The sequence below is a fragment of the Triticum aestivum genome, chromosome 1D, assembly GCF_018294505.1.
Source record: "Triticum aestivum cultivar Chinese Spring chromosome 1D, IWGSC CS RefSeq v2.1, whole genome shotgun sequence".
Taxonomy (NCBI): Eukaryota; Viridiplantae; Streptophyta; class Magnoliopsida; order Poales; family Poaceae; genus Triticum; species Triticum aestivum.
This window is the reverse complement of record NC_057796.1, coordinates 65,306,283-65,450,461: the sequence shown is the minus strand read 5'-3', so window position 1 is coordinate 65,450,461 and position 144,179 is coordinate 65,306,283. Positions and strand designations below refer to the sequence as shown.

Below are 144,179 nucleotides of genomic sequence, written 5' to 3'. Positions count from 1 at the left end.
TGAATTCTTTTATGCATGATTATTATAGCTTTGTATTTCTCTCCGATCTATCCGTTTGGTTTGGCGAACTAGATTGATTTATCTTGCAATGGGAGAGTTGCTTTGTAATGGGTTCAATCTTGCGGTGCTCTATATCCCAGTGATAGAAGGGTACAAGACATGTATTTGTATTGTTGCCATTAAGGGAAAAATGACGGGGTTTATTCACATTGGTTGGATTTACTTTGTCTACATCATGTCATCTTACTTAAGGCGTTACTTAGTTTCTCACGAACTTAATACTCTAGATGCATGCTGGATACCAGCCGATGGGTGGAGTAATAGTAGTAGATGCAGGACAGGAGTCGGTCTACTTTTTTTGGACGTGATGCCTATATACATGATCATTACCTTGAATATCGTCATAATTATGCACTTTTCTATCAATTTCCCAATAGTAATTTGTTTACCCATTGTATGCTCTTTGTTCGAGAGAGAAGTATCTAGTGAAAAGTATGGCCACCGGGTCTACTTTTATAATATATACCAAAAATACGTTGCTGCAATTTATTTACCGTTATTTTATTTGTATTTTATTTATCTATCTACCACTATCACATTTGATCCTTGCAAATAAACATCAAGGGGATTGACAACCCCCTTGACCGCATTGGGTGCAAGTATTTGCTTTTTTGTGTGTAGGTGCTGCTAATGAGGTTTCACGTGGTTCTCCTACTGGATTGATAACCTTGGTTCTTAGCTGAGGAAAATATACTTATCTCTACTGTACTGCATCATCCTCTCCTCTTCGAGGAAATGCCAACGTAGCTCACAAGTAGCAGTAACTATTCTTCCAGGTTCAGTTTTTTTCTTCCAACTTTCGGTATTTTGAGTTTTTGTTTCTTTTATTATTTCATATTTTCCCTGGTATTTTCATGGAAAAAAGCCCATCGAAACCTATTAATATGGGTTCTAATTTCAAAGATGTCGACACGAGAAATCCAACCATGAAAAAAATTTGAGATTTGGACGTATGGTTCAAGAGATAATCCATTTAAAAGAGAAAAATCTAAAAAAATTACACCTAGGTTCCAACAAGTGGCACACATGCCATGCGCCACTTGCAACACTAGAGAATGTGAGTGAACTTTGCAAGAAGTACTTCTTAATTAGTGATTTTGGAAAATCTGGCTTTTTCTCGCCCTATTGCAAGACAGATCGCCATATTGGCCGGCCCAATTCGGATTCCATGAGCTCTTTCCTGAGCATGTTTTTTTCCTGTGTGTTTCAACGTTGGTTTTTATTGTTTTTCTTATATTTGTTCATGTTTCTTTTAGCAGTTTTCTAGGTTTTTCATTTTTCATTTTTTTTCTTTTTCTTACTTAGTATGGTGTAAACACCATATTACACTTTGATGAATATATTAGAGAGAGCACGCGCGATACATATCATATTTTTGGCTTTAAAATTTGTCCACAAAAGAGTGTACTTTTATCTTCTCAATGCACTTTAAAGTAGGAAAAAATGATTTTCTCTAATCACACGGTAATCACGACCTAGAAGATTCTACACATGGTCTCCTTAATTTCTACATGCACTTAGTGTCGTGGTTCTAAGCCTGACAGTAGAATGGGGGGTAGGTATGAGGAGGCAAGATCCTAGCTATGGTGAAGTTGTACACACAAGGTTTACGAGTTCAGGCCCTTCACGGTGGAAGTAACAACCCTATGTCTCGGTGCTCGGGAGCTCGGTCGATTGAATTATGCTTGTGGAGTTACAAGGGGTGCGAACCCTTGTCCCTGAGGAGGGGGTGGCTTATATAGAGTTCGCTGGACCCCTCCCGCCCTCAGTTACACGGGGTTTAAGGTACATAAAGATGGGGCGTTACTGGTAGCGCCAGCAATAAAGATACATGAATGACCATTAAGTCTACAAAGTAAATGCCCGACCGTTGCTGTACAAAGTGGCTTTAGATCTTCTGGTCGTCGAGTGACTATTGCTATGGTTTAAGGATTGCTTGGGCCCATGGGTCAGCCACTCGGAAATGACTCCATATAAGGCATTGGATTGGGGAATTCTGCACAGTGCGCCTCAATTCCTCCCTATTCCTCCTCTGCTTCTCCACCGCTACAGCTTCCACTCTCAACGCCGCATCCCGCCCGTTCGCCTCTTGCTGCGATGGCGAAGGACAAGACGGCGGCGCTGGAGCGCGCGAAGAAGGGGCAGCGAAGGGGAAGGGGAAGAAGACCGGCAGGAGCGGGTCGTCGTCGAGATCCAGCTTGCCGCGCGGCTGGGTCCAAGGCGACTAGATCCAGTCCACAATCGAGCTGGATGATTTGCGAGATCTGGCCGAGAGCGGGCTGATCGAGCACGGTTCCTGGAGGCTCCCGGGGGATGAAACTGAGCCGCAGCCTCAGGAGGGCGAGTGCGTCTTGCTCGCCACCCACGTTGACCGTGGTTTTTCCTTGCCCCCACATCCCTTTTTCCGTGCTTTTCTAAACTTCTTCGGAGCTCAACTCCACCATTTCTCTCCCAACACTATCACGTACCTTGCTACCTTTGTCTCTCTGTGTGAGAATTTCCTGGGCTGTCGACCGCATTGGGGTCGTTTAAGCACATCTTCACATGCCGCTCGCAGACTGTGGATAAAGCTAGCCCGAGTGACGAGAAAACCCAGGTAATCCAGATGTGTGGGGGCTTAGGCATCCAGATGCGGGGAAAGAGTGCTTTTCCCGCGACGACTCTCCCTGACTCGGTTAGAGGGTGGCAGTCGACTTGGTTTTATTGCAAAGACAAGTCGACCCCTGGTCATTCGACTGGTCTCCCTCCCTTTTCTTTGGCACGAGTCCAGAAACCCACTACCTTGAAAGTGACTCCAGCAGAGAAGGTGGAGGTGACCATGTTGATGGAGCGGGTAGTTCAGCGGATCCATGAGGGTGTGACTGGTATGGATTTGCTTGAGGTATTTCTCAGTCGACGTATCCAGCCTCTCCAGGCTCGTGATCACTCAATGTGGATGTACTCGGGGATTGATGATTCCACTCGGATCCACCCGGAGGACGTTGATGAGAAGACAGTGGCGCAGTGGGTGCAAGGCATCACAGGAAACAAGGACAACCTTTTGACGTCAACAACCAACCAGACAAGGTCTATTCTTTGTTTTCTGAGTGTTTTTCATTCTGACTTGCAATTGTTTACTGAGTCGACCATCCTTTGTTCACCTTTTTTGCTTCGCAGATCTATACGGAGACATACTCGATGCTGAACAGGGAGCAAGAGCAGTACCAGGAAGGAGAAGAAAGCGGAGGCGAAAGCATGGATTGGCAGTCTGATGGAGGAGAAGAGGAGGAGGAAAGCGAGGACTCGAGCAGTGGCGAAGAAGTCGAGTCACCACCTCGCAATGAAAGGCGTTCCAAGAATAAGCACGACCCAGCAAGTGTCCGTGGCAAAGTAGCTCTGCCGACTGGACAGACTTCCAAGCGTACTCAGACCTCTTCCCCTGCGCCGAGTGAAAAGGCTTCAAAGCAGCCCAAAGTTGCAGCATCAAAGTCTCGGAAGACCCTGCCCAAGATCAAGATCGATGTTCCTGTCGCTTCTGCGTAAGTGTCTCGTCCTCATTTTTTGCTCAAGGACCTGCGCTATCGACTCTCTTGTTGATTTAACCGAGTGAATCTTGAAACTTGTAGTGCTGCTACTTCTAGGACTTCTGCTTACAGATACGGTGACGAGGAAATGGGAGACGTGGTCACTTCCAACCCAGGTATGACTTTTGCAATCTTGTCTTTACTTTCTCAGCCATTTTTACTTGTCAACTGAATTCTGGCGATTGATTCTTGTTGCAGCTGCTCCCAATGTCATTGATCTTCCAGACGATGACAAGGATGTGCCGCTGAGGCCCATGGGAAGAAGAAGCAGGAAGACATCAACTGGCAAGGTGCCTCAGTCGACGCCAGTGACGGAGCCAGAGCTCCAGGAGACCGGCGATGCCAACCGGGCTTCTGTGACTTTTGCCGTACCATTGTCGAGTGCCCAGCCTTCAGCGTTGACTGCACAGACTCCAGTTGATCCATCTTCACTCTTCACCGCGCATCACGTCCCAGAGGACCAAGTGGGTGCTGCCAAGGAGGCTATACGCCAGGCAAGCATCATGATGGAGCAGATGAAGGTGGTTCGGGAGGCCAGTCAAGCTGCTTACGACGCCAGTTCAGCTCTTCAGAGCAACGTCCAGGTTGGTTGACTACCGACTGATCCTTTAGCTTGTCGCTTGTTCTGTTAGGATATGGTACCTGAAAACTTCCCTTGTGCATCTTTTCGTCAGTCTGCGTTTTGCATTTGTACACCCAGTGGGTCGACTAAGTTGTGTCGATTGAGTCTTTGAACCATTCCAGTTGATCCATCTTCACTGCTGAATAGTTTTGCTTCTTGGGTCGACTAAGTTGTGTCGATTGAGTCTTTGAACCAGTGGGGGCACGCTGAGTGCACCCACTGGGTGTAGTCCCCGAGACCATAGTTGACTGCGGGCAGTTGGCTATGGTCTGAGAATCAGAATTTTCTCACTCGGTCTGAATGGGTCATGTCAAGTGGAATCTAAACTAGTGGGGGCACGCTGAGTGCACCCACTGGGTATAGTCCCCGAGACCGTAGTCGACTGCAGGCAGTCGACTGTGGTCTGAGAACAACTTTCCTCTTCTTTTTTTACACTCGGCCTGGGCGGACCATGTCGAGTGGAAACTGGATCAGTGGGGGCACACTAAGTGCACCCACTGGGTGTAGTCCCCGAGACTACTGTTGGATGTTTGATTCGGCAGTAGTCTTAGAACTTGTTGAATTCATCACTCCATTGCTCTGAAGTAACCAATCTTTTCATCTGTCGAATGACCGTCCTTTGATTATAGAAATCCTGTGATCTTGGAGCTCGTTTTGCTGACCTGGAGCAGAAGCAGATTCAGCTCAATCTCGATCTAGAGCTAGCCAAGACAAACTTGCAGAAGGCCAAGGACGAAGCTGTTGGTATGAAAAATTTGTCGACTGATTTGTTCCTGAACCGGGTGTTATTTGCTTTTTCTGATCCGAGCATTATTTCTTTCAGAAACAATGAACCAGGCTCTGGCGAAGAAGGATCTGGACCTTGCAACCGCACAGAAAACAGCCGAAGAGAAAACTGCACTCGCCGACCAGAAGCTGGCTTCAATCGGGAAACTGGAGGAAGAGAACGCCAAGCTGAAAACTGCCCTTGATGAAGCCAACAAGGAAGTGACTCGTCTGAAGAAGGACAAGAGGGCCCTGACCGACAAAGTGGAAGACATCGCTCGCAAGAGAGATGACTTGGAGAATTATCTGGGAGGTCTTGCCAAGAAGCTATTCGTCATGCTTGAAGGTGTTTTCCTTTGTCCGACTGGCTTGTTGTCGTCGACTCAATATATAACCATTGACTCATCGTTGTATTGCATGTGCAGAATTTTGCCAGAACTTCGAGGAAGAGACTGGGCGAATTGAGACAAGCTTGGACCCCATCCTCTCTCCTATTAAGGACGAAGCTGCCATGAACGTGCTCCGATTATAATCCCGTGTCACTGGTGTTGTCGACTACCTTGCTCGACTGAAAGTTGCGGTGTCGGAATCGACGCAGCACTCTGGCCAGGGTCGACGCTCCAAAATGACCTCGAGTCTCTGATGACTCGACTCAATGAGGTCCCTGGTCGAGTGCAGGAATGGAAGAAGTCTTCTGCTCGATGCGGTGCTGACGTGGCTCTGTCTTTGGTTCGTGTCCACTGCAAGGAAGCGCGAGAAGAGAAGCTAGCGGCGATCAAGGTTGCCAATACCAAAAAGCACGACTTCCAATCCTTCATGGAAATCTTCATTGCTGCTGCCACTCGGATTGCTGACGGAATCGACCTAGACGAGTTCGTCGAGCCTGCTAGCCCTCCTCCTACGGAGTGAACAAACTATATGCCTTGCCCTAAATTTGCCTCGGAATGCCGAGTGATTTTGTAACCGTTAAACTCCTTCGGGCCTGATGCCCGAGTACTTTAATCCGTTGTCTGGAATCTTAGGATTTATCTGAACTTGGTTTATCTCTGAATATGCTTATGTTTGCCTTCGAGTGGAACTTGTTTCTTCACTCGGAATAGTCTTTGTACTCGTGATGCAGCTCTGAGGAGAAGGTAACAGACGACCTGCACCTCGTCGTCCTTGCGGATCGGGATGGAGCGCACATTGTACTTATGGCGCAGCTCTGAGGAGAAGGTCGCAGTCGACCTGCACTTCGTCGTCCTTGCGGATCAGGATGGAGCGCACATTGTACTTATGGCGCATCTCTGAGGAGAAGGTTGCAGTCGACCTGCACCTCGTCGTCCTTGCGGATCGGGACGTGTTTTAAACTTAGGCGAGTACTGGACCGCAACTAAGCCTCTGAGTCAGAGGCTTGCTCACCACTCGGTAGGATTTTATAAATTTAGGCGAGTACAGGACTACAACTAAGCCCCCGAGTGAGAGGGTTGCTCACCACTCGGTGGGATTTTTCAAATTAGGCGAGTACTGGACTGCAGCTAAGCCCCCGAGTTTGAGGGTTGCTCACCACTCGGTCGGATTTTTCAAATTTAGGCGAGTACTGGACTGCAGCTAAGCCCCCGAGTGAGAGGGTTTCTCATCACTAGGTGGGATTGTTCAAACTTAGGCGAGTACTGGACATCAGCTAAGCCTCCGAGTGAGAGGGTTGCTCACCACTCGGTGGGATTTTTCAAACTTAGGCGAGTACCGGACTGCAGCTAAGCCCCCGAGTGAGAGGGTTGCTCACCTCTCGGTGGGATTTTTCAAACTTAGGCGAGTACTGGACTGCAGCTAAGCCCCCGAGTGAGAGGGTTGCTCACACTCGGTTGGATTTTTCAAACTTAGGCGAGTACTGGACTGCAGCTAAGCCCCCGACTGAGAGGCTTGCTCACCACTCGGTGGGATTTTTCAAACTTAGGCGAGTACTGGACTGCAGCTAAGCCCCTGAGTGAGAGGGTTGCTCACCACTCGGTTGGATTTTTCAAACTCAGGCGAGTACTGTACTGCAGCTAAGCCCCCGAGTGAGAGGGTTGCTCACCACTCGGTGGGATTTTTCAAACTTAGGCGAGTACTGGACTGCAGCTAAGCCCCCGAGTGAGAGGGTTGCTCACCACTTGGTGGGATTTTTCAAATTTAGGCGAAACGGATTCGCAGCTAAGCCCTCGAGTGAGAGGGTTGCTCATCACTCGGTGGGATTTTTCAAACTTAGGCGAGTACTAGACAGCAGCTAAGCCCTCGAGTGAGAGGGTTGCTCACCACTCGGTGGGATTTTTCAAACTTAGGCGAGTACTGGACTGCAGCTAAGCCCCCGAGTGAGAGGGTTGCTCACAACTCGGTGGGATTTTTCAAACTTAGGCATGTACTGGACTGCAGCTAAGCCCCCAAGTGAGAGGCTTGCTCACCACTCGGTAGGATTTTTCAAACTTAAGCGAGTACTGGACTGCAGCTAAGCCCCCGAGTGAGAGGCTTGCTCACCACTCGGTGGGATTTTTCAAACTTAGGCGAGTACTGGACTGCAGCTAAGCCCCCGAGTGAGAGGGTTGCTCACCACTCGGTTGGATTTTTCAAACTTAGGCGAGTACTGGACTGCAGCTAAGCCCCCGAGTGAGAGGCTTGCTCACCACTCGGTGGGATTTTTCAAACTTAGGCGAGCACTGGACTGCAGCTAAGCCCCCACTGAGAGGGTTGCTCACCACTCGGTTGGATTTTTCAAACTCAGGCGAGTACTGGACTGCAGCTAACCCCCCGAGTGAGAGGGTTGCTCACCACTCGGTGGGATTTTTCAAACTTAGGCGAGTACTGGACTGCAGCTAAGCCCCCGAGTGTGAGGGTTGCTCACCACTCGGTAGGATTTTTCAAACTTAGGCGAAACGGATTCGCAGCTAATCCCTCGAGTGAGAGGCTTGCTCTTCACTCGACAGGATTTTCTTTTTTGGAACTTAGGCGAAGCGGATTCGCAGCTAAGGCACCCACTGGGGGATTTAGAGAACATAAAAAAGGAACAACAATCATTTAGGAGACTGTAAAACTGTGTCTTTGATAATCAAACTAGGAAGTATTTCGTATTACATCTTAACAGTCTGAATGCTTAAGTATAAAAGGGGCGGAGCAGCTCCACATTCCAAGCGCGTGCTTCGTCTTTATTGTGCTCCACATTGTATAGGCGATAGGCTCCGTTGTGGAGCACTTTGGTGATGATGAAGGGGCCTTCCCAAGCAGGAGCGAGCTTGTGTGGTCACTGCTGATCCACTTGAAGAACCAAGTCACCCTCTTGAAATGCTCGACCTCTCACGTTTCGAGTGTGGAATCGACGCAGATCTTGCTGATAAATGGTCGACCGGATCAGAGCCATCTCTCTTTCATCTTCCAGGAGATCAACTGCATCTTGCCGAACCTGTTCTGCTTCATCTTCTGAGAAAAGTTCGACTTGGGGTGCATTGTGAAGCAAGTCAATCGGAAGCATAGCTTCAGCCCCATAGACTAAGAAGAATGGAGTTCGACCAGTCGACCGATTAGGAGTTGTCCTCAATCCCCAAAGCACCGATGGAAGCTCATCGACCCAAGCGCCTGCCGCATGCTTGAGGTCACGCATCAATCGGGGTTTCAGTCCTTTGAGAATCAATCCGTTTGCTCTCTCAGCTTGTCGACTGGGGATGGGCGACTGAAGCATAGTCGACCCGAGTGCCTTGGGAAGCGGAGAAGGCTCTGAACTCATCAGAATCAAAGTTTGACCCATTATCAGTGATGATGTTGTGCGGAACACCATATTCTAATGTTAACTCTCTGATGAAGCTGACAGCAGTACTGGCTTCGAGGTTTTTGATAGGCTTGGCTTCAATCCATTTGGTGAACTTGTCGACTGCTACAAGCACATGAGTGAAGCCGCTCCTGCCAGTCCTCAGAGGTCCAACCATATCTAACCCCCAGACAGCAAAGGGCCAGATGAGTGGAATGGTCTTCAGGGCTGATGCAGGCTTGTGAGACATGTTGGAATAGAACTCGCAACCTTCATATTTGTCGACTATGTCTTTTGCCATTTCATTCGCTCGTGGCCAATAAAATCCCGCTCGGTATGCTTTGGCCACAATGGTCCGAGAGGACGCATGGTGACCACAGGTCCCCGAGTGGATGTCGTTGAGGATCACTCGACCTTCTTCCGGTGTTATGCACTTTTGAGCGACTCCGGTAACACTTTCTCTGTAAAGCTGTCCACCCATTACTGTGAAAGCTTTCGATCGACGGACAATCTGACGGGCCTCTTCTTCATCCTCTGGGAGTTCTTTCCTGAGAATATACGCAATGTACGGCACTGTCCAATCGGGTATGACAACCAAAACTTCCTTGACCAAGTCGACCACGGCTGGGATTTCAACTTTAGTCAGATCAGTAGGGCTTTTAGGTTGTGGGGGCTCTTCCGTGAAGGGATCCTCTCGGACAGATGGCGTGTGAAGATGTTCCAAGAACACATTACTGGGAATGGGCTCACGCTTGGACCCTATCTTTTCCAAAGCATCAGCTGCTTGATTTTTCAGTCGGGGTATATGATGAAGCTCTAACCCTTCAAACTTCTTTTCTAACTTTCTTACTGCATTACAATAGCCAGTCATAGCCGGGCTCCTAACGTCCCACTCCTTCATTACTTGATTAACCACCAAATCTGAGTCGTCGTAGACCATTAGGCGACGGACGCCGAGTGAAATGGCCATACACAACCCGTACAGAAGTGCTTCATACTCAGCTTCATTGTTGGAGGAATCAAAATGAATCTGAAGAACATAGCTGAGCCTGTCTCCTCGGGGGGATACCAATACCACCCCAGCACCAGAACCATTCAGCATCTTAGATCCATCAAAGAACATGTTCCAATGCTCCGAGTGGATCTGAGTCGGTTGTTGCTGCTCAACCCACTCGGCGAGGAAATCTGCTATTGCTTGGGACTTGATAGCTTTCTTTGCCTCAAACTTGATATCCAATGGAAGGAGTTCAATCGCCCACTTTGCCACTCGACCAGTTGCATCTCTGTTGTTCAGAATTTTTGACAATGGTGCGTCGCTGACGACTGTAATGGAATGATCTGAGAAATAATGTGCAACCTTCTTCATGGTCATGTAAATTCCATAAACAAGCTTCTGATAATGCGGATATCTCTGCTTGGACAGAGTCAAGACTTTAGAAATATAGTATACTAGGCACTGAACTTTATAAGCTTTTCCTTCTTCTTCCCGCTCGACCGTGAGTACTGTACTGACGACTTATCCAGTGGCTGCAATATAAAGCAGTAAAGGCTCTTTGCTGATTGGGGCAGCGAGCACTGGCTGGGTGGATAGCAGGGCTTTGAGCTCCGCAAACGCTGCGTCAGCTTCAGGAGTCCACTCGAACTTATCAGATTTCTTCATCAGTCGGTAAAGAGGCAATGCCTTTTCACCGAGGCGAGAGATGAATCGACTCAAGGCGGCCAAACAACCAGTAAGCTTTTGAACGTCATGCACACGCACAGGGCATTTCATCCAGAGTATGGCCCCAACTTTCTCTGGGTTCGCGTCGATCCCTCATTCGGAAACGAGGAAACCAAGTAAATTTCCTCCCGGAACTTGGAAAGTGCACTTCGACGGATTAAGCTTGATATCATACCTTCTCAGGTTGGCAAAGGTTTCAGCGAGGTCAGTCAGCAGGTTGGAACCTTTACGCGACTTGACCACAATGTCATCCATATATGCTTCCACATTCCGACTGATTTGAGTGAGCAGGCACTTCTGAATCATCCTCATAAATGTGGCACCAGCGTTTTTGAGACCGAATGGCATGGTGACATAGCAAAAGCACCCGAATGGGGTGATGAAAGCTGTTTTTATTTGGTCGGGCCCATACAGTCGGATCTGATGATACCCGGAATATGCGTCCAGAAAAGACAAACACTCACACCCCGCAGTTGAGTCGACAATTTGGTCGATGCGGGGCAGTGGAAAATGATCTTTCGGGCATGCCCGATTGATAGTTTTGAAGTTAATAAACATACGAAGTGAGTCGTCCTTCTTGGGGACCATGACAACATTGGTGAGCCACTCGGAGTGGTAAATCTCTCGGATGAACTCAGCTGCCAGAAGCCGAGCCACTTCCTCTCCAATTGCCTTTCTCTTCTGTACGGAGGACCGTCGAAGATGCTCTTTGACTGGTTTCACTTTCGGGTCGACTCGCAAACAGTGCTCAGCCAGTTCCCTGGGTACACCCGGCATGTCAGCAGGTTTCCATGCAAAGATGTCCCAGTTCTCACGGAGGAACTGGATGAGCGCTTCTTCCTATTTGCTGTCGACTGATGTTGAGATATGAGTAGGAGCAGCATTAGGATCGGTCGGATGAATATGAATCGACTTTGTTTCACCGAACGACTGAAATGCAGAATCTATGGAAGGCTTCTTGGCTCGCAACAAATCACTCGGATCTGCATTCCTCTGATATTCTTGCATTTCAACAGCTGCCATTTGTGCATCGGCAATTTTCGAACCCTTTTGGAGGCACTCTTCTGCCTTCTGCCGATTGCCAGTGACCGTGATCACTCCTCTAGGACCAGACATTTTCAATTTGAGGTACACGTAACATGGTCGAGCCATAAAACGTGCATATGCAGGCCTACCCAAAATAGCATGATAAGCACTCTGGAAATCCACTACTTCAAATGTCAACTTTTTCTTACGGTAATTCTTTGAATCACCGAAAACCACGTTAAGAGAGATCTGGCCGAGTGATTCGGCTTTCTTTCCAGGGATAACGCCATGGAAATTCATGTTGCTCTCGCTAAGCTTGGACATCGGAATGCCCATCCCCTTCAAGGTTTCAGCGTAAAGAATATTCAGGCCGCTACCACCATCCATCAACAATTTGGTCAGTCGAGTGCCTCCAACAACTGGGTCGACTACCAGCGCTTGCCTCCCTGGAGTGGCAATGCGTGCGGGATGATCAGATTGGTCGAATGTGATAGTTGTCTGTGACCACTTCAGGTATGTTGTCGTTGCCGGAGCAACCATATTCACTTCTAGGTTTATCACCTTCAGTCGACTTTTGCTCTCAACATCAGCAAAAATCACCAGAGTGGAATTGACGTTGGGAAAACCATCATCACCTTCTTCCTTGTCCTCATCCTTTTCCGACTCCTTCTCATTTTCACTGGGCTGCTTTTCTCGGAATTGTTGGATCAGGAGCCGACACTTTCGAGTGGTGTGTTTAGGGTAAATCAGATTACCCTCTTCATCCTTCTTGGTGTGAATGTGACATGGCAAATCGAACACATCATTCCCTGCTTGATCTTTTACCTTCTTGGGGGTCCAGGGCCCCTTAGGTTTCCCTTTAAACTTTTCTTGGATCACTGCCGCAGTTTCTCTAGGTCCTGCAGCCTCAGCTTTACGTTCCTGTTTTCGATTGGAATTACCTCCATCAGTGTCCTGACCGACTGGTTTGCTCTTCCCACTACAGAGTCGATCCTCTTCTTCTCCGTTAGCGTACCGAGTGGCTATCTCCATCATCCGAGTCAGAGACATATCTCCCGTCCGACCGAATTTCAAGTTAAGCTCTCGATACCGCACGCCTTCCTTGAAGGCACAAACTGCTTGATGCTGAGATACATTTTCCACTGTGTGATGCAAGTGGTCCACCTCTGAATGTAATCCCTCAGAGTCTCATTCGGTTTTTGCACGCAATGCTGCAATTCTGTTAAACCTGCTGGCCGTTTGCAAGTACCCTCAAAAGTTCTGACAAACACTCGGGCAAGTTCCTCCCAACTGAATATACTGCCTGGGGTCAATTGATTCAGCCATGCTCTGGCCGAACCTTCCAGCATCAGAGGAAGATGCTTCATGGCCACCTCATCATTGCCGCCACCAATCTGCACAGCCACTCGGTAATCCTCAAGCCAAGTGTTGGGCTTGGACTCACCAGTGAACTTACTGACTCCAGTCACCAACCTGAAGTTGGGAGGAATCTCTGCAGCCCTGATAGCTCTGCTGAAACACTCTGGACTTGAGACATGAACTCTGCTACCAGTCGGGCGATCTCTGTCAAGGCCTTCTCTGTGTGCTCTGTTCCTATCGACCAAACCTTGAACGAGAATAGATCTCGCATCAAAGCCTGGCTCTCTTGGGTCGATTGGTATTCTTCACTCGCCACTGTGTGGGCGTCTGTCATCATATTGCCAAGGCACATAGGACACACTCCTCGGAGGAGGTGTGGGCACTCGACGGCGGTCATCACGACCGAGTCGGTGATCATACTGCTCGTGGTTCCGCCCCACGTACTGATCCTGCCGGTGCCCACGCCCCTCACGCCGCAGGGGCGATTTTGGGCTGTGGGCCGACTGAACTGTATCTGCCATCACAGATCGGCTATGAATCCTATTCCACGACTGAGACACTGCTGTGTTCTGCTATCCTGCTGCCCGGAGTAAGGCCCGGATCTGCATCAAACCTCTACCAGCCTCCGACTGGGAAGGCTGAATTGACTCCGCTATACGGGCCTCAGCTGTGAGATTCTGAATTGGAGTGCGGTATACCTGAGGCTGGGGCGGGAAAAGTTGACGATGTCGTCGACTGGACTCAGGGATCCGCTGCCGAGCACGCTCGTCGAGTGCATGCTAAAGGTTCTCCAGTCGAGTGCGCTCAGCCAAATTGGCCACGCGCGCCTCCTCCAAGCCTCGAGCCTCAGAGGTTTCCCCAATGATGGGCGTGTGAAGCGCGTCCATGTTGCGGCGGTGAAGCTCCTCCCTCTGCTGCGAAGAAAGGGTTTCAGGGTGGTACTCCTGGTGAACGCGCGACGGATCGCCGCCACCATCACCACCGCCGTCGCGGCGGAAACCAGGCGGACTGTGTGGTCCGTCGACCATCAAGACTTCAGCCGCAGGATCGCTGCTATCGCACTCGGATGCGGTCTCGACGGAGCCAGTCGAACAGGCCATAGAGAGTTTCGTCGGGCACGATTGCCGCGACTTGTGGGGTGGCCGACTGACGAGCCACCGTGTGTTTCACCCACCGCTGAAGCCGTGACCGACCGGATCGCTTGCGACGGCGAACAGCGGGGAGTGAGGACTCCACGGGAGCCGACCGATACTGGGTCGACGGCTGCCGGAGAAGGACACCGCGAACGCACGCGCGAAAGTGCGTTGCCCCGCGGACGGGGAGCGTCTCGACGTCGAGGGGAGCTTCCTGAAGCCAGGCGGAGTCGTCGGCGAAGAAGATGAGCTCGCCGAGACAGATCTCGCGGCCCTCAGCCAATCCACCGCCAAAAACCATGATGACAGGAATCGAAAAAATCGCAACCTCACCAAAAAGTCGCTAAGACACCTGCCCCACGGTGGGCGCCAACTGTCGTGGTTCTAAGCCTGACAGTAGAATGGGGGGTAGGTATGAGGAGGCAAGATCCTAGCTATGGTGAAGTTGTACACACAAGGTTTACGAGTTCAGGCCCTTCACGGTGGAAGTAACAGTCCTACGTCTCGGTGCTCGGGAGCTCGGTCGATTGAATTATGCGTGTGGAGCTACAAGGGATGCGAACCCTTGTCCCCGAGGAGGGGGGTGGCTTATATAGAGTTCGGCGGACCCCTCCCGCCCTCAGTTACACAGGGTTTAAGGTACATAAAGATGGGGCGTTACTGGTAACGCCAGCAATAAAGATACATGAATGACCATTAAGTCTACAGAGTAAATGCCCGACCGTTGCTGTACAGAGTGGCTTTAGATCTTCTGGTCGTCGAGTGACTATTGCTATGGTCGAGTGACATTGAATCTTCCGAGTGGAATGCTTCTGGTCGAGTGGATGACGTTATCCCTTGAATGCTTCTTACTTTAGGGCAATGTCCTTGGGGAGGGTGTCTAGGTCAGGCCTATGACCCTACCCTAGATACATGTCGTCGTCACTTAGCTCATTGGGGGTTGGGTAATTAAAAAGGAGAGGGATGGTGGCTTGCATCTTCCAATGCATTTTTACTTCACTCCATAATTTGTCATAAAATTTCTATATATACAATTTTCACCGGACGAAAGAAGTATTACATAATTCACAACAGTACACACTTAGTGAATATACTACATCAGAGTACGCACCACGGGCTTGCAGCGGGCATTAATGTAAAGTACTACATTTGTTTCTAAATATAAGACGTCTTGTCTATTTAAAGACGTCTTATATTTAGAAATAGAGGAAGAAAATGTGTCACAGGTGTACGAATCCACGGTGAATTAATTAACTAACAATGGGACTCACTGTCACCCCGTTGCTGCAAGGTCCGGTATGGACCTCCATGACCATGAGGCTCGACCGCTGATAAATGAAACAACGTTCTAAACTATATAGTTCCTCCTCCGATGGTCATGGCCTCCTGAGTACGTCGAGCCATCAACCGGATGTTTCAGGAACTCGCTGCAGCCGTAGCATCGTGTGAAGTCAAACCCTTTCCTACAGCCACGTCTAGGATCATCACAGTAGTAATAATAACCACCTGCATAACAAATACAGTAGTAAGAGGTCGTTCAGTGCCAAAATATATAGCAACAAACTGGTAAATAGGGAATAAACACAAAACCAATAAATCATTGATCTGGATAATATTCGGGTTTACCTTCACATAATGAATCCAGGGGAACGCAACAGCGTACTTTCAAGATCTCTTCACGACCCCGTCCACAGTCCTCTATCTCGGCGAAAAAGAGTTTCTTCTTATCCTTGCGCTTGGCGACGAAATTTAGGTGCATAAAAATACAGCTGCTCTCGTAAAAGAGCCTAGAAAGCAATGTACCACACAACTCAAACTTCACCTGCAATTTGGGCACAGAGAACGGAGAGAAAAATCAGATTTACAAAATATGTGCAGCTATATATTGAGCATTGTCACAGTAATGTGATGCACGTAATTGGTGATTGCACTTGCAAACTTGCACAAACGGGACTTACTAAGATAATTAAACACAACTCTAAGGGAACAAAATATCACTAACAAAGAAGCACTACTAGAAGAACCAAAACTGGAAACAATAAAGTGAAATGTCTATTATGTATTGCTAGAAATTCTTAACAACATTTGCAATGGAGTTGGCTGCTAATTCTTATAACTGGATTAACAAGAATTAATATCAGTAGCCACTAAAGAATGCTAGAAGTGGAATAGGGAAATTCTGTTATCTTCAGAAGCTTCCCTAAGTTTAATTGAAACACTCATAAATTACACTAAAGTATCTTGAAACACGCAGTCTGTGCAGCTCATGGTGCTAGCTAGTGATCCTAATTTAATATTTTCAGGAAGTAAACCTAGCTCGCTTGGTTGGGATAGTTGATGTACACACCCAAAATCCAGGTTCAAGTCCTCATGGATGCGAGCTTAGGTTTCTATTTATAATGTCAAGAAACATAATCTGGTATTTCTTCTAAGACTATATACCGGCACGCAACAAAACACTGACTTGCACACAATTTACAAGCAGAAACCAAATAGCAAATAGAAGATAGGAAAATGCCTATACCTTTTTTCTCTTATTGAAACTCGCTAAAGCCAGTTCTGATAAATATGTTTGCTTCCTAGTGACCTCTTGCTTGATTATCTTCGCTTCCATTTCTTCTGCTGTAACATGCTTGCAACTACAATGAGAGAAACATATTATGAAAGCATAAAGCTATTAAATAAGGAGTTTCTGATTTACAATGCGTGAAAAGTTTGCCATGTACCAAAAACAAAGTTTGACATGGATGCACGAATCATCTTCTACAGTGTGGGGGGGGGGGCTAAATTTTACCGTATTTCCTCAACTTGGGCAGAATTGTCGATCATGTACTTGCAGTTCTCATCCATGTACAGGCTGCCGTGTTCATGGATGTAATTCCTCATAACGACGTCGGCCCGAGCAGCTGCCTTGTAGAACCGTGTGCCCGCATCGTCGTCCTTCTTGTCCTCCAGCGCGGCTATCTCCTCCGGCGAGATCGGGTCCCCAATGTCGTCGGCGGTGGCCACCAGAGTGCGGTACTTGCGGGACGGATTAGCCTCCGGCGGGATCACGATAGGGGATGGCCATGGACGGTTGAGCACGGCGCGCACTGGAGATGGAGCGTCACTGAAGGGAGCAGGCTGCTTGTCCTTCTCCTCAGCAACCAAGGAGGGTCGATCTTCCACACTATCCATGGCCCTCGAGGGAAGCCGGAATAACGGTGGCACCGCACGCAGGAGGAAACAAATCCGTGGTTGAGGGCGGTGGAGGACGACGGGTTGGTGCCGGCTCCGACTGCGTTGCCCAGCAGCGGAGTCGGGATTCGATCAGGATTGGTTCACCTCCTCGAAGACCTCTCGAATCGGGGATTCAGAGACGGCCGTGTGCAGGTTTAGCTGCCCTATTTTAGGCACTAAAATAGGCTTCCAACAAAATTTGCAGCACCAAAAAGTGATTTATAAGATAGAAATGTTTATTTTCAAAAGTTGCCTTAAAAAATACAACACGGTTGTCTTATTATGAGTTTCCTAGTTTCCTATTTAGGCCACAAGTTGAAGCAACAGAATAATGTGAAACATTCGTTTTCCTATGGTCTTGTGTGGTCCTCGCTGCCCTAAATTTTGGACGTCGATAACTGTCACACGTGTGATGTATCGGGTGGTTATGCCGCACGCCTTGTGTGGCACGGAGACGACCTCGCCCGCACGACCGCGTCCGGGCACGCGCAGCTACAGACCGCACGTCTGCTGCAGCGCGATCGCCCCGCACGAGCACGTACGGGCGAGCGAGCACGCGGCCCGCACGACTCGTCTCGGCCGTCGCCCCTCCCCGCCTGCGAGCCACACGCCCCGTGTGTCACACGCCCCACGTGTCCGTAACCACGCGTCCCGTCACGATTGCCATGGTCTGGACCCTCTTCAGTTGCCATGTTGCCATGTTGCTGAACGACAGTTGCCATGTTGCTGAACTACAGTTGCCATGTCGGACAACTACAGTTGCCATGTCGGACAACTACAGTTGCCATGGTTGCTCAACTGCAGTTGCCATCTTAGGTCAAAGTGCCGGAGGCCATTTTTGGGCAACTGCAGCTGTTGCCATGTATGGTTTGGTCTACTACAGTTATCATGATTTGAAAAACTTTACGAATTGCCACCTACTAACACTGGACAGTTGCCATGTAGCACTAAAAAAATGGCAAAAAACATGTTTCGGGTAAAAAGAGAGTTGTCGTCTGCTTACAAGCACGCTAGAGGCAGTTGCCATGTATCCTGCAAAAACACATGGCAACTGATAGCTTTTGGTGTGTGGGAGAGGAGACGGGCATGTGGGTGATGGTGGTATCTTTAGGAGTTGCCACCTACTAACACTAGACAGTTGCCATGTAGCGCTACAAACAGACGTGGCAACAATAACATGTTCGGGTGAAAGAGAGTTGCCATCTGTTTACAATCACAAATAGGGCAGTTGCCATGTACCCCTCAAAAGACATGGCAAATGACAGCTTGGGTGTGGGAGAGTGGGAGAATGGGCAGTCGTGGGAGATGGGGAACAGAAGTGGTGCGTGGCGTGCGGGCGCGACATCAGTTTCATCGCACACCCCGACTGGCGAACCGTTGACCGCGGAGAGAAAACGGCGTGCGGGCAAACTCCCTCACACGCCACACACACGAGTTGTCCTACGTGGCACACAAATTCAGTCTTTTCATGCCAAGATTCGTGAAAAAAGCGCTGGACGGCGATGGAGGCGTGTGGGCGAGTTGGCTAACACCCACACGTGTGGGCGTTAGTGTTTTCGTAAATTTTTTGCTTCAGCCGTTTAAGGCCCTGGTTGTTTAGGCTTTTACTTCTACTTTTGCAGTTTTTTAGTTTGGCCAAAAAGCCACAAAAGCTCCTAAATAGATGCTTTTGAAGTTTTTATGGCTTTTGGTGCTTTTGGAGCCAAATATTTTTATATTGATTCGTCAAAAGCCATAAAAGCTTGAAAAACACCTATTTAGGAGCTTTTATAACTTTTTGGTCAAATTGAAAAAGCTGTAAAAGCAGAAACAAATGCCCAAATAAATAGGGCTTAAGTGTTCCAAATTTTGTAGCACTTGGTGATGTATTTTACGACTGCCCTATTTTTGGAGCAATTGTTTTGCATGTAGGGTACCTGTTGGGGGAGAATTTGTTTTTTATATAGGGTACCTGTTGGAGCAACGTTTTTGCCCCCTCATGCCCTAAAAAGCGATTGTGCCCCGGGCACATATGTCTTCCGGTGTGCGGCTCCGCATTTTTTGTGAACACAACACACATATTCCACTGAACGAATATCACCAAAAAGACTGAAATAAATTCAGAAAAATTCAAGCACCAGTGCCAAGTTTAGGACTTGAATCATGATGGACCTATTCCACCACAAGGAACCTCATCTGAGCTAGACTCAGTTTGCAATGCGGCTGCCGTTGGTTGTAAGCAACCATGTTGAATATCTTTCAGGTTTACATTATGTTTTCATGTACCCTAATAACCGCCCGCGTTCCCCCGGGAGGCGAGATTGAACTCTTTTTAAGTGAACGTCATGATTTTGAAGTGCTCCTTTAAAATAACACTTTTAGCGAAGGCATTGAGACACAGTTATAAAATATTTGATATGTCGGATTTATCACAACAGAGTGATTATCATGCGGTTTTAAAGAATATGTCAAATTTTACCGTATTTCCTCAACTTGTGCAGAGTTGTCGATCATGTACTTGCAGTTCTCATCCATGTACAGGCTGCCGTGTTCATGGATGTAATTCCTCATAATGACGTCGGCCCGAGCAGCTGCCTTGTAGAACCGTGTGCCCGCATCATCGTCCTTCTTGTCCTCCAGCGCGGCTATCTCCTCCGGCGAGATCGGGTCCCCAATGTCGTCGGCGGTGGCCACCAGAGTGCGGTACTTGCGGGACGGATTAGCCTCCGGCGGGATCACGATAGGGGATGGCCATGGACGGTTGAGCACGGCGCGCACTGGAGATGGAGCGTCACTGAAGGGAGCAGGCTGCTTGTCCTTCTCCTCAGCAACCAAGGAGGGTCGATCTTCCACACTATCCATGGCCCTCGAGGGAAGCGGGAATAACGGTGGCACCGCACGCAGGAGGAAACAAATCCGTGGTTGAGGGCGGTGGAGGACGACGGGTTGGTGCCGGCTCCGACTGCGTTGCCCAGCAGCTGAGTGTGACACCCAAGTCTTTATTTGGTTTTTTTCAAAAGATTTTATTTGACTTGAGGGAGGTGATCTAAATTTTTCTTCAAAAGAACACTCCCTTTCAAATATTTTTTTATGGCAAAAGTTTTATTTGGATTCACCCAAGATCTGTCTTTGGTCTTGGAGATCCTTGCCTTTATTTGGACTCAAGGCAAAATGTTTTTCATTTGGGGAAAATAACTTTTGAAAATCTTTTTGGAAATGCACTATGGCTTTTGGAAAAATCTTTTGCCACTTTCAACAATTCCTTCTTGCCATGGCCTTAGTACATATACCCTCTCCTAACCCTTCCCTCATCTTTGGATCATGTTTGGCATCTAATCCAGCAAGTTGAACCTCCCCTATGTTTATTTTCCATTTAAATCTCATTCAAATAAATTTCTGTCTTCTATTCTATCCATTGGTGATTTACAAAGGAACTCCACTTTCTGCTTGGATTTTTGTCCCCAAACCAACTCTCCTCCCTAGTCCTTTGAACCCTCAACCAAGATCCATGAAGATCCACTGGTCTTCAGTTCAATTTTTTCAAACTACACTTGCTGCAAGTTTGGACCAGATTTGTCAAATTTGGTGAAATTCATTCAAAACTTTCTCCAAAAATTCCAAGTAAAATCAGGCAGCCTCTGGGTGCATTGAGTGGTCACCTCACCAAGTACCAGCTCCAGAAAAATCTTTCTCATAGCCAAATCATTCTGTCGAGCACCTGCAGTGCATGGTCATTGTCAAGTTCAGATAATTCAGAGAACAGTTCAGTGGCTTACTGTCGTTTTCTTCAGAGATGGTTGTCGATCTCGACAGTGCCCCGATGTCGCCTTGCTCCTCGTCCCCTCCCCCTTGTTCCTACACCGCACGAACGCCTGGCACCTTGCGGACGACGGCGACAAGCAGCAGAAGGTGCGCCGCCCCGTGACCGATGCCAGCGGCGGCTTTGCGGCCGCCAGCGGGAGGCACGGCGCTGACGGCGCCACCCAAGGCCGCCCAAGCCACCGGAGCTCGCCGCGTGGCCTTCCACTCCCCCGAACACGTTGCCGCTCTCGTCGTGAACCGTAGGGCGCGGAGCGCGCTCTCTGCCGCCGTCGAGCCCGTGTGGCCATCTCACCGTGGATCGACACCATTACGCCAAGACCAACTCCGTTTAGCTGTGGAATGACACCAGTAACCTCCACTGATGCTGCCTAGCCACTCAAACCTCCTGCCAATCCACTGCATCGCCGTAATCGCTCGCCGGAGATTCTCCGTTCACGCCCACCCCGTCGATCCGCCTATAAATAGAGGCCCCGAGCTTCAACTCGAGCACACACCATCCCTGCACTCCACCTAAAGCACGCCTAGCCACTGGAAGAGCCCCGAGGAGGTCTCCTTCCTCGACTCCGGCCGCCGCGACCCGCCACGGGATCCAGCTCGATTCGCCCCCGTGTGTGCACCTCCACCTCCCTTCTCTTGCCAGTAGCTTCACTATGCACCCCTCCTTCTGACTCGCGCTTCAATTCGAAGTTTGCAGCCCTCCACTAGAGTTCCCCACCATCACCCGAGCCGCCGTCCGCCGGAGATAGTGTCGCCGTCGACGTGGTGCTCCCCGTTGGTCGAGTCCACCACCCACCAACGCGGAAGAAGACGCTGAAGCTCTTGGTACCCTCCGATCCTCCTAACTCGCCGTGGTTCGACGCCGGCGTCCACCACAGTCTTCGGGCGCCGGCGAGCTTTTCAAACTGACATGTGGACCCCGCATGTCAGCCTCTGTTCTATTCTTTCGCGAACCGTTTTCTGTTGGCGCCTTCGGGCAAAATACGTTTTCTTCCTTTAGCTAGCGCATTTCCTTCCAAAGCGTTTTCTGGTTTCTCAGTTTAAACCCTGGAACTTTTCTGTTTCATTACAGATAAGTCCCTGGACAGAAACCTTTATAACTTCTAAATAAAAAGGGATTTTTGAGTGATTCTTTTTCTGACAATCTTCAAATTTTGTCTAGTTTTTTATGGGATTTATTTGAAAAATATTTGGAGAAGTTTCTGTGCACGCATTGGTTTTCACGTTAGTACCCATTTTTCGTGATTGCCGTAGGTTCCGGAAGAGGTGACGGAGCCTTGAACTTCGCCGAGCTAGACTCCGACTTCTCCGAACCAGGCAAGCATGTTTTGAACATTTGATATGACAGGTGTTTGCATGTTTGCTTGAAAGTTTTGTGTGTGGCATATGAGTGTCGGTAAATACCTCGTTGGTTGTAAGGCAACTACCCGTGTGTTCCAAAGTTGCGATGATCTCTGATGAGAGATGGCCTAATCATGTGGTGACATGAAGGGCAGAAAGGTGGTACTGTTGTAGCATACCAGCCTTGCGTCATCCGACTTTCTCCGACGTTAACGTGGACGGAGTCACGTTATCGTTCTTTTCCCCGTATGTTCCAAAGTTGCGATGATCTCTGATGAGAGATGGCCTAATCATGTGGTGACATGAAGGGCAGCAAGGTGGTACTGTTGTAGCATACCAGTCTTGCGTCATCCGACTTTCTCCGACGTTAACGTGGACGGAGTCACGTTATCGTTCTTTCCCCCTTCCGTGCTACCACATGTTTCATTTGCCAGGATGCGGTTTAGTAAGTTGGTAACCTCTTTCTGTGTACACACCAAACAGAGAGGCTGGGATGATGGTACCTTGGCCCAGGATTAAAGCCAGTCATCCGGTCAGGGGGCATGGGTGTTTCCGGTTGGGACCGAGAGGGGGGCACCCCCTTAGAGCGCGCGTATAGAAATTTGATCCCATGCTACGCGAGGTTGTAGCCTCCCCGTCTCAAGGTTTTTCTTGAACGTTGCCGAGGGTGATCCCTGGCTTCGTAAGGTTGAATTGGGTGTGTACTGGTTAGACGTGTTTCTTCCAAAACACCGTAGACGGAACTAGTCCCCGTGACTACTGAAATCCGTTGGCTGTGGTTAAGTACAAACTCTGCAGAGTCAATTCCTTCCAAGTCATCGTATCCATGATCAAGTAGTGTAATCAGTATATCCATATCTATTCGTGTGAAAAACTTGTCCTCGGTGAACAAGCTCAAGTGGTAAATCCAGTTTAATTATTATTCCTGTGGATGGACTAACTTTATAATTGTCTCGTACTTGTGATAATTTATGTTCCCGAACTATTGTATTATTGAGCTACAATATAAGCCCTTTATGTGACGTCGCGCAGACGTCCGACTGCGGCGTGTCTTTTGTTTCTTACATTTAATATAAGCCCTTTAGGTGATGTCGCTCAGACGTCCGACTGTGGCATGTTCGTCTTTTATTTTCTGTTATAAGCCCTTTATGTGATGTCGCTCAGACGTCCGACTGTGGCATTATTATTATTCTTGCAGTTTCCTCTCGAGGAGTCATTCAGACACTCGTTTGGCACCAGCATTATTATTCTCGCAGTTTCCTCTCGAGGAGTCATTCAGACACTCGTTTGGCACCAGCATTATTATTCTCGCAGTTTCCTCTCGAGGAGTCATTCAGACACTCGTTTGGCACCAGTATTACTATTCTTTCATTTTCCGCTCGAGGAGTCATTCAAACACTCGTTTGGCACCAGTATTACTATTCTGCAGTTTCCGCTCGAGGCGTCATTCAGACCCTCGCTTGGCACCCAGTATTTATTATCTCTATGTCTGAACGCACTGGATAAATTGTTCATATGCTTCATGTTTACATTTGTTATATCTTATGTCCGAACTGTCTTGCGAGTACTTTCATAGTACTCACCTGGCTTGTTGATTTGGCCAGATGTTGACGAAGGCGATCTCTTGGATGAAGAGTTTGATAGCGCGTCCGACGCCTAGAGGAGTCCCAGTCAGTCCTGCGCGATCCCGGATATTGGTCACTTGTATTATATACGCTTCCGCCACCCGCAATAAGTCTCCTCGAGCCTCACTCCGACGCTCGAAGAGCTGTAGTCTTCAGGAGTCATATCACTCGCTTCGCGGTGATATTTCCACCACCGTCATTATCGTGAGTTAGTAGTATGCCACCCTATCTGCCGTCTTGTTTTAGCGGCGTGCATGTAATAAATTGTTGGGCATCCACCGCTCAACCTTGTATTATATTCAGTACTCCTGGTATTTTTCTTCTGTGACCAAGATATTGTCTACCAGTGAGAAGGAATTCTTCCTTACTAGTCCGTAAAAGGGATTGGTCTCTCAATAATTATTTTATTGAAAAACCGGTCGTGACACGGAGTCGGGATTCGATCAGGATTGGTTCACCTCCTCGAAGACCTCTCGAATCGGGGATTCGGAGACGGCCGTGTGCAGGTTTAGCTGCCCTATTTTAGGCACTAAAATAGGCTTCCAACAAAATTTGCAGCACCAAAAAGTGATTTATAAGATAGAAAATGTTTATTTTCAAAAGTTGCCTTAAAATACATCACGGTTGTCTTATTATGAGTTTCCTAGTTTCCTATTTAGGCCACAAGTTGAAGCAACAGAATAATGTGAAACATTCGTTTTCCTATGGTCTTGTATGGTCCTCGCCGCCCTAAATTTTAGACGTCGATAACTGTCACACGTGTGATGTATCGGGTGGTTGTGCCGCACGCCTTGTGTGGCACGGAGACGACCTCGCCCGCACGACCGCGTCCGGGCGCGCGCAGCTACAGACCGCACGTCTGGTGCAGCGCGATCGCCCCGCACGAGCACGTACGGGCGAGCGAGCACGCGGCCCGCACGACTCGTCTCGGCCATCGCCCCTCCCCGCCTGCGAGCCACACGCCCCGTGTGTCACACCCCCCGCGTGTCAGTAACCACGCGTCCCGTCATGATTGCCATGGTCTGGACCCTCTTCAGTTGCCATGTTGCCATGTTGCTGAACTACAGTTGCCATGTTGCTGAACTACAGTTGCCATGTCGGACAACTACAGTTGCCATGGTTGCTCAACTGCAGTTGCCATCTTAGGTCAAAGTGCCGGAGGCCATTTTTGGGCAACTGCAGTTGTTGCCATGTCTGGTCTGGTCTACTACAGTTATCATGATTTGAAAAACTTTACGAATTGCCACCTACTAACACTGGACAGTTGCCATGTAGCACTAAAAAATGGCAAAAAAATATGTTTCGGGTAAAGAGAGAGTTGCCGTCTGCTTACAAGCACGCTAGAGGCAGTTGCCATGTATCCTGCAAAAACACATGGCAACTGATAGCTTTTGGTGTGTGGGAGAGGAGACGGGCATGTGGGCGATGGTGGTATCTTTAGGAGTTGCTACCTACTAACACTAGACAGTTGCCATGTAGCGCTACAAACAGACGTGGCAACAATAACATGTTCGGGTTAAAGAGAGTTGCCATCTGTTTACAATCACAAATAGGGCAGTTGCCATGTACCCCTCAAAAGACATGGCAAATGACAGCTTGGGTGTGGGAGAGTGGGAGAATGGGCAGTCGTGGGAGATGGGGAACAGAAGTGGTGCGTGGCGTGCGGGCGCGACATCAGTTTCATCGCACGCCCCGACTGGCGAACCGTTGACCGCGGAGAGAAAACGGCGTGCGGGCGAACTCCCTCACACGCCACACACATGAGTTGTCCTACGTGGCACACAAATTTAGTCTTTTCATGCCAAGATTCGTGAAAAAGCGTTGGACGGCGATGGAGGCGTGTGGGCGAGTTGGCTAACGCCCACACGTGTGGGCGTTAGTGTTTTCATAAATTTTTTGCTTGAGCCGTTTAAGGCCCTGGTTGTTTAGGCTTTTACTTCTGCTTTTGCAGTTTTTTAGTTTGGCCAAAAAGCCACAAAAGCTCCTAAATAGATGCTTTTGAAGTTTTTATGGCTTTTGGTGCTTTTGGAGCCAAATATTTTTATATTGATTCGTCAAAAGCCATAAAAGCTTCAAAACACCTATTTAAGAGTTTTTATAACTTTTTGGTCAAATTGAAAAAGCTGTAAAAGCAGAAGCAAAAGCCCAAATAAATAGGGCTTAAGTGTTCCAAATTTGTAGCACTTGGTGATGTATTTTACAACTGCCCTATTTTTGGAGCAATTGTTTTGCATGTAGGGTACCTGTTGGGGGAGAATTTGTTTTGTATATAGGGTACCTGTTGGAGCAACGTTTTTGCCCCCTCATGCCCTAAAAAGCGATTGTGCCCCGGGCACATATGTCTTCCGGTGTGCGGCTCCGCATTTTTTGTGAACACAACACACATATTCCACTGAACGAATATCACCAAAAAGACTGAAATAAATTCAGAAAAATTCAAGCACCAGTGCCAAGTTTAGGACTTGAATCATGATGGACCTATTCCACCACAAGGAACCTCATCTGAGCTAGACTCAGTTTGCAATGCGGCTGCCGTTGGTTGTAAGCAACCATGTTGAATATCTTTCAGGTTTACATTATGTTTTCATGTACCCTAATAACGGTCCGCGTTCCCCCGGGAGGCGAGATTGAACTCTTTTTAAGTGAACGTCATGATTTTGAAGTGCTCCTTTAAAATAAAACTTTTAGCGAAGGCATTGAGACACAGTTATAAAATATTTGATATGTCAGATTTATCGCAACAGAGTGATTATCATGCGGTTTTAAAGAATATGTCAAATTTTACAGTATTTCCTCAACTTGTGCAGAGTTGTCGATCATGTACTTGCAGTTCTCATCCATGTACAGGCTGCCGTGTTCATGGATGTAATTCCTCATAACGACGTCGGCCCGAGCAGCTGCCTTGTAGAACCGTGTGCCCGCATCGTCGTCCTTCTTGTCCTCCAGCGCGGCTATCTCCTCCGGCGAGATCGGGTCCCCAATGTCGTCGGCGGTGGCCACCAGAGTGCGGTACTTGCGGGATGGATTAGCCTCCGGCGGGATCACGATAGGGGATGGCCATGGACGGTTGAGCACGGCGCGCACTGGAGATGGAGCGTCACTGAAGGGAGCAGGCTGCTTGTCCTTCTCCTCAGCAACCAAGGAGGGTCGATCTTCCACACTATCCATGGCCCTCGAGGGAAGCCGGAATAACGGTGGCACCGCACGCAGGAGGAAACAAATCCGTGGTTGAGGGCGGTGGAGGACGACGGGTTGGTGCCGGCTCCGACTGCGTTGCCCAGCAGCGGAGTCAGGATTCGATCAGGATTGGTTCACCTCCTCGAAGACCTCTCGAATCGGGGATTCGGAGACGGCCGTGTGCAAGTTTAGCTGCCCTATTTTAGGCACTAAAATAGGCTCCCAACAAAATTTGCAGCACCAAAAAGTGATTTATAAGATAGAAAATGTTTATTTTCAAAAGTTGCCTTAAAATACATCACGGTTGTCTTATTATGAGTTTCCTAGTTTCCTATTTAGGCCACAAGTTGACACAACAGAATAATGTGAAACATTCGTTTTCCTATGGTCTTGTGTGGTCCTCGCTGCCCTAAATTTTAGGCGTCGATAACTGTCACACGTGTGATGTATCGGGTGGTTGTGCCGCACGCCTTGTGTGGCACGGAGACGACCCCGCCCGCGCGACCGCGTCCAGGCGCGCGCAGCTACAGACCGCACGTCTGGTGCAGCGCGCTCGCCCCGCACGAGCACGTACAGGCGAGCGAGCACGCGGCCCGCACGACTCGTCTCGGCCGTCGCCCCTCCCCGCCTGCGAGCCACACGCCCCGTGTGTCACATGCCCCGCGTGTCAGTAACCACGCGTCCCGTCACGATTGCCATGGTCTGGACCCTCTTCAGTTGCCATGTTGCTGAACTACAGTTGCCATGTTGCTGAACTACAGTTGCCATGTCGGACAACTACAGTTGCCATGGTTGCTCAACTGCAGTTGCCATCTTAGGTCAAAGTGCCGGAGGCCATTTTTGGGCAACTGCAGTTGTTGCCATGTCTGGTCTGGTCTACTACAGTTATCATGATTTGAAAAACTTTACGAATTGCCACCTACTAACACTGGACAGTTGCCATGTAGCACTAAAAAATGGCAAAAAAATATGTTTCGGGTAAAGAGAGAGTTGTCGTCTGCTTACAAGCACGCTAGAGGCAGTTGCCATGTATCCTGCAAAAACACATGGCAACTGATAGCTTTTGGTGTGTGGGAGAGGAGACGGGCATGTGGGCGATGGTGGTATCTTTAGGAGTTGCTACCTACTAACACTAGACAGTTGCCATGTAGCGCTACAAACAGACGTGGCAACAATAACATGTTCGGGTTAAAGAGAGTTGCCATCTGTTTACAATCACAAATAGGGCAGTTGCCATGTACCCCTCAAAAGACATGGCAAATGACAGCTTGGGTGTGGGAGAGTGGGAGAATGGGCAGTCGTGGGAGATGGGGAACAGAAGTGGTGCGTGGCGTGCGGGCGCGACATCAGTTTCATCGCACGCCCCGACTGGCGAACCGTTGACCGCGGAGAGAAAACAGCGTGCGGGCGAACTCCCTCACACGCCACACACACGAGTTGTCCTACGTGGCACACAAATTCAGTCTTTTCATGCCAAGATTCGTGAAAAAAGCGCTGGATGGCGATGGAGGCGTGTGGGCGAGTTGGCTAACGCCCACACGTGTGGGCGTTAGTGTTTTCGTAAATTTTTTGCTTCAGCCGTTTAAGGCCCTGTTTGTTTAGGCTTTTACTTCTGCTTTTGCAGTTTTTTAGTTTGGCCAAAAAGCCACAAAAGCTCCTAAATAGATGCTTTTGAAGTTTTTATGGCTTTTGGTGCTTTTGGAGCCAAATATTGTTATATTGATTCGTCAAAAGCCATAAAAGCTTCAAAAACACCTATTTAGGAGCTTTTATAATTTTTTGGTCAAATTGAAAAGGCTGCAAAAGCAGAAGCAAAAGCCCAAATAAATAGGGCTGAAGTGTTCCGAATTTGTAGCACTTGGTGATGTATTTTACGACTGCCCTATTTTTCGAGCAATTGTTTTGCATGTAGGGTACCTGTTGGGGGAGAATTTGTTTTGTATATAGGGTACCTGTTGGAGCAACGTTTTTGCCCCCTCATGCCCTAAAAAGCGATTGTGCCCCGGGCACATATGTCTTCCGATGTGCGGCTCCGCATTTTTTGTGAACACAACACACATATTCCACTGAACGAATATCACCAAAAAGACTGAAATAAATTCAGAAAAATTCAAGCACTAGTGCCAAGTTTAGGACTTGAATCATGATGGACCTATTCCACCACAAGGAACCTCATCTGAGCTAGACTCAGTTTGCAATGCGGCTGCCGTTGGTTGTAAGCAACCATGTTGAATATCTTTCAGGTTTACTTTATGTTTTCATGTACCCTAATAACGGCCCGCGTTCCCCCGGGAGGCGAGATTGAACTCTTTTTAAGTGAACGTCATGATTTTGAAGTGCTCCTTTAAAATAACACTTTTAGCGAAGGCATTGAGACACGGTTATAAAATATTTGATATGTCGGATTTATCGCAGCAGAGTGATTATCATGCGGTTTTAAAGAATTTGTCAAGATGCAACACAGAGAATTATCAGTCTACAAATAAAAATTTCCTAACTATTCAGAAATTGCCTGACAGAAAGGACTTGCCATGCTACATTAACGGGAAAAGGTGAAATTTGGCATGTTCTAGAAACAAAATTTGTCAAGGTGTTCACTCATATTGCCAACCTGAGCAGACTGCTTAATACCGTGAGCTCCTAATTCGCTCAAAGAAGTGCGTGGGAGCAAATAATTTTAAAATTCACGCACGGAATTCGATGTACCCGAGGGCGTTAGTTTGGAAACGTTAATAGTCCGGTGGCAGATCGTTACCATTTAGTTTTTTAATTGGAAAATCAGGCTGAATCTATAGAGACCACCCTGTTGAGTAAAGTCCATTCTAAACCTTAAGAGCATCTCTAGCAAAACACTCACCTAACAGATCCCTCAAATCGTATATTTTCTAAAATTTTAACTTTTCTAGACCTAAATCTCCTCACTTGCATACATTTGTTTCAAAGGAAGGCTTGATCAGAAAAGGAGAAATGCATTGATGGCATACCGATTGGCGTACTGGATGATTGCCTCTACTAGGGCTATAAAAGTCGGCGCTACCTCCCCAAATCCTAGCCCACCCAGGCACGGCCCCATTCCCCCGCCAGCCCCAACAAGCTACCCTCTTCCACCAACGATTCGGCTTGCGACCCCAGTCTTGGTGATTGCGGTCGTCGGAGGAGACGACCGCATCCCACCCCCCCCCCCCCCCGCATCCTTCAGACCCCGAGCAACCTACCTAACATTGCCGATGCACTATTGCAGCCACCTGCACACCAACCACTGTATTATTCGACTCTGGCACCTCCTTCTGCTACACAACCACCGTCTTTTTCGACTCCAATGCCTCAGAACCCGAGCATGATGACTTCCTTTAGTGATATGGAAATGGAGTAGAAAGGGTTCTCGCCTTTTTCCCCAGAGGTGACCCTGAGTTATCGATCCCACGAGAGGCCGGTGCCCTTTAAGCTAGGGTCTCAAACAAGCTTTTTACTAGATAATTAATTCCAGCTTTTTGACTGGATCGTAAATCAAGCTGACACTGAAAACACTTATAATAAAAATAGGCATGGGTATGAGGACTTATGGTTACAACCATATATTTGTGTTGGGACCAAAAATAATCTTAATTTTTGCTCTGGAAGTCATCCATCGAGATGTGTTTGCTATCTATCGAAGTGGGGGATGTGTCCAAATTACGTCTTGACCGGCATGCATCCTGCATCAAGAGTTGGTTGCCCAACTGAAGGCCCTATCCGACATGCAAGATTGCCATGATAATTAGGATTGCAATAGTCAGACAAAAGCATTGTGCGTTTAATGACTACACCTCTTGTATCCCCAGAGGTACAATCTGTATTACCCTACTAAACATTTTTGTCACTGGTGTTCAGAATAACACTTCACAGTCTCCTTGCCCTTAGCCTCTCCATGGCTCGTTCTCCATGATCTTGGGTACCTGCAGGGATGAAGAACACGAATGAGGCAAGAGACAACCTCGGAACCATTTTATGCTACACATACGAGACATTAATTCAAAGTAGGTCCATTGATCCCTCCAACAAATAATCGGGTTGCAAGGCCCTTGCCTCAACTCATGACCTTACCAAACTACTCACACATGGAGATCAGATCACACGAAGAACTCATCAAAGAACACATCATGAAGATTGATTGGTTGATAATATGTTTTACAATGGATGATGTGTGTGTAATACGATTACAAGTATGACTAGATTGCTGAGAATTATGGTGGTGGTGAAGGTTGTGGCTATGGAGATGGGAAATGGCGGCGCCTAGGGTTGATGGAGATGGCTATGGTGAAGATGATGATGACTGACTTGTTCAGTGATGTTTTATTGCTCATTTGGCGTCGGTACCTTCGCAAAGGTTGTTCAGGTGGATCAGACGTCTTGGTTGTCACACCAAATGACGACACATACGAGCGGGCGCGATTGTATGTAAGGTCGTCTTTTGCACGGTTTCTTCTGGTGCGCCTCCCGCTTGATCCCCTCAATCTCCACTTTACTCATTCCATGTGTTGGCTTGATTTCGTCCATATATAGCCCATATCCTGTGGAAATAAAATAAAGATCAGATATTTGAATCCTTTGTATTCATCGGTCATTGGTAGCAATATTAGAGCGAATATCTCAGATTTAATGAAATATTTCGGTTTAAACTCGGGTTAGAGGAGTGTAAAAATTGTTGGGGAACGCAGTAATTTCAAAAAAAAAATCGTAAACACGCAAGATCTATCTAGGTGATGCATAGCAACGAGAGGGGAGAGTGTTGTCTACGTACCCTCGTAGACCGAAAGCGGAAGCGTTATGACAACACGGTTGATGTAGTCGTACGTCTTCACGATCCGACCGATCCAAGCACCGAAGGTACGGCACCTCCGCGATCTGCACACGTTCAGCTCGGTGATGTCCCACGAACTCTAGATCCAGCTGAGGTTGAGGGAGAGTTTCGTCGGCACGACGACGTGATGACGGTGATGATGAAGTTACCGACGCAGGACTTCGCCTAAGCACTACAACGATATGACTGAGGTGGAAATCCGTGGAGGGGGGGCACCGCACACGGCTAAACAATCAGCTTGTGTGTCTATGGGGTGCCCCCTCCCCCGTATATAAAGGAGTGGAGGAGGGGAGGGCCGGCCCTCTCTATGGCGCGCCCAAGGGGGGGAGTCCTACTCCCAGTAGGAGTAGGTTTCCCCCCTTCCCTAGTTGGAGTAGGAGAAGAAGGAAGAGGGAGAGGGAGAGAAGGAAAGGGGGCCGGCCCCTCCCAATTCGGATTGGGCTTGGGGGGGGCGCCCCCACCTTGGCCGCCTCCTTCTCTCTTCCACCACGGCCGATTAAGGCCCATTAACTCCCCGGGGGGTTCCGGTAACCTCCCGGTACTCCAGAAAAATGCCCGAACCACTCGGAACCTTTCCGGTGTCCAAACATAGCCTTCCATTTTATCAACCTTTATGTCTCGACCATTTCGAGACTCCTCGTCATGTCCGTGATCACATCCGGGACTCCGAATAACCTTCGGTACATCAAAACACATAAACTCATAATACCGATCGTCATCGAACGTTAAGCGTGCGGACCCTACGGGTTCGAGAACTATGTAGACATGACCGAGACTCATCTCCGGTCAATAACCAATAGCGGATCCTGGATGCTCATATTGGTTCCTACATATTCTACGAAGATCTTTATCGGTCAAACCGCATAACAACATATGTTGTTCCCTTTGTCATCGGTATGTTACTTGCCCGAGATTCGATCATCGGTATCTCAATACCTAGTTCAATCTCGTTACCGGCAAGTCTCTTTACTCGTTCCGTAATGCACCATCCCGCAAATAACTCATTAGTCACATTGCTTCCAAGGCTTATAGTGATGTGCATTACCGAGAGGGCCCAGAGATACCTCTCCAAAACACGGAGTGACAAATCCTAATCTCGATCTATGCCAACCCAACAAACACCATAGGAGACACCTATAGAGCATCTTTATAATCACCCAGTTATGTTGTGACGTTTGATAGCACACTAAGTGTTCCTCCGGTATTCGGGAGTTGCATAATCTCGTAGTCATAGGAACATGTATAAGTTATGAAGAAAGCAATAGCAACAAACTAAACGATCATAGTGCTAAGCTAATGGATGGGCCATGTCAATCACATCATTCTCTAATGATGTGATCACATTCATCAAATGACAACTCATGTCAATGGCTAGGAAACTTAACCATCTTTGATCAACGAGCTAGTCACGTAGAGGCATACTAGTCGCACTCTGTTTGTCTATGTATTCACACATGTACTAAGTTTGCGGTTAATACAATTCTGGCATGAATAATAAACACTTATCATGATATAAGGAAATATAAATAACAACTTTATTATTGCCTCTAGGGCATATTCCTTCAGTCTCCCACTTGCACTAGAGTCAATAATCTAGATTACAATGTAATGATTCTAACACCCATGGAGTCTTGGTGTTGATCATGTTTTGCTCGTGAAAGAGGCTTAGTCAACGGGTCTGCAACATTTAGATCTGTATGTATCTTGCAAATCTCTATGTCCCCTTCTGAAACTTGATGACGGATGGAATTGAAGCGTCTCTTGATGTGCTTGGTTCTCTTGTGAAATCTGGATTCCTTCGCCAAGGCAATTGCTCCAGTATTGTCACAAAAGATTTTCATTGGACCCGGTGCACTAGGTATGACACCTAGATCGGATATGAACTCCTTCATCCAGACTCCTTCATTTGCTGCTTCCGAAGCATCTATGTATTCCGCTTCACACGTAGATCCCGCCACGACGCTCTGCTTAGAACTGCACCAACTGACAGCTCCACCGTTCAGTATAAACACATATCCGGTTTGTGACTTAGAGTCATCCAGATCAGTGTCAAATCTTGCATTGACGTAACCATTTACGACGAGCTCTTTGTCACCTCCATAAACGAGAAACATATCCTTAGTCCTTTTCAGGTATTTCAGGATGTTCTTGACCGCTGTCTAGTGATCCACTCCTGGATTACTTTGGTACCTCCCTACTGTACTTATAGCAAGGCACACATCAGGTCTGGTACACAACATTGCATACATGATAGAACCTATGGTTGAAGGATAGGGAATGATTTTCATTTTCTCTCTATCTTCTACAATGGTCGGGCATTGAGTCTCATTCAACTTCACACCTTGTAACACAGGCAAGAACCCTTTCTTTGACTGGTCCATTTTGAACTTCTTCAAAATCTTATCAAGGTATGTGCTTTGTGAAAGTCCAATTAAGCGTCTTGATCTATCTCTGTAGATCTTGATGCCCAATATATAAGCAGCTTCACCGAGGTCTTTCATTGAAAAACTTTTATTCAAGTATCCTTTTATGCTATCCAAAAAATTTATATCATTTCCAATCAACAATATGTCATCCACATATAATATTAGAAATTCTACAGAGCTCCCACTCACTTTCTTGTAAATACAGGCTTCTCCAAAAGTCTGTATAAAACCATATGCTTTGATCACACTATCAAAACATTTATTCCAACTCCGAGAGGCTTGCACCAGTCCATAAATGGATCTCTGGAGCTTGCACATTCTGTTAGCATCCTTTGGATCAACAAAACCTTCTGGTTGCATCATATACAACTCTTCTTCCCGAAATCCATTCAAGAATGCAGTTTTGACATCCATTTGCCAAATTTCATAATCATAAAATGCGGCAATTGCTAAGATGATTCGGACAGACTTAAGAATCGCTACGGGTTAGAATGTCTCATCGTACTCAACTCCTTGAACTTGTCGAAAACCTTTCGCAACAAGTCGAGCTTTGTAGACAGTAACATTACCGTCAACGTCAATCTTCTTCTTGAAGATCCATTTATTCTCGATGACCTGCTGATCATCGGGCAAGTCAACCAAAGTCCACACTTTGTTCTCATACATGGATCCCATCTCAGATTTCATGGCCTCAAGCCATTTCGCGGAATCTGGGCTCATCATCGCTTCCTCATAGTTCGTAGGTTCGTTATGGTCTAGTAACATGACGTCTGAAACAGGATTATCGTACCACTCTGGTGCGGATCTTACTCTGGTAGCCCTACGAGATTCAGCAGTAACTTGATCTGAATTTTCATGATCACTATCATTAGCTTCCTCACTAATTGGTGTAGGAATCACTGGAACAGATTTCTGTTATGAACTACTTTCCTATTCGGGAGCAGGTACAATTACCTCATCAAGTTCTACTTTCCTCCCACTCACTTCTTTCGAGAGAAACTCCTTCTCTAGAAAGGATCCATTCTTAGCAATGAATATCTTGCCTTCGAATCTGTGATAGAAGGTGTACCCAACAGTCTCCTTTGGGTATCCTATGAAGACACATTTCTCCGATTTGGGTTCGAGCTTATCAGGTTGAAGCTTTTTCACATAAGCATCGCAGCCCCAAACTTTCATAAACGACAACTTGGGTTTCTTCCCAAACCACAGTTCATAAGGTGTCGTCTCAACGGATTTAGATGGTGCCCTATTTAACGTGAATGCAGCCGTCTCTAAAGCATAATCCCAAAACGATAGCGGTAAATCAGTAAGAGACATCATAGATCACACCATATCTAATAAAGTGTGGTTATGACGTTCAGACACACCATTACGCTGTGCTGTACCAGGTGGCGTGAGTTGCGAAACTATTCCACATTGTTTTAAATGAAGACCAAACTCGTAACTCAAATATTCTCCTCCACGATCAGATCGTAGAAACTTTATTTTCTTGTTACGATGATTTTCCACTTCACTCTGAAATTCTTTGAACTTTTCAAATGTTTCAGACTTATGTTTCATCAAGTAGATATACCCATATCTGCTCAAATCATCTGTGAAGGTTAGAAAATAATGATACCCGCCGCGAGCATCAACACTCATTGGACCGCATACATCAGTATGTATTACTTCCAACAAGTTTGTTGCTCGCTCCATAGTTCCGGAGAACGGAGCCTTAGTCATCTTGCCCATGAGGCATGGTTCGCAAGTATCAAGTGATTCATAATCAAGTGATTTCAAAAGCCCATCAACATGGAGTTTCTTCATGCGCTTTACACCAATATGACCTAAACGGCAGTGCCACAAATAAGTTGCACTATCATTATTGAACTTATATCTTTTGGCTTCAATACTATGAATATGTGTATCACTACTATCGAGATTCAACAAAAATAGACCACTCATCAAGGGTGCATGACCATAAAAGATATACCTCATATAAATAGAACAACCATTATTCTCTGATGTAAATGAATAACCGTCTCGCATCAAACAAGATCCATATATAATGTTCATGCTCAACGCTGGCACCAAATAACAATTATTCAGGTCTAAAACTAATCCCGAAGGTAGATGTAGAGTAATCCCGAAGGTAGATGTAGAGGTAGCGTGCCGACGGCGATCACATCGACTTTGGAACCATTTCCCAGGCGCATCGTCACCTCGTCCTTAGCCAATCTTTGCTTAATCCATAGCCCCTGTTTCGAGTTGCAAATATGAGCAACAGAACCAGTATCAAATACCCAGGCGCTACTATGAGCATTAGTTAAGTACACATCAATAACATGTATATCAAATATACCTTTCACTTCGCCATCCTTCTTATCCGCCAAATACTTGGGGCAGTTCCGCTTCCAGTGACCAGTCCCTTTGCAGTAGAAGCACTCGGTCTCAGGCTTAAGTACAGACTTGGGCTTCTTCACTTGAGCAGCAACTTTTGTCGTTCTTCTTGAAGTTCCCCTTCTTCCCTTTGCCCTTCTTCTTGAAACTGGTGGTCTTGTTGACCATCAACACTTGATGCTCCTTCTTGATTTCTACCTCCGCAGCTTCTAGCATCGCGAAGAGCTCGAGAATTGTCTTATCCATCCCTTGCATATTATAGTTCATCACGAAGTTTTTGTAGCTTGGTGGCAGTGATTGAACAACTCTGTCAATGACACTATCATCAGGAAGATTAACTCCCAGTTGAGTCAAGTGGTTGTGGTACCCAGACATTCTGAGTATATGTTCACTGACAGAACTATTCTCCTCCATCTTGCAGCTATAGAACTTATTGGAGACTTCATATCTCTCAATCCGGGCATTTGCTTGAAATATTAACTTCAACTCCTGGAACATCTCATATGCTCCATGACGTTCAAAACATCGTTGAAGTCTCGGTTCTAAGACGTAAATCATGGCACACTGAACTATCGAGTAGTCATCAGCTTTGCTCTGCCAGACGTTCTTAACGTCATCAGTAGCATTTGCAGCAGGCCTAGCACCCAGCGGTGCTTCCAGGATGTAATTCTTCTGTGCAGCAATGAGGATAATCCTCAAGGTACGGACCTAGTCCGTGTAGTTGCTACCATCATCTTTCAACTTAGCTTTCTCTAGGAACGCATTAAAATTCAACAGAACAGTAGCACGGGCCATTTATCTACAACAACATAGACATGCAAAAATACTATCAGGTACTAAGTTCATGATAAATTAAAGTTCAATTAATCATATTACTTTAAGAACTCCTACTTAGATAGACATCCCTCTAATCATCTAAGTGATCACGTGATCCATATCAACTAAACCATGTCCGATCATCACGTGAGATGGAGTAGTTTTCAATGGTGAACATCACTATGTTGATCATATCTACTATATGATTCACGCTCGACCTTTCGGTCTCAGTGTTCCGAGGCCATATCTGCATATGCTAGGCTCGTCAAGTTTAACCCGAGTATTCTGCGTGTGCAAAACTGGCTTGCACCCGTTGTATGTGAACGTAGAGCTTATCACACCCGATCATCACGTGGTGTCTCGGCACGACGAACTGTCGCAACGGTGCATACTCAGGGAGAACACTTATACCTTGAAATTTAGTGAGAGATCATCTTATAATGCTACCGCCAAACTAAGCAAAATAAGATGCATAAAGGATAAACATCACATGCAATCAATATAAGTGATATGATATGGCCATCATCATCTTGTGCCTTTGATCTCCATCTCCAAAGCACCGTCATGATCACCATCGTCACCGGCGCGACACCTTGATCTCCATCGTAGCATCGTTGTCGTCTCGCCAACTATTGTTTCTACGACTATCGCTACCGCTTAGCGATAAAGTAAAAACAGTTACATGGCGATTGCATTGCATACAATAAAGCGACAACCATATGGCTCCTGCCAGTTGCCCATAACCCTGTTACAAAACATGATCATCTCATACAATAAAATATAGCATCATGTCTTGACCATATCACATCACAACATGCCCTGCAAAAACAAGTTAGACGTCCTCTACTTTGTTGTTGCAAGTTTTACGTGGCTGCTACGGGTTTAGCAAGAACCGTTCTTACCTATGCATCAAAAACCACAACGATTTTTCGTCAAGTGTGCTGTTTTAACCTTCAACAAGGACCGGGTGTAGCCACACTCGATTCAACTAAAGTTGGAGAAACAGACACCCACTAGCCACCTGTGTGCGAAGCACGTCGGTAGAACCAGTCTCGCGTAAGCGTACACGTAATGTCGGTCTGGGCCGCCTCATCCAACAATACCGCCGAATCAAAGTATGACATGCTGGTAAGCAGTATGACTATTATCGCCCAAAACTCTTTGTGTTCTACTCGTGCATATAACATCTACGCATAGACCTGGCTCGGATGCCACTGTTGGGGAACGCAGTAATTTCAAAAAAAAATCCTATGAACATGCAAGATCTATCTAGGTGATGCATAGCAACGAGAGGGGAGAGTGTTGTCTACGTACCCTCATAGACCGAAAGCGGAAGCATTATGACAACGCGGTTGATGTAGTCGTACGTCTTCATGATCCGACTGATCCAAGCACCAAAGATACGACACCTCCGCGATCTGCACACGTTCAGCTCGGTGATGTCCCACGAACTCTAGTTCCAGCTGAGGTCGAGGGAGAGTTTCGTCAGCACGACGGCGTGATGACGGTGATGATGAAGTTACCGACACAGGGCTTCGCCTAAGCACTACAACGATATGACCGAGGTGGAAATCTATGGAGGGGGCACCGCACACGGCTAAACAATCAACATGTGTGTCTATGGGATGCCCCCTCCCCCGTATATAAAGGAGTAGAGGAGGGGAGGGCCGGCCCTCTCTATGGCGCGCCCAAGGGGGGAGTCCTACTCCCAGTAGGAGTAGGTTTCCCCCTTCCCTAGTTGGAGTGGGAGAAGAAGGAAGAGGGAGAGGGAGAGAAGGAAAGGGGGGGCGGCCCCCCTCCCAATTCAGATTGGGCTTGGGGAGGCGCGCCCCCACCTTGGCCGCCTCCTCCTCTTCCACCATGGCCCATTAAGGCCCATTAACTCCCCGGGGGGTTTCGGTAACCTCCCGGTGCTCCAGAAAAATGCTCGAACCACTCGGAACCTTCCGGTGTCCAACATAGCCTTCCAACATATCAATCTTTATGTCTCGACCATTTCGAGACTCCTCGTCATGTCCGTGATCACATCCGGGACTCCGAACAACCTTTGGTACATCAAAAAACATAAACTCATAATACCGATCGTCATCGAACGTTAAGCGTGCGGACCCTACGGGTTCGAGAACTATGTAGACATGACCGAGACTCATCTCCGGTCAATAACCAATAGCGGAACCTGGATGCTCATATTGGTTCCTACATATTCTACGCAGATCTTTATCGGTCAAACCGCATAACAACATATGTTGTTCCCTTTGTCATCGGTATGTTACTTGCCCGAGATTCGATTGTCGGTGTCTCAATACCTAGTTCAATCTCGTTACTGGTAAGTCTCTTTACTCGTTCCATAATACATCATCCCGCAACTAACTCATTAGTCACATTGCTTGCAAGGCTTATAGTGATGTGCATTACCAAGAGGGCCCAGAGATACCTCTCTGAAACACGGAGTGACAAATCCTAATCTCGATCTATGCCAACCCAACAAACACCATCGGAGACACCTGTAGAGCATCTTTATAATCACCCAGTTACATTGTGACGTTTGATAGAACACTAAGTGTTCCTCCGGTATTCGGGAGTTGCATAATCTCATAGTCGTAGGAACATGTATAAGTTATGAAGAAAGCAATAGCAACAAACTAAACGATCATAGTGCTAAGCTAATGGATGGGTCATGTCAATCACATCATTCTCTAATGATGTGATCACATTCATCAAATGACAACTCATGTCAATGGCCAGGAAACTTAACCATCTTTGATCAACGAGCTAGTCACGTAGAGGCATACTAGTGACACTCTGTTTGTCTATGTATTCACACATGTACTAAGTTTGCGGTTAATACAATTCTGGCATGAATAATAAACACTTATCATGATATAAGGAAATATAAATAACAACTTTATTATTGCCTCTAGGGCATATTTCCTTCAAAAATAACACTCATCGATTCCCTCAAGCTTAAACTTGATCGTCCTCGAGCAACATAGAGAAATCCTAATCATAAGGAACTCAGTTGTTTAAACCGAAATAACGAGAAGGTTTTGGTTCACTTACGATCGATACGCCTAGATAGACCTCTGCTTCTTGACCTGCAAACTTAGTATAGTTGTGATACGACTCCGATGTATCTATAATTTATAAAGTATTCATGCCACATTTATACGAGTTCTACATGGTTTTGGTGCACATTTATATGATTTTCATGAACTAACCTATTAACCTAGTGCCCGGTGCCAATTGTTGTTTTCTGCATGTTTTTGGTTTTCCAAAAAATCCATACCAAACAAAGTCAAATACCAAGAAAACTTATGGTGATTCTTTTGGAACATAAGAGACCCCCGAAGCTTCGATGGAGGACAAGAAGACCCACGAGGCGGCCTCAAGCTCACCCCACGCACCCTAGGGGGTGATGATCATCCAAGCTTGTGGGCCCCTCGTAACTCTAGTTAGCGTGAAACCAACGTTGAAAAATTCTATAAATCCAGAAACCCCCAGAAAAAAAACCTAGGACTTTCACGCCGCCACCGCAAGCCTCTTTACCGAAGCGATATCATCTGGAGGCCTTCTCCGGCACCCTGCCGGAGGGGTAAATCATCACCAGAGGCCACCTTCGTCATCCCCGCTGCCTCCATGACGAGGAGGGCATAGTTCACCCTCAGGGTTGAGTGTATGTACTAGTAGCTATGTGTTTGATCTCTCTTTCTCGTGATCTTGATAGGGCATGTTCTTGATGTACCATGAGCTTTGTTAATATAGTGGAATCATATGGTCTTCTTCCCTCTCTATACCGTTGTGATGAATTGAGTCTTGCTCTTTCAATTTTTGTATGTTGGATTGTATATTTGGGTTTGAGATCACTTGATGTATGTCGTGCATGTTGATACCCGTGGTGACAATGGGGTATTCTATTGAGTCAATTGATATATATTTTGGTAATCAACTTGCGGATTCCCATGGTGACATTGGGGTAATCTAGGCACATAGGTTGATAAACGTTTCCGTCCTACTTTCTCCGATAGAAACATTGGGGTAATCTTTGAAGTTCTTTGTGTTGGACTGAATATTATGAATCTAAAATTGCTTGATGCACATCAAATAATTAACTCACGGATACTTGTGGTGACATTTGGAGTATCTAAGTGATATTAGAGTTGATTGATGCATATTAGATGGTGTTATTGTAGTACGATCTCTAGGGCTGTTTGTGACACTTATAGGGATGGGTCAATAGATTGACCGGAAAGATAACTTTGAGGTGGTTTGCTACCTACAACTATTTCATTTTATGTTCTCCGCTATTGATAAGAACTTTGGACTGATGCTTTGTCGCACATTGAGGGATTTTTATATGATTCAATTATGTTAGCACTGTTGAGATATTGCACTAGTGAAAGTATAAACCCTAGGCCTTATTTCTAAGCATTGAAATACCGTTTGTGCTCACTTTTGTTACTTGCTACATTGCTGTTTTTATTATTTCAGATTACAAAAACCTATATCTACTATCCATACTACACTTGTATCACCATCTCTTCGCTGAACTAGTGCACCTATACAATTTACCATTGTATTGGGTGTGTTGAAGACACAAGTGATTTCTTGTATTTGATTGTAGCGTTGTTTGAGAGAGACCATCTTCATCCTACACCTTCCATAGATTGATAAACCTAAGGTCATCCATTTGAGGGAAATTTGCTGCTGTCCTAAAAAACTCTGCGCTTGGAGGCCCAACAGAGTCTACAAGAATAAAAATCTGCAACCGTGTATGTATACTCTGGCACATGGCTTTTATCAAGCTCTTCTGCATTATCTTTGTTACTTCTCACCATCTTAACATCTTCAACCGGGTTACGTTCCGGTTTACCTACAAACTTGGCTAGAATTAAAGTTTGGCTCTTCCCAATTTTAGCCACTTGTGCTTCCATGTTCTTAGTTCTTCCGTCAAGAGACTGCACATCATTACTGAGTCTAGGAATCATATTGGTCAATTGACCAAGTAAGTTATCATGATTCTTCATGATATTTTTAAAAGTTTCATTATGCTCACTTTAACTAGCAATACTTTTATAAGAGTTTGCTCTAGAGTATTTCTATTGCCATTGCTAGTTCCATTAGACTTATTTGGTGCTCCACTATTAGGATAAGGTAATCTAGGAGCATACCATTATTTTTTTTAGTTGAGATTATAGCTATTACGAGCAATAAAATTGGCATCATTAACTTCTTCATGAGTAATAGCATTCACATTACCTCTTCTTTACCTTTCATGACGGAGATGGGTTCATCAATTTTAGCGGTGAACTCTGTATTCTTCTCTTCTATTGCATTAACTCACTTGGTGGTAGCCCTCTCAACATGCCATTGAGCATAGTTTTCTTGCATTTCATCAAGCAAATTGTTATCATCAGTGATGGGCTTACGCATAATAGTTCCTCTTGCAGCAGTATCAAGCTTAGTTTTCGACATAGGATTTTAGGCATTATAAAACATATGAAGTGTTAGCTATTCTTCCATTCCATGGTTATGACAATTCCTTATAGCCTCCTTCATGTGATCCCACACAAGCTCTAGTGGCTCACGATCTTCTTGCTTAAAACATGTTATATGTGAATAAAGTTGCATAATTTTTGCAGGTGGGAAAAACTTGGATAAACTTACTCCAGTAATCAGTTCATGAAGTTATATTACCTCTAGGCAAAGCTATGAGACATTCTTTTTCTCTCCCTTTCAAAGACAAAGGAAATAGACGCAACTTCACAGTGTCAGGGTCATAAGTTCTAGTACGTGTCATGTTGCACAATTCAGAAAAATTACGCAAGTGCTTACCGGATACTCAAAAGCAGAGCCTCCAAATTGGTCCCGTTGAACCATAGAGACTAGGGTCGGTTTTATCTCATACTTAACGGCAACAACATCAGGTTGTGCTATAGTTTCACGCATGAAACTATTGCTAGGAGTAGCAAAGCTTCCAAGATTACAAGCCATGTTAATCTTGTTGGGATTTTCTACTAACAACACTTGCTACAAAAAGTAAATTAAAAACTGAAACAAGACTCTTAACAAAAACTCTAAACACAAAGCTTCCCCGACAATTGTCGGAGATCGTTGCAAAAATTAAAAATTTCTATGCATCACCAAGATCAATCTATGGAGAGACTAGCAACGAGAGAGAGGGGAGTGTATCTTCATACCCTTGAAGATCGCGATGCGGAAGCATTACAAGAACGCGGTTGGTGGATTCGTACACGCAGCGATTCAGATCGCGGTCGATTCCGATCTAAGCGCCGAACAACGGCGCCTCCGCGTTCAATACACGTGCAGCCCGGTGACGTCTCCCACGCCTTGATCCAGCAAGGAGGAGGGAGAGGTTGGGGAAGACAACTCCAGCAGCAGCACGATGGCGTGGTCGTGTTGGAGCAGTGTGGTTCTCCAGCAGGGCTTCACCAAGCACTACGACGGATGATGATGTGGAGAGGTAGGGCTGCACCGAGAGAGAGAGAGAGAGAGAGAGACTCGTGTCTTTGGCAGCCCCAAAACCCCCACTATATATAGGAGGAGGGAAGGGGGTGCGCCCCCTCTAGGGTTCCCACCCTAAGGGGGGCGGCAGCCCTAGATGGGATGGAGGGGGCGGCCAAGAGGGGAAGAGAGGGGGCGCGCCCTAGGGTGGGCCTTAGGCCCATCTGCGCCTAGGGTTTTCCCCCTTCCCCTTTTGCTGCGCCTTGGGCCTTGGTGGGAGGCGCACCATCCCACTCAGGGGCTGGTCCCTTCTCACTCTTGGCCCATGCACGCCTCCGGGGCAGGTGGCCCCTCCCGATGGACCCCCGGAACCCTTCCGCTGGTCCCGATACATTACCGGTGATGCCCGGAACACTTCCGGTGTCCAAATCCTCACTTCCTATATATCATTCTTTACCTCCGAACCATTCCGGAACTCCTCGTGACGTCCGGGATCTCATCCGGGACTCTGAACAACATTCGGTAACCACGTACAAACTTTCCCTATAACCCTAGCGTCATCGAACCTTAAGTGTGTAGACCCTACGAGTTCGGGAGGCATGTAGACATGACCGAGACATCTCTCTGGTCAATAACCAACAGCGGGATCTGGATACCCATGTTGGCTCCCACATGTTCCACGATGATCTCATCGAATGAACCACGATGTCGGGGATTCAATCAATCCCGTATACAATTCCCTTTGTCTACCGGTATGATACTTGCCCGAGATTCGATCGTCGGTATCCCTATACCTTGTTCAATCTCGTTACTGGCAAGTCTCTTTACTCGTTTGTAACACATCATCCCGTGATCAACTCCTTGGTCACATTGAGCTGATTATGATGATGTCCTACCGAGTGGGCCTAGAGATACCTCTCCGTCACACGGAGTGACAAATCCCAGTCTCGATTCGTGCCAACCCAACAAACACTTTCAGAGATACCCGTAGTGTGCCTTTATAGCCACCCAGTTACGTTGTGAAGTTTGGCACACCCAAAGCATTCCTACGGTATCCGGGAGTTGCACAATCTCATGGTCTAAGGAAATAATACTTGACATTAGAAAAGCTTTAGCAGACGAACTACACAATCTTGTGCTATGCTTAGGATTGGGTCTTGTCCATCACATCATTCTCCTAATGATGTGATCCCGTTATCAATGACATCCAATGTCCATGGTAAGGAAACCGTAACCATCTATTGATCAACGAGCTAGTCAACTAGAGGCTCACTAGGGACATGTTGAGGTCTATGTATTCACACATGTATTACGATTTCCGGATAACACAATTATAGCATGAACAATAGACAATTATCATGAATAAGGAAATATAATAATAACCACTTTATTATTGCCTCTAGGGAATATTTCCAACAGTCTCCCACTTGCACTAGAGTCAATAATTGTCGGTGTACAAAAGAAGGGGCGCACCTTTGTACCCCTTTACCTGTGCACGGACAGTCGGAGCCGCGCCCATGGCCGCACCAAGCAGAACAGGGGAGGTGAACCGAGGTAAAACCGAAGTACAAGACATCCAAGGCAACGCCAAGGCCAAGAACACAAAGAAGCAGAAGGACGAAGTAGGCTCCCCCGGCAAGACCCTTGCCGGGGCAGCCTCAGCAGCCCCGACAAGACCCTTGCCGGGGCGGCTCGCTCACACCAGCGGAGTGAGCCACCATCGAGACCACGGGTTCCAACTCAACCAACCACGTTGGAACTAGGGCTTGGGAGGCACCTCCATGGTAGCATGCAGATCTTTGTCAAGACCAAGGAATATTCAAGATCAGATGAGGACCAAAAGACGACGGTCCTCGGCAAGATCCTTGCCGAGGAGAGTCACAAGACCCCCGGCAAGATCCTTGCCGGGGACAACAGCGCGCCACGGCAAGGTCCTCACCGAGGACGCCAGCAAGGCCGCTGCCTGGCCCGCACCAGCCAAGTCTCCACCGCCGTCCGCATGCAGCTGCCAGCTCAACCAGCTGGGCTGGCACCTGCGTGGCAACATGCAGCTTCCAGGCTAGATTGGCCGGCGCCTGCGTGGCAGCATGCAGATCTTCGTGAAGACCCTACCACCGCGCCACCTCAACTGCCTGCCTACCTACATGGCGCCGCACGCATCGCTGGCCAGGGCGCGTGTGGAAGCGAGGAGGAGCGGCAACGGATGGGACGGGCCTCGCTCCCGTCCCCGATAAAGCTAGGGGACACCTCAGCGGCGCATTAAATGCGTCTTGTCCTGTAATACAAGCGATAAGCTTGTAGCACTGTACGCCTTTCCACCTCCTGTGTGCCACTGTGGCAGCCCCTTTCGACTATAAAAGGAGGCCCGTGGCGTACTGGAGAAGGATTCGGCTCTCTGAAATGGCTCAGCCACCATAGCTAGTTGGAGGGCTCAAGAACACTCAATACATCCACCAAAGCAGGACTAGGGTTTTACGCATCCTCGCGGCTCGAACCTGGGTAAACGATCCTTGTGCTGATTACTAATCCTGCTCTTCTTGCAACCCTGCGCCCCGACAACCGTAGTAGGGATTCTTGTGATCCCATAGGTGTCGTTCCACACCGACAATAATCTAGTTACATTGTGATGAATCGAACACCCATAGAGTTCTGTGTTGATCATGTTTTGCTCGAGGAAGAGGTTTAGTCAACAAATCTGCGACATTCATATCCGTATGCACTTTACAAATATCTATGTCTCCATCTTGAATATATTCACGAATGGAGTTGAAGCGACGCTTGATATGCCTGGTCTTCTTGTGAAACCTGGACTCCTTGGCAAGGGCAATAGCTCCAGTGTTGTCACAGAAGAGAGTCATCGGGCCCGACGCATTGGGAATTACTCCTAGGTCGGTGATGAACTCCTTCATCCAGACTGCTTCCTGTGCTGCCTCCGAGGCTGCTATGTACTCTGCTTCACATGTAGATCCCGCCACGACGCTTTGCTTGCAACTGCACCAGCTGACTGCCCCACCATTCAAAATATACACGTATCCGGTTTGTGACTTGGAGTCATCCGGATCTGTGTCGAAGCTAGCATCGACATAACCCTTTACGACGAGCTCTTCGTCACCTCCATAAACGAGAAACATATCCTTAGTCCTTTTCAGGTACTTCAGGACGTTCTTGACCGCTGTCCAGTGTTCCATGCCGGGATTACTTTGGTACCTCCCTACCAAACTTACGGCAAGGTTCACATCAGGTCTGGTACACAGCATGGCATACATAATAGACCCTATGGCTGAGGCATAGGGGATGACACTCATCTTTTCTCTATCTTCTGCCGAGGTCGGGCATTGAGCCGTGCTCAATCTCACATCTTGCAATACAGGCAAGAACCCCTTCTTGGACTGATCCGTATTGAACTTCTTCAATATCTTGTCAAGGTTTGTGCTTTGCAAAAGACAAATGAGGCATCTCGATCTATCTCTATAGATCTTGATGCCTAATATGTAAGCAGCTTCTCCAAGGTCCTTCATTGAAAAACACTTATTCAAGTAGGCCTTTATGCTTTCCAAAAATTCTATATCATTTCCCATCAATAGTATGTCATCCACATATAATATGAGAATGCTACAGAGCTCCCACTCACTATCTTGTAAACACAGGCTTCTCCATAAGTCTGTGTAAACCCAAACGCTTTGATCATCTCATCAAAGCGAATGTTCCAACTCCGAGATGCTTGCACCAGCCCATAGATTGAGCGCTGGAGCTTGCATACCTTGTCAGCATTCTTAGGATCGACAAAACCTTTCGGCTGCATCATATACAGTTCTTCCTTAGGGAAACCATTAAGGAATGCCGTTTTGACATCCATATGCCATATCTCATAGTCATAGAATGCGGCAATTGCTAGCATGATTCGGACGGACTTCAGCTTCACTACGGGTGAGAAGGTCTCATCGTAGTCAACCCCTTGAACTTGTTGATAACCCTTAGCGACAAGCCGAGCCTTATAGATGGTCACATTACCATCCGCGTCAGTCTTCTTCTTAAAGATCCATTTATTCTCTATGGCTTGCCGATCAACGGGCAAGTCTGTCAAAGTCCATTCTTCGTTTTCATACATGGATCCTATCTCGGATTTCATGGCTTCAAGCCATTTGTTGGAATCCGGGCCCGCCATCGCTTCTTCATAGTTCGAAGGTTCACCATTGTCTAACAACATGATTTCCAGGACAGGGTTGCCGTACCACTCTGGTGCGGAACGTGTCCTTGTGGACCTATGAAGTTCAGTAGTAACTTGATCCGAAGTTTCATGATCATTATCATTAACTTCCTCTCTAGTCGGTGCAGGCACCACAGAAACATCTTCCTGAGCTGCGCTACTTTCTGATTCAAGAGGCGATACCTCATCAAGTTCTACTTTCCTCCCACTTACTTCTTTCAAGAGAAACTCGTTCTCTAGAAAGGATCCATTCTTGGCAACAAAGATCTTGCCTTCGGATCTGAGGTAGAAGGTATACCCAATAGTTTCCTTAGGGTACCCTATGAAGACGCATTTTTCCGACTCGGGTTCGAGCTTTTCAGGTTGAAGTTTCTTGACATAAGCATCGCATCCCCAAACTTTTAGAAATGATAGCTTAGGTTTCTTCCCAAACCATAATTCATACGGTGACGTCTCAACGGATTTCGATGGATATTTAAAGTGAATGCGGCAGTCTCTAAAGCATAACCCCAAAATGATAGCGGTAGATCGGTAAGAGACATCATAGATCGCACCATATCCAATAGAGTGCGATTACGACGTTCGGACACACTATTACGCTGAGGTGTTCTAGGCGGCGTGAGTTGTGAAACAATTCCACATTTTCTTAAGTGCGTGCCAAATTCGTGACTCAAATATTCCCCTCCATGATCTGATCGTAAGAACTTTATTTTCCTGTCACGTTGATTCTCAACCTCACTCTGAAATTCCTTGAACTTTTCAAAGGTCTCAGACTTGTGTTTCATTAAGTAGACATACCCATATCTACTTAAGTCATCAGTGAGGGTGAGAACATAACGATAACCACCGCGAGCCTCAACGCTCATTGGACCGCACACATCAGTATGTATGATTTCCAATAAGTTGGTTGCTCGCTCCATTGTTCCGGAGAATGGAGTCTTGGTCATTTTGCCAATGAGGCATGGTTCGCACGTGTCAAATGATTCATAATCAAGAGACTCCAAAAGTCCATCTGCATGGAGTTTCTTCATGCGTTTGACACCAATGTGACCAAGGCGGTAGTGCCACAAGTATGTGGGACTATCATTATCAACCTTACATCTTTTGGCATTCACACTATGAATATGTGTAACATCACGTTTGAGATTTCAATAAGAATAAACCATTGATCAGCGGGGCATGACCATAAAACATATCTCTCATATAAATAGAACAACCATTATTCTCAGATTTAAATGAGTAGCCATCTCACATTAAACGAGATCCAGATACAATGTTCATGCTCAAAGCTGGCACTAAATAACAATTATTGAGGTTTAAAACTAATCCCGTACGTAAATGTAGAGGTAGCATGCCGACGGCGATCACATCGACCTTGGAACCATTCCCGACGTGCATCGTCACCTCGTCCTTCGTGAGTCTCCGCTTATTCCGCAGCTCCTGTTTTGAGTTACAAATATGAGCAACCGCACCGGTATCAAATACCCAGGAGCTACTGCGAGTACTGGTAAGGTACACATCAATAACATGTATATCATATATACCTTTGGTATTGCCGGCCTTCTTATCCGCTAAGTACTTGGGGCTGTTCCGCCTCCAGTGACCATTTCCCTTGCAATAAAAGCACTGAGTCTCGGGCTTGGGTCCATTCTTTGGCTTCTTCCCGGCAACTGACTTACCGGGCGCGGCAACTCCCTTGCCGTCCTTCTTGAAGTTCTTCTTACTCTTGCCCTTCTTGAAACTAGTGGTCTTATTCACCATCAACACTTGATGTCCTTTTTGATCTCCACCTCCGCTGATTTCAGCATTGAATATAACTCAGGAATGGACTTCTCCATCCCTTGCATATTGTAGTTCATCACAAAGCTTTTCTAGCTAGGTGGAAGCGACTGGAGGATCCTGTCAATGACCGAGTCATCCGGGAGATTAACTCCCAGCTGAGACAAGCGGTTGTGCAACCCAGACATTTTGAGTATATGCTCACTGACAGAACTGTTTTCCTTCATCTTACAACCGTAGAACTTGTCGGAGACTTCATATCTCTCGACCCGGGCATGAGCTTGGAAAACCATTTTCAGCTCTTGGAACATCTCATATGCTCTGTGCTGCTCAAAATGCTTTTGGAGCCCCGGTTCTAAGCTGTAAAGCATGCCGCACTGAACCAGGGAGTAATCATCACTACGCGACTGCCAGGCGTTCATAACGTCTTGAGTTGCTGGGAAAATGGGTGCTTCACCTAGCGGTGCTTCAAGGACATATGCTTTCTTGGCAGCTATGAGGATGATCCTCAAGTTACGGACCTAGTCCGTATAGTTGGTACCATCATCTTTCAGCTTAGTTTACTCTAGGAACGCGTTGAAGTTGAGGGCAACATTAGTGTGGGCCATTTGATCTACAAGACATATTGTAAAGATTTTTAGACTAAGTTCATGATAATTAAGTTCATCTAATCAAATTATTTAATGAACTCCCACTCAGACAGACATCCCTCTAGTCATCTAAGTGATACATGATCCGAACCGACTAGGCCGTGTCCGATCATCACATGAGACGGACTAGTCATCAACGGTGAACATCTCCATGTTGATCGTATCTACTATATGACTCATGTTCGACCTTTCGGTCTCTCGTGTTCCGAGGCCATGTTTGTACATGCTAGGCTCGTCAAGTCAACCTAAGTGTTTTGCATGTGTAAATCTGGCTTACACCCGTTGTATTCGAACGTTAGAATCTATCACACCCGATCATCACGTGGTGCTTCGAAACAACGAACCTTCGCAACGGTGCACAGTTAGGGGGAACAGTTTCTTGAAATTTTAGCGAGGGATCGTCTTATTTAAGCTACCGTCATTCTAAGCAAATAAGATGTAAAAACATGATAAACATCACATGCAATCAAATAGTGACATGATATGGCCAATATCATTTTGCTCCTTTTGATCTCCATCTTCGGGGCGCCATGATCATCATCATCACCGTCATAAAACCATGATCTCCATCATCATGATCTCCATCATCGTGTCTTCATGAAGTTGTCTCGCCAACTGTTACTTCTACTACTATGGCTAACGGTTAGCAATAAAGTAAAGTAAATACATGGTGTTTTCATTGACACGCAGGTCATACAATAAATTAAGACAACTCCTATGGCTCCTGCCGGTTGTCATACTCATCTACATGCAAGTCGTGATTCCTATTACAAGAACATGATCAATCTCATACATCACATATATCATTCATCACATCCTTTTGGCCATATCACATCACACGGCATATGCTGCAAGAACAAGTTAGCCGTCCTCTAATTGTTGTTGCAAGTTTTTACGTGGCTGCTATAGGTTTCTAGCAAGAACGTTTCTTACCTACGCCAAAACCACAACGTGATATGCCAATTTGTATTTACCCTTCATAAGGACCCTTTTCATCGAATCCGATCCGACTAAAATGGGAGAGACAGACACCCGCTAGCCACCTTATGCAACTAGTGCATGTCAGTCGGTGGAACCTGTCTCACGTAAGCGTACGTGTAAGGTCAGTCCGGGCCGCCGAATCAAGATAAGACTAGTAATGGCAAGTAAATTGACAAAATCGACGCCCACAACAACTTGTGTTCTACTCGTGCATAGAAACTACGCATAGACCTAGCTCATGATGCCACTGTTGGAGATCGTTGCAGAAATTAAAATTTTCTACGCATCACCAAGATCAATCTATGGAGAGAGGAGCAACAAGAGAGGGGGGTGTATCTTCATACCCTTGAAGATCGCGATGCGGAAGCGTTACAAGAACACAGTTGGTGGAGTCGTACACGCAGCGATTCAGATCGCGGTCGATTCCGATCTAAGCGCCGAACAACGGCGCCTCCGCGTTCAACACACGTGCAGCCCGGTGACGTCTCCCGCGCCTTGATCCAGCAAGGAGGAGGGAGAGGTTGGGGAAGACAACTCCAGCAGCAGCACGACGGCGTGGTGGTGTTGGAGCAGCGTGGTTCTCCAGCAGGGCTTCGCCAAGCACTACGAAGGATGAGGATGTGGAGAGGTAGGGCTGCGCCGAGAGAGAGAGAGACTCGTGTCTTTGGCAGCCCCAAAACCCCCACTATATATGGGAGGAGGGAAGGGGGGGTGCGCCCCCTCTAGGGTTCCCACCCTAAGGGGGCGGCAGCCCTAGATGGGATGGAGGGGTGCGCGCCCTACCGTGGGCCTTAGGCCCATCTGCGCCTAGGGTTTTCCCGCTCCCCCTTTTGCTGCGCCTTGGGCCTTGATGGGAGGCGCACCAGGCCACTCAGGGGCTGGTCCCTTCCCACTCTTGGCCCATGCACGCCTCCGGGGCAGGTGGCCCCTCCCGGTGGAGCCCCGGAACCCTTCCGGTCGTCCCGGTACATTACCGGTGATGCCCGGAACACTTCCGATGTCCAAATCCTCACTTCCTATAAATCATTCTTTACCTACGGACCATTCCAAAACTCCTCGTGACGTCCGGGATCTCATCCGGGACTCCGAACAACATTCGGTAACCACGTACAAACTTTCCCTATAACCCTAGCGTCATCGAACCTTAAGTGTGTAGACCCTACGGGTTCGGGAGGCATGTAGACTTGACCGAGACATCTCTCTGGTCAATAACCAACAGCGGGATCTTGATACCCATGTTGGCTCCCACATGTTCCACGATGATCTCATCGGATGAACCATGATGTCGGGGATTCAATCAATCCCGTATACAATTCCCTTTGTCTACCGGTATGATACTTGCCCGAGATTCGATCGTCGGTATCCATATACCTTGTTCAATCTCGTTACCGGCAAGTATCTTTACTCGTTCGTAACACATCATCCCGTGATCAACTCCTTGGTCACATTAAGCTCATTATGTTGATGTCCTATCGAGTGGGCCCAGAGATACCTCTCCATCACATGGAGTGACAAATCCTAGTCTCGATTCATGCCAACCCAACAGACACTTTCGGAGTTACCCGTAGTGTGCCTTTATAGCCACCCAGTTACGTTGTGACGTTTGGCACACCCAAAGCATTCCTACGGTATCCGGGAGTTGCACAATCTCATGGTCTAAGGAAATGATACTTGACATTAGAGAAGCTTTAGCAGACGAACTACACAATCTTGTGCTATGCTTAGGATTGGGTCTTGTCCATCACATCATTCTCCTAATGATGTGATCCCGTTATCAATGACATCCAATGTCCATGGTAAGGAAACCGTAACCATCTATTGATCAACGAGCTAGTCAACTAGAGGCTCACTAGGGACATGTTGAGGTCTATGTATTCACACATGTATTACGATTTCCGGATAACACAATTATAGCATGAACAATAGACAATTATCATAAACAAGGAAATATAATAATAACCACTTTATTATTGCCTCTAGGGCATATTTCCAACAACAACGACGCTAGAAAAAGGTTTGATTACTTCCCTTAATGATACATAAATGGAGTAGAAACGATTCTAGCCTTTTTCCCAGAGGTGACCCTGAGTTATTGAACCCATGAGAGGTCGGTTCCCTTTAAGGTAGGGTCTCAAACAAGCTTTTGCTAAAGAATTAATTCCAGCTTTTGACCAGATCGTAAATTAAGCTGAAACTAAAAACACTGATAATAAAAATAGGCATGAGTAAGAGGACTTATGCTTAGAATCATATATTTGTGTCAGGACCAAAGTTGATCTTAATGTGTGCTCTGAAAGTCATCCATCGAGATGTGCTTGCTACGTATCGAAGTGGGGGATGTGTCCAATTTATTTCTTGACCGGCATGCGTCCTACATCAAGAGTCAATTGTCCAAACGAAGGTCCTATCCGTCACGTGGGGTTGGCCGATAATTAAGATTGCAATAATCAAATAAAAGCTTTGGGTGTTTAATGACTACACCTCTTGTATATCTAGAGATAGGATCCGTGTTACTGGTATTCAGGATAACACTTCACGGTCTCCCTTCCTTAGTCTCTTTGTGGCTCATTCTCCATGATCCTGAGTACGTGCAGGGATGACAAACACGAAAGAGACAAGAGACAACTACGGAATAATTTTATGCTACACATACGGGGGGTTAATTCAAAGTACTTTCATTGATCCCTTCAACAAATACATCGGGTTGCAAGGCCCTTGCCTCAACCCATGACCTTGCTGAACTAATCACACATGGAGATCAGATCACATGAAGAACTCATCGAAGAACACATCATGAAGATTGATTGATAATATGTCTTACAATGGATGTTGTGTGTGATAGACGATTACAAGTATGACTAGATTGTTGAGAACTATGGTGGTGGTGGTGAATGTTATGGCTATGGAGATGAAATGGCGGTAGCTAGGGTTGATGCTGATCGCTATGGTGAAGATGACGATGACTGCCTTGTTCTGTGATGTTCTGTTGCTCATTTGGTGTCGGTCCCTTTATAAAGGTTGTTCAGTTGGATTAGATGCCTCGGTTGCCATGCCATACGACTGCCCATACGAGTGGGCGCGGTCATATGGAAGACCGTCTTTTGCACTGTTTCTTCTGGTGCGCCTCCCACTTGATCCCTTCTATCTCCAATTTACTCTTTTCCATGTATTGACTTGATTTCGTCCATATCTAGCCCATTTCCTATGAAAACAAAATAAAGATCAGATATTTGGAATCCTTTGCATTCATTAGTCATTAGTACCAATATCGGAGTGAATATCTCAGTTTTAATGAAATATTTCGGTTTAAACTCATGTTAGAGGAGTGTAAAAGTAACACTCATTAGAGCCCCCGCCGTCTCGGGATCCCTGCGCCAATATCGTAGCAGCCGTTGACGTCGAAGTACTACAGCGTCCGGCACCATATATGGTGGAAGTTGCGGCTGACATTCGACAGAAAGAGTTTGGCCGCCGGCGGTTGGGCACTTTCACATGGCAGAGGAGGTGGTGCGCGCATACGCCGCCACCGCCGTTAACCCCTTCTGGACGGATGTGAGACTATGCTCGCGCCCCTCTAAACGTTTGCTTCATCTTCGAGGCAGAAGAGATGGATCACATGGCGGCGGAGGAGCGGTGGCGGTCGGGCGCACCGAACATGAGTACATGGCCAAGCTTATTCAGGACAAGCCGACATCGTCGCCATCAACGAGGCGTTCTTCATGTACATTATTTCCGTTCATATATGTGAACATTTTTATTTGCACAAGTGCACTTTCTTGTTTCTTCAATATAATTTACCTATTGAATCAAAGCATATTTTTATCCTATTAAACAAAATTTGTTTTCCGTTGCACATATTCCAAATAGTATCGTTCTGGATTTTCTTGATTTTTTACCCTTCCACATCTTTTTTATTTTCTAACTTTTTTTTTCTATTTCACCCTTTTCCCTTTTCTTGTTTCTATTTTTTATTTTGTTTCCCTTTTCTTTTTTCCCATTTCAGCCATTTTGAGTACTTTCGTTACTTGTGTTCCTTTTTAAATATACATTCACATTTTTCAAAAAGTCGCATACACTTCTGATAAATGCGCGGATGATATTTAAATTACTTAAATTTTTTATAAAAAAATCATAACCACTTTTTAAAATTACACAATCATTTTTTTTCAACAGGTGAATACCTTCTAAATTTATGTGAATAATTTTTAAGGATTCTTGAACCCATCTTAAAATCTTATTAACTGTTTTCAAAATTTACTAACACTTCAAAAGTTACGTGACCATTTTATAAAGTTACATGCACATTTTTTAAGTACACAAACATGTTTCATATTACCTGAGTATTTTGAAGGCTTGTACACTTTTTAAATTGCACATGTTTTAGAAAAAATCTGATTTTTTATTACATGAAAATTACATAAATTCTTTAAAACATTTTGTTAAATATTTCTATAATTTTGACATTATATGAGCTTTAAAAAAATACATAGGCACTTTTATTTGAATGAATATTTTTAAAATACTAACACTTTTAATTCCATGAACATTTTAAAAATTAATACATTTTCATAATAAAAATATTTGTACATATTGTCTTATCAAACGGATTATAATTTATTTATTGTATAATAATAATAATAATAATAATAATAATAATAATAATAATAATAATAATAATAATAATAATAGGTGTAGTACGTTTTAATGGGCTGAAGTACTGCAGCGTGGGCGGCCAGGCCATGGGCTAGTGAAAAAAGCACAAAAGCGCGTGGGATCGAGAAGTACGAACAGTGACCAGCCCTGCAAGGAATGAATCAAAAAAGAGAAAAGAAAAGCACCGTAGCTTGTACTTTGCCCATCTTGCAAGCAACGCACAAAATTATCTCCCTGTTTTGGTTTACCCCTTTACCCCCTGCAAGAACAGAATAATGGAACCCCAGCTAGCTGCTATCACTTCCCCTCGCTCTCTCACTATCATGTTTCGCAAGAAAGCAATTTGATACCCTTCCGATAGAAGCATCTCATTATCATGGAGCGCCTGCTTTAAACTAGCCGACGAGTGTTATATATGGTACGTATACCCCGATCTCTTGGCCTAATTTAATTAGCAAACACTCGTCCCGTATGCGTACGTGATCTCTTGTTGTCTTCTCTGACGTGCTCTCTGTGATCGACGAGAGTTGCGTCGCTCTTGCCTCTTGGTCGTGAATTGTCGACCCAAATACAATAATTTGGGTTCAGTGATGTATACTTCTTTTACTGATATGCAATTTTAAAGCAGTTTGAACTTAGCTCCTAATTTGAAATCGTCTTCCTGCGATTATCTCAGAACGGTGCCATTGCCACCTTAGGTCCCGCTTTTTTCCTTTCAAGAACACCCGGCTTCACCTATATGTACATTTCCGTTCTTTGTTACTTGGGATATTAAAAATGCTCTGACCATTTTGCTGACTGTCAGTTTGATTATTCGAAATGCTACTTCCGGTTTACAACGTGCTAAGTACTTTAGATCGACATCATGTATATTTTCGTAACACCAAACTTCCGTAACAATTTGTACCAGCTATTTGACAAGATATATGAGATAGATGATGATAAGTCTGTAAGATGAGCAGTATTGTGCTGGCGCAAGTGCTTTCTGTAGGTTCGCTCTGTTGGCACGACGCCGACGGCCATGGAAGCCATTGCGCCGTGTCCAGCTGCGCCGCCCCGGCCGATGCCCCCTCCCTACCTCGCCTGCTTCTCCCTGATTGCCGCTAGCAAAGACTGCCTCCCCGCTGTTCAATTTCCCCGGCGGACATCTTGCAACCGATCTCGCGATTTAGTTTCCCTTTCCCGAGAATGTATCGGGTGCACCAAACTGGGTCCTAAGGCGTTAGACTGCGGCCAGAGCTAGTGCCCTCACAGACTCTATGGCTGAGTGGATGTTGCCAGTTAGGTGTTCGACGTTTTGCCTGCACGGAACAGAGTACGTACATATGTCCATTGGTGGTTTCCACCTTGGTTACTGACTTGTTTTAATGTGCAGGTCGTATTTTCGCTCCTTCGAGGTTTGAACTTTCACCAAACATCATCTTGCTTCTGGTGAGTGTTCCTGTCGACCAAACCTTCTCTCGATTTTACACCTGAAGAACAGGTAAAAGTAGTGTCTAATTAATCCGCACAAAAAAAAGTGTCCAAGTAAGTTACTCTGCTGTGTCGTTATGGCAGGTGTGCCATCACGTACAGAGAGGAAATCATCTAAGTCCAAGTCTTGTCTTCAGCACGTTTACTGACTCAACCAAGGTACTGATTTCCCTCTTATGCTTGCTTGCCCAATGTCTTTGTTTGAAAACAGGGTCAGAGCTCAGAACCTGTTAAGTCTTAACCCACCATAGATGAAACCCTCGCATCTTGTATGATACATGGCTTTATGATGCTAATGCTGCAAAGAAGATTTTAAATATGTATGCTTGGTGTAGATATATCCCAACCTGTCTAGATCTTGCGCCTCATATCCATTCTTGCCAATTTCGTTGCATTGGATTCGGTTGTTAATTTCTTGGCTATAATAAAAATAAGGGATGCGCCTAATGTAGTGTGATAGGCTACTATGTTTTTGTTCATCTTTACATTTTCAGTCTTCTGTGAAACTGAGTACCACCTAAGAGACGGCCAGGCGGGGCCAAGTAAAAAGTGACAGATCCAAAAAATCGAGATGATGAGGGCCAATTGAGTCATGCAATACGTTAATATTGATAAGAGGGCCAAATTCCTACGTTAACATATTCTCTCACAATATAACAGGTAAAAAGGTATAAACTTGATGGGTCATGGACTCATGGGCGAAGCCCTGCCCCCCATCAGTCCCTCTCTTTCCACCACCGCAAAGAATGTAGTGTAGTGCTTTTAGGTCATGTGCTTATTCATTTTGCTAGTTCTTAATGATTATATCTCCTTCATTGTGAATCTGTTTCGCGTTCTGTCTACAACACTGTAGGTGATATGATGAGCTTAAGAAAACAAGACCTATATTATATGTTTTTGGCTAATATGACAATAAATTTGCTACTTGTGTGTAAACTACACGAGGTTAGGAAGCAAGTTTTACCTAGGTGACTACATGCTAGCCTTTTTTTGCAATAAAAAGAACTGCATATTAGTCACTGACTTTCTCTAGTTGCTTGCTCTCAACTCTATACTGCTAGGTAGCAACTCTATTACTTGATTTCAGCTAAATTACTTGTGCATTAATGCAGTGTTTGCTTCTAGGTACTCACTAATTTATCATGAGACAATGAGAAGGATTTTAGTCCCTATTTTGATGGCGTAGATTATGACGGTGCAGATTACAGTTATCTTTCCTTCTTTCCTACTCAGCAGCAGCAGCAATTGCCAAACAAGTTGGGGTAGGCTAGAGGTGAAACCCATAGGATCTCGCAACCAACTCATGGTTCGGGCACATGGATAGCAAGCTTCCACGCACCCCTGTCCATAGCTAGTTCTTTGGTGATACTCCAATTCTTCAGATCTCTCTTTACGGACTCCTTCCATGTGAAATTCATTCTACCCCGACCTCTCTTGACATCCTCTGCACGCTTTAGCCGTCCGGTATGCACTAGAGCTTCTGTAGGCCTACGCTGGATATGCCCAAACCATCTCAGACGATGTTGAACAAGCTTCTCTTCAATTGGTGCTACCCCAAATCGATCTCGTATATCATCATTCCGGACTCGATCCTTTCTCGTGTGGCCACACATCCATCTCAACATACGCATCTCCGCCACACCCAACTATTGAACATGTCGCCTTTTAGTCGGCCAACAGTCAGCGCCATACAACATTGCGGGTCGAACCGCCGTCTTGTAGAACTTGCCTTTTAGCTTTTGTCGCACTCTCTTGTCACAGAGAATGCCAGAAGTTTGGCGCCACTTCATCCATCCGGTTTTGATTTGATGGTTCACATCTTCATCAAAGCCCCCATCCTTCTACAACATTGACCCCAAATATCGAAAGGTGTCCTTCTGAGGCACCACATGCCCATCAAGGCTAACCTCCTCCTCCTCGCGCCTAGTAGTACTGAAACTGCACATCATGTACTCGGTTTTAGTTCTACTAACTCTAAACTCTTTCGATTTCAAGTTTTGTCTCCATAAATCTAACTTCCTATTTACCCCCGTCCGACTATCGTCAACTAGCACCACATCATCCGCAAAGAGCATACACCATGGGATATCACCTTGTATATCCATTGTGACCTCATCCATCACCAAGGCAAAAAGATAAGGGCTCAATGCTGACCCCTGATGCAACCCTATCTTAATCAGGAAGTCATCAGTGTCGACATCACTTGTTCGAACACTTGTGACAACATTATCGTACATGTCCTTGATGAGGGTAATGTACTTCGCTGGGACTTTGTGTTTCTCCAAGGCCCACCACATGACATTTCGCGATATCTTATCATAGGCCTTCTCCAAGTCAATGAATACCATATGCAAGTCCTTCTCCCTGTATCTCTCCATAAGTTGTTGTACCAAGAAAATGGCTTCCATTGTCGACCTCTCAGGCATGAAACCAAACTGATTTTTGGTCACGCCTGTCATTCTTCTTAAGCGGTGCTCAATGACTCTCTCCCATAGCTTCATTGTATGGCTCATCGGCTTAATTCCACGGTAATTAGTACAACTTTGAACATCCCCCTTGTTCTTGAAGATTGGTACCAATATACTCCATCTCCATTCTTCTGGCATCTTGTTTGCCCAAAAAATGAGGTTGAAAAGCTTGGTTAGCCATACTACCGCTATGTCCCCGAGGCCTTTCCACACCTCAATGGGGTACAATCAGGGCCCATCGCCTTGCCTCCTTTCATCCTTTTTAAAGCCTTCTCGACCTCAGACTCCTGGATTCGCCGTACAAAACGCACGCTGGTCTCATCAAATGAGTCGTCCAGTTCAATGATAGAACTCTCATTCTCCCCATTGAACAGCTCGTCGAAGTACTCCCGCCATCTATAACACTAAGCTCCCTAATTTTAAATGGCTCACAATCAATTGAGGTCTCCAATTAAAATTGGGTCATCCGATTTTGACCGGGTCAACCATCTTTCAAAGCTCTCTCATTCAATTCTTCTATACTATACACTATGCTTCCTAATTTTTAAGGCCTCACAATTAATTGAGGCCTTCAATTTAAATTGGGTCACTCAATTTTAAGGTCTCCAATTGAAATTTGGTCACCCAATTTTGACCGGGTCAACCATTTTTCAAAGATCTCTCATTCAGTTCATTTATACTATACACCATGCTTCCTAATTTTTAAGGCCTCATAATTAATTGAGGTCTTCATTAAATTGTGTCACTCAATTTTGACTTGGTCAACAATTGCTCAAGGAGCCCTCCCATTCAATTATTTTGAGTCACTATTGTTCCCTAATTTTGAAGCTCTTCAATTCGATTGAGGTATTCAATTATGGAGCCAATCATTTTTCAAATCAATCAACAACAATCGGCCAATAAAAACATATCAATCCTGCACACTCTCCCACCACCTAGAAAAAAGAAACATCATCATGTTATACTGTAGCACCAATACATGCAGGTACCGACGCAGAAATTTCCCCACACAAATATGGGTTTCTTAGCGGATAACAAAATCACATCGAGAAAGGCCAACCAAATCATCAAACTATAAAAATATAAAACACACTATTATTTTTTAGAAAGCCAAATTCCTTTAACTTTGACCAATTTCAAAGCTAAAAATGCCAACATCTACAATATTAAACAAAAATATGGAAATTTATTTCATGATGAATCTAATTATACCGATTTGTTATTATAGATTTTGATATATTTCTCTACAAATTTGATCAAACTTAAAAATGTTTGACTTTTTAAAAATGTAATACATCTTATATTTTGAAACAGAATGAGTAATGTTTTTAAGAAAACCAACAACACCAATGATGTAGCAAAGCGCGCCCAACCCTTCTAGTAAAGATTACACTTGGTGGTCCTCTGCTTCCAGTGTTCCACCTCGTCCTCTCAGCCCTGACAAGTGGGACTGTATAAACACGAGTAGGAAGTATCAAACTGTGCTCACTATTAGGAAATATGCAACTTGAGCGTGGGGGGGGGGGGTATACATATACAATGCACATGTAGTAAATATGCAGAAAGCCCCTTATATTATAGGGAAACTATACAAGCTACATGGAAACATAGTGTAACTCTAAACCCTCCCTCAAACTCAGGGTGGATCCACAACACCACTACACTGAGTTTGGAGAGATAAAATCCATGATGTGCTCTAGTTTAGGCCTTCGTAAAGAAATCCTCGAAATGTAACTCGGAAGGCACATACCGAGCAATAACCTGATCCTACACACATGGGCACACAAAAGAAGCATCAACACCAATATGCTTAGTGAGCTCAGGCTTCATAGGGTCGCGCATAATACTGATAGCACATGTACTATCCGACAAGAGAGGAGTAGGTCTAGTAAAAGAAACACCAAAGTCCTAAAGTAACCACCATAACCAAGTCACCTTTGTCGTCAAAAGAGTCATAGCTCGCAACTCAGGCTCTAGCTCGAGCGAGAAACTGAAGTTTGTTTCTTTGTCTTCCAGGCAATGAGAGAAGTCCTAGGAAAAACACAGTTAGAAGAAAGTGAACGGCGATCCAAGGGATCGCTAGCCCACATAGGACCTGAATAGTCCTCAAGTTGTAACGAATTGTTGCGGGGAAAGAAAAGACGGTGAGAGAGCGTGCCATGAAGATGTCGTAGAACGCGAAGAAGGTGGCCGTAGTGAACTTAAGTGGGAGCAGAGACAAACTGACTCAAAATATGAATAAGGTCTGAGATATCCGGACGAGTGACAACTAGATCGACAAGACTCCTAACAAGATGATGATAATGCATCGGAATAGACAAGAGCTCACCGCCGGAAGCACATAGGTGAGAATTGAGCTTCATGGAAGTCTTAGCAGTGTGCTCATTAGTAAGAGCAGCACGAGCAAGAATGTGACACCCCCAATTCAATCGTACACTAATCATACACGCAAACGTGTACGATCAAGATCAGGGACTCACGGGAAGATATCACAACACAACTCTAAAAATAAAATAAGTCATACAAGCATCATAATACAAGCCAGGGGCCTCGAGGGCTCGAATACAATTGCTCGATCATAGACGAGTCAGCGGAAGCAACAATATCTGAGTACAGACATAAGTTAAACAAGTTTGCCTTAAGAAGGCTAGCACAAACTAGGATACAGATCGGAAGAGGCGCAGGCCTCCTGCCTGGGATCCTCCTAAACTACTCCTGGTCGTCGTCGGTGGCCTGCAAGTAGTAGTAGGCACCCGCGGTGTAGTAGGAGTTGTAGTCGATGGTGGCGTCTGGCTCCTGGGCTCTAGCATCTGGTTGCGACAACCAGGTAGAAGGGAAAGGGGGAAAAGAGGAAGAAAAGCAACCGTGAGTACTCATCCAAAGTACTCGCAAGCAAGGAGCTACACTACCTATGCATGGGTATATGTGTAAAGGGCCATATCGGTGGACTGAACTGCAGAATGCCAGAATAAGAGGGGGATAGCTAATCCTGTCGAAGACTACGCTTCTGGCCACCTCCATCTTGCTGCATGTAGGAGAGAGTAGATGGTAAGTTCACCAAGTAGCATCGCATAGCATAATCCTACCCGGCGATCCCCTCCTCGTCGCCCTGTTAGATAGCGATCACCGGGTTATATCTGGCACTTGGAAGGGTGTGTTTTATTAAGTATCCGGTTCTAGTTGTCATAAGGTCAAGGTACAACTCCAAGTCGTCCTGTTACCGAAGATCACGGCTATTTGAATAGATAAACTTCCCTGCAGGGGTGCACCACATAACCCAACACGCTCGATCTCATTTGGCCGGAAACACTTTTCTGGGTCATGCCCGGCCGTGGAAGATCAACACGTCGTAGCCCCACCTAGGCACAACAGAGAGGTCAGCACGCCGGTCTAAATCCTATGACGCAGGGGTCTGGGCCCATCGCCCATTGCACACCTGCACGTTGCGAACGCGGTCGGAAGCAGACCTAGCCTAGCAGGCGTTCCAGTCCAATCCGGCGCGCGCTGCTCAGTCGCTGACGTCACAAAGGCTTCGGCTGATACCACGACGTCGAGTGCCAATAACTGTTCCCGCATAGTTGGTTAGTGCGGATAGGCCAGTGGCCAGACTCAGATCAAATACCAAGATCTCGTTAAGCGTGTTAAGTATCCGCGAAAGCCGACCAGGGCCAGGCCCGCCTCTCTCCTAGGTGGTCTCAACCTGCCCTATCGCTCCACCACAAAGTAATAGTCGGGGGCCGTCGGGAACCCAGGCCCACCTCTACCGGGATGGAGCCACCTGCCCCTTCAGCCCCCATCTCCGAACAGTATCATAAGTAATGAAACAGTATCAAGTATATAGCATATGCCCGTGATCACCTCCCGAAGTGATCACGGCCCAGTAGTATAGCAAGGCAGACGGACAAGAGTGTAGGGCCACTGATGGAATACTAACATCCTGTACTAAGCATTTAGGATTGCAGGTAAGGGTAACAACTGTAGCAACAATGACAGGCTATGCAGCAGAATAGGATTAACGGAAAGCCAGTAACATGCTACACTACTCTAATGCAAGCTGTATAGAGAAGAGTAGGCGATATCTGGTGATCAGGGGGGGCTTGCCTGGTTGCTCTGGCAAGAAGGGTTCGTCGTCGATGTAGTCGATCACAGGGGTACAGGCAGCGGTCTCGGGGTCTACTGGAAAGAAGTAACGGAGGGGAACACAATAAATAACAGAGCAATCTAAGCATCACAAAGCATAACATGGCAATACGCGGTGCTAGAGGTGATCTAACGCAGGGATAGGTAATACCGGCGAAGGGGGGAAACATCCGGAAAAGTATTCCCGGTGTTTCGCGTTTTCGGACAGGTGAACCGGAGGGGGAAAGTTGTGTGTTCGCTATGCTAGGGATGCGTGGCGGACGAACGGGCTGCGTATCCGGATTCGTCTCGTCGTTCTGAGCAACTTTCATGTACAAAGTTTTTCCATCCGAGCTACGGTTTATTTCATATTAATTTTAAAAGATTTAATCATTTTTGGAATTATCAGATTAATTTAATTCGAAAACGTTTATTGCGTCATCGTGACGTCAGCGTGATGTCAACGGTCAGCGTTGACCGGTCAAACAGGGTAGTGGGGCCCGTCTGCCATTGATTGTTTATCTAATCAGATAATTAAGGTTAATTAATAGGGTTAATTAGATTAATTAACATGAGTAATTAAGTTAATTAAACTAACTATTTAATTAATTAGTTAATTTAATTATTATTATTATTTTTTATTTTTTATTAAAACGTTCTCTGGGCGGGGCCCATGTGTCATAGGCCCCAGGGGCCATAGCGGGTGCCAGCGTTAGCGGGTGTGGGCGAGCGTGGGAGTCCGACGGGGCGGACCCGAGCGGAGGCCGTTGGGGCACCGCGGCCGGCTCGCCGGAGCGCAGCCACGGCGAGCAGGCGAGGCGAGCCAGGCCGCGGATGCCGCCGGCGAAGGGAGGCGGGTCGGCAAGCGGCGACAACAGGAGGCGGCGCCGGAGTGGGGCCGCGCGGACGGGCGCCGGGCAGGGAGCGCTGGGCACAGCCAGGGGCGTCGTCGTGGGCGAGGCCGGCCGGCCGAGCGAATGCGGGGAAGGCGGGGGCCGCAGTAGCAGGGGAGCAGGGCAGCGACGGGCGCGGGCAGCGAGGCGGACGCGAGGGCGCGTGTGCTAGCGCGGGGAGGCGCGGTGGATGCGACGCACGGGCGCGCGCGGCCACGTGAGCGCGTGCACGGGCACGGGATGGCGCGGGCGCACGGTGACTGCGGGGGCAGAGAAGGAAGAGGCCTGGGGCCTCACCGTGATTCGTAGGGACGGGGGCAGCGGGGGTCGGGGTGGTCGACGGGGACGACGGCGGAGAGGAAGCAGGCCGGTGGGGAGGAGGAGGCGGGCCGGCGATGGCGTCCGGCGAGGTGTTCCTCCAGGCGACGGTGAGGGTGACGCGACGTCGAGCTTGGGGACCGTGGTTGAGGAGGAGGTCGAGGATGAGTCACAGAGAAGGGAGGCGACACCGACGACGGTGGGTGGCGGGACAGCTCCAGCGGGGATTCTGGGCGGCGGCGGCGAACGCCCCCAATCCGATCTGGATCGGGGAGGGGGTAGAGGGGGAGTGGAGCGAGTGGGGGGGGAGTGGGCGACTGGGAGAGGGGTTAGGGTTTCAGGGTGAGGGGGCCATATAGGCCGAGGCTGGGCTGGCTCAGTGGCCTGCTGGCCGGCTGGGCCGTTTGGCCCAGTTGGCCGGGGGGGTTCTTTCTCCTTATTTTCATATTTTTTGTGTTCTTTTCTTTTCTGTTTTCGTTTTAGTTACACATTAATTTTAGTTCGGGAAAATATAACAATAGCCCCTAAAATAATGTTCCAGAATAACCCACTGTCGTAAAAGGTTTTACCCCGAATTAAAATAGTTTAGCAATTTATAAAATACCAAAAGCATTTATATAATTGTTTTTGCTACGGTTTAAATCATTTTAGAGTATTTCAACATTTTATAAAAAGTGTGGTTTCTCCGCCATAATTACCTATGCATTATTTGGCTCACTCCGAACATTTTAGTTTAAATATTTGAAATTTTTTTATTGTTTGCCTTTAATTAAAATTTGAATTTGAATCGTTTTGAACTAATGCGAGATTATCAATAATAACCGAGGTGACGTGGCATCATTAGTAGAGGGTTACTGTAGCTTAATTATCCGGACGTCACAATTCTCCTCCACTACAGGAAATCTCGTCCCGAGATTTAAGAGGGGAGTAAGGGGGAAGAATAGGTTACGAAATTCTAACGATTCTTCTTGGTCTTGGTTGCTCTTCTCGAAGAGGTCGATCCATTACGTTGATGTCTTCATTCCTATGCTTCAGTCATCATGATGAAGCGGCATCCTTTCTTCGGAAACTCCATCGTACTTACGAAAGAATAAGGGGGGGTATTCCGAGGGGGGGACCTTTGTAAGGTTGTCTATCTGGTAGATAACATCGGGGAAGGTGGAGGAAAGTAATTCTCGAACTGAAATTTAATAAAATATCGAGAGCAAAGTATGAAGGTACCATGAGAAGTTTCAAATGGATAGGCAATCGTTCGATGTCTGAAACAAAGTGCGATAGAGGTCGAGAGCAACGATATTAAGTATTGTGTCTGTTACCAGAATAGACCACTAGGAAGGTGGCCCGTGAATTATATACGAGGCCACACGCGAGGAATAACTTGGGAAACCGGGGGGTGTGCAGGACAGCCAAGTTTCGATCCTGTGGAACTGTGGGTTATGGGCCCACCATGTGGGTTAAAAGTAGGAAGGGCGGAGATGTCTTGTGTGATCATGTAAGCAAGGCATGTCAGAGGATAGCCTATCATTTATATCGGCAACAACATCGGTACCAAGGACGAGGGACGAAGAGAACCATTTTCCTGCTCGTTGAACGAGGCGGACCAATAGGCAAAGTTCTCGTCCATCGGTGGCTACCAGAATTTCATCAACAATAGTAACAGGGTCTTACAGATAGAGTGGTACAACAAGGTGCTTACCTAAGCAGGGAAATGCCACTGCTCAGTTAAGTCAGATTACTGGAAAGGTTAAACAATACAATGGAAATGATAGTATGATTATCAGATTAAACAGATCAATGGAAAGGAAAATGTGTTTAAACACATATTTTAGGGGTATATCCTTCCCAAGGACAAGCAGAGCATGATATCCATGACAGGATATAATGTAGAAAACTCTTTAGGTAAGGGGGGAGAAATTTCATTACCCATACAGCGGTGTTTGGATAATTGAGCAGGAAACATTTAGCATTTGGCTTCAAATGTTCTTGTTGAAAACCGGAGTACCTTAGACATGCTTCAAGATAGCATTGACATGGTCATTGGGTAAACATCGGACTTTGGATACTCAAAGGATTCACCAGGAACAACTTACAGAATAAGTCTTACAATTTCCTCATGGAAAAATGGCTAACCTTGCTAAAAAGGAAACTATAACAATAGGTCCTCCGGCCAGGTGTGCTAGGAATGACATCACCTTACCGGGTCATATAAAGACCAATGTTATATGTCTTTGGAAATATGTTCCAACCATCATAGATGACCAAGATTCAGTTCTGATTGGTGCCAGGGTATCTCAGACTCAGGATGCCTGAGAAGAAAAGGCGTGACACAATTTGACGAGATGACAATGTAAGATTCTCGGGAAATGAACTATGAGAGCGAGTTCTGAAACAAGAGATCATCATTAAATTAAGGAGAGGGTGAGGAGGTGGCCGATGAACTCAGCGACAATTCATTGAGATTTCCAAAAAGTTGGATTTCCACAATCATGCGGACAAGGAGATAACATTTGTCAGATCTGATGATATAATGATGTATGCTCGAGGGAAACATACACAATTAAACAATGGTTGAAAGGTGCACCCGAAATATGGGTTGGGTTGCACGACCAATGTCAGAATGGCGATTCAGCAACCAGCACACTAAATTGGAATTATTGTCCATTAACTCCGAAGCAATAGGGTTGCTAGAAATACTGAAGTCTCATAATAGAGTTCATTTGCCAGTATTCCGGTTCGCAACGACACGGGGAACCAAGAAACGAAAGGAGATTGCGAGAAGTATTACCACATCAAGAATTCTTAAGAGGTGGAATAATTCTACAACATTCTTGACATAAAAGATGGTAATACTCCAGCGTAAAGAACAAATGCTGGATAGCAAGGAACTCAAGGTATAACACAAAACACGAACAAGTTTGTGTTGGGGGAAGGCAAAAATGTTGTCGATGATAACACAAATCATCGAGGGGCAAGGATGGTATTTCCCATCATGAATTCGATTGATATACTGGAAGAGCTCAAAATGTTGATGATCATCACGACAGAATTGTCGAGAGATTTCATGAAGGTGTAATCGATCGGCGATGACATCAAGTCAAAGGAATGATGAAGCGAAAAGTTATTGGAACCACGAGTACGTCACAAACTCGAAATCAAGCTTGTTGTTCAAGGACAAACGATATGACGAGGAAGATCGATTGTAAGATTAGCTCACCGTCGAAATTTCTGCTCCGGGAAGAAGGACCCGGTAGCACAGTTAAAATTTAGCACGATAATGATATAGCCAATCAGGCTAGGAATGGCGTGATCGGGTACAAACTCGTAAGCAAAGAAGACTACTAACAGTTGTTTAATCGCGGTGCGGACTCGATTCAGTTATCGGTGTTTCTTGAGTGTTTAATGACTCAGAGCCTGTGAAAAATTGGAATCAGTGAGAATATAGTACTTGATGGAGAACTCATAAGAAGTTATGCAGTTCCGTGATAATCTCGAGATACCAGGGTGTAATACTCGACGAAAGATCAAAGTAAAGGTTGGACTGGTGCATTGATCTGTAGAGGACAAGTGGTTTTAACTTGTCTGAGAAATTGATTCAAAGGGGAACAATATGGTCAGAACCACATTTGTAAATGATCAAACCACAAATACAAGCACTTATAACAAGGGGGTAACTATTCTGCGAGAAGCTTCCATGATAAGATCTACATCGTGTCCATGGGCATGAACGCAAAGTTCAAGGTCGACTCCCACTTCTTCAATGCATAACTTTTCATTCACTTCTCGCGTTTGATGAAGTTGCAGTGTTGAAAATTTTATCTGGCAAAATACCAGAAGAGTATGACTCATGAAAACTTTCGAGTTCACACATATTATGGAAGGCATAGGTTCAACCCATCGGGGCATCGTGGAAACATATACCACAAGCTTCAATAGTAAATATCACCAGGTCGAAAGCAGAGGATGGTTGGCCAAATCAAGGAATAGGATTTACCAAAGGCATTATGTATCAGGGAAAGAACTTCCAAAGTGATTGAATATGAAGGACGTCATTGGATAAAATCCAACAAGGTTCTGATGGTCCATAAAGGATCTGATGTGAGTATCGGCACACAACTAGAGGAAGAATCAATGCAAAGACCTTGGATTATAGAAACAACTAAGTAACTTAGAGCTCAATTGCAAAGGAATTATGATTTACAAAGTGAAGGATCAGAAACAGACGCTCTGATCAAGGATGGATAAGTTCAATGGACATAGGGGCACAATCGACGACAATTTGATTGGCGAGAACCAGCTCACGTTTCAAATGACGTCTGAGCCGGAAGGATGAATTCTAAGATCTGATTGAGGATTGCGAGCATTCGCAACAAATTGAATCAACGAACTCAAAATGATAATGACAAGAGATGCCAATAAGATTACGAGACTTAAGATTAATCATAATGCAAGTAAGCAAGAATTTCAAGAGCAAAAAGGCTCCTGCGGATTTTCGGAAGATCGAATGGTATTTTGAACACTTTTGTGAAATATTTGAATCAACCGGGGATGAGCGGATACTCGGTAAGTGCGAGAATTATCCGTAGGGGTATTCAGGTGACAAAGAACAGCAAGGCAGTAAGCTCAAAGGATTCTCGGAACAACAGAGAGAATTTCGGGGTATCTTGTAATAACAAGATCAACTCGGAAACATTGTATGAATGGCGAGTATACGTGGTTATCCATAGGAGTTTATCGATGGAAGGGAATTGCAAAAGCGATGAACACAAGTTCTCGGGTTAACAGCGGAGAGTGTCTTCAGGGTCTTCACGTGCAGCAGACGATCATCAGTAATAAGGGGCTCTCCGGGTGAAGGTGATAACGAGATCCTAATGTTAGATTTAGCAAAATTCATTTAACCCGAATAGGAGAGAGATCAGAGTCCCAGAGTAAAGGTCGAGGAGTAAAAGATCCTAGTACCACCCAATGGCGACGTGGGCCCGTAAGACACACAGCCATGTTAGTAAAAGTTTTTGCAATGTCTAGACTCGACTTCGGCCAAGGAGTGTGGAAGGGGGATTCCTACAGGCAGTCGGCTCTGATACCAACTTGTGACGCCCCCGATTCAATCGTACACTAATCATATACGCAAACGTGTACGATCAAGATCAGGGACTCACGGGAAGATATCACAACACAACTCTAAAAATAAAATAAGTCATACAAGCATCATAATACAAGCCAGGGGCCTCGAGGGCTCGAATACAATTGCTCGATCATAGACGAGTCAGCGGAAGCAACAATATCTGAGTACAGACATAAGTTAAACAAGTTTGCCTTAAGAAGGCTAGCATAAACTGGGATACAGATCGAAAGAGGCGCAGGCCTCCTGCCTGGGATCCTCCTAAACTACTCCTGGTCGTCGTCAGCGGGCCTGCACGTAGTAGTAGGCACCTCCGGTGTAGTAGGAGTCGTCGTCGACGGTGGCGTCTGGCTCCTGGGCTCCAGCATCTGGTTGCGACAACCAGGTAGAAGGGAAAGGGGGAAAAGAGGGAGAAAAGCAACCGTGAGTACTCATCCAAAGTACTCGCAAGCAAGGAGCTACACTACATATGCATGGGTATATGTGTAAAGGGCCATATCGGTGGACTGAACTGCAGAATGCCAGAATAAGAGGGGGATAGCTAATCCTGTCGAAGACTACGCTTCTGGCCACCTCCATCTTGCAGCATGTAGAAGAGAGTAGATGGTAAGTTCACCAAGTAGCATCGCATAGCATAATCCTACCCGGCGATCCCCTCCTCGTCGCCCTGTTAGAGAGCGATCACCGGGTTATATCTGGCACTTGGAAGGGTGTGTTTTATTAAGTATCCGGTTCTAGTTGTCATAAGGTCAAGGTACAACTCCGGGTCGTCCTTTTACCGAGGGACACGGCTATTCGAATAGATAAACTTCCCTGCAGGGGTGCACCACATAACCCAACACGCTCGATCCCATTTGGCCGGACACACTTTTCTGGGTCATGCCCCGCCGCGGAAGATCAACACGTCGCAGCCCCACCATGGCACAACAGAGAGGTTAGCACTCCGGTCTAAATCCTATGGCGCAGGGGTCTGGGCCCATCGCCCATTGCACACCTGCACGTTGCGAACGCGGCCAGAAGCAGACCTAGCCTAGCAGGCGTTCCAGTCCAATCCGGCGCGCGCCGCTCAGTCGCTGACGTCACGAAGGCTTCGGCTGATACCACGACGTCGAGTGCCCATAACTGTTCCCGCGTAGTTGGGTAGTGCGTATAGGCCAGTGGCCAGACTCAGATCAAATACCAAGATCTCGTTAAGCGTGTTAAGTATCCGCGAAAGCCGACCAGGGCCAGGCCCACCTCTCTCCTAGGTGGTCTCAACCTGCCCTATCGCTCCACCACAAAGTAACAGTCGGGGGCCGTCGGGAACCCAGGCCCACCTCTACCGGGATGGAGCCACCTGCCCCTTCAGCCCCATCTCCGAACAGTATCATAAGTAATGAAACAGTATCAAGTATATAGCATATGCCCGTGATCACCTCCCGAAGTGATCACGACCCAGTAGTATAGCAAGGCAGACGGACAAGAGTGTAGGCCACTGATGGAATACTAGCATCCTGTACTAAGCATTTAGGATTGCAGGTAAGGGTAACAACTGTAGCAACAATGACAGGCTATGCAACAGAATAGGATTAACGGAAAGCAGTAACATGCTACACTACTCTAATGCAAGCAGTATAGAGAAGAGTAGGCGATATCTGGTGATCAAGGGGGGGGGGGCTTGCCTCGTTGCTCTGGCAAGAAGGGTTCGTCGTTGATGTAGTCGATCACAGGGGTACAGGCAGCGGTCTCGGGGTCTACCGGAAAGAAGTAACGGAGGGGAACACAATAAATAATAGAGCAATCTAAGCATCACAAAGCATAACATGGCAATACGCGGTGGTAGCGGTGATCTAACGCAGGGATAGGTAATACCGGCGAAGGGGGGAAACATCCGGAAAAGTATTCCCGGTGTTTCGCGTTTTCGGACAGGTGAACCGGAGGGGGAAAGTTGTGTGTTCGCTATGCTATGGATGCGTGGCGGACGAACGAGCTGCATATTTGGATTCGTCTCGTCGTTCTGAGCAACTTCCATGTACAAAGTTTTTCTATCCGAGCTACGGTTATTTTATATTAATTTTAAAAGATTTAATCATTTTTGGAATTATCAGATTAATTTAATTCGAAAACATTTGTTGCGTCATCATGACGTCAGCGTGACGTCAGCGGTCAGCGTTGACCGGCCAAACAGGGTAGTGGGCCCGTCTGTCATTGACTGTTTATCTAATCAGATAATTAAGGTTAATTAATAGGGTTAATTAGATTAATTAACATGATTAATTAAGTTAATTAAACTAACTATTTAATTAATTAGTTAATTTAATTATTATTTTTTATTAAAACGTTCTCTGGGCGGGGCCCATGTGTCATAGGCCCCAAGGGCCATAACGGGTGCCAGCATTAGCGGGTGTGGGTGAGCGTGGGCTTCCGACGGGGCGGACCCGAGCGGAGGCCGTTGGGGCACCGCGGGCGGCTCGCCGGAGCGCAGCCACGGCGAGCAGGCGAGGCGAGCCAGGCCGCGGATGCCGCCGGCAAAGGGAGGCGGGTCGGCAAGCGGCGACAACAGGAGGCGGCGCCGGAGTGGGGCCGCGCGGACGGGCGCCGGGCAGGGAGCGCTGGGCACAGCCAGGGGCGTCGTCGTGGGCGAGGCCGGCCGGCCGAGCGAATGCGGGGAAGGCGGGGGCCGCAGTAACAGGGGAGCAGGGCAGCGACGGGCGCGGGCAGCGAGGCGGACGCGAGGGCGCGTGCGCTAGCGCGGGAAGGCGCGGTGGATGCGACTCACGGGCGCGCGCGGCCACGTGAGCACGGGCACGGGATGGCGCGGGCGCACGGTGACCGCGGGGACAGAGAAGGAAGAGGCCTGGGGCCTCACCGTGATTCGTAGGGACGGGGGCAGTGGGGGTCGGGGTGGTCGACGGGGACGACGGCCGAGAGGAAGCAGGCCGGTGGGGAGGAGGAGGCAGGCCGGCGATGGCGTCCGGCGAGGTAGCGCCGGCGAGGTGTTCCTCCAGGCGACGGTGAGGGCGACGCGACGTCGAGCTTGGGGACCGTGGTTGAGGAGGAGGTCGAGGACGAGTGACAGAGAAGGGAAGGCGGCACCGACGACGGTGGGTGGCGGGGCGGCTCCAGCGGGGATTCCGGGCGGCGGCGGCGAACACCCCCGATCCGATCTGGATCGGGGAGGGGGCAGAGGGGGAGTGGAGCGAGTGGAGGGGGAGTGGGCGACTGGGAGTGGGGTTAGGGTTTCGGTGTGAGGGGGCCATATAGGCCGAGGCTGGGCTGGCTCGGTGGCCTGCTGGCCGGCTGGGCCGTTTGGCCTAGTTGGCCAGGGGGTTCTTTCTCCTTATTTTCATATTTTTTGTGTTTTTTTTTCTGTTTTTCTTTTAGTTACACATTAATTTTAGTTCAGGAAAATATAACAATAGCCCCTAAAATAATGTTCCAGAATAACCCACTGTCGTAAAAGGTTTTACCCCGAATTAAAATAGTTTAGCAATTTATAAAATACCAAAAGCATTTATATAATTGTTTTTGCTACGGTTTAAATCATTTTAGAGTATTTAAACATTTTATAAAAAGTGTGGTTTCTCCGCCATAATTACCTATGCATTATTTGGCTCACTCCAAACATTTTAGTTTTAATATTTGAATTTTTTTATTGTTTGCCTTTAATTAAAATTTGAATTTGAATCGTTTTTAACTAATGCGAGATTATCAACAATAACCGAGGTGACGTGGCATCATTAGTAGAGGGTTACTGTAGCTTAATTATCCGGGCGTCACAAAGAAGATCCTGGATATACTCCTCTTGGAAATAAAGAAGTCACAAGAGGTAGAAGAAACCCTAGTCCCAAGAAAAGAGCGAAGAGGACCAAGATCAGACATGAAAAACTGCTCACTAAGACGTGCCTTCACATAGGCAATATACTCAAGAGTCATCGCTAGTGATGATCATGCCATCAACATATAGAAGAATCCGACCATGAGCTGAAAGGTGGAATAAAAGCGCAGGATCATGAGCACTGGCTGTAAAACCAGCCACAATCACCACTGAGGCCAAACGCTCAAACCAGGTATGAGGGGCTTGCTTAAGGCCAGAGAGTGCAATGAAGATGGCAGACCATGCCAATACCTAGGGGATGGCTGCATGCAGACCTCCTCACGCAACTTACCATTAAGAAAGGAAATCTTGATATCAAGCCAAGAGACAGACCTGCGGCAAATAGAAGCCACAGAGAAGTGTGCAAACAATGGTCATGTGGGCCATAGGAGCAAATGTCTCATCGTAGTCACGGTTATGCTCCTGTCGAAAGCCACGGGCCACAAGGCAAGCTTTGTAGCACTCAAGAGAACCATCGGGTCAAGTCTTAACCTTGTAGACCCACTTACAATTGATGGACAAACACAGGGAGGAAGAGAAAGAATATCCAAAGCGTCGGTGCGCCTAAGAGTAGCAATCTCCTCTGCCATTCGGGATGTACAAGATAATCACAATAAAAACTCGGCTCAAGAGAAGTAGTACAAGAATAACCATATCGGTCAATGGAAGGGGGAGCATGAAAGTCATAAGTAGGCTGAGCCGAGGAAGATGACACATCAGAAGTAGATGCCTCATGAGTAGACTCATCCATAACAGGTGGACGACGAGTATAATGGTGAGGAAAGTTGGGAAGATTACGAGGAGGAATCACGAGTAGGGGAAACCACCGGAGATGAGGGTGCAAAATCATATGACATATGAGGGGAGGAAACCATATGAGATGGCGGCGGCGGATCTGCAACAGTCGGATGAGCAGTAGTAGTAGGATGAGTGGATAAGGGCTCAATGTGGGTAATAGGTGTGTCGGGAAAATTGAGAAAAAGATCTCCACTAAAGAGGTCGAGGAAGATGGGTGCATATAGAAGGGATGTGACTCATCAAAAGTCGCATCCCATGAAATATACATTCGATGACCGATAGAATCTCAACAGGGATAGCCCTTGTGCTCATCACCGTAACCTAAGTAGACATACTCAACCGATTGAGTAGTAATTTTGGTGCGTTCGCGGGGGACAAGAAGCACGTAGCAAACACAACCAAACATGCGAAGGGCCGATTAGTCAGGAGAATGATAAAAAAGATGTTGAAACGAAATGACACCTTGCAGAGCAGAGGAGTTGAATGTTGATGAGATAGGTGAAAGTGCAAACAACCTAAGCCCCGAAGTGAGGCAGAAGAGAGGCAGCGATCCTCAACGCGCGAGCCTTCTCAAGAAGGTGACGATCCTAGCGCTCAGTAACACCATTCTACATGAAAGACACGAATACGTCTGGAAAACTAGGTATGAACCATGGAGACAAACTTCTTATAGATAGATGAGGCCTCACTATGAGAAGATATAAAATATATCCAGGTGTGTCAAGAGAAATCATCTATAAAAATAATATAGTTGTGATGGTCTCCTTTTGAGGCAAAGGGAGTTGGACTGCAAACATCAGAGTGAACAAGACCGAAAGGACGATGAGACAAAATCTCGCTATGAGTATAAGGTGACTGAACCTGTATACCAAGCCGACAATCCTGGCAATCTAAAGACACCATTGGAGTCGAATCCAAGAAGACAACGTCAAACTAAGGATGAGAGATGAAAGCTGCATAAGTGGCCAAGATGATGATGCCACTACTGAAAAGAGCCAGTAGACGAGGCAACAAAGGCTAGAGACTAGTGACGGTGGAAGCAGAGAGAAGGTGGAGCCAGTGAAGTGTCAGAAGCCCTGAGAGTCATAATGCCAGGGGCCAACACAAAGTAGAGCACCAGTATGATGATCCAGACAAAACAAGAGTCAAAGTTGAGTATTACCCTACAGCCAGAGTCAACAACCTAACCGTCAGAAATGAGTTGCATGGTAAGTCGAGGAACATGAGCAACATCAGGAACATGAAAAGATGAAGTGCTAAGAATGCCTCGGTCATTGACCGGGAGGGCAGTACCATCAACAATAAGAGCATTGTTGACGTTCGAGAATCAACTTCCAACTAGGGGGTATCCTTAGTAGCATGGTCAGAAATTAGCATGGGCGTGTATGACGGCCTTATATCGAAGGTCGCCGTACACTCGACAATGTGGCACGACGATGTTTTTTAAATAGGTTCAATCACCTCGTTGGAGCGCGACCTATGTCCTATGGGAGGGTCATCGAGAGTGGTGCCCGGCGCACGGGGCACTTAGAGTATAACCGCTTCCGGTGTCCCACGACTTCCGACTAGTCCGAGCCTTACTAGGTCCCTCAGACTTTGACCTCTCAGCCTTCATTTGCCCTCCTGAAGGGCTTGGAAGGGGAGAGTGACCCTCCACTTGAGTGTATTCAAGTGAGAGTGCGTTGGTTGCATGCCCGTGTGGGGCTTTATATAGGCTAGGGGTCCTTGACAGATGACCAAGGCTACCCTTGAAGTAAGGAGGTTGGAGGGTAGAACTAGGTATTTTTTCGTCCTTTGGCACATGTGCTCCCTATTGGGCTAGGATGTGAGTTGTGGCCCATTACGGGTAAAATCCCTACACTAGGAGAGGCTTTTTGCTTGGGCTTGGGCCTCTTTGCTCTCTTGACTTCTCCTTTGACTTAATCTTTTTAGGTGGTCTTCTTTCTTTGACTAGTGTTGACTGGTGATGTGACATTCCACGTAGGATAGGGGGTGGCACCTTATGTAGGGTTAAAATCCACTACTACAACAGGAGCCCCCTTGAGCCGGAATCATCAAAGTCTTCTTTGTGGCTTCGGGTCAATAATCTTGGCCTTGGAGTACTTCTTCTTGATGTATTGCTTTTGCCGGTGCTTTGTAAGCCTTGAGGATGCTCGATGAGCTTCGGTGATGCTTGTTGGTGGAGGCTAAGGCGTATTCATCGGGGCAAGAAAGGCGAGATCTTGACTTGAGTGCCCTTGTCCCTCGACCGTTAGCTTGGGAAATCCAAACATGGCCTTGTAGTCCTAGGGAATTCCATTTTAATCTCTAGGAATATTTAGCGGAAATTCGGGTTCTTCCGGATTTTTTATAGAGCCATGAATTGCTTTGAGAATACCTTGCGGGCATTTGGGGAACCATCACAAATTTCGAGGATCCGAGAATACCTTGCGAGAATTTGGGGCACATCCGCAAACTTTAAGGATCCAGAAATACCTTGCGGTAATTTGGGGCACATCTATATACTTAGAGGATCCAAGAATACCTTGCGGGAATTTGGGGCATATCGACAAACTTCGAGGATCAAAGGATCCAAGAACACCTTGCAGGAATTTGGAGCACATCCGCAAACTTCGAGGATCCGAGAACACCTTGTGGGAATTTGGGGCATATCCGCAAATTTCAAGGATCCGAGAATACCTTGCGGGAGATCTGAGGCACCTCCGCAAACATCGAGGATCCGGGAATACCTTGCGGGAATCTGGGGCACCTCTGCAAATTTCGCGAATCCAAGAATACATTGCGGGAATTTGGGGCACATCTGCAAACTTTGAGGATCCTGCTTGGTCGGTCCGGACTTTCGCTGGTGGAGGTAGCCTATAAAACAACATTAGGCCAGCCTTTGGCTTGGTTCCTTCTTCATATCAGCGGGATGGAAGGCAACCTTGGCGCCTCCCTGCGGTGCTCGAGCACCCAATGCGACTCTTTCGAGCCGCAAGGCCATGGCGTCGACTTCTGTCTGCCTTTAGAGGCGAACGGTCTTCCTCGGTGTGCACAGGGGCATGCCTCCCGGAGGCATGCTCCATGCTGGTATCTCCTGTGCTTTCCTCATTGGCTTGATGATGATGGTATGACAAGGTAGATCCTCGAACGTTGGCCAATCCTTCGATCCACCAGTGTAGCCCTGGCGGAGGCCTGACATTCCGTCGATGGTGGACAAAGCTTCATATCCCAATGAGGCGATGGTCCCGAGTTTCCGGTGATACTGTGTGAGGCTTGTTACTGGGTTTGAGATGGGTCAAGTAGGAAGCGGTGCTTGCTAAAGTCGAAGCCGACAGAGAGGGCGGCGGCCCATAAGCTGGCGACGTCGTCATCGATGGCGGTCGTCATATGAGTCCCTTGTTCATAGGGGTCCTTGGCACACATCCATGTCGTTTTAACCATCCAGACCATGGCACTTGCACTTGTCATGTGCGAAGGTATTTCACGGGCCGCATGGGCTTGCACGGGGTGGTGTGGTCGTTCCTTCCAAGGTTCCTTTGGTGCCCTCAGCTTTCTACATCGCCTGCCCAAAGGCTTGGCAATTTGTGCAGGGAACACCAAGTGGAGATTGGGCCTTGTGGGTGCCCGTTCTCCCCAGGCTTGTCGTACGAAAGACTCACATAAGGGCTTCGCGGAGATCCATGACATGTTTCCTCTTTGTCTTTGGCTTCCTGGAGATTCGACATCCCCTGGGGCCTTTACCTGCATGAGGAGTACGAGCAAGCCTCCCCGGTGGTCTGTCGTGGCTCGACCTTGATGTGACAGGCTATTGGATAGCTTGTGTCTTGTACTTTGGTGGCTCCTTTCTTGTCGGCAAGCTTGGCTCACGGTCTCCTTCAAGTTGAAGGGGTGTGGCAGTGTTGCGGCCTCTCTCGCATGACTTGCACATGGTAAGGGGAACCAACTTGGTTGCGGCTCCAGCCTTCTACGCACACCGCCGCGGGCTATCGGAGTAGTGTGGGAGGGGGGTGAAGCGTGTCTTCCTAGGCCCATCGGTCCCTCCCTGTGGGTGGGCGCTTCCTTCTTACGCATTTCCTGCGGGTGGCCCTACCATCGGGGCACCGCAAGGAGGTAGCGCTCCTGCATATGGGGTAGGTATGGTGAAGTGTGGCTCCCAAGATGGGTGGAACCACAAGGTTCTCGGACGCGGGAAGGCCACCAGAGGGGTGAAGCCGGTATGGTATGATGGTCCTCCTACAAGGGCTAACTCTCGAGACGTCACACAGTCCGTCCGGAGTGGTTGCGGCGGCAGAGTCTGAGTTGGATGCTCGTTTGGGTTTGTTATTGGTCAATGTCCTGGCCACGGACTGATACCAAAGATGACAGTTTGGATCGGGTTGGGCCAAGCTTGGGTGGAGTTGATGTCGATATCTTGAGTGTTGGTCAGTTCTTGTCAAGCGGAGGCGAGTGAGCGAGGGTCTTGCGCTGCTCCTAGAGTCGGAGGGACAACACTTCCTGCGGCGAGTCAACCTTCGACTCCCATGTCCGGGACAATCATGGCGTTGGCAACGAAGCCGGCGAGGCCGAGAATTACCTGCGAGACATTTGGAGTGACAAGCTCTTTGTCGGGGGCGGTGATGTTGTGGGCCTCTTCAAGGCCAACCTCCTCGAGCATTGTGCCGAAGGGTTGAGCGGCGTGGCCGCCGATTTCCCCATCTTGATTGTGGGCGAGGGCTCCGCCATCTATCGTGACCCGCAAGACCTTTGGAGTGGCGAGCCCTATGCTGAGGGCGGTAGCACCAGGGGCCTCCACAGGTCCCACTTCCTCGACCACCACGTCGAGGGCGCGCTTGTCGAGTGCTTTGGGCTCCACCTCTTCTGTTGCGTCCTTCTTCTTTGATCTTCCCGTTGAATCTTTCTCCTTGGATGCCTCGGCTTCTCCCGTGGCTTGCTTTGGGGCCATCTAGATGCGATAGTCAAGGTGACTTCTCACACACGGCGAGGATTCCTCACGGCCGGTGCCAATGTCGACGTTCGAGAATCAACTTTCGACTAGGGGGTATCCTTAGTAGCGTGGTTAGAAGTTAGCATGGGCTTGTATGACGGCCTTATATCAAAGGTCGTCGTACACTCGACAATGTGGCATGATGTTTTTTAAATAGGTTCAGTCACCTCAATGGAGCACGACCTACGTCCTATCAGAGGGTCGTCGAGAGTGGTGCCCGTCGCATGGGTCACTTAGAGTGCATCCGCTTCTGGTGTACCACGACTCCTGACTAGTCCAAGCCTTACACTGTCCCTCAGACTCTGAGCTCTCGGCCTTCGTTTGCCCTCCTGAAGGGTCTTGGAAGGGGATAGTGACCCTCCACTTGAGTGTATTCAAGTGAGTGAGTTGACATGCCCATAGGGAGCTTTATATAGCCTAGTTGTCCTTGACAAACGACCAAGGCTACCCTTGAAGTAAGGAGGTGGGAGGGTAGAACTAGGTAATTTTCTGCCCTTTGGCCCATGTGCTCCTTACTGGGCTAGGAGGTGGGTTGTGGCCCATTAGGGGGGAAATCCCTACACTTGGAGATGCCTTTTGCTTGGGCTTGGGCCTCTTTGCTCTCTTATCTTCTTCTTTGACTTAATCTTTTAGGTGGTCTCCTTTATTTGACTAGCATTGACTGGTGATGTGGCACTCCACGTAGGATAGCGGGTGGCACCTTAAGTAGGGTTAAAAAGCACGACTACAACAAGCATGAATAGGAGAATCCAGAGATCAGATAGAGGACATAATGGATGAATCATTAGTCATATGAAAAGATGCTCCAGTATCTAGAATCCACGGATATGTACCTGCCTATGTAGAAGGTGGTCTCACAATGTCAAAAGAGTCGGTAGTAAAACCAGCAAAACTAGTCGATGGAAAATCAAAAAACGCAGCTAGCAGGCATCGAAATCGTGTAATCTCCTACTCAATTAGGAGTTCAACTGAAGAGGTCGATTTAGAGGCACCTAACAATGGAGAACCAGAGGCAATAAGCAGGTCGCGAAGTTGTGCAATCTCCTGCTTAGTGAATGACACAACAGAAGTAGTCGATGTAGCAACACCGGGAGAGGCGCGTCCATCACCACCTATGGAAGCCGCTGGAGGAGGCCGTATAACATGACTAGTACCGTCTGCAGAAGCCGATGGATGAGACGAGCTTGCATGCAGAAAAGCACCAAGTGTCAAGGTTAGGTGTGTGTGTGAGGCATAGTCGATGGAGCAATATGCATGAACACTTCTGTGAAAGTCATGAGAGGGCTAGGTGTAGAGCAGCAATCATCATGTGCAGAGGTTGCAAGAGGAGTCGGTGAAGAGCGACCACCACAACCTACGGAAGGCGCCAGAGGGACGAGTAACAGGTGGACGAGCACCATGCATGGAGGAAAGGCACATATGAGAGATGGGCTCAATGTAAGGAACACCATCAAGAGTCTACGGGCCGAGATTCCCAAAAAAAAGAGTCAGTGGACCGCGAGGGAGATGTGTACCCAACTAAAACATCATACATGTGTTTTTACTTTTTTTACATGAAACCAACAAGTTGTGCTCGGCCAATCAGCCAAAAGTGCTCGAGACAGTGTGGCGGTGGATGACTATGAGGGGCAGCAAACCAGGAGAACCGGCGGTCGAGGGCCAGCAAACAGGAGGATCGATGGGAGGCTGCGGTGACGCACAAGGAGGTAGTGTTGTGATGCGTTCTGGTGGGATGGTAGCCCGATCTGGCGGGACGACAGCACCAGGAGGCAGTGGCGCGACGCGATCTGGCGCGGGCTAGCACCAAGAGGCAACGGCAACCAGAGCAGGGACCAGGAGGCGACAATCATAATGCGATCTGGAGTACGCGGCAACAGACCAGAGGGTGCGACGGTAGACTAGAAGGTGCAGCGACGTGACCAGGAGGGGCGGCGTGACATCAGGAGGTGGACAAGACCAGGAGACGACGATAGTACAACCTCGACTTTTGGTTGCATTGGTTAGTGCATGAATCTTAACACGGTATCAGAGCCTAAGGTCTTGAGAAAGTCCTAACTTTCGTAATTTATCCAAAAAAATTATTTCGCCCCCTTCTGTGTCCACGTATAGGCCTCTTGAGCCATACCTCTGACTCTATTCACGGGTTGACTTTCCGCATCACACGTGGGAGTGGGTGTTGAAGGGTATGTGTGGATTGCCCCTTACCATCAATTCAGACTTTTGGCTGCGTTGGCTAGTGCATGAAGCTTAACAACAGTGGGGGCGGCGGCGGGGATCTGGGCGTGAATCGGAGGCGAGGTGGGCGTGGATCAGAGCCGGGGTGGCGGGCAGCAGCAACCGGGAGGTGCGGCGACAACGAGGGCAGGGGAAGAGGGGGCATCAACCACCGGCAAGAAGAAGATGGCGACAATGCGACGAGAGGATCACAACATGAGTTGTGCGTGCGAAAAAATTGACCTAAGCTCTAATACCATGTTAGGAAATATGCAACTTGTATTTTCTAGGGCCAAGGGACAGTATATATGCAAAAAGCTCCTTGTACTAATGGGAAAGTATACATGCTACATGCAAACGTGATATAACTCTAACAGTCACGATCCCTTGCCTCCTTCCTACTGCCGCCTCCCCCTCACAGCCTCCCACAATTCACTTCCTAGTTCATCCTGACGCCTACCCCCACCCCCAGGCCCAGGCCTCCATCCCCTTCACACGGGGTTTGAAATTCAAATGGCTATGCTAAATCTTGTAGTACCACCACTCTCGTCGGAACCGCTGCCTTCATAGAAAACTTGCGCTGTCTGTTAACTACGGGTGATCTCCTTTTAGGCATGGCAGATTTCTTGCGATTTTTTTTTCAAACTGCATATATTTTTAGACTTCGTCATGATTTGGAGTGCAGCTTTAAACAACATAATGCATATGACCTGGTGCTAAAAGAATATAGCTGAGGTTTCTTGCAAGTATGCTTTCTAAGTATCAGCGAAGTACTGAATTTTACTTAACTACAGGCAAGGACACACTCAGGGCCAGTTATTTTGTGGACCCGGGGCAAAACTAGGACTAGGGGCCCCTTAATATTGACCATCATGTATAATTTTTATAAACCTTCATGGCAAAAATGGCATAGGGTTTTTACAGATAGAGTTAGATACTTGCATACCTTCTTTGAATTGCGCAGTTTTTTCACAACACGCGTGACAGCGTGGGGGCTAGCAATGAGGCGTCTCTGGCCAGAAACCAAATCAGCGGCAATGACAGCATCACAGGTAGGCCGCATAAGAGAATCACAAGGGCACACTGTCGTAGGAAAGGCCATGTTGCTGCACAGTGACGCAAGATAAATAACTAAAACATGGTCGGTTGATTAACAATATGAACATAAGTTTGGCACATATGTAAATTTGTTCACAAAATACCATGTCAAAGCAACTGTTCAGATTTAGTATTCTACAAACAAAATAAGATTTAGTACTCAAGGTTTTTGTGATGAATACCTTCAACAGTAGCATCATGTCTTTTTCATTTTGTAGTATTATTACTGAACTTGTATCTTGATCCATAGTCATATAAATCTTTACAAGAAAATTTTGGTCAGCTGAAAGAACAGATCAAGAAAGCATAATCGATTTATGTCCAGACATCTAATAAAATCCAAAATTGTCAATGGGCACAAAACACGGTTCTTCATTGGGAAATAATCTATGAATTCATATGGTGCTTTTATTGATTTTTTAGTACACGGCAAGAAAGTTTTTCCTTTGAACAATTACATGGCAACGAAGTAGTCAAAAGAAAGAACAAGGAAAGATTTTAACAAACATAGATTGATTTTGGTTTAGATCCACCGAGCAGAACTTGCGGAACAGGTGTGGCGGGGTGTGACTTTTGATCCATCGATTCCGTTTAGGCCAGCTGGAGCGTTGGAGAAGAATTGGAAGACCTAATTACAGATTTGGGGGAACTGGAGAAGAAAGAATCGAGTGCTTGATTCTGTACAAGAAACCTCGCTGCCGGCGGCTGTACATACGCCAGACCGATTGCTAACCTAGACATTCTTTTCCCTGGGTGAATTCAGATTGCTGGCCGGCGCTGTGTGGAACTGCTTAGGCCAGGCCCAGTATGGATGTAGTCCGTATAGAGAAAATAGCCTCTGGGGACCCTCGGTGCCGGGGGCCCGGGGCGGCCACCCCCCCCCCCCCCCCCCCCCCCCCCTTATGTTATTTTTCCTCACAATTGCATGGGGTAGTTTTGCAAGTTGCTTTTAACTTGTCCGACTCTTTAAAAATCATATTCCTCACATATTTTTATTACTGGATCTACAGGAGATCAGAGAGACATAAACATCCATTATCAACAATATGCAATTGCCAATTACATTGGTGCAGCTATGGAACGAGTGGGAAATCAGGTTGCTTGTGCTTCTCAGTTTTACACTGCAACTATTCCTCTTCTTCACAGGGGGGCGTAGGCGACGAAGCAGTAACAAATTGCTAAGATTCTCTATTTGGTTGGCTTATTTGGGGGCAGACATGATTGCATTTTACACTCTTGGTCAGATCTCTCGACTTGGAGATTCTATCAATAGTAGGGATCCGTTTACAGGGACCATGTCTTTGGCATTCTTTTGGGCACCTTTCCTTCTTGTTCATCTTGGCGGACAAGACACTATTACTGCCTTTTCATCTGAGGATAACAATTTGTGGCTAAGGCATTTTCTGAATCTTTTAGTTGAAGTCAGCCTTGCATTATATGTCTTTTGGAAATCAATGGGGAACAACAATCAGCTTTTAGTTCCAGCCATGTTTGTCTTTGTTTCTGGAATAATTAAGTACTGGGAGAGGATATGGGCTCTCAAGTATGGGAGTAAGACTGACCTTAATAGCACCACTAGTAACTATGAAAATAATCAATTGCCACTACTAAGTGTTGAGCAAGATAGATACTGTGACATTGTTTGCTATGCTCTCCACACAGCACGCTACATTCGGGGATTCCTTGCAGGGCGGGCGACCTTTCAGATGGGGCATGAAATTCGGTTTACATTAGTAGAATATTTTGGAAGATTTGCAGAGCATGGGGCAAAACTTAAGATTATTGAGATGGAGCTCGCTATTATATATGATGACCTCTACACCAAGGCTGTTCTGTTTAGGACATGGACAGGTAGCATATTTCGCTGTGTTGTGCATATCTCTACAGTGGTTGCTTTTGTGCTCTTCTACGCAAACAGGAAAGAAAGCTATAGCAGAGTGGATATTGCAATAACATATGCATTACTCATTGGTAGCATTTTTATGGAACTTGTTTCAATTTTTATGGCAATGGTATCACCATGGGCATGGGCATTCTTGAAAGCACGGAATTTTCACTGGCTTACCAACTTGTTCTGGTCTATCTTCAACATTGTTCAGCCAGAGAAGAGGCTGTGGTGGTCAGATTCCATGGGGCAATATAACCTTCTGCGCTCCATATTCTGTATTGAATCACCAACCATTGGCATGATCAGAAATATCATAAATTCTGTTGGTTTGGCTAAGGTCTGGAAGCACTTACGGCACACCAAGGATGTCAAAGCTAAGAAGAAGATCATGGAATGTGTGGTGCAGTGGTTGGACAAGCAGGATCGTTTCAAAGACTTGGCAACAGGGATGAGGCCTAAACTTGGCACAGAGTTGGAGTTGATACTGCGCGGACCTTTTGAGCATGCCATACTCCAACTACATTTATTTACAGATTATCATATAAGGGGTCTACTTGCTGAGGAGGGATCACCTCTACACAACAAAGGAGATAGATCAGATCTTGCGAGCATATGTGAGGAAATATCAAATTACATGATCTATCTTCTTGTTGTAAACCCTTCCATGTTACCAGTCAGTACCACTGCAGAAGATACACTTGCATTGTTCCCAGAGAAAATATTCTCTACCGGCAGGGGTGGTGTCAGAGATATGTCAATCCTTGTGCTGGATAGACTTAAGCTATTTGTCCTAAAGATTTGTAATTACTTTGTGAAGGAGTCTTCAACAGATAGGACAACAGCCCCTGCAGACCTAGGCCTGGATCTTCCCCTGTCTACCAGCCAGAAACATATTCGAGAAGTGCTACATAAGGATTGGACGGCTGCTGGAGAAATTGAAGGCAAAATACTGTTGGGTGCCCGAGCTTTATTGGACTTTCCAGATTCTGAATTGACCATCGATGAATTATTGGCGGAGATCAAAGAAATATGGATAAGGCTGCTTGTTTATGCAGCAGGCAAGTCACACGCAGAGGCACATGCACAACAGATGAGCAGAGGAGGAGGGGAGCTGCTCACATTTGTTTGGTTACTCATGGCTGCCCACTATGAGCTCGGTGATGTTGCTCGCAGGCTCGATCTTGTTTCATCGTCATCTGGTGCTGGAGAGGGAGATCGGCTTTTCGCCTTCAATTTTCCATCTTAAGAACGACCTACACCCATGTAGGCCTTGCATTGCAGGCTCACAGATATTTGCATGTTTCAGCAACCTGCATGCAAGTCAAGCTAAGCTTAATATGAGGTCATGTTTACTCTCCTGACCCCCATCCGTGTCGAAACAGTTGTGGTTATCCCAGAGAGGCCATATGTTGTAGTAGGTCATTCATGTTGTCCGGATAGGTAATTTGAGATGTTGTATATATTTGTTTCTACTGCTGCAATAACATTTTAACAAAATGTTGCATTTGGACTGCAATGAGCCAATGACCCTATATCCATAAATGCCGTTCCTATACATTTTGGAAGTTGCGACTGTAACTGTATAAACTTGTGTGTGTTCAATCATGTATGCGATGTGAATGTGTTGGGATCATCGTCATGCACTCATGCTCTTCTGTTAACTTCTGTTTTATGTATTGAAGATGGTTTTCCCCTCTTAATGGAATCCAGACAAGAATTTGTTGCAGTTTCTGCAGGTTCGAAAAAAGAAACCCACCAGACATGGGCGTGTACGTCGCAGAATTTCAGCAACTAAAGGCAGCAATTCAGACCTGTAGACTATGCAAGCTCGTTCTCCACCCCCACACGACGTCTGTAAATCTCAGTTGCTACCTGTTCATTTTGTTTTGCCTCCTTTCCCTGTTAAGTGGACCATGGGCCATGCATCATTCCAGCAGCAAGCAGAGAAAATCTCACTAGTGGATTCCTGAATCTTAACATTTCTAAAACAGCAAACATGCATTATTCCTAGCGTTTCAAACCAGTTCAGGTACTGTGGTAGTTACACGGGGAAGATCAAAAGCACATCAAACCGTAATCCACATCAGTCTACCTATGAGCAACAGATGATTAATGCTGACCTCTTGCCCACAATATCTCCTTTCACCTCATTTGCTTCAGATAATCAACGGTGTAAGAAGGCTCCTTTGCGCCGCGCCATTTAGCTCCATAAACATGTAGGAGTAGTACTACTTTACATTCTGCCTGAAACTTGTGTATAGATAAAGAATAGGCTACGTGCACACCGGGCTGCCTTTTTTATTGATACAAAACACATTTACTATAGCAAACAACTCCGAATCTATCAATCCACAGCTCAGGAAAAGAAGTAAAATCGAGTGGTAAATAGTACTACCAAAATCAACATTCAAGTTGAGTTTCAGAGGACAAAATCGTCTGGGGCATCACCTGAACTATGAAGACCCTTTTTACTCGGTAGGTGACTGTTGAGTCGACAGTAGTTACGAAAGGGGGAAATAGCTCAGTTGGTTAGAGTGATGGTCTGTCATGCCAGAAGTCGCGGGTTCGAACCCCGTTTCCCTACCGATCTTCCTCTTCCTGCCCGACTCATTTTGAAAACACTGCAAGCTAATAAAGTTGATTTTCAACGTCCAAGTGCAATACTACCCTACGTTCATAATATATTTTCCTCACTTCAAAAAATAGCATTGCAACATATCATGGTGTAAAATGCCCAGCTACCAAATCTACAAAGGAAAACCCAACAATATACTCTATGTGAATAATAAATGCCCCCGCACGGCGAAACGAAACCTGCCTCTCGGGTCGCCCCGCACGGCGACTCCGGAGGCCCTCCTTAACCTTAGCCTAGTTCCCCCTTAGGCCATCTCCCTTGGCCGCTGCCGACGCTGGCGCCGGCAGTGGTGGCGACACCCGTCTCGCCGAAGGCGGAGGGCAAAGGAGGCACGCAGTTGCAGTGCACCTGTGCGGAGATGCACGATGACGGACGCGCAAAGAGGTGGCCGGTGGAGTTGGAAGACGAGTTTCAGTGGCGTTGGCGTTGGCGCTGGCAGATCGGACGTGGCCGCCCTTCGGCGGCGCGTTCTGGTGCCATGGCGTGTGGCGGCAGATGCAGGCCCTTCCGGGCTTACGGCTACGCGCGCATCAGACGGTGGGCTGATGCATCAGGCTCTGCTCCAGGTGACGCAGCGACGCTTGGGATGTCGTGGGGCATGCCCTGTTTGGGTTCGATCTGGACCCAACGGGCGATGTTTCCCGGATCGGGTTCGATCGTGTGCTCCATCTATGCCGGAAGACCTGCGGGTCAGCGGCGTTCGTCTTCTCCTTTGCTGCCAGCCGGCGGCGTGGGGGATGCGGGCTCGGCCTGAATAAAGGTGGTTTGGCCCTGCTGTTTTTCGAGCGCCATGTCGTCGATCTGCTTCATGCGGGCCTCCTCGATCGAGACGCCAATGAGTTCCGGTCTTCCTCTCGGTGATTCCGCCGTTTGGCACATGGTGTCACTTGATATCTAGATTGGAATTGATCCGGTCATGCGTTGCCTTATATTCAACCAGTGAGGCTTCATGAGGGGGTGACGCAAAGCTTCACTTTCTTGACGGCGCCACGCGACATGTCTAAATATAGATTTCCATGGTATTGCCCGAGGTGGAGAAAGTCATGGTGGCTACGATCGGAGGTTTGTCATGGTGGAGATGTGTTTTGGCGGCGACGAAGAATGGCAGCATAGGTTTTTCCTGTGTGTTGTTCACTTGCAACAGCAACAGCCTTGGAAAGAGGGCGTGGCAGCACAAGTGGACTGCAGTTTTGGTGGTGCTCCTTGAGTACCGAGTCGTGAATTCCAAGGTGAAAACCCAAGGTCTTGCATTCATTGGTTGTGCCCGGCAATGGCCTTGTTGAAGACATTGTTTTGTGAACTCGGACTTTCTTCAGGGTGAAAACTCAAGATCTTTCATCAGGCGACGATGACGCTTGTGCTTTGTTTCCTTCTTGAAGGCGTCGTTTTTGAAGAATCTCTTTTGCGGTCCGGGTGTTGTCTTCGGTGGTGCTTAGAGTGTTGCTGTTACGGATGACTCATCATCGCGACGGGGTCTTTCTTTTATATTTCTCTTTTTTTTCTTGGCTGCGTGCATCGTTGTTATCTTTGGACATCTTGTTGATGCAAAGGCTGAGTGTAACTAATTGGTATCTTCACGATATTAATATATTTCGTTTGTCAAAAATGCGAATAATAAATGTGTGCAGCTTGAGTAATGCTTGATACTGTTACCAGTTTATGGTCCAATTTCTTAACATTGCCTACCGTCAGAATAACCGGCCGCATCATTAGTCCAGATCAATTTTCAGCAGCATCGTCGTGATCGTGAGCTTCACCACGCCCGCCCCATGTGGTCTCCAAATAGCTCTGCTCCCGTCCCCGTGTCGCCCCCGCTAGGGCGGCCCGGGCGGAACCCTACCCCCTCCACCGCCGGGCTCCCAACCCCTCCCTCCCCTCCCCTCCGCCGCCGTTGGAGGAGGTCGCCGGGCAAAGCCCCGGGCGGCTGACGGCGGCGGCGGAGGCCCCCTTCCCTCCCGCGTTCCTTTGGGTGAGGCGGGTCACCCGGGGCGCAGGGGCCCTCCTCCCCGATCTGAGCCGTCGCGGCGGCGCGGCATATCTGAGTCCGCCGACGGCATAGTGGTGGCGTGGTGATGGGAGGAGGCGGCGGAGCTACGGGCTTCGTGGAAGATCTGGTGGTGCCGGCTGCTCGGTGGGCGTGCTTGGTCATGGCGGCGTAGGTCACAGTGGCCGGCGGATTGGCCGGTTGGCGGCGGCGGAACATGGCCGGTGGCAGCGGCGTTGTTCTGACCGGATCCCGGGGCGGCGTCCCTGGAGGGTGGTGGCTGGTGAAGCTAGGGCTTCCCGCGGCGGCAATGGCGTGGTGCAGTCCCTGTCCAAGGCGGATCTGTGATGGCGATCTGCTATGGATTGGTTCGGATCAGAGACGGTGACGAGCGCGCGGGATCCTTCTCGGCGGCTCTCGCGGCTTGGCGAGGCGGGGTGGGAGCCCTCCTCCTAGGCTCCAGTGCTAGCACACTTAGGCAGTGGCCGGTGCACCAGGGCTCCTACGGTGGCACTGTTGTTGCGGTTGGTCGCCGGATCTAGGTGGCTGGATCTGGGGCTTTGAAGGCGGTCAAGACGGTGCACAGGTTGTCGGGTGGATTTCTTGGGACGGATCCGGGTGAAAACCTGATCTTCGGTCGATGGCCGAAGCCGGTGATGACGATGACTTTATCATCGTTTCCTTCATGAAGGCATCATCGAGGTGAAGCTCCCAAATCCACTCAATACCTCCGGGGGAAACCCTAGATCAGCTGATCGGATGTTGGCGGCAATCATGTGTCGTTACCCCCTTGGGGGCAGCATTCTTGGAGGTGCACTCGGCTTCGCGGGACCAGCGGACGACATCTTTGGTGGAGCGGTGCTTCATCCTACACATTGATGGCAACGGATCTCGACGGCGTGGCACAGTGCAGATTCGGAGTTCGATGTGCGAGGATGGACTCGCGCAGGAGGATGACGCTGTCTGGCGTCGTGGTGGCGTCGATGGCAGAGAGACCTGACACGATAGATGCAACAGTACAACTCTGAAGATGGATTGGTGGTAGGTGGCTGCGGCAGCCTCATACCCGGCAGACATCCTGGTTGAGGAGTGCGCCGGACTGGTAGGTGCCCCATACCCGGCAGGCGTCCTGGTTGGGACCTCAGGTCTTAGATGTTTAGGTTTGGTTGCGATGTCTGTTTGGTATTAGGCCCAGGCTATCAGCGCCCCTTCATCAATTGGATAGGTGTAGCGACAGTTGTTGCTTAGACGGTGGCTTTAGTCTTATTGTTGTATGCTTTTGTAAGGTCTTATGAGAATAATTAATAAAGTGGCCGTATGCATCACCCAGATGCAAAGGCCGGGGGTCCTCCTCCTTTTCTAAAAAGAAAATAAAAATAAAGAAAGAGCTCGGAAGTACATATCTCATCACCCAAATCACACCCTCTTGTTCCACAGCAAATTTAGAAGTGTGTACTGTATCCAGTATTCCAACGTCCATCAATCAAACAAGAACTAAGAAGTACCCCGGGAGCATCTTTGTTTCACCTGTGACCTGTCTCCCCTTGAGGTACCAGTTTCATGCCGATCCACCGTGTAAACAGGGACTTTCTAGTCAGGCTCTTCCGCAGTATCAGGCACGCCAAGAAAGGAGCGCTGGCACCAATGGCAATCACCGCGTAGGCAAGAAACCGCGACACTGGCGCGATGGTGAGGTATACGGCAGTCAACATTGAGATGATCGCTGTTAGAACGGAGAGGACAATCAGCATGTTGGCCCAAATCAATCTAGTGAGTACCTGGCCATGATACTGCCACGTCAAGTAGCAGAGGACAAGAACAGTGGAGGTGGAGCCACACATTGAGATGGTGTTGCCGACCGCGAATATCTTAAAGGCCAGATGGTGTCCAACAATGGCGGTGCCTGACTGTTGGCTGTACCCTCCAGGCACGGCGAGTGTGACTGCAAAGGTGGCCATGCTCATCATGGCAGCCACGAAAAGATTAATGACCACACTGCTAACCATGTACGTCCTTCTTCCCCAGTACCACAGTGGTCGAAACTGTTGCTCTGTCAATACCTGCTGGCTGCGCCTTCTGGACCCATGCTTCTTCAGTTCCTTCCACAAGTCCATCTACATGACATTAACATAACAGCTTCAGCATCAGTGATATGCAATCTCACTCACATAGTTGTGTGTAGGGATATATGTATACATGCCCTAGATAATGTATTTTAATTAAGGGAATATCTACGTAGCATACGGGTGTGCGGGTACCTTCCCGTGCTTCTACCTCCCAATGGAATTTTCCCCTTACAGAAATAGCGCGCATGCCTGCATGCAGGAATCTCCCACCTAATGCTGATGTCATCACATCAATCACCCTTTTAATTTTTTTGAAATGATTTATCCTATATTGTTAATCTTCTTCTTTTTTGAGAGAGAGAGACCTATATTGTTAATCTGATTAGTGATCCGTCTTCACCACTGTATTTGTCTCAATGAGGGCTCCAAAACAAGATCCTATATTAACATGTTTCAATGAATTTTTGTTCATCGCCATCAGTTGCCAGATTATGTCACTGTAGTTGTCATAACTGTGAACAGTTGTCAAGGTGATCGTATATAGTTACTGGGCAATAGTTTCGTATGTTTTTGGACACTCTCGAAACAGGTTTTCGCCCAGCTTTATAAATAAAGCAGCAACCAAACACAGTACACGGCCAAACAATACAAGGTGATGGGGTAGCCCTCAAACGCCGATCCCAGGATCACACGCAAGATGGACACGACTACGCTACGAAAGAGAACACGAAGATCAGGGTACAACACCACGCAACGCCCTACACACCTAAGAGCATCTCCAGCCGTTGGCCCCCCAGGGGGCGCCTAAAATCGCCGCCTGGGGGTGAGCCGGCGCAAAAAAACGGCCTGGGGGCGAGTTGGTCCCCAGCCGCCGGCCCCAGGGCCGCCCCAGACGCGTCTAAATTTTTTCAAAAAAGAAAACGTTCGGCAAAGTTCGGCTAAACACGTCTAAATTTCGGCATACTTTGGCATATATTAGACATGTTCGCGGCTTTTTACGTAGCAAATATATCTAAAAAAGGAACTGGCTGAACGCGGAGTAGTCGCCGTCGTCGCTGCCATCCTCACCGCCGTCGTCATCGTCGGCCTTCTCCTCCTTGACGCGGCCGTCCCTGGTGGACCCCTGACCGGCGTCGCCATGGCGGACTGGTGGCGGCTGCGCATCGTCGTCATCGCTATCTTCGAGGACGACGACTCGTCCTTCGTCGCGGCCCTGGCGGCGCACTAGCGCTCCCTCGCCATCTTCAGGGAGTCCTTGCGCGCCCATTCCAGGGCCGCGTCGTCGTCGAGCTCCACGTCGCCGTGTTCCGTCTTCACGGCGGGGAGACCGGCTCCATTTTCACCGGCGCGAGCCCCGGCTCCGTCTTTGGCTTGACGAAGCGCGGAGGAGCCGACGAGGAGGCGCACCGGCCGCCCTCGTTGATGACGATGCCGGGGCTGCGAGTGCGTCGGCCGAGCGGCGTTTCCGCCGCGGGCTCGGCCTTGACGCCGAGCAACGCCGGAGAGTCGGAGGAGTGGGAAGAAGACCGTGAGGAGGAGTGCGAGGAGGAAGACGAGGAGGAGCCGAACCTCCTAGGCATCCATTGCCCGGCGCGTCGGCGGTGGGCCGGGGCGGCCGCCCTCGCCGGGGGAGGGTATGCCAGCGACGGGATGTTGCCGCCCTCAAGGTGCGCCAGCATGCCCTCGAGCGTGCGGCCGGGGACGCCCCACCGCAGGTGGCGCCCCTCGCTGTTCTTCGTGCCGCCCACCACCGGCGCCCCGTTGGTGGACGCCAGCCTCTGCTGCTGACGGCGCTGGAGGTACGCCGCCCACGCCACGTGGTTGTCGGTGGCGTACTGGGGGAGGGCGAGCTGCTCGTCGGTGAGGGAGGCGCGCACGATCTCTACCTCGGCGGCGAAGTAGGGGGCGCGCGCCACGGCGTCGGGCAACGGGGGAATGGGCACTCCCCCGTTGTTGAGCCTCCACCCCGTCGGCCCGGCGCGCATGTCCGGCGGCGCCGGGATGTTGGCCTCGAACAGGAGCCACGACTCCTGTTCGCGGAGCGAGCGGCGGCCGAAGCCGTTGGCCGCCGCCTCGTCGCCGGGGAAACGTTCGGCCATCGGGGTTGTCGGTGGGGGAGGGCTCGGAGGCGGCGCACGGGGGAGGGAGAGGGAGGGCTCGGCGGCGGCGCACGGGAGAGGGAGAGCTCGGCGGCTAGGGCTGGTGTGGCCAGAGGCGAGGGAGACCACCGGCTTATATAGCCGCGCCCGTGTGTACACGTGGCGTGAGGGGAGGCGTCGCTGCGCCGCCCCGTGAGGAATGAATGGCAAGGCTGACCGGCGGCGGCAGCGCGACAGCCTTGGCATTGATTCCCGCGGGAACCGAGGCCATGAGGGCGACGAAGCGCCCGTCTCGCTGACTCGGCGGGCCCGCGGCTGCTTCGCGCCAAAACAACTCGCCCCGGCGCCCCCGGGCGCCCCCAGCGCGCCGGGTTCGGCCTGGGTCCGCCGGCGCTGATTTCGGCCTAGGCCGGCGAAAATCGGGCTCCTGGGGGCGCGACTGGGCTGTTTTTTCGGCGCCGGCGTGAAAAATTCACCTGGGGAGGCCTTTCTGGGGGCGCCGCTGGAGATGCTCTGAGCTCCACGACAACGCCCTCACGAGGGAAAACAACGCGAAGCGACGCCGTTGCCGAGTCCACCATGGACAAGGGTTTTCACCCGGAACCCTAACAGGAAGAGGAGCACCACGACGACGTCTTCAAGAAGAGAGTGGCGCCCGCGAGCGATGCCGTCATCGGCAACAAAGTGCGGAGCTTTCGCTCGGCAGCTCCACCGTGTCACCATGAGGTCTTCAGGACACGCGCGATGGGGTCCGATCCCCAGGTCTGGATCGGGGTGTCCCCACTGCCAATGACAGAGAGCGCGCCCGAGCTACCCGTCGCAACACCTCTTGCTGTCCACACGACCAAGAGGAAGCCACCACCACCGCCATGAAGCCCGCCGGAGAGCCAACCTTGCGGACCACCATCCGGGGCCGCCACCCTGGCATCCATGTCGCAGACCCCGCCCCCATCCACATCACGAAGCACCCACCACGGTAGGAAGAGTGAAAGGTGTCTCCTTTCACTCCTAGCCCGGCATTAGCCACAGAGTCTGGGTCAGCGCCTCCAGCGTAGGAGGCACCCACGCCTGCGTCCCCACCTAGTCCCAGTTGACCGGGGAAGACACGACCCCGTGGCTAACGACGGCCGTCGTCGAGCTGACTCCCACGACGCCATGCCCGTGGCCTCTAGCTCCGATCTGCCGGACAAAGGAGCATTGTCCCGACCACCACCATCGACCACCGTACCCGCAAGGAGAGGACTCCCAGTGCCCGCGGGCACCACCCGGACCGCACCCACCATCGCCTACCCGGAGCCGGAGCTCCGACCCACCCCGGGCCCCAAGCTGGTCCGCCCGAGCACGAGCCCCAAGTCCTGGCCATCGCCGCTGGCCCGGACCTAAGAGAAGAGAGGAGCACCACCACCCGCACCCCGCCGCTGAACGCCAACCACCGCCACCCGAGCCGCAGTGGCCGCCTCGCCGGCGAGCGCCACCACCGCGTCACTGCCGAACCGGACCACAACAAGCCGCATAAGCCGACCCGCAGCACCACCCTATGCCTCTAGCCACTACGCCACACACCGAGACCCGCCCAAAATCCGGCATACCTGGCCAGATCCGCTGCGCACGCACCACCAACCACCCTCCAAGCCACCTGTATCGACCACCGCTACCGCAGGTGAGAGGCAGGGGCCACCAGCCTCACCACACGCAGCCCGCGCCCTCTGCCGCCGCCGGAGGCCAGATCGAAGAAGGCCACGGCCCACCACCAGCGCAGCAAACACGCACCACCCTGCAGGCCCGCGCAAACCACCTCGCCTGCGCCGAGCCAAGCACCTGCAGCCGCCGCAGACCCAGCAGCTGCCCACGCCGCCGGCGCGGCCGTCCGCCTTGCTGCCGCTGCGCCCCGCAGAAGCGCCGCGGTCCGGGCGAGCCGCCACATCCCGCGCTGCGCCGGGCCACCAGGAAGGAGGGAAGGCCCCGCCGCCGCCTACGCCAACCGGGCTTTGCCCGGCGGCGCGCGCCGGCGGCGGCGGGGGGAGGGGCCGCGCGAGGGAGGCTGGCGGCGGCGCAGGCTAGGGTTTGCCCCTCCCGCTCACGAGAGCGGGTAGGGACGAGCGGGTCTTTCACGGGGATTTTGTCTTGCCAAGTTTCATGTTTTTGGACACTCCAATGTTATACTCCCTCCGTCCCAAGATTCTTGTCTTAGATTTATCTAGATACGGATGTATCTAACACTAAAATGTGAGTAGAAAGTGAGTATGTAGACAAATCTGAGACAAGAATTTTGGGACAGAGGGAGTACATAACTAGAAAGTGAGTATTCAAGTGTTCACAATAAGTGGTGAATCATATATCTAGTTTACGGCCAGCGGTCCTCTCCCTCCCGAGTCCCCCTCTCCCTCCCGAGTAGCCCCCCGCGTGGGCGGCCGGGAGGCCCCTAGACCCCGTCGGCCGTTCCTCCCCTTCTCCTCCTCCTCCTCCCTCGCTGCTTTCCAAGGGCGCGGCCAGGCGAAGCCTGCCGTCGCCGGCGGCGGCGGGGATTCGGGCCCTCTCGCTCGGGTGGGGCTGGCGCGGGCCGGCGCCCCAGGGCCGGAGCGTGGCGGCGAGCTGGACGCCACGGCGGGTGGTGGCGGCGCCTTGGCGACTTCGCTCCCCCGCGGCAAACGGCCTCGCGATCTGGTGCGTCACGGTCGCCTGGGACGACGGCGGCGTGGCCGGATCGGTTCGCGGCGGCGCGGCCGGATCTATGCCCAAGCATGGGCCTTGATCGCTGGATTGCCGTCGGCACGGTGGCGGGTGCGACTCGTCGGCAACTGGGCAAATCCGCCGGGATTCTACCCTTGTCTGGTCCTTGACAGCACGGGCAACTCCGGGGGAAACCCTAGATCTCCTTGGGATCAACCGATGGCGGCGCTTTTGCGTCGTAGTCCCTCTTTAGGGCATCGTTCTGGAGTTTACTCCGGTTGAAGGGACCAGTGACGTCGGCGGCGCACGTCTGGTGGAGCAACTGCCGATGAAAATCGCGCCGACTACGGTCATGGCGAACGATGGCGGCGTCTTAGATGTCGTTCCCTTGTCGAGGCATCGTCGTTGCAGTCTGCGTCATCAGGCTTGGGATGCTCCGGGGGAAACCCTACATCTGGGTCTTCCGGATCGGATGATGATGGCGTTTTATCGCTTTCCCTCCTGGGGGCATCGTTTTAGAGCAAGTGATGGCTGGGGGATGGTGGAGCGGTGCTTCATCTCACACATTGATGGCGGCGGTTATCGGTGGCATGGCGCTGTGGAGGCTCGGCGTCCGATGCGCGGGATGGACTCGCGCAGGAGGAGGTAGCTGTCTGGCGTCATGGTGACGTCGATGGCTGAGTGGCCAGACAAGGTTGATGCCTCAATATGATCTGAAGACGGACATGTGGAAGATGGCGGCGACGACACACGAGTGCGTCTGACCGGATTGTGCCCCAGACCCGGTATGTGGCTCGGCTGAGGCTTCCGGCTTTTGATGTTAGGCTTAGGTGAGTGGTCTGAGTGGCCCAACTAGCACCCCTTCATCGTATGGATAGGAGTAGCGGCATATGTTGCCAAGATGATGGATTCAGGCATATTGTTGTAATACTTTATAAGGTCCTCGAGAATAATCAATAAAGTGGCCGTATGCATCTCCCAGATGCAGAGGCCGGGGGTCATCCTCCTTTTCTAAAAAAAAGTGTTCACAATAAGTATGTAGATACATTATATCTAACATAAGCAGCACGAAGCAAGGCTTTTTTAGTGTTGTATATCAACGTCCAGAGATCTGACAACTAAGTTAATCTAATCTAATAACTAAGTAGCTAATAACTAGGCAAGTATGTGACAATAATCTGGCAAGTACCAACGATTTTTTTTTGTCAAAACATTGCTGACATGGATCTAGTTTCGAAGATCCCACTGTGAGGAAACTAACGATGAAAGTAGATCATCAATCAGGTTAACGATTTAAGAGATGAAGATTCTTAAAATTTTGAATCTAGGGAATTTTTTTCTAATATCATGTTTTGTATTTATGCCTGCATGCATAAGAAAGGGGGACGGGGCAGCACACCGCAAAACTAATATACGCTACCTAGTGTGGTCCTTTAGGAAGAGGGTGTTGCAGCAAGACTTCATGGAGCACTGAGCACCAACGGTCCAAATCAACGTGTCGGGCTCCGTCAAGAGCCACATTTCTTAGACATCACCCAAAAGGTGGACATGCTACTATAGAGCCAGCGGGCGTTCCACCCCACCATCCTAGTTTCGTAAGACAACGTCTTGACATCCGAGGAGGGGAAGGGGAGGGGAGGGGGGGGTCAAGCCTGGATGAGGTGACCACTTAACGGTCTGAATTGCCAAGAGACCACCCATAGGGCACCGATTGTCTCGGTCATGCCATCATTGAGAGGTGTCTCGGCGGCCTGTGATAGGCAGCAATGGCTCTTACGAAGGCGTCTCGTCGCCTCTGATCAACCCCAAACATGCACATGTGGTTACGACGAGCTCATTGCTCGCCATTCAGTCCACCCGGTTATCCAATGATCAACGAACCAAGGCCAACTTGAAAATCCATCTTCAAAAAGCAGATCGGCTGTGCTTGTAGTAGCATGTCAGTACTAGCCTTGGCTGCAATTGCAACTAGGAATTCTCCGAGGGTCCAAGGCGGCCACCGTTGTTGCTGCAGTTACAGGTGCCTAAACTGGAACGAGGGGTAGCAAAGCAGGCAAGTAGTTACCCAGGCAAGAGCAGCCCAACCGACCTAGCCTCTGACATCAACAGACCCAACAACGGACAATGATGAACTGGGAAGCGAGGCGTTTTCTGTTAGGGTTCTATTTATGATTCCCTTTGACTTTCTATATTTTGGCCTTTGGCCTCCCACCTGTACTTGTACAGATGATGACTTTGGCCACCCAATAATACTAAGTTGCATCATATAACATGGTATCATGAGCCCAGGCTTAGTGATTTCTTTTCCGCCAGAACTGTCCCTCCCGGTCGAGTTTTCCTCTGGATCTCCACGTCTCGGCCCAATCGATCAAAGTCTCCTCCACGCCCGCTTGCTACTCCCCTCTCTGATACGTTCGATCAGCCAGCCTGCTACCATGTGGGCCCTTTTCCCGATGGGCCCACCCGTCAGTGGCCGAACGGCAGAGGGTCCTCGTCCCGTTCCGATCCGCCTGCCATCTCGCTCTGATTCATCTGCCCGTCAGGCTGGATTGCACTCGATCTAATAGATCTGGAGGTTCTTCTCAAAATAGGCTTTCGTCCTGCTTTATAGATAAAGCAAAATCTGGAAGTTCCTAGCTCCTGATCTGATCAATCTGGTGAGCCGTTGTTGTGCTGCCGCTGCTTCCTTTGCATTGATCTGATCCTGCTCTCGATCCAGATCAGCCCGGGCCTGCAGGTCAACGCTTGCCTCATCGTCCAGGCCACAACTGGCCTTTCCACTCTATTGTCGGCCCGTGCTCCGTGCCTACATAGGTTGGCCGTTGGTCCCTTCTGCTGGTGGACCCCCGTGCTATTAGGCTGATTGGTCTGCTTCGTACGGCTACCTGCCTTGAGGACTTCGGTGGATTCCACCACCTAAGGGCTTCATCAAAATAAATGTGGACGCCGTGGTCTCGGTCGATCACAACCTGGGCTCTGCTGCTACAATCTGTCGGGATCGGGATGGTACCTTCCTGCTTTCGTCGGTCGGTCCTTGTTATTCAGGGACTTGTTGATCCACCTTCATTGAAGCCCTTGAGTGCAGGGAGGCCCTCGCTCTAGCCCAGGACTTGGTGATGAATTACCTTCATATCGCGTCAGACTGCAAACAAGTTGGCAACCATATCCATGACAAGGCAGGAGGAAACTATGCTGACATTATTCGGAAGATTAGCGAAACTTCTAGACTTTTTTCGATTTGTAATTTTGTCATGAATTCCGGGCTTCAAATGTTAAGCACATACGATAGCTAGGTATGGTGTCTTCCTCAGTGTAGACATTTGTGGTTAGGCACACCGCATGGTGTGGTTGTTATTCTTGTGAACATTACCTGCAATCAATAAAGCATAGCTATCTTGCTAAAATAAACTGCCTTGAGGACTGACTTGTTAGTTCTGCAGTTGCTAAAAGAAAAAAAAATCAAAATCATCTGCCTTGGTGTCTCTCGCCCGCTCTCTGGAGAATTTTGACGGTGTTTTCGGTGTTGTTCCCTACGCTGACCCTGTCTCGCATACGTGCCTTTCCTCGGTGCTTGGTGCTCATCCTTATGTGTTGTCTTTCCCTTAGGCGACTTCCGCAAATGCTCTCGCGGCTCCGTGTGCGGCAGTGCCTCTACGTCGACTCCTCTCATGGCTTCCTCCCACGGTTGTGGTCGCTCTTCGTCAACTCCTCTCGCGGCTTCCGCCCGTGGTTGTGGCTGCTCTACATCGACTCCTCTAGCAGCTTATGCACGCGGTTATGGCCGCCCTACATCAACTCATTTGATGGGTTCCGCATGTGATGATGGCCGCCCTACATCGACTCTGGCGGCATCCGTACGTGGTGGTGGTCACTCTACGTCGACTCCCACGGTGGCTTTCACATGCCGCTCTATGTCGACTTGTTGCTCTCCGTCGAATCTACAAGTGGCTTCCATGGGTGGTGGCGTCCGCTCTTCGTCGGCGAGTATTTCTACCTCGACCACTTCCGTTGTGTCTATGTCTACGCATGAGATTGCACAACTCAGCTGCTTGCTTGATGCTTGGGATTCTGCACCGACAAGATTTGCACATTCTGCGGCTAACTTTTCTGGCACTGAGAGACCACCTTCTCCTCATTCAGGTGCATCTCCATGGATTTTTGATACTGGAGCATCTTTTCATATGACTTCTGATTCTTCCACTTTGACCTCCGTTCAATATGTCGAGTCTCTTGTTCATGTTCTTACTGCTGATGGTACTCCCCTCCCTGTCGCTAGTCGAGGCACTCTTGGCACATGTTCCTTTTATTGTTCCCTCTGTTGCTCATGTTCCTCGACTTAGCATGCAGCTCTTTTCAGGTAGTCTGATTGTCGACTCTACTTGCAGGGTTAATCTCCACACTTTGATTCATGTACTGTTCAGGATCGTCGCACAAACACTTTGCTTGGTTCTGCCAACCCCCCCCCCCCCCCCCCCCCCCCCACACACACACCACACATACACACGCCATGATGGTCTTTGGGAGCTTGACTGGATTCGTCTTCCCTCTGATGCCACCGCCAACAGTCTTGCGGCCCCTATTGCCGCATCTGCTAGCTCTTTGCAGCAGTGGCATCATCGTCTTGGCCATTTATGTGGTTCTTGTCTCTCGTCTTTAGTTCACTGTGGTGTTTCAGGGCTTGTCTCTGGTAGCACCACGCGGCCACAATCATGGGAGAGGCCCCGGCAATGAGCCTAGCACCAATTGGCATAGGAGGGGTTGTGACCTCAAGCATAGCTCGAAGGCATTCCAAGCAAACAGTCTATGACTCCCGCAACATTATACAATGTTGAATTGAGGGGAGGCGTGACTCATTGACAGGTGGACAGAAGTCACGGCACCACCGGTTACCCCCACAAGTGTGCGGCGAACCGACAACAGGGATGGCCTCCTATTCTCGGCAGCAGGCGGCTCAATGACACTGCCCACCATCGCCGTTGATCCTGATGGCGGCGCCACAATGCCAGGAGACACCAAGGTGGAGAAAGACATGTGAGGTCCTGGTATAGGGAGGGTGGGCTGCCAATTGGCCTATTATTCAAAGTCGTGCTGAGCACTCTAGATTGGCCAACCATGGTTTGAGGGTACAGCATTTTGTCATTTCCTATGCTCAGGTTGTACTTTGAGGGTAGAGCGTTTTGTCATTCCCGACGCATCCAAGACGCAGGCCCGACCATGGTTGGCCCAACAACCTGAGCAGAGGAAATGACAAACGCTCTACCCTCAAAGTACAAATATTTTGAGAATTACTTTGAAAAGCACATGATAGTTATTGAAAAAAATCTCAAAAAACATGTACTATGGGGATAGAGTGTATTGCACATGCATGAAAATTTTCAACTTTAATATGATTACTTATAAAAATACAAGACGACTGAATAGTATCAAGACTAACTTTTACTGTTTATACTATTCATAGTTGATTTATCCTTTTTTTTTATCTCACAAATTATATCAGATCTTTGGAAATTTGGACGGATGTACACAACACTCTTCCCTAATGCATTTATTTTATTTTATTCTTACTTCTGCAAATGCTTTTCGAATGATATTTTCATATTTTTTAAAAGGTGTCCAATTTCACATGATATATACCCATGTACTTTGTATGCAAATTAGACATTCAGCTTTTCATTTCGCTACTTCACATGATGCTTCAGTAAACCTTACTTCATATTTTGAAGTGGTCGAAATGTGAGTCATCTATTGTTCATTACAACCTAATTATACAGAACATGTAACACACTGACACTATTTTGTACTGTATAACCTGCAGCTATTTACCTCATCGAAGTTCATCTAAAAAACTCATGTTCTACAAGAAAGGGTATTTTGTACAGTATAAAAATAGCTGTTGCGGAATTTACCTCATCGACGTTCATCTCAAATATTCCTGCTTTACAAGAAAGGGCAAACGCCGTATCTTCATCTTGGTTAAGCAGCCACGATTTGACTCTCCGATCATTGAGTAGCAACATTGTTGATTGTCTATTCAGGAGCTTGGCGGCATGATGCAGCGGTGTGTTACCGTCCCTATCCTGTTGGTTCACAATCTCCTCCGGCAGCACATACTTGAGAAGCAATTCAAGCACGTCCACCTTGTCATTTCTGGCGGCTATATGGAGGGCATTTTGCCTTGTATTATCCACCATCTCAATGGCATCAGGAAACTGCTTTAACAGCTCTTTAGCAGCCTCTGCCGAGCCATAGTAAGCAGCTGTGTGTAGAGGAGTATGCTTCTCGTCATTCTGCTTGTAGGCTAGATTGGAGTATTTGTTGAGCAAAATGGATACTATGCGTGCGTTGTTGTGCTGTGCGGCGTAGTGCAGAGCATTGTTCCCTGATAAATCTGTCAACTCCACAAGCTCCTCATACCTGTCCAGCAAGATCTCCAGCGCCCCTGATGTGCAATAAGCAGAGTAGACCTTCATTATTCAACTATGCATTTTAGAATAAAAACTGTACATAGAACATTATCGATGTAGTTAAACATGTTACTCTCGCCTTCCTGTCTTTTTGTCATGCAGTCATGGGTGTGCATTGGGCACGTCAGTATGATCAATACTGGACACAATGCTCAGAAAATTAAGAGTAATTAGATGATTGCCCGTACGTTGCAACGGGATATAAATATTATAGTAGCCTATGATTTAACTGCCATATTTGTTTGATTGTGTGAACAATTAGGATTTATTTGGTACACATATGTCTGTTAAGCATTTATTGACTTACCAAAGAAAACATAATTTTATTTGGTAAGTAATTAAGAGGTCGGCCAGTTGAGGCGGTTTTTAGGAAAAAACGGTGGGAAAACCCCGAGATGGGAGGAAAAGAATAAAAACGAGAAAGATAGTGGAAAGGTACCAAGGTTGGACGAAAGAGGAATGAACGACAGAACCTTAGGTTCTTTTAAAATAAATAGGAGAGAAGAGATAACTGGTACTGCCCTCCCTTCTCCCTCACCGGTGATAGCCAACAAAGGACCAACTCCAGATGGGTCGCAAAATCACAATGAAGCTGATTCCTATTCTGCTTCCAGGAAAAAAACTTAGGATACTCGACATGAGCTCTGCCTATTCATAAAACGAAAAGAGTTGCCTAGTTAACTAGGAAAACCCAGGCGAAAACCAAATGCAAAGGGCATGAAGCCCCACGGTCGACTAAGCAACGAAAACTACAGACAAAATGCACCACCAGACACGCCAACACACCAAGCAGATGTAGAAGAAAAGCCTCTGCCGCATCAAAACCTCCACACTACACCCTCCACCGAGCAAGCCAGATCAGGCATGACCCACCTAGAGAGGGGTGAAAACATCTCAACAGGCTACCAAAGGAGCACGGAAGAGGCTTCGCCAGAGCATCACACCACCATATTACAAGAACCAACATCGTCAAAGGGGAGAGAAACCAAACCCACTATGGGAGGAGCAGGTCTGGGCCACCACTGACATCGGTGGAGGTGAAAGCATGCCTCTTGACTGAACGCCATCTATCACTTCCGATGGTCCATGTCGTGCCGGAATCAAGATACCTTACTACAGTCATCGCAAATCACCTTCGCCCCCTTCCGAGGCCACAGCCTCAGGACTTCCATCCGCCGCTCACCCGAGCAAGATCCACACCCATGACACTAAGATCTGCTACCTGGGTAAGCACGGCCACATTCGGGAATGCCATTCCAGCATCCACTGCCACAAGCCCACAACAATGCCGGCCAGAAACCTACAAGCTAGACCCTTGCACAAGAGCAGGGAGACGCGATGGCTGCACCATATGAGCAACCAAGAATTGCCTCCCAAGCACCTTGCCGTCGAACACCGAGGCTGCCAAGGCCGGCTAACGCCACACTGAGGGAAAAAAAAAAGAACCTATACACTTGGTGGTATAAGTATAAGTTTCATTCGTCTGCAGTTAGTCCTCTTCCCATGTGGGTGGAGTATTTTCACATGTCCTCGGATGGCAAGTCCTGTACTGGTGAAATTTGGTGCTGTAGGATTTGGTGGCAACGCTATGAAATAATTAAATATATTCATCTCCATAACTAATTCATCTAAATCACCTCCATGACTTTTTGCTACATACTGATGTTGCATGCACGTTGTAAATGACAATTCTCCCTGAGCAAGTGATGTTTATTTTTGACGGAAAATATAGGTTGATTGGAACTCAAAATAGATTCTTACGGATGTTATTCCCCAACACGGATTGGTGCAGAACAGTGCCGTGAGTGGACATTAAAGCCACGTACAGCCCCTGGTCGGCAATCTTCTTGACAACATATGTAAGGCTGTCCCGAACAGCAATGTAGAACGGTGACTGCATTGCTGCATTCAACATGTGCGCACAGCTTGGGTTGGCCTCCAGCAGCTTAAGTGCAACATCCGACTTTCGCTGCAGCACCGCATCGTGCAATGGGGTGTTTCCTAGTTTGTTTGCGATTGTTATAGGCCCCTGCAGAGAAGAATCTGGTTACTCACTACAACAAATTTGATGTTCACTGATGAACGCGAAACATGACAAAAAACTCAATTTGTTCATTCATGGCAGTTTGTGTATATTTTGGACTAGACTACACAGCAACACCACACCCATGTCTTCTGGTGCGTCGCCACCTTTTCCTCCCTCTCTCTACTATTCATGAATGCAACTAAAAGACACCAAAGTCATGTAAGCATGACATCAATGCGATTCTCTCATATCTTAAAAATAAATAATTTTTATCTCTCAAACCACTACTTCGGTTGACGGTCCGCTTTCACGGCTGGCTTACTGGTAGTGAGATCTTTGAAATTAGATCCCATGTCAGCATATTTCGACAAAAAAGTCGTCAATACTTGCCAGATTATTACTCACTTAGTTACAAGATTATATTAACTTGACTGACAGGTTACTAAACATCAATATACACCACTTTAAGACTTGCTTTATGGTGCTTTATGGTACTTGTGTTGGTTGATATCAGTTCTTACTTGTTAACACTTGAATAATCATTCTCAAACTCCGCATAACATTGCAATGTCTACAAGCATACAAAAATACTGCCTAGTAACTATACACATTTATTGTGGTAATTGTTTGCTGCTAACTTGGCAACCACGGTAACTTAGACTGGCAACTGGTAACAACCAAAAAACAATCGCAAAAACATCACAACATGAGATATTGCTTTGACGACCTCATCAGTATGAACTCACCGGTGAAACGGTTTGTGAGATAAACCATTTTTTAAATACAAAATTAGAAATAAATAGGATGATGTCATGTGGTGGAAGCTTCCAGATGCATCTACTCTCTCTGTTAGGGAAAAATACCATTGGAACACGCCACACCGGAACACATGCGTGGACACGTATGCTACATAGAATTTCCATATTTTGTTATAGTTGTAGTAGCATCTACGTCACTTAAAATTCCAAAGTGACAAACAATTTCTTACATGTCAAACTATCAATTTCTCGCTCATGTTCTCCACGTCATCAAGGAATAATACAAACCTACGAAAGATACATGAACAATAATGTCTGGTCTTGGTCATCATTTCATACTGTTACATATCAACTTTATCATTTAGATTCTCAACAACAAATGTTATTAAATATTGGTTTTAAAGTCAAATTTGGGATGGTGTATAAAATATCAGAATAAGTACCTTTGCATACCGAGTCGTAAGTTCCAGGTTCATCACTTTAGCACACTTGATCAGCATGTCGACAAATACAGAATTTCCAGCTTTAACTGCAAGGTGCAGCGCTGTGTCCCCATCATCATTCCTAATGATGAGGAATACATCATATATACTTGAGAAATCAGCACACTCAGGGTATTCCTTGATAAATTCTCCAGCAGCCGTGAATTTAATCTCCTTGCAACTATTTAGCAGGCTGCCTGCCACAAGGTGCCTACCATGTATCACTGCTTCATGCAGCAAGGTGTTCCCTTCCTTGCCCGGAGTTATTAGTGGTTCCTGCACACAGAAGGGAAATATCATGATTCCAATAGCTAAAATGTGATTGTCATTAGTCGGGAATGGGTTGTACTAGTTTTGATCTCTATTGTCTCAAATAGTTTTTTTTTTTTCGGAACGCGCATGAGAACTGTGCGTCGTTTCATCAAGAAAGAAGAACTTGGTGATTACAATAGGCCTGCCCTTAGGCTAGCCTAAATCCACAGCCCACCACAAGCACCTATGGCAGACTACTTACGCGTATCCACGTTTCCACGATTGGCCTGCATCCTTTGCCACGCAAGCTGCCATCCCCCACTGGCACCTATGCTTGTCGTTAGCCTGCTTGTCGCCATTGAAACCTTGTCAAAAACCCTTCGGTTCCTTTCCTTCCAGAGGGAGTGCATGACACAGATAAAAAGGAGTTCATTTCCTTCCTCACAGCCGCCGGTGCAGCGTTACTCGGCACCGTCCACCAGTCCACCAGCAAATCTTGATGGGAAGGAGTATATCTCTCCCACCCCTTGGTCCACAGCACATCGAACCAAACCGTGCGTGCAAGGGAGCATTGCGCGAGTAGATGATCCAAGGTGTCCGGCTCTTGCAGACACATCGGACAACATGGCTGATGCGGTAGTCCCCTTGCCGCTAGCCGGTCGGAGATCCAACACCTGTTCTTTATGAAGAGCCAGGCGAAGAACTTCAGTTGGGGCGGCGCCTGAGAGCTCCTAATCTCACACGCACCGAGCATGTCCGTCAAGCCGAAGAAGAAAGCACAGTATTCAGACCTCCCCGTGTAACACCCAGGCTCGGACCAAATCCAGTGGAAGGAATCAGAAGGCCATCTTTAACCATGCAACATGCGCGTATGGGAAGCAGAACAGCCATGATGGCCAGCGTGATCTCTGCCGCGGGAACCCCTTCGATCCACCGGTCCAACCCAGAAAACAGTCACTTTGCCATTGCCGACAGTGCAAACCGTGGACGCTGCAAACATGCCAGCGGCCTCAGATGCGACATGGACCTGCAGGCCTTGCAAGGCCTTTCCAGGTCGGTCCTCGCAAGCCAAAACCAGCGCGCCCTCAGCGCCGCGTTCAGGAATTGGAGGTTGTGGATACCCAACCCTCCTAGCTCTTTTGGCCAACATACCATCTCCCAGGCCACTTTGCAATGTCCCGCCTTCGCCTCCACCCATCCTCTCTAGAGAAAGATTCTGCAGATTTTTTCAAGAGTTTGCAACACCCAGGGAGGGAGTCCATCGATAGCATGTGATAGATCACCATTGCCATCAAAACAGAGTAGATTAAGACGACCCTCCCTGCCTCTGTTAGTAATCTGCACTGCCATAGCTGAAGTTGGTTCGCGATCTGATCAATCAGCTGCTGTAGCTCCTCTTTCCTTAGATTATGTGGTGATAGTGGCTGTTGAAGTATAAATGCATAGCCCACCTTTCCCAATAAGCTTGAGCTTGTGGGTGAACTGGCTGGTTCGTGCAATTCTACATGGTATCGGAGCCAAGAGGTCTTGAGTTCAGTTCAAGACCCGGCTGGCGCAATTTAAAAATAAAAAAGTGGAGCTCTTTTGCATGTTTACTTGTAACCCCGATGCCTCTCCAAAGATCTCAGAAACTTCTTTGATCACCACTAGCTCACGCACCACTGGTTGAGCAAAAAGCACCACATCATCCGCATACTAGTACATGTCACATTTTTCTCAGAAAACAGGGGATTTTGAACAGAAAACAGAGGACTCAAGGTCTGTAGCAAGCATAACATCACCAGTTCAACACTTACGAACTCTTGTACCTCCTGGGATGTGCTTGTGATGAATCAAGCAACGAATAAAGGATGCTTTTCAGAGAAAAACGAATTAAGGATGGATAGAATCGGAGGACTCCTGTACCACCACTACGATGTGCTGGGACGGGGTGTTGGAACCGTGTGAGACTGAGATCCCATTGTAGTCGCGGACGCGTCGTCGTGCAGATGCCCCTCGTCGCCGGTAACAGCCAGCCAGCCGACGGCACCTGGAAGAACTGCGCAGCCGCCACAACTTTTTCTATCACAGCGTGTTTGTTTCCGGGGAAGTGGTACTAGGGAATGGGAATTAGGAGGGGGTGGGGTATAAATTCCCTTGTTTGATTGGAGGACAGAGGAATTGATGATGGACAGGTAAAGGGAGTTGCCGGTCAAACTCCCACTTATCTCTTCCCACGGGGGGCCCTGGTAATTGAAGGAGGGAATGGGAAATGAGAGAGAAAAAGCAATCGCCATGTTAGTTGCTCTCATCCCGCAAGCTACCGAAACAATATTCCCACGACTAACTCCCACCCCCCAAACCAAACGTGGGATTGGCATTAACAGTCCACTTCCCATGCCTAATCCCTCATCTGACTCCCACTTAAAAATTCCCATGCCTTTTCCCTCAAACTGCCAAACAAGCTGTCAGGGGGAGAGAAGGGAATGGGGGAGACGATGCTAGGTTTCCTGAGAAGCGGGCGGAATTTGGACCGATCTCTATTTAGCCAATTTGGGCCTCTGTTTCAGTCATTCGGCCCGTCCCAGCGAAAGAGCAGTGAAAGCGAAGGCAAATCGCTCTATTTTCGCGTGCGATCACCTGGTTAGCGCCAGATCGCGTTTTTGAAGGATTGCGTCGCGAGGAGGCTTCCAGCCAGCGATCGCGCAACTTTCGCTCGCAATTTAAAAGTATGCCTGCAAGACGCCAACCCACACCACCGTATCCCTCACTTCCTGAGAAATACAGAGGATGAGGAAAACCTCTGGTTCAAAAGCTTGAATGAAGAAGTCCATCGGTCCCAGCCCCCAGCGGGCATGAGAGGGCATGGATGGCCGCCGTCGTGTCAGCAATATCGATCTCTGGGCGGTTCCCAGTAATCACAACCATCGCGCACTGAAGCTCTGCCTCCATTGTCACCATGGCCACGTCAAGGGTAACGAAGCAAGATCCAACCTTTCCACAGGCGTGCGCACCGAAACCCTGCCGGTCAAACGACACTGCAAAGTAAGAGGATCCCACGCGAACTATCAGCACCACACCACCAGCCACATCGCTCCAAGACCGGCCCCCAGCGCCCATCGCCGCCGGCAAACTGTTGGCAATAAGCCATGCACATGGCAATGGCGACCGGCGTGAAGATGACCAGGTCGAGTCCGTAGCATGTGTGTCCCCCGGCGTGAGCCCGTGCTTGCGTTCGTGGAGTGGAGGAGCTGCATGCGCAGGGCCGTTGCGAACTGTTGGAGTCAGGTGCGGCGTGCGCGTGGCTGGAGGGAGTTAGTTGCATGCTAGCTAGATGGTTGGCCGGGTCATGCTAATCCATGCATGGACTAGCCGGAGGGTCATGTGGTAGTGGCCGATGTGTGCGTGCGTGTCATGCGCGTGTGGCATTCTAGTTAGTTAGTGCGTGGGTGGCCCTGATGTGTGGCCGTGTGCTATATAAGCAGCTAGTAGTCGCCGTAAGGGAGTCGGGGAGCCGAGTGTAGCCATGTAGCCACTGTAAAGAAGAAAAGGATTGGGGCGTTCGTGCGCCTGTGGCGGCGTTTGTGTGCCGGCCGGAAAATCTTGTGTCCACTATTCTTCTTCTTCCACCTCTGTTTGAGTGAGAGGAGAGGTAGCTAGAGGGCTGCGGTTCCAACAATTGGTATCAGAGCTTGGTGTCTTAGGCGTGCTTGCCGTGCCGGAGGCGTGGCAGCGATGGCGGCACTCGCCGGCAGCTGCGTGACGGAGCTCCGGGCCGTGTGTCGGCCCATGGAGGTGGGCGGCGCTGTGGATGTCATGGCGCGTGGCGGAGGCGGCGGGCGGTGACGTCGTACGTGCGGCGACCGCGGAGGTCGCCGAGGCACTGCATGGTGGTGCGGCGGCGCAACACTGCATGGCGGCATGGAGGCCGCGGCGGTGCAGGGCAATAAGCCGCTGCGGCTAGCCGGGCGCGACCGGTGCGTGTTATGGGTGCGCACTACACGCGTCGGGCGCGTCGGGACCGCGGGCGCGCGGTGAGCGCACTGGTGTGGTCGGGCTCGTCGGGTGCGCGCGGGACGTGCGGGACGCACTGGGGCGGTCGGGCGCGTCGGGTGCGCGCGGGACGTGCGGGACGTCAGGCGTGTGTCGCGGGGCGGAGAAGGAGCTCGTCGTGTGTCGCCGGAGTCATGACGGAGCACGGTGCGACCAGCGTCAGGTCGGGTCCACGGGCTGGGTCACGGTCGTGGTGACATCGATGACGGGAGCTGCAACAACTCCGACGACGATGGCGAGGTCATGGCTTAGGTGGTGAGTGTTGACAATAAGCCATGCTCGCAGGATGTGGCGACTGGTGTGAGCGCTTCCAGATCGAGTCCGTGGCAGACGTGGACGCGTGTGTGCCATCGGGCCGGTTGGTGATGGCCGAGTCGTCCGCGAGAAGCTGGCAATGAGCAACAGTGTCAGGCATGCAGTAGTTGGGCAGCCGTGCAGTGCGGACGTATGGATGTGCATGTTGTTAGTTAGTTAGCTAGCTGGGTGGACAGCTCGGTCATGTGGCCGTTGTGGGAATAGCTGATGGATTAGTGGGCATGCGTGTACGTAGTGGCGCCGAGTTGTGTGGCTGGCTCGTGTGTGTGCCGGAGCTAGTTTGGGTATAAAAAGCCCACTCATGTACTGTTTGTAGTTGCGCCGGTGAAGCTCCCAGCCGTGATGTAGCCTGTGTGCTGAATACAAAGGAGGCGTTTGGGCGCCGGGGCGTTGGTCGCCGGGAAAAAAGTGTGCTCCTTCCACCTCCGTCCGGCATGAGAGAGAGAGCGGCAACAACAATTGGTATCATGAGCTTGGTGTCTTGGGCGTGCTTGCCGTGCCGGAGGCGTGGCAGCGATGGCGGCGCTCGCCGGCAGCTGCGTGACGGAGCTCCGGGCCGTGTGTCGGCCCATGAAGGTGGGCGGTGCTGTGGCTGTCATGGCGCGTGGCGGAGGCGGCGGGTGGTGACGTCGTACGTGCGGCGACCGCGGAGGCCGCCGAGGCACTGCGTGGTGGCGCGGCGGCGCAGCACTGCATGGCGGCATGGAGGCCGCCGCGGTGCAGGGCAATAAGCCGCGGCGGCGAGCCGGGCGCAACCGGTGCGTGATATGGGTGCGCACTGGACGCATCGGGCGCGTCGGGACCGCGGGCGCGCGGTGAGCGTACTGGTGTGGTCGGGCTCGTCGGATGCGCGCGGGACATGCGGGACGCACTGGTGTGGTCGGGCTCGTCGGGTGCGCGCGGGACGTGCGGGACGCACTGGGGCGGTCGGGCGCGTCGGGTGCGTGCGGGACGTCGAGGGACGTCAGGCGTGTGTCGCGGGGCGGAGAAGGAGCTCGTCGTGTGTCGCCGGAGTCGTGACGGAGCACGGTGCGACCAGCGTCAGGTCGGGTCCACGGGCTAGGTCACGGTCGTGGCGACATCGACGACGGGAGCTGCAACAACTCCGACGACGATGTCATGGCTTAGGAGGTGAGTGTTGGCAATAAGCCATGCACATGGCGATGGCGACCGGCGTGAAGATGACCAGGTCAAGTCCGTAGCATGTGTGTCCCCCGGCGTGAGCCCGTGCTTGCGTTCGTGGAGTGGAGGAGCTGCATGCGCAGGGCCGTTGCGATCTGTTGGCGTCAGGTGTGGCGTGCGCGTGGCTGGAGGGAGTTAGTTGCATGCTAGCTAGATGGTTGGTGCATGCCCGAGAGATGTGATCCAGTTCGCCACAATTGTAGCAGCACCCGTACAGGACAGCCGGAATGCACGAGGCGGGCGAGCGCGTCTTCAGAAGAACCGCAAGGTGGCTGGGGGGGTTGTGGTCGCCGAGTCAGGGACCGCCTGTTCCGCTGGGTCTGCCAACCGCTAGCATCCACCGCAGCCTGACTTCGTCGGAGCCCGCCGGCAGCCCCAAGCCCAGCGAACAAGAAGCGAACTCCGCCGTGGGCACCACGAGCGACCAGAGCGGCGGGGGCGGGAGGAGCGACAAGTTGGAAGGCGGGCAGGACAGGGAGCAGGAGAGTTGGAGCTGACTCGCCATGGGGAGGGTGGCTGGCGGGACCGGAGTGGCGCCCAATGGGAGCACGGGTGGACGCCGGTGCCGGAGTGGCAGCCGGCGGCAAGGGAGAGCAGAGCGCAAGATGGTATAACAATGTGTTGACAATCCTTCCTGATAAATGCAAAGCCGTCCGATACCCAGCATGCATGCTCGTCCTAAATTCTCCTGACTTCTCAACTACACCGGTATAAAAAGACAAGCTGGATCGAGTACTTTTGAACTAAGTCACCCAAAATATTCAATCTAATTTAGTAATTCTTCATCCGATGGTTGTGCAAAATATCAAAGCCGTCCGATACCCGGCATCCAATTTAGTATTTCATTATTAATTACCCTTGAGATGTGTTTGTTATGTGAAACTTTCAATAAACATTTTACATTTTTCTATTTAATTTATGTTGGTCATGACGTGCAAAGGTGTTGGAATTGAATCACTCAACTCCCCCCTCTTTCTCCCCCTGTTGGAACTGAATCACTCAGCTCCCTCCCTCCCAAATGATGGCATACATGGCTATTTATAGGCTTTCCCAAACCGATCTAAGCATGGTGAGTTGTATACTCTACACAACTCATGCCTAGCGAGCTTCCTTTCACACTAAACACATGACTAGATTTGTACAACCAATGCAAACTCCAATTTGCTTCTACTATTACTTACTGCAACACTTCCTTACTAAGATAACTAGCAGTCCAATTTCCTTTACCTTTTGATTGCTCTTACTGCCATGCAGCTATGATGTAGCTGGACTACAAGCTTTAGGCAAGCTAGCACAGCTACTCCGCTCTGGCATGCATGCATATGTTTAAGATAATGACAAAATTAATTCTAACAAAAGGTTGCTAGTAAGCTACTATTTCCATCACTAAGTTATCATTGGCATTGCCAGCCCTGCAACTGCATAATAATATATTAACAGCAAACCATATTGGATACGCAAGTGAAAGAAAATATTAGTAACTAAAAGCTCTACCACTGAAAGTAAAATAGGGTTGGTCAGATGAAAACCTTTAACTTTAAGTTGGGCTCGATTTCCCTAGCCCATGCCAAATAGCGCATCAAATGATGTACCACTTCCAAATGGCCTGCTCTCACGGCCAGGTGCAATGGTGTATCCCCATCACTGTTCTTACTAGTAATGAACCCCACATTCCGGTTCGTATAGAGAAGCACATGATGAACGAACCAATCATCTCCTTTTGATGCTGTGAGGTGGAGGGACGTGTGTCCTCTTATGGGTGTCACCGAATAAACCCTTTCCGGGTAGTAAGCAAGGAAATTTACCAGGCTTAGCATGTCTCCTTTGTCAATTGCATCACTCAAATCTCGGGTCATGGGCTCTATCAGAATCTGCTAGGGAGAAGACAACTTTAATGATTAATCTGATCGTTCATTTTAATTGAGATAGGATACAAGCCAAAGTGTAACGACAACAAATAATATTAAAACTACATAAGAGCACAGGAACCTTTTGGATATATAATCAAGATGAAAAGAACCATACCAGTAAGAATGTCTGAAGCATTTATGAACCATTATGTACAACAGATAGTTAAATGGTTTTGCATGGCATCACTATCAGACAACCAAGCGGGCCCGAATTATTTGGTTTAATCAGCAGGGATTCTTTAATTCACCTGATCGTCCCATGGAGTATGCCCTTCATTGTTAATCATGTATGAGTTGATTCTCAGATCATTGAGTAATAACCACAGTATTGGCCCTTGGTGGAGCTTGGCAGCATGATGCAGCGGAGTGTTGCCATCATTATCCTGTTTGTTCAAGATCTCCTCCGGCAGCTCATACTCAAGAAGCAACTTGAGCACTCTTAACTTGTTGTTGATGATGGAGATGTGGAAAGCATTTCTCCCACATAAATCCACCATCTCAACAGTATTAGGGCACTGCTTCATGAGCTCCCTGGCAGCCTCTACTGAGCCATACTTAGCAGCCTTGTGTAGAGCGGTATGCTGCTCAATGTTCTTCATATATGCTAGAGTAGAGTTTTTGTTGTGCAACATGGATATCATATGTACCCTGTTGTGGCACGCGGCATAGTGCAGGGCATTGTTCCCTGATGAATCTGTCACCTCCACCAGCTTCACAATATTGTCCAGTAAGATATCCAGCGCCCCTGATTAGAAACATGTCATTAATTAAGTAGATAGTATATGATGAACGCAGATTATCATATCATTATATTAAACTGTTTCTAATAATAAACATGCAAACTTTTTTTACCAAAGCTACAACTAGGTAAATGTGGTATAGAGAGGTGTAAACCCCTACAATTAAAGCGCAGTCCTTGGGAGAACAATACTCGTTTCTTCATCTAGCATTCCATCATCTTTGATTAGAAAAGTTGGATAATAGGAGAACATCACACGGTAACACTTCATTCAAAAAATAGACTTTTTCGGGAACAGAATAAAATAATTATGAATAACTGGAACAGCTAGTAATGGCGATTCAGAGGTCCCGATTGGGCAATTACTGCTGAACTAGCCAGAAAATGCATACCTAAGACGAAATAAGATGTCAAATTTATGAATAAAGTAACTCCAAAGTGTTACCACATCACAGATGCAACCTTTCGCTGGCGGTAAGGAAGCATGCTTCATGGTGTGCTATGAAGGGGGTTTTTTCTCTGAATTTTCACAACAAAATGGCCAAAATAAACTTCAATATTTCCATTCACTTGGTGATAACAGGAGAGACCTTAAGAGGGACCAATTTTATTTCTCAAAAGGATTTTTTCAATCCTTGGATAGCTGCACAGAACAAGTTTCTGGAAATTTCCACATCAACATTCGCCATACATCTAGGCAAAATTCAGAAATTATGTGTTACAAACATGCTAAAAGTATTGGTTTCAACACTATATTTTAACAAAAAAAAATATAGTTCTGCTTTTTTAGATCAAAAAAGCATTGGACCTAGCTTTAAATAAATTAATAAAGCCACAAAGAGCAACGAACAAAAGAAACAGAGAAGAACCGCAGCTTGAAACGCCAAGGCCATCGTCCACCACCACGACCATCACCAACAAGCTAAGTCCTTCACGGGGGGGGGGGGGGGGGGGGGGTGGGGGGGAGGGGGGGGCACCATAAGAGGATCGTGCCCTCGTTCGCTTCCAAATGGCCACACTTGGACACAAAGCCATCCTTTTCAACCTTCCAAAAGGCCACCTGTCATGTCGCCATGGTTCAAAGGGTGCCGCACCATGAGAGGTTCACCCTAGGACACGGATGAACATTGACAACCAGGCTGCCAGGGGAGAGGATATCAAGGACACCCATAGCATAGACCAAGCTTCCGATAAACAGCGCCGGCACTCATGGCTCAACCACACCACAGAACATAAGTTGAGGGAAGTAGTTGCAACAAAAAAGATAAGGTGCAAATAGAACACAACACCAGTGCTGATGGTCAGGCCTCACCACAGCTCCGGACTCTCACCAACAATGATGCTGCTGCCATAGAGGGGACCCTATCCCCAAGCTCAAGGGTGCTGACACGCAGGCGAACAAAGCCACAAGGTGGTGAAGAGCACCAAAAGCAGGGACCCATCACGGGGCATTGTCTTTGTTAAACACCCCCAATCACATAACTTCTCACTTTCTGCTACCCTCACTAGACGTGCTTCCAGGGAAGGGAACAACATTGCAGCACCGCCGCTCGAACCGGTAGGCTTAGGACTTCCACTCAGGAGCAGGGAAGGAGTTGCAGTGGAGGTACCCAGATGAAGCCTCCATGGAAGAAGACGGCAACAGTGATGAGGGACAATAGGAAAATTAGAAGTCAAATCTGTTTTGAGTTATTCTACACACTACTACTCCATTCTAGATATAGGTTGTTGTATTTGTTTTCTTATCCTATAGTAATGTTTCTAGAGTCTTCTAGCTATGAGTGCAAGTTGAACCTGAAGTAGTGTTTTCTAGAGTTTTCTAGCTATAAGTAGAAGTTAAGATGTGAAAGCTTCCCAAAGTCCTATAAATAGAGGTCCTTGCCTCTAGTTTGTAACCAGACTATGTAACCACTACCTAAAATAGAACTTGGTGTTCTTTTCTAAGATCTTGGACTAGATCGTGTGTTCTAAGAATTTTGGACCGACTCGGCTCTAGAGCGATATCTAGCGCTACACGTTGAAGTAGTTCCTTAAACACTAGTGATGTACACTTTAAAGCAGCAAGGTGGAGGTGCTCTGCCACAACCTTGTGCTGCTTCAGTCAGCATCTTCATCATCGTCTTGGTCGCCATCACTACAACCAGCACCCACAGCCGACGAGCCAAGAGTGTTAGGACTTAGGAGTAAGCACATTGTGTTAGGAGTCTGGTTGTAACCGAACTGTTGAAGTATAAAACAGTTTCGGAAGTATCATGTGCGTCTAGGAATCGATCAGATAAGGAGATAGGAGAGTTTAAACCTGCTTATCAGGGTCACGTCGTGTTGGGCAATTACATGTGCCGTGTTGGACGTGAATTCTTTGTAAACCCCTATATAAAGGAAAGAATAGGAAGGAGGGCGATTGAGCCATCATTGAATATTTTCTTCTGTAGTTTTTCCTCTCGTGAGTTCTTGTGCAGATCGCGTACATACAGCAGGAAGCTGATTGATTTGCTCTAACAATTGGCATCATAGCCATGCTAGATCCTCGGTCACGAGAGAGCAATGGGCGACGACAATAGCAAGAACAAGGAGCTTGCGCTGGGAGGCAGTTCGGCGGTGAAGAAAGAAACCTTACCCCCGACGACCTTCCTGCGGCTAGAGGGAGAGGACTATGCTATGTGGGCAATCAAGATGGAGTGCGCCATGGAGGCTAACGAAATCTGGGATGCGACCAATGCTGGAGGCGATGCATACAAGAAGGGAGGTGCAGAATAAAAGAAGGATCGGCAGGCCATGTCTGCGATCTACTCTGTCATCCCCAATGATGTAGCACGTCATGTATCCGGGAAGAATACGGCAGCAGAAGCCTGGGAGGTGATCAAGGAACTTCACCAAGGGCACAGCCGTGTTCGTGAGGCTCGTCTACAATCTCTGTTGAGGGATTATGAAAGTCTGAAGATGGATGAAAGTGAATCCGTGGATAAATTTGCCACGAGGGTGGTTGAGATCACCAGCTCCATCAAGGACCTTGGAGAGACTTTAACGGATATCGCGATTGTACGTCGCTTCCTCCGTGCTGCAGCACCACGATACATGCAGATCGTCACCTCAATCGAACAGTGCGTGGACCTGAAGACCTTGGCGGTCGCATAACTCGTCGGGAGATCCAAAGCCCATGATGAGAGGATCAGGTTGAACTTCGGCGATCCGAAGGAAAGTGAGAATTTGTACCTGACCAAGACGCAGTGGATGCAACTGTCAAACGACAAGAAAAACAAGGGGACAGAAGCAAGCGGCAGTGTGGTAGAACCAGGGATCCTACCGGACCTGCTCCGTAGGTTGTAGGGGAAGGATGGAGTAGGGCGAGGCGATGAGCGGGCGCGCCGGCGGCTGGGCACCGTCGCGTAGGAGGAGGATGGCGGCGGCGGCTAGGGTTAGAGGCGGCTAGGGTTCCGGCTCCTCTGGGAGCCGGGCAATAGAGATAATATTCTTCTTATTGCTTGATTCCAAAAAGAGTCTTACAGCCTATATTTATAACCTAGATAACTTGCATAAGAATTAACCTAAGATAACTTGCATAAGAATTAACCTAAGATAACTTGTGGGCCAAGCCCCTAACTACTGCCCTGTGGGCCTAGCTAAACCGGCCATAACACTTCTCCCCGCCTGCACAAACAGCTCGTCCTCGAGCTGTAAGGTGGGGAAGCGCTTGCGGAACTCCTCGAGGCGATCAACCAGCGTCAAACACCTTCTCGACAGCTGGGGCGGCCAGGTCGGCGGCGACGGCGTCCTCCGGAATGTAGTCTGCAACCTCCAGGTAGAAGAGTCGCGGGCAGGCGTGGCCGGACGTGTAGGGCTCGTCGCAGTTGAAGCACAACCCTTGGCGGCGACGCTCGAGTATCTCGGCTGAGGTGAGCCGGCGGAACGGGCGCGCCGCGGTCGCGGCGAGGGGTGCCGCAGAAGCCTGCGCAGGCCTACTCGGCGCGGAATCCGACCCGGGTAGCGACCCAGTGGTCCGGGACGGTGATTCCTGCTGGATGGCCACCGCGCGACGCTCGAACGCGCGGGCGTAGTACATGGCCGACTGGAGATCCTGGGGTCCCCGAAGCTCCACGTCCATGCGGATGTGATCCGGAAGTCCACCGACAAAGAGGTCGGCCCGCTGCTGCGCCGTCACACCCGACGCATGGCATGCCAGGGCCTGAAAACGGTCGGCGTAGTCCTGCACCGTGGTGGTGAAGGGAAGCCGGCCGAGCTCCGCCAGGCGGCTCCCGCGAACCGGAGGCCCAAAACGAAGGAGGCAGAGCTCGCGGAAGCGCTCCCAAGGGGGCATGCTGCCCTCGTCCTGCTCGAGGGCGTAGTACCAGGTCTGGGCTGCGCCGCGGAGGTGATAAGAGGTAAGCCAGGTCCGCTCCGAAGCGAGTGTGCGCTGCCCGCGGAAGAACTGGTCGCACTGGTTGAGCCAGTTGAGGGGATCCTCCGTGCCATCATAAGTCTCGAAGTCGATCTTGGCGAACCGCGGCGGTGTCTGGGTCGGAGCGCCGTGTCCAGCTGGCTCGGAGGTGCGGAGCTCCGCACCGAGGCGGGTGGTGCCTGGTCGGAGTACTCCGGATAGGGACCCGCGGAGCCAGATGGCCCGCCGAACTGCGGAAACGGGGTCGGCTGCTCCGGAGCCGTGGTGTAGACCGGCGAAGGCGAAGACGCAGCCACCCACGCTGGAAGTGGCGACGGGGAGGGCGGGAACCGGACCTGATGGATCGGGAGGCCGGTCGGCGAGGGTGCCCTCGAGCTGGGCAGGGGCGGCCCCGGTGGTTGCAGCATCGGTGGCGGATGGTGGGCCGGCGCGTCGGTGGCCGCGAGGGACGGCAGCTATAAATACCACAGAGGGCCCGCGGCCGGAGTGGACCCGCCGGGGTGTCCCGCCAGGAACGGCAGCAGCGGCAGCCCGGTGCAGGCCGGCGCAGAGAACGGCGGCTGTAGAGGGTTGGTGGCCCCCGCCTGCGGCGTCTGCTGTAGCGGCCACGGAGCCGCTGAGGGTGCCGGCGCCAAGTGCCAGAGGGGCGCCGCGGCCGCCGGTGGCCCGCTCAGTGGAGCCGGCGCGGACGGAACCGCGCGGGCCAGACCGGCCACGGGGCTGGGGCGGGCACGGCAGCCGCGGGTGGCGCAGCAGGCGCTGGAGCGGACGGCGGCGGTAGCGCCGGGTAGCCTCCGGCGAGGGCCGCGGGCACCGAGTACCACGGAAGAGCCAGCGGTCCGGAGGGCACGGGCGGCGGGAGCGGCGGTGACGGCCCGTACGGGCTGGCCAGGTAAAGCCGGATGCCCTGGACCGCGACGACCAGGTCGTTGAGGACACCGGCCATGGCCTCCGGGGAGTATTGGGCCGGTCGAGTCGATGGAGCTGGCGGCGTAGTGGTGACGGGGGGCGGCAGCAGGCCGGTGGGCGCGCCGGAGATGAGATCCAGCGGCACCGACGAAAGGGCCAGCTGCCCCGTGGCGATCGGAGATGACGCGGCGGCGGCGGTGGTGGTAAGGGGCAGCGGCGGCGGTGGTGGCGGCAATACTGGTGGTGGTGATGACATGGTCGAAACCCAGGTAGCTGATACCAAATTGGTAGAACCAGGGATCCTACCGGACCTGCTCCGTAGGTTGTAGGGGAAGGATGGAGTAGGGCGAGGCGATGAGCGGGCGCGCCGGCGGCTGGGCGCCGTCGCGTAGGAGGAGGATGGCGGCGGCGGCTAGGGTTCCGGCTCCTCTGGGAGCCGGGCAATAGAGATAATATTCTTCTTACTGCTTGATTCCAAAAAGAGTCTTACAGCCTATATTTATAACCTAGATAACTTGCATAAGAATTAACCTAAGATAACTTGTGGGCCAAGCCCCTAACTACTGCCCTGTGGGCCTAGCTAAACCGGCCATAACACAATGACAAGAAGGAAAATCGGCGTAACCCGAAGAAATCAGAAGAAGAGTTTGAGGCCCCTGCCAAATCGAAGTTTGATCGGAAGAAAATTAAGTGCCATAACTGTGGGATTTTTGGACAATTTAAATCTAAATGTCGCAAGCCACCAAAGAAAGAAAAGGCTTTCCTAGTAAAGGGAGGTGATGATCAGCCTGAGATGCTGATGGTAGAGTTGTGCGAGCTCATGGAAGACGAGCAGATTGAAGAACGTCCAAAGCACATGCTCGTGCCTAAAGAGGTTCAGGAAGAGAAAAAACAGAGAAAGCTCACTGAATATGTGACACTTGTAGAGGATAAAGTGCATCTGCAGCAGAAGGAAAAGGTCGAAGCTGGTGCGAATGTCTGGTACTTGGACTCCGGAGCGAGTAATCACATGGCCGGCAATATTGATCAATTTTCTAAGTTGAATACTTCAGTTGGAGGCACTGTAAAATTTGGAGATGCCTTGACAGTGCAGATTTGTGGTCGTGGAACCGTATTATTTGAGACACGCAAGGGAGAACACAAGGTGCTGACAGATGTGTATTTCATCCCGAGACTGAAGACTAGTATTATAATTCTCGGCCAACTCAAAGAGCGCAGTTGCAAGATCGTCATTGATGGAATGATGTTGGTGTTTGACCGTCAGCGTACACTGCTCACACGGGTGAAACGTTCAAGGAATCGCCTCTACATACTGAACCTTGATCGTGCCGACCCAGTTTGTTTGCTTGCTGGAATGCAGGAGGATGCCTGGAGATGGCATGCACGCTACGGTCATCTGAATTTCCGAGCGTTGCGTACACTAGGGCAGAAGGAGATGGTGCATGATCTACCAAGAATTGAGCATGTCGAGCAGCTTTGTGATGGCTGTCTTGTTGGGAAACAGAAGCGTAACCCGTTCCCTATGAGGCAAATTTCAGAGCAAGCAAGGTTATGGACTTGATGCATGGTGATTTGTGTGGACCAATCGCACCTGCTACCCAGCTGGTAATCGATATTTTTTGCTAATTGTCGATGACTATAGCAGGTTCATGTGGATCGTGTTGTTGAAGACCAAAGATCAGGCTTTTGAAGCATTTAAAAAGGTCAAGGTTGCAGCCGACGTAGAAGCTGAAGCAAAGTTGAAAGCTCTCAGAACAGATAGAGGTGGTGAATTTAGATCCAAGAGGTTCAATGCCTATTGTGAAGAACATGGCATTAGAAGGTACTTGACGGTTCCCTACACACCGCAGCAAAACGGCGTGGTAGAGAGAAGAAACCGGACGGTTGTAGCTATGGCACGGAGCATGTTACAACAACAACAACAAAGCCTTTAGTCCCAAACAAGTTAGGGTAGGCTAGAGGTGAAACCCATAAGATCTCGCAACCAACTCATGGCTCTGGCACATGGATAGCAAGCTTCCACGCACCCCTGTCCATAGCTAGCTCTTTGGTGATACTCCAATCCTTCAAGTCTCTCTTAACGGACTCCTCCCATGTCAAATTCGGTCTACCCCGCCCTCTCTTGACATTCTCCGCACGCTTTAGCCGTCCGCTATGCACTGGAGCTTCTGGAGGCCTATGCTGAATATGCCCAAACCATCTCAGACGATGTTGGACAAGCTTCTCTTCAATTGGTGCTACCCCAACTCTATCTCGTATATCATCATTCCAGACTCGATCCTTCCTCGTGTGGCCACACATCCATCTCAACATACGCATCTCCGCCACACCTAACTGTTGAACATGTCGCCTTTTAGTCGGCCAACACTCAGCGCCATACAACATTGCGGGTCGAACCACCGTCCTGTAGAACTTGCCTTTTACCTTTTGTGGCACTCTCTTGTCACAGAGAATGCCAGAAGCTTGGCGCCACTTCATCCATCCGGCTTTGATTCGATGGTTCACATCTTCATCAATACCCCCATCCCCCTGCAGCATTGACCCCAAATACCGAAAGGTGTCCTTCTGGGGAACCACCTGGCCATCAAGGCTAACCTCCTCCTCCTCACACCTAGTAGTACTGAAACCGCACATCATGTACTCGGTTTTAGTTCTACTAAGCCTAAACCCTTTCGATTCCAAGGTTTGTCTCCATAACTCTAACTTCCTATTTACCCCTGTCCGACTATCGTCAACTAGCACCACATCATCCGCAAAGAGCATACACCATGGGATATCTCCTTGTATATCCCTTGTGACCTCATCTATCACCAATGCAAAAAGATAAGGGCTCAAAGCTGACCCCTGATGCAGTCCTATCTTAATCGGGAAGTCGTCAGTGTCGACATAACTTGTTCGAACACTTGTCACAACATTATCGTACATGTCCTTGATGAGGGTAATGTACTTTGCCGGGACTTTGTGTTTCTCCAAGGCCCACCACATGACATTCCGTGGTATCTTATCATAGGCCTTCTCCAAGTCAATGAACACCATATGCAAGTCCTTCTTTTGCTCCCTATATCTCTCCATAAGTTGTCGTACCAAGAAAATGGCTTCCATGGTCGACCTCCCAGGCATGAAACCAAACTGATTTTTGATCACGCTTGTCATTCTTCTTAAGCGGTGCTCAATGACTCTCTCCCATAGCTTCATTGTATGGCTCATCAGCTTAATTCCACGGTAATTAGTACAACTCTGAACATCCCCCTTGTTCTTGAAGATTGGTACTAATATACTCCGTCTCCATTCTTCTGGCATCTTGTTTGCCCGGAGTAAAAATATGCCCGGAAGATTTTGGGGGGAGGCTGTTACCGCAGCAGTCTATTTGCTCAATCGAGCGCCCACCAAAAGTGTGATCGGAAAGACTCCGTACGAAGCATGGTGCGGGAGGAAACCTACTGTGGAACACTTGCACACATTCGGGTGTGTAGCTCATGTAAAAACAGTAGGAGGTCACATTGGAAAGCTAGAAGACCGCAGCACACCCATGGTGTTGCTTGGATATGAGCCTGGATCAAAAGCATACAAAGTATATGACCCTCGTGGAAGGATGCTGAGAGTAACTCGAGATGTTGTCTTTGAAGAAGCAAAAGCATGGAATTGGGATTCAGCAACTGAACCACCTCCGCATTCTTCAGGTGATATATTTAAGGTGTTTTATGATCACCATGATGCAGGTCATGATGAGCACAATCATGACCATGGGGACGAAGGGGAAGTACCGAGCACGCCCGTTGTACAAGGCGGTGCTCCGGAGTTTGCTGATTTAGGCTCACCATCAACTCCTTCATCACTCATTGAGAACAGCAGCAAAAGCCCCAGCGCAACTGCCATGGCAGGAGATGTAACACCCCCAGCAGCAAATTCTTCTGCCACGGCAACGGAAAATGCTGCCATGACAGGAAATCCGCCCGAGGCTGCAGACCTGACAGAACAAGGTGATGCAGCAGCGGTAAGCAAACCTCGTCGAGGACCGCCAACACCAGTTCGTCTGCGCTCGATCGACGACATTTATGAAGCCACGAAACCACCAACAACCAGGGGAAGAGGATGCAACAGAGCACAGGTTGCGAGTAGAAGAAGTTCATCTGCAAGCATAAGAGAAGAAATTGCAGAGCTCTGTTTTCTAGGTGCAGAGGAACCTGTATCATTTGAAGGAGCAAACAAGGAAGAACTTGGAGGAAAGCAATGACAGAGGAGATGGACTCGATCATTGATAACAAGACTTAGTCATTAACCAATCTTCCTGAAGGACACCAAGCTATAGTCTGAAGTGGGTATTTAAAGAAAAGAAAAGTTCAGAGGGATTGGTGATCAAGCACAAGGCTCGCCTTGTCGCTAAAGGATTTGTACAGCAGCAAGGAGTGGACTTTGATGAGGTTTTTGCCCCAGTTGGGAGGATGGAGTCTGTCCGGCTGCTAATTGCAATTGCAACTCAGAAATCGTGGAAGCTACATCATATGGATGTCAAGTCGGCATTTTTGAATGGTGTGTTAGAGGAGGAAGTTTATGTAAAACAACCTCCAGGTTTCAGCAAGGTGGGGAGTGAAGAAAAGGTGTTGAGACTCCACAAAGCTCTGTATGGTTTACATCAAGCTCCGAGAGCGTGGAACATTAAATTAAATGACACGCTGATATCTCTCGTATTTGAGAGGAGTCCATTTGAGCATGCTATGTACAAAAGGGGGGAAGAAAAATCTCGCCTAATTGTTGGAGTATACGTGGATGACCTGCTGATAACAGGAGAGGATGAGCAAGAATTGGAAAGGTTCAAACAGCAGATGAAGGACTTATTAAGATGTCCGACCTGGGTTTATTGAGCTACTATCTAGGCACAGAAGTGCATCAAAAACCAGGGAGTATAACGCTATGTCAGGAGGCATACGCAAGAAAGATCCTAGAGATCAGCGGCATGACATATTGCAATTCTGCTCAAACTCCTATGGAAGTTCGTCTCAAGCTGAGTAAGAGAAGTGAAGCTCCTGAAGTTGACTCAACAGAGTATCGTAGTATTGTGGGAAGTTTACGGTACCTCATACATACAAGGACAGATTTAGATTTGGCACATCCAGTGGGCATCGTGAGTCGCTTTATGGAGGCCCCGACATCTGAACATCTGGCTGCAGTAAAACACATATTGCGCTATGTGAAAGGAACACTCAATTTTGGGTGTAGCTATGTCAAGAAGAAAGGTGCAAAAGATGAGCAGCTCCATGGTTACAGTGATAGTGACATGGCGGGAGACATGGACGATCGGAAGAGCACAACCGGCGTTGCATTTTTCCTTGGACCGAACTTGGTCAGTTGGCTCTCAAAGAAACAGAAGGTTGTAGCTCTTTCTTCTTGTGAGGCTGAATATATAGCAGCAGCGACAGCGGCATGTCACGGAGTTTGGCTTGGACGACTACTTGGTGATCTCCTAGACCAAGAACTAGGGAAGGTGCTATTGAAGATCGACAACAAATCTGCAATTTCCTTGTGCAAGAACCCTGTTGATCATGATAGAAGCAAGCATATAGATACAAGGTATCATTACATAAGGGACTGTGTGGAAGAAGGAAAGGTAGAAGTCGATCATGTATGCATTGAAGATCAGCTAGCTGACATCTTGACTAATTCTCTTGGAAAACAGAAATTTTTGGAGATGAGGAAGAGAATTGGAGTAGCAGCTGTGAAATGATGACACAACATGCTTAGGGGGGTAAATGTTAGGAGTAAGCACATTGTGTTAGGAGTTTGGTTGTAACCGAACTGTTGAAGTATAAAACAGTTTCGGAAGTATCGTGTGCATCTAGGAATCGATCAGATAAGGAGATAGGAGAGTTTAAACCTGCTTATCAGGGTCACGTCGTGTTGGGCAATTACGTGTGCCGTGTTGGACGTGAATTCTTTGTAAACCCCTATATAAAGTAAAGAATAGGAAGGAGGGCGATTGAGCCATCATTGAATATTTTCTTCTATAGTTTTTCCTCTCATGAGTTCTTGTGCAGATCGCGTACATACAGCAGGAAGCTGATTGATTTGCTCTAACAAAGAGCTCCAGGATCAGGATCTAGTAGAGGGACAAGCAGCATGGGACGCGGAAGCTATTCTCTTGGAGAAAAGGCTAACAGGGCGACACCCACGACACGACCAACATCCACATCCATATTGTCGCCTGCTCGACCGTAGCGGGGCTAGCAACCACAGTTGAAGGACGCCATCTCCTCCTGTCGATGTTTTTTCCCCGACTTCTGAATCCCTCCATGTGAGGCGGAGCGTTGGATCCTTGCAGCCAACATCATTGGTGCCACAAGAGCTTGTCCTGGAGCACCTCTGGCGGTGGCGGGACGGGAGAGAGGAGGGGGAGAGGGTGGCGGCGGGCTAGGTTTTCGCCCTCGGGTCGCCTCCGAGGTGGCAACGAGAGGACCAAATCCTTTTTTGGCTATCTTTTTATGTAGTTTTGTTTTTATGTACTAACATCTACTACAACTTTTCATACTACAAAGCTATTGTCATTCGTATTTGAGAACCTTTATGAATATTTACAAAGAAAATCTAAATCGGTAAGGCTTGAATCGGAAGGACATAGAAACATATGTGCATTAATGATTGTCGGAATCTTGAGAATCGGGGTATCCCAAGCATGCCACGCAGAGCAGCTGAGGGCGGCGTCCGGGTATCAAGACCAGCAACAATTAGGCTAGGAGATCAATAGGCATCTTTAGCGAAAATGTGTAGGACGAGCTCACTAGCTTAGGCGAAAATAATGGAATCTTCAAAGAATCATGCGTTTTGAGAACTGAGACGTCATCAGTGACGATCCCGCGGTATCCTTGCCCACCCAGCACGGCAAGGATGCCTGCTTCCTCCGACAGGGCATTTAATGAAGCGGCAGTACATACCGTAGACCGCCGCAGGCCTACGGTTGATATGTGGTAAACAATACCGCCTGACGGAGGGAGCGCTCTCCCGAGCGATAAGATGTGTGACACATCAACTGGGACTTGTGACATTGCAGGATAACCCTTTTGACTCGCTGGGAGCGGGCGGTTTTTGGGATGCTGGCAAGAGGGGCCCACGGGAAACTAATGATGGCAGAAGCCACTCGAGTGCCTAGTGCCTGCGCCGGGCGGGCGATAAGCTTCCTGACATCGGCTCAATTAGTAAAAGAGACAACATGGCCTTCGACCCACGCATTGGACGCTTGTTCACACAACTGTAAGATGGCCACTGTTGCCCCCTAGCCCTATATAAGGGGAGGACCGCGGCCACCCAAGAGGGAGAGTAGGAACCAGAGGCAAAAATCACACAAGGAACAATGAGCAAGTGTAGCTCAATCAAGAGTAGGAAGCATAAGGTAGCAAGCAGAAGGATGCTCGGGGGCATAGCCTAGACCACCCCCCAAAACCCAGCATAGCAAGCAGCTCTCCCCAGCATACACAAAGCTCCCTCGAGCATACCCGCAGCTCATCCAAGCATATGTAACTTTCACCATATTGCCAGCATCAACCAACCACAAACAGGAAGTAGGGTATTGCGCATCATCGCGGCCTGAACCTGTATAAACTCTCAGTGTCATTTTTCTTTTCACATTCCAAAGAAGAACTAAGCGTTTAGCACCAAGCTGAACTAATAAACAGGGTATCTTTGAACCATGATGTCATGAGTTGACTCTCCGACATCTGGCACGCCAGGTAAGGGCCTAAGGCTTGTTTCTTCTTCGTACCATTATATCACCACCTTCGGTGATCATGGCGGGTGAACAAAAACCGCTTTCCTCGGAGCCGTCTCACACCCACTCACGGGGGAGTGTGGCGGGGGACGTCTCGTCTAAAGCTCCCACGCAACCAGAGGGGCCACCTTTCACGCGGTGGCCATGGGCGGGTGTGCCGCCAGCGTAGTTTTGAGACTACCCCGACGATCGCACTTCAGGCGACGCACGCTCTCCTCCTCCACCCTCCAACGCCAGTAGAAGCGCAGCCCCTGCTGGGATCTTGGCTCAGGGAACTAGTCAACATGGTGGGCATCTCTGGACATCACTCGTGAGTGGTCGGTGGCCAGCGGTGCACGCTCTGCATCCAGGCAGGAGCCCTACTGTCACGGTCATGTTGCCACATCGGCCCCATGATCAGCTAGAGGAGCCCTAAGCTCACCCGCTGACCCGAGGGACGACGCCTCCGCGAACTTTCGGGTGCAACCTAGAAGATTGCCTGCACACTTCAACATAATAGTGGAAGGAAGGACGTCCCTGTCACGAGCGAGCCTCAACTGGTAGAGCCCAGCGCCCTTGGCGCCGACGAAGTCCAGATTCCTTGGGCACCAAGGGCGGAGCGGGTCTGCGCCTCCCCATCATCAGCATTGCCGCTCCTTACAGCACGGGGTGCCAGGCATTCACCCTCGAGCTGCGCCACATGGCATTGCCCCCGAAGTTCCAACCTGAGTTCCCGCAAGTTTACGATGGGGCTCAGGATACGATGGAATTTCTCCAGCTCTACACCACAGCTGTCCATGCCGCCGGGGGAAGGGGCTCAGGATACCAAGGAGTACCCCATGGGCCGTCATGATCGCCTTACATGTAGGCGCGTGCAAGAGAAGATGCGGGAGAAAATGGGTACCAAGACCATCCAAACCACCGTCGAATTATTTGCCTTGCCAGATAAGTGTGCCAACGCAGCTAAAGAGCAGGAATGGCTCGCGCAAAGGGTGGCAGTGGCGCCGGGACCTCACGCCATACTAAAGAGAGATAAGAAGCGAAGGACAGAAGCGGTCCTGGTCGCAGAACCCAAGGCTCTTGAACCTGCCCGTCCACCCACCAAGGTGAGTGGGAAGGCGAAGGGTACACCCTAGGCATTACCCGAAAGTGGTGCAAGATACACTGGACGGATCTGTACGACCTCGCAAGTGCCAGGAGGTGCAGAACGTTAACGAGGGACGCTGAAGACGACCCTATGATGACCACGGTAACCGCGGAGGTTATCGCGATAACCCTGGAGACCAAGGAAACAATGACGGGAATCGAGGGGCCGAGGGGAAGGGTATAACAACTTGAGGTGAAGTCTGGAGTAACTGTGGTGGTGTTCGCAGCAATCGTGGTGGTAACCACGGCCCGTTGAGCGCCCAGGACGAGAACCAGGCACCTCACAGCCACAACGAGGACAACGGCGTTGAGGAGCGAAACCACAATCATGATTTCCAGGAGGCCTGAGACTTGGCTTGCATCCATGGCAGTGCGTCCCTACACACGTCGCATCGCCAATTCAAGTTGATAAAGCACGAGGTGAACACCATCGCCCCTAGCATGGGAGTCAAGAGAACACTCAGATGGTCGGAGGTGTCGCTTCGACTACTTCGACCATCCGAGGAGCACATCATCGGTGGGACGCCTTCCGCTGGTGGTCTCGCCCATGATTTGCAACATCGAAGCCTCCAAGATACTGGTAGATGGGGGCGCTGGACTAAACGTTCTATCCCCACAGATCCACAAGAAGATGCAGATTCCCACCGGAGCGATGTGCCGAACGCAACCCTTCCTGGGGCTAACCCCGGTCACTTTCGACGCACCAAGCAACTACCGCACCAAGTATGTTGACTTCGATGTTGCAAATTTTGACCTACTGTACAACGGTATCATGGGACGTCCAGCGCTTGCTAAGTTCATGGTCACATCTCATTGTGCATACATGACCATCAAGATGCCCGGACCCCAGGGTCCAATCTCTGTGTCAATCTCTGTGTAAGTGGACCTACCGGATGATGTGATCTGTGCAGAGAAGATGTTCTTGGCAACCACTGCCCCCGCCGCCGTTAGTAGCGATCAACTGGAGTGCTTGCTGCCCACCGCGAGGAAGACGAAAGTCTTCACCAGTAACGTTGTCCTGACCAAGTCTTTTCAGCTCGGGGACAACCCCGACCAGACCATCGAGATCAGTGGACGACTCGATCCCATATAGGAAAGTGTGCTCGTCACCTTCCTGCAGGGCTAACACCGACATGTTTTCTTGGCAGCCGTTGGACATGCCCGGTGTTCCCAGGGAGGTGATCGAGCACCAATTATTTGTGTACCCTGATGCACGGCCTATGAAACAGAAGGTGCGCCGCCAAGCGCCCGAGTGGCAGGATTCATCAGAGAAGAAGTGGAACGGCTTAAGAAAGTCGATTTCATCACGAAAGTGATCCACCCTAACTGGAACGCCAACTCGGTCATGGTTCCCAAGGCTAGTGGGAAGATGCGAATGTGCATCGACATCAGTAGCCTCAATAAGGCGTACCCCAAAGATCCTTACCTCCACCCTTCCATAGATTAGATTGTCGACTAGACCACGAGGTGCCACTTGCTGTGCTTTCTGGACACCTATTCGGGGTCTCACCAGATTCGCATGGCGGAAGAAGACGAAGAGAAGACAACATTCATAACGCCTATCGGAACTTTCTACTACATATGCATGCCCTTCGGCCTGAAAACTCCAGCCCCACTTACGAGTGAGCAATGCGCTTCGCATTAGGCTCGCGGGTGAGCCAGAACATCGCGATGGACATAAATGATCTCATCGTGAAAACCCGAGACAAGTCAACCCTCCTGGATGACCTAGCAGAAACTTTCGACAATCTGCACCGAATGCGCATGAAGCTCAATCCCCAAAAATGTGTTTTCGGGTGCCATCCAGAAAGCACCCCGGATTCCTGGTGTCAAACCGCGGAATCGAGGTGAACCCGAGAAAATCAGGGCGATTCAGGAAATGCGGCCACCGGCACGGCTCAAGGATGTCTAGCACCTGACTCCTCAAGCAGTCAGGACCCTTTCGGTGGATGCCTAAAGCCGAGCAGGTGATGAAGCAGTATCTCACCTCGCCACCGATCTTAGTGGCCCCTAAGCCCAGGGAACCATTGTTGTTGTGTCTTTCAGCTACACCACAAGTGCTCAACGTGGTGCTCATGGGTAAAGAGAGGAAGAGTACATCCCCGGGGGTGAGCCCTCGTCGGGTCCCGAGCATGAGGACCGGGCCGAGTGCGGAAACGTCGGGTCTAGCGCCCTGTGTACTTTATCAGTGAAGTATTACACGGCGACAGGACACGATATCTGCAGCCGTAGAAGAAGATTTATGCGGTTTTGATCACCTCAAGGAAGCTGCGACATTATTTTCGGTCCCATGTGAAAGGATCGAGATGGAACTAGAAAGGGGTGAATATGTACAATTGCAATTTCAAATTATTACTTGGCAATTTTAGGCAAATATGCAGAATATGAAAGTGAACCTAACACATTGTAAAGGTAATTCTAGTGCTAGCAAATTACTCAACAATAACTAGTAGAGAGACAAGCAAGCATAATATGATATATGTAAAGACAAGGAGACAAATGTGTTCAAACAAAAAAGGAGACAAATAACCACAAGTAAGGAGTTAGGGTTAGCGATAACCAAAACTCCGGAGACAAGGATGTATCCCGACGTTCACTTCCTTGGAGGGAAGCTAGTCACCGTTGGAGGGGCGGGTGTTACCACGAAGACTCACCCTATTCTCCTTGAGATATCACCACGAAGGCGATTCTCAACCACTAGTGGTAGACCTTGAGGCAGCCTCCAAATCTTCACAATCATTCCGAGGTTAATCACAACAACTGATTCCTCTCCAAAGAACTCCAACCACCTAGGAGTCTACAACCTCGAACAGTACAAGATCAAGGGGGAAATGCTCAAGACTTGCTCAAATCACGATTTGCTTTTGGTCAAAAGAGGGAATGGATCCATCACTTGGTGGATTTTCTCTCAAGAACTCTCACAAATCTTCTCGGGATCTAAGATTGAGTGTGGAAGGGGGTGAGAGGGGGCACTTGTGGCTTGCGAATGAATATGAGTGTAGTGGTCAACCCTATCCCGGAGTGGGAGAAGGGTATGTATAGCTCCACTGAAAAGAGTCATTTGAGCTATGTATTTCAAGTACCCAGACGTCCAAATAGGAACCCGAACGATCCCTGGAACGCACGAATGACCCGAGTAGATATCTAGACAGTCTGGCTGGGTCAAAGGTTGAGTAGCAAGCTTACAACCCGAACATCCTGGAAGGGGCCTGGAACATCCGGCATTGCAAAACAGTCGCATGGGGAACACGGGCTGGCCGAACATTCAGCACAGAGTCTGGAACATCCGGGCCAGCTCGGATGCGACACTCTCTCCGCAACGACGTCCGGGCAGAGCATCCGGGCAACGACCGGAAGATCCGGGCATGTATCTGGATGATCCAGCCCCAGAGCCTACCTACGAGTGTCTTCTGCCAATCTAGCCAGATACCCGGGACACTATCTGGATGGTCCGCGCAATGCCCGGATGATCCGGTTGTTAACATGAGGTAGGTCATTTTGAAGGTAGGATTTTGGCCAAGTTATTTTTAGGGTTGTGTATGTCAGTAAGTGTAGGACGACCATGAAAAGATGTTGACTTGAGCAAATCTTTAACTAACCCTTTGATCCCCTCTTAATAGAGCGGGATCCCTATAACTCAAGACTAACTGAAAAAGGCTATGCTTCTTTTCTCGTTATCACCAAGCTTAAGTCATATATAAATTGATAGGTCAATGATTCCTACACAATGATGCCAAAGGGACTAATCTCCTATGTATAGACTTAGCAAACATAATTAGTCCCCTATATGTATATTGTCATCAACGTCAAAATATGATTAAGGGCACGATTGCACTTTCACCATGACATCGCAGTGGTTACTTTGTTTCCCGTAAAAGCCCCATCATCAACAACAGAGAAGCAATGTGATGAATTGCGGAATGGGCCGTTGAGCTCGCTGAGTTCGACCTTCAATTCATGGTCACTCAAGTCATCAAGAGCTGAGCCTTGCTTGACTTCGTGGCAGAATGGACCCATGTGCCCCTAGAGGAGGAGGGATAATTCGCCGCCATGGCTTAGGGGAACCCCAGGGAGTGGATCTTGTACTTCGACGGGTCGTTCTCGCTCAAGGGTGCGGGGGCTCGAGCCCTCCTCATCTTCCCGGCTAGCGATGAGCTTCATTATGTCGTGCAACTCCTCTTCGACGACGGCTCGAACAACATGCCGGAGTACAAGGGATTGCTCACACGTCTCCGAGCAGCAGCGGCCCTTGGGATCCGGCACCTCGTTGTGAGAGGAGACTCCTAGCTAGTCATCAAGCAGGTGAACAAAGAGTATCAGAGCCTCGATCCCCAGATGGCGCCATACCTCACTGAGGTCCAAAAGATGGAGCGACGGTTCACCTGTTTGCAATTTGAGCATGTGAAACGTGGGCTCAACATGCTCGCCGATGATTATCCCGGCTGGCCTTAGAGCGGAGGTTTGTTGCCGTCGGGGTCTTCGGAGAAAAGCTAATGAAGCCATCCACTCCCATTGTCGACCCATGCGAAGAAGCACATCCTGTTTCAAGAAGGGAACCTCAAGGGCCACGTTTATCGACGGTCCAAAAAACTTCACCCAATGGGCAACAGGTTCTTGTCATTCAAGAGGCATCTTGGATTACCGAGATCAAGGCTTTCCTAAAAGAGTCGTCCGTGACACCCTTGCCTCCCCAAGAGTCGTCAAACAAAGGGAGAGAAGCTCCCCAGGTGCCACTGGGCACCAAGAGGACGGCATAACCAGAGGTTGCAGCTCCTAGGGAGTGCGGCCCCTCAACGTCTAGGGCAGAGCACAACGCGGGAAGGAGATTGGCGGGTGGCGAGGAGGGGCACGCTCATCACCGACGTGGAGACGATGTGGCCCAGAAACACCAGTGGTTGAGACAACGGAGCTGGAGATGAGTAGTGGGAGGCGAAGAAAGAAGTGTGTCAGGCGTCCGGGTGGCGAGCGACCATTTTCTTGGTCTAGGACTCCTCGCCGAGCACGGGTATGTAGGGACGATGAAAAACCCTTCATCCTCGTGTGCCCCATTTATAGCTTGAGGGCGGAGTGTTGGAGGCTCCTTGAAGGAGGGTGTGTGTCCCCCTTTCCCAAGCTCGTCGCGCACACGTCAATACCATCAATCGCGCAAAAACCAAGGCGCCTCCTCGACTCTCATCAGCATTGGCGCCTCCATGGGATTGCTTCCGCATGCGAGCCCAGTACTGATTAGGCCCTCCCCATTAGCAGGTACCTCCTTGCCCAAAAGGTCACCAAGTAGATGAAAGGGTCGGGGGCTACTGTCGGTATCATGAGAATCCGGGTACCCCGAGCATGCCACGTGGACCGGCTGAGGGTGCGTCGGGGTATCAAGACCAGCAACAATCAGGCTAGGTAACAATAGGCATCTTCAGCGAAAATGTGTCAGATGGGCTCACCAACTTCGGTGGAAATAATGGTATCTTTAAATAATCCTACATTTTGAGAAGTGAGACGTCACCAGTGATGATCTCGCGGTATCCTTATCCAGCCAGCACGGCAAGGATGTGTCGTGCTCGCTGCCTCCAGCAGCGCATTTAATGAAGCGACAATCCCGTAGCCCGTCGCAAGACTACGGTTGATAGGCGGTAAATAATAACACCTGGCAGAGGGAGCGCTCTCCCGAGCGATAAGATGTGTGACATATCAACTAGGACCTACGACATCGCAAGATAACCCTTTTAACTCGTACAGAGCGCGCAATTATTGGGACACTGGCAAGAGGGGCCCATGGAGAACTAATGATGGCAGAAGGCACTCGTGTGTCCGGCGTTAAGCTGCGTGACATCAACTCAATTAGTCAAAGAGACCACGTGGGCTTCGACTCACGCATGTTCACACAAATGTAAGATGGCCACTACGGTGCCCCCTAGCCCTTTATAAGGGGAAGACCGCGGCCATCCAGAGGGAGAGGAGGAACCAGAGACAAGAATCACACAAGGAACAAGGAGCAAGTGTAGCTCAATCAAGAGTAGGAAGCATAAGGTGGCAGCAGAAGGATACTCGGGAGCGTAGCATAGACCACTCCCAAAATCCCGAGTATACCCAACAGTTCTCCCGAGGATACTCAAAGCTCCCCCGAGCATACCCGCAGCTCGTCCGAGCATATGTAACTTTCACCATATTGCCAGCATCAACCACCCACAAACAGGAAGTAGGATATTACGCCTCAGCGCGGCCTGAACCTGTATAAACTCTCTGTGACAGTTTTCATTTCACATTCCAAAGAAGAACTAAGCATTTAGCCCCTAGCCAAATTAATAAACAGGATATTTGTGATCCCTGATGTCATGAGTTGACACTCCGACAATGACCCCCCCCCTCCCCCCCAAAAAGCTAACTTGTTGCTAATCGAGAACAAAACCTTTATGATTTTGTCATGCATTCTAATGTGGCAAGTGCGAAACATGGCAATTTATATGATTTGGGGTGTTAATTACTAGGGAAAATAAAATGTTTTAATTGGGAACAGATACATTTTTTAAATATGCTTACCGATGTCATCAGCCAACACAGCCTGGTGTAGAGCAGTCATATGAGTGCCAATAGTTGAGACAGAGGCTGCCGACAACTGGTCGGCAATTCTCTTGACAACATGGAGATAGCCTTCCCTAGCAGCAATGTAAAGCGGTGATTGCATTTCCGTGTTCAATGCATTTGCACATCTTGGGTTGACCTCCAAAAGCTTTAGTGCAATGTCCAATTGTCGATGAGACAGTGCATCATGCATCGGTGTATTTCCTTTACCATTTAACATTGTGGTAGGCTCCTGCACGCATGTAGTACATTACCATTTGAACACTGGCCTGCTTACCAGGACAACTTAAATTCAGAAGAAAAAAAATTCCAGGTGCAAGATTATGCTTGGTTCAATGGTGATTTGAATGTATCAATTAATTGCACATATGTTTTCATTGCAGCTAGATACAATGCAAACACTTGAATTTAAAGGAGAAATTGTGCCAAAGGCAAGATTAGGATTGGTTCGGTAGTAGATTGAATGGTGGTGTGCCAATGAACTTTGTCTATATCCGGATAGGAATGCTTTATGTTCTAGTACAAAGTTTGGATAAATTTACTAACTAGAACCAAGTTTTTAACCACATTTAACTGCAATGCGTACGCCGAGTTTTTAACCTAGACAAGCTCAACATCTACAATGTATGCAAGATGCTGATGCAAAAAAGTCCCAAACTTGCATCCGACACCTGTACTGTTTTAGATGTTGATGCCAAATTAAAAATATATAAACTGGTGTCATGCCCCAAAGGTGATATGTGGTTCTATTTGTTGCTCTGAAGGTGGGAGCTCCTTTGCGGTAGCTCGAGATCTTGCCACAGGGGCTGGCAGGGCTGGCAGTGTTGGCACCCTCCAACGAGAAGGATGCCCTTGTGTGGTGAATCCAATGGGTTGGGCGATTGTGGTGCCTCTCCTCTGGGGTGCTGCTATGCGCCAGGAATACCACAACGGGATGCTAGCCAGTGAAATGGTCTCAGATCATTCCTAGATAGCTAGGCTAAAATATAAGAAATACAAAATAAACTCTTGATTCATTGCTTTTGATATGGTTTACAAGTCCTCTCTTCTAGTCTTAATAGATAATTACCTGTGCATTGGCACGGGAATAAACACTCTAGTATGTTGGCCTGTGATTTAACTGCCCATATTAATGTGATTGTGTAAATAAATGTTATCAAATCCTGCCGGTGATTTATGTACCTAAATATATTTTTAGGATTTTATTTTGTAATCACTTATTGGCTTGCCAAAAAAACATAAGGTGGAGTTGTTGTGCCGTGGAGGGCCACAATGGCAGCGATGATGACACATGTCGTGCGGTACTGGTAGCAGTATACTCTTGTTGTTGCAAAGTGAGGTGCACTTGGCTGACACAAGGCTTGTTTGGTGCTTCGCTCTTGTATGAAGCAAGTCACAGAAATTTGAGATGCATCTTCGTCTTTGTACTCTGCAGTGATTGTGTTCATCAGTGCATTGGTGGTTGTCAGTGACGAAGTTGGAGTCACCAAGTTGTATGCCAATGATCGTTGTTTGGATGTTCTCAACAGTGCGTGTGTGTTTTTTGTACTGTCGTGCGTATGTCTGCCGGAGTGGCCTTAGGCCTAAAGTAGCTAGATCGTGGGTGTGTTTTGTAATCTTTGTTTTCGCCTAAATGCTCTCTAACTAGTTGTGAAAACATTCAGCTTAATTAATAGATTGAGGCAAACTTTGCATCTGGTTTCAAAAGAAAAACAATGTACTGAACTCAAATAGAATGCATAATGCTAGTGAGTTGAGAACCTTTAAGTTGGCATCGATTCCCCTTGCCCACGTCAAATATAGAATCAGGTGCTCGACCACTTCTAGATGGCCCGCTCTCACCGCCAGGTGCAGTGGCGTATCGCCATCATTGTTTTGACTGACCATGAGCTCCATATTTGTGCCTACAAGGAGGAGGAAATGATGGACAAACAAAGTGTGGCCTTCTGACGCCGCGATGTGAAGTGCTGTGTTTTTCTCAGCCTTTGTCGTCGAGTAAATTGTGTTGGGTTTGACGGCGACAAACTCTTGTAGGCTAACTATATTTCCTTTATCTGCTGCTTTCCTAAACACTGGATCCATGAGATTTTCTGCTGCTTTCCAAAACACTGGGTCCATGAGAACTGCATTGAAGAAGGCAATCAGAATCAAATTACACTTTCGGCCTTTTGTTTCTTTCTGTGCGAAGTGAAATCCTGCTTTATTTTTGTATTAATAGAAAAACGTAAACAAAACACACTCTATCCAATTCATCTTACCTAAAATGATAAACCAAGAGCAAGCACAACCTCAGAACCCCCAGCTAACGTAACCCTAGCAACCTAACTGGATCATGAACAACTACAAAAATTTATACCAAGCATAGGTTCCCTTTTGGATAGGAACTAGCCACTCATTGTAGTATTAATATAGTTCAGTTATTAAGAATTATTTATCATAAAAACATATGAGTAAGAGCGAAATATCCACCACAAAGTAGCAAGAGTCGACAGTCAATAAGGTTGCTTGGGAGATAATTGTCTAAACAAAACCAAAGCACCAGATATTTGCAAATCAGAACGACGGCTAAGATCAAAACAGCATATCTTATTATCTGCCAAGGTATGCACCTGTTGGCTACAGATTTCTAATTGGTACTTCCATAGGTGTAAAGGACCTCAGAAGCGAACTCAAATGATGTAGCTAATGAAAAGGACCAACACTATTAGCAAGGCAGCGGGGCAAAGAATAGCATTATCGCGTCGACTGTGATGAAAATTGGTACGGCACCCTACGCTTCAATATGCCTAGAGCCCAATATGATAACGTCAAAGTTCCTAATTCAACTACCTCTGTAACTTATGCAAACAATTCCAAACCTAACATGAAACAACCAAAACTGTAGCAAATTATGTATGCTCCCGATACTGTCCAAAACTAATAATATATTTTCCCAGCATGATCAAAGAAGGTAGAAGCTAGAAGCTACTGGTAACATGAAAGACGAGAAGAAAATAAGGGACACAGAATCACACTAACCTTGCATTTGGGACACAATAAACTGTGGCTGCTTAATTTAACCTTGTACCAGATAATGAACAAGTTTGGACGGAAGATGCGATGGTGGAAACAGGCTTGTATTTATGATAGACGTGAAGAAGAGAAGCAGTAGGGGTGCATAAATATGTACCAGAGCTCTTATGATCTATTCCTTTCTTGTGTTGGGAGCAAGTTGATGCTTATGCTTTACTTGTGTCCTAGCCTGATGGTACTTTAGTATTTTACATCTTTTTAAATGGATGCTTTTACTTTTTTGTAGAATAGTGCTTTTACATTTTTAAGACTGATGTTTTAAATTCTGTTTAGATGACCTAAAGATATTGTTGTTCTAATATAGGCTCATGCCTTTTCGTTTTGACGTTTTTTTATATGAAATAAGGGTAAATTTCTTTTCCATACTCATGGTACTTCACTACTTATCACCATTCACCAAAGCATTTCTTAAACATTGTGAAACAGAATGCACTCGTCAATGGTAACATGGCCTGGCCATGGGTCTCTGTCGGCTGATGACCATTTTTGATTCCTGCCAGCCAGGCTGGGCAGGTTCCGCGCTTTTAAATTCATCATTAGTTATTTTCCATCTTAAAAGAACTGCGCTTGACTACTAGAGTAGCTCGCAAGCAATTACTGAAATATTTTAAGTATCTAAACTATTTTATAAAGAAGGGACAAACAGATCCCAAACTCGGCAAAAACATTCGACCTTTTTTATATATCAAAATTGGATGCTTATTGGCAGAGCTATTAATTTTTTTAAGCCTGGGATGCTAGTGTATCTATGTTCGATGGCCAGCTATGAAGACACCATTGCAAGCAAGGGTATAGATATGAAGCAATGATGTTAAGAACCATGGACACTGCTTGTACATTGTTGTATGACCTCAGGCAAAGGCAGACGTGAAGTCGTGAATCAAAGAAGGTAGAAACAAAATATCAATGTTCATGTCCCACTTGAGATAAAAATGACCAAAACCGAAGCAAATAACAGATCTGTGTTTTTTGGACCATATATAGAACTAAATGAAGCATGCTGCTAATGGTTTACTAGTTTACCGTCTTTTCTCGAGTAAGAAACAGAACTCCCATGTCTTTTTAGAAAGAGACAGATATGACCTGAAAAGAACCGACACAAACAGTGTCAGGTATAAATTCGCTGCAATTCCACCCAAAATCTCCTCAATTTCGACGGAAATCATAGGTTTACATGCATGTGGTATATATTCAGTCTGAACGCATCCACATATAAGCTGTGAGGTGCCTAATTTGACATCTCCCTGGCAGTGAAGAAGGAAATAAGCATGTACTACTACATAAGTTGAAACTCCATATATTTGGCAAATACCAAGAGGGAAATAGCTGCAATCTATTCATGTCCTGGTTCGAGTTAGTGACCAAATTACTATACCTGTGCCTGACGTCTGTCATGAGATTTCTCACATGGTGCGTGGATCGATGAAGAGCACAAGGTGACGGAGCCGCCGGTCACCGTCGTCGCACGCGTCCCTCCGCATTAGCTGCAGCGGGGTGAAGACGCCGGCGGGCGGCGGCCAACGCTAGGGTTTCCTGTCCTTTCGCCATTCTGAGGTTTTTTTTGGTGTGCTCGAAAGCGAGTACTCCGAGTGAGAGAGACAGCGAAGCGGCGGGGTGGACCGTGGACGAGACGCGCGGCCATGAGTGTCGGAAGCCCTCGCCCACAGCGCCCCCGCCATGGCCCGGCCCCTGCAACACTGTTTTCTTCTTTTCCTTTTATACATTTTTTGCGTTTACTTTTTCTTTTTGAAATGTTAAAGTTGCGAGCAACTAAAACTAACAAAGAAGTACTCCTTCTGGATCCCCGCAAAGGTCATATGGGGGGGGGGGGTGTCAGTGGGTGGGATGAGAGCTCTCAGCCGTCGTCACAATGTCGTGCTCTGCGCGCTTCCTTAAAAAAAATTATGTACATGTTTTCGGGTTTTTAGATGGTTTTTTCAATTTTTTGGCTTTTCAGTTTTTCATCTGTTTTTCTTAGCTTTTGGACAAAAAATTTGAAAAAAAAGCGCAAAGAATTGTGTTGTTTTTTCTTCCGCAAGAGGAACCACCGTGTGAAAGCACGAGTGCTTCTTGGGTAATTTTGGTAATTAATGTCAACATATCTTTTGTTGGACTAATATTTTCATCTAGTATATTTCGAGATTTTAACAAAGGTGTGGCATGGACAAGAGGACGTGGAACCCCTTCAAGATGCTAAGGACAAAGATTGGCAAAAGCTCAAGACTCTTCATTTCTATTTTAATGATCAAGATCATATTGAGTCCATAAGAAAAGTTAATACTATTAAAAGGGGATGAGGTGTTAACGTTGCTTAATTATCTACTTGCTCAAAGTGCTTAGTGATATGCTCCAAAGCCCTCAACCACTTTCCCAATTCCAAATATGTCCAAAACCTAAAGTCAAACTCGTCCCCATCAATTTGATCTATCCGGCGCCACCGAGTTCCTTTGACATAGCCACTGCCAGAAACCCTAATCAATTCGGTCTTACTGATATGATCTCGGTCTCACCGAGATGGCCTTGTAAACTCTCTGTTGCCTATTGCAATTATTTCGGTCTCACCAAAATTTGCAATCGGTCCCACCGAGTTTTCCTGACCAACTCTCTGTTTGCCTATTACTGGAATCGGTCTCACCGAGTTCATGTAATCGGTCAAACCGAGATAAGGTTTTGCATTAACCCTAGCACTTCGGTCCCACCGAGTTGATCATGTCGGTCCCACCGAGAATCCTAACGTTCACATTTTGAACTGAATCGGTCTCACCGAGTTCATCTATTCGGTCTCACCGAGTTGGCTCTTTTGTGTGTAACGGTTAGATTTGTGTGGAGGCTATATATACCCCTCCACCCCCTCCTCTATTCAAGAGAGAACCATCAGAACGTGCCTATACTTTCACTACTCATTTTCTAAAAGGGAACCACCTACTCATGTGTTGAGACCAAGACATTCTAATCCAACCACAAGAATCTTGATCTCTAACCTTCCCCAAGTTGCTTCCCACTCAAATCATCTTTCCACCATAGCCAAATCTGTGAGAGAGAGTTGAGTGTTGGAGAGACTATCATTTGAAGCACAAGAGCAAGGAGTTCATCATCATCACACCATCTATTACCTTTTGGAGAGTGGTGTCTCCTAGATTGGTTAGGTGTCACTTGGGAGCCTCCGTCAAAATTGTGGAGTTGAACCAAGGAGTTTGTAAGGGCAAGGAGATCGCCTACTTCATGAAGATCTACCCAAGTGAGGCAAGTCCTTCATGGGCGATGGCCATGGTGAGATAGGCAAGGTTGCTTCTTTGTGGACCCTTCGTGGGTGGAGCCCTCCGTGGACTCGCGTAACTGTTACCCTTCGTGGGTTGAAGTCTCCACCAACGTGGATGTACGATAGCACCACCTATCGGAACCACGCCAAAAATCTCCGTGTCTCCAATTGTGTTTGCACACTCCAACCTCATCTCTTTACTTTCTTGCAACTTGCATGCTTTACTTTCCGCTGCTCATATACTCTTGCCATGCTTGCTTGAAATGTATTGTAAATGCTTAAACTTGTGCTAAAACTCCACCTCAACTTGAAGAACTTAAAAACTGCTACTTTTGCTTGTTGAGGGTCTAACCACCCCCCTCTAGACACCTCTTCTCGATCCTTTCAATTGGTATCAGAGCAAAGGTCTCCATTGCTTTGGTCTAATCACCATTGGAGAAAGATGGATGAGTCTACGATGGGGAGTTTTAGACGTAGAGTGCCTATGCTTGATGGAGAGTTCTATAATGCTTGGAAAAATGAGATGGTTGAGAGTTTCAATTAATATCACTTGAACAAGTACATTACTAGCCCTTGTGCGCCCCTTATTGATCCCTTGCATCCTACCCCCGATGAATCTCTTGACATGATCCGCAATCTTAGAACTATCAATCTTATCATTAGAGGATTGCCTAGAAATTTCATTATATGCTTGCCTACTCTTGAATGTGCTTACACCATATGGAGATTTCTTGAGGAACGGTTTCCAAACTATTCCTTGAAAAATCTAGATGTGATTCTTCAAAAGTCCATAGCTTTTCATAAAATGAAACCTAGTGATCCTAAATTTGATGATTGTCTATTTGAGCTTCGTGACCTTATGCGTGCCAAAGGAGATGTTGGAGTCATTAGTAGCATTATCTCTCAAGTCATTAGAATTCATAAATATGCACATTGCAATGGTCATACATCTAATGAATCACTCTCTCTAGGTGATGATCAATCACAAGACGATGTTGAACATGGATACTATGATGAGGATGATGATAGTGACTTTAATCTCGATGAGTTTATGAGACACTTTGGTCTTATGGCTTACCTTCGCGGCTATATGGCTAGAGGAAAGGAATGGGTTCTTGATAGTGGATGTACCCATCACAGGACCAGAGACAAGGATATATTTCATGAGCTTGCTGGAAACGATGGCCCTCGAAAGTATGTCACTTTTGGTGATAACTCAAAGGGTAAGGTAGTTGGCCTTGGTAAGGTGGCCATCTCACATGACAGCTCCATCCAAAATGTTATGCTCGTTGAATCTCTTGGCTATAATTTACTTTCCGTATCTAGACTAGCTGACTTTGGTTTCAACATCCTATTTACTGAAGTAGATTGCCAAGTGTTTCGAAGAGATAATCATAATATGGTCTTTACCGGTATACGTAGAGGTGATCTATACATTGTTGATTTCACTAAAAAGGCTCAACCTAGAACTTGCTTAATTGCTAAATCATCTAAAGGTTGGTTGTGGCATAGAAGGTTAGGTCACGTCGGCATGCGAAATCTTGATAAGCTTATTAAAGGTGATCATATCCTTGGAGTTAAAGACATTATATTTGACAAGGATAGACTTTGCAGTGCTTGATGACCCACAAGTATAGGGGGTCAATTGTAGCTCTTTTCGATAAGTAAGAGTGTCGAACCCAACGAGGAGCAGAAGGAAATGACAAGTGGTTTTCAGCAAGGTAGTTTCTGCAAGTACTGAAATTGTAAGTAGCAGAGTAGTTTGATAGCAAGATAATTTGTAACGAGCAAGTAATGATAGTAGTAACAAAAGTGCAGCAAGGTAGCCCGATCCTTTTGAGGCAAAGGACAGGCCAAAATGGTCTCTTATGATAAGCAAGGCGTTCTTGATGGTACACTGGGTTTTCATC

The 144,179-nt window shown here is 48.3% G+C and overlaps 2 protein-coding genes across 6 annotated transcripts; one reads left to right on the top strand and one right to left on the bottom strand.

Moving 5' to 3' along the window:
- Nucleotides 1-56,625: 56,625 nt before the first annotated feature.
- Nucleotides 56,626-87,103, top strand: LOC123180330 (uncharacterized). Its single transcript, XM_044592362.1, has 4 exons — nucleotides 56,626-56,773; nucleotides 57,731-57,786; nucleotides 57,913-57,987; nucleotides 84,688-87,103. Exon 4 carries the CDS (start codon nucleotides 84,724-84,726, stop codon nucleotides 86,809-86,811), a length of 2,088 nt encoding a protein of 695 aa, XP_044448297.1. The 5' UTR covers nucleotides 56,626-56,773; nucleotides 57,731-57,786; nucleotides 57,913-57,987; nucleotides 84,688-84,723; the 3' UTR covers nucleotides 86,812-87,103.
- Nucleotides 87,104-91,576: 4,473 nt separating this feature from the next.
- LOC123180328 (ankyrin-3) lies at nucleotides 91,577-140,703 on the bottom strand. 5 transcript variants are annotated; one of them, XM_044592358.1, is made up of 10 exons: nucleotides 140,386-140,702; nucleotides 140,034-140,093; nucleotides 137,700-138,061; nucleotides 135,897-136,170; nucleotides 114,689-115,185; nucleotides 114,060-114,401; nucleotides 106,711-107,025; nucleotides 105,245-105,512; nucleotides 102,926-103,458; nucleotides 91,577-92,298 (listed from the first exon to the last, which is right to left on the bottom strand). In XM_044592358.1, exons 3-10 carry the CDS (start codon nucleotides 138,054-138,056, stop codon nucleotides 91,708-91,710), a joined length of 3,177 nt encoding a protein of 1,058 aa, XP_044448293.1. In that variant the 5' UTR covers nucleotides 138,057-138,061; nucleotides 140,034-140,093; nucleotides 140,386-140,702; the 3' UTR covers nucleotides 91,577-91,707. The 5 variants fall into 5 exon arrangements, with proteins under 5 accessions (XP_044448293.1, XP_044448295.1, XP_044448296.1 ...); XM_044592360.1 differs by lacking the exons at nucleotides 140,034-140,093; nucleotides 140,386-140,702 and adding an exon at nucleotides 138,957-139,995 and having other exon boundaries at nucleotides 91,577-91,862; nucleotides 91,963-92,298; XM_044592361.1 differs by lacking the exon at nucleotides 137,700-138,061 and having other exon boundaries at nucleotides 140,386-140,703.
- Nucleotides 140,704-144,179: the final 3,476 nt, after the last annotated feature.

What these genes read in the sequence shown, in the direction of transcription:
- LOC123180330 (XM_044592362.1), top strand. Translation starts at nt 84,724, where the DNA reads ATGCAATTGCCAATTACATTGGTGCAGCTATGGAACGAGTGGGAAATC.
- LOC123180328 (XM_044592357.1), bottom strand. An exon ending in GAATCGATGCCAACTTAAAG is followed by an intron (nt 136,171 to 137,699) that starts GTTCTCAACTCA and finishes ACATGCGTGCAG; the next exon opens with GAGCCTACCACAATGTTAAA. An exon ending in CGTGTTGGGGAATAACATCC is followed by an intron (nt 103,459 to 105,244) that starts GTAAGAATCTAT and finishes ATTGCACATCAG; the next exon opens with GGGCGCTGGAGATCTTGCTG.